This window comes from Lacerta agilis, chromosome 14 (assembly GCF_009819535.1).
Source record: "Lacerta agilis isolate rLacAgi1 chromosome 14, rLacAgi1.pri, whole genome shotgun sequence".
Lineage (NCBI taxonomy): Eukaryota > Metazoa > Chordata > Lepidosauria > Squamata > Lacertidae > Lacerta > Lacerta agilis.
Genome location: NC_046325.1, coordinates 8,292,445 through 8,435,586, shown reverse-complemented (window position 1 = coordinate 8,435,586; position 143,142 = coordinate 8,292,445). Strand labels below are relative to the sequence as shown.

Sequence of the window (143,142 nt, the reverse complement as noted above, 5' to 3'; positions counted from 1 at the left end):
CTGGGCAGTTTTTGTCAAAGCAGGAAACACTGTGGGGATGACGGTGGCAGCAGGAAGGTAACCTTTGGAAAGGGGACTAAACTGGTTGTGACACCAAGTAAGTTTTAGTCTTTAATTCATTTCATTTTGTGACTGTGAGCGATCGGGATCCCCTTCCCTAACCAAAGACAACCAATTAAACTTGGACTGATATACAATGCAGGGCTAGTCCATAGAGCAGTTTCCTCCAAACTTGATCTCTGAAGGCACTTTGGACTATAAGTCCCATCAACCTCAGCCAGCACAGCCAATCATCAGGGATGATGGGAGTCGTAGTCTACTATCATCTGGGAGACACCAGGTACCCCATGATCGCTGCCCTATATTATTCCTTAGCACCTTCTCCTCTTAAGTCTCCCTGGGTCACTTTTTGTCAAGGCAGGAAACACTGTGGCTATATCAGTGGGTCCTGGAAACTAGCTTTCGGAAGTGGAACCCGACTGGTGGTGACACCAAGTAAGTTCCAGCTCTTAATCCCTTTTGTTTCGGATGGATGGCGATTGGGAATACTGTTCCCCGCACAAATGCCACGTGCAAAACCTTGATTTATACAATCGTATGCAAGTTGAACTCAGAAATGCAGCGTCAATCCCTAGAGCAGCAGTCTCTTAACCATGTGTCCTCCAGGTGTCGTTGGACTACAACTCCCATCAGACCCAGACACCATGTCTAAGGGTCAAGGGTGATGGGAGTTGTAGTCCAACATCATCTGCAGAGCCACAGGTCTCCCCACCCCTTGTTCTAGAGGTTTTTGAGTGACATTGAATCACTGTGGCAATTCAATGCGAACAAGGTGATCTTTGGTAAAGGGACTGTCCTGAAAGTGAATCCCAGTAAGTAGGCATGGTTCATATTATTTGTTCATGATATCAAATCCAGAGTGTGGTGTTGGTGATGGCGAGAGTTACTAACTGTTAAGGGCAACAAAGACTACTGGGGAAAGGGAAGCCTTTTTTGCCTAATGCCCTCTCATGCAATTTAAAAAAATGCTAGACTTTATTGATACTAACCTTGACCATGAGAATGTAAGAATTGTTTTATTGCAGGGTAGGAAAGCTGTGACCCTGCAGATGTTGCTGGGCTGCAGCTCCTACCCTCCCTGACCATGCAACACCCCAAACAGTGTTGATCCATAGATCCATAGGTTTCCTAACCTTGTGCCCTTGCGCCAGGTGTTGTTGGACTACAGCTCCCATGAGACCTAGCCGCCATGCCCAAGGGTCAAGGATGATGGGAGTTGTAGTCCAACACCATCTGGAAAGACATATGCTCCCTGTCCCTCTTCTAGAGGTTTTTGAGAGACTTTGAATCACTGTGGGAATACAGTGGAGACAAGGTGATCTTTGGCAAAGGGACTAAGCTGAAGGTGAATCCCAGTAAGTATCATGTTGTTGTTTAGTTGTTTAGTCGTGTCCGACTCTTCATGACCCCATGGACCAGAGCACGCCAGGCACTCCTGTCTTCCGCTGCCTCCCGCAGTTTGGTCAAACTCATGTTAGTGGCTTAGAAAACACTGTCCAACCATCTCGTCCTCTGTCGTCCCCTTCTTCTTGTGCCCTCCATCTTTCCCAACATCAGGGTCTTTTCTAGGGAGTCTTCTCTTCTCATGAGGTGGCCAAAGTATTGGAGCCTCAGCTTCAGGATCTGTCCTTCCAGTGAGCACTCAGGCCTGGTTTCCTTAAGAATGGATAGGTTTGATCTCTTGCAGTCCATGGGACTCTCAAGAGTCTCCTCCAGCACCATAATTCAAAAGCATCAATTATTCAGCGATCAGCCTTTTTTTATGGTCCAGCTCTCTCTTCCATTAATAATAATAATAATAATAATAATAATAATAATAATAATAATTTATTTATACCCCGCTCATCTGGCTGGGTCTCCCCGGCCACTCTGGGCGGCTTCCAACAAATATCAAAATACAAAACAAAGTCACAGATTAAAAACTTCCCTAAACAGGGCTGCCTTCAGGTATTTTCTAAATGACAGGTAGTTGTTTATCTCTCTGAACCCTGATGGGAGGGCGTTCCACAGGGCGGGCACCACTACCGAGAAGGCCCTCTGCCTGGTTCCCGGTAGCTTTGCTTCTCACAGTGAGGGAACCGCCAGAAGGCCCTCAGTGCTGGATCTCAGTGTCCGGGCTGAACGGTGGGGGTGGAGACGCTCCTTCAAGTATACAGGACCGAGGCCTTTGAAATTACTGTATGTTAGGGAAACTAGCCTTTGAAATTACTGTATGTTGCCAGGTTGCCAGATCATGAGACCAACCAGAATAGGCTCCAGGGATCCATCCGAAGTTCTTCTACTGCACATCTATACTGCCCCTTTTGGGGGGGCTTACATCTGTCCTTCCAGTGAGCACTCAGGGCTGATTTCGTTCAGAATGAATAGGTTTGATGTTCTTGCATAGTTCATTTTATTTGTGGATGATTCCGTGTGTCGAACATGTGTGACTATGATTTAAGTGTATCTGCAGATGAGCCAGTGATCCCCATGTTGTTGTTTTAGCAACAAATCTTGTTGAGGAAAGGGAATCCTCTTCAGCCTAACACACTATTGGGTCATCTTGAATATGCTGGTATTTATTGACACTTACCCTGGCCATGAGAATGTCAGAATTGTTTTATTGCAAGGGTGAGGAGCCTGTGTCCCTCCAGAGATTGCTGGACTTCAGCTCCCATCCTCTCTGACCATTGGTCGTGCTGCCTGAGGCTTATGGATGTTGGAATCCAACCACATTGGGGGGGGGGGGTGTCACAGAACTTAATTTTAATCAAGAGGGGTTAATTCCCAAGGCAAAGCGAATAGAAGAAGAATAAATCTCATATAGAGGAATTCCACCATTCCATTCTTGAAAGGAAGCAGGGAAAGCTGTCTCCCTAGAACTCAGACTTGGAGTTCAACTGCATAGGATCAGAGGAAGATTTAGAGGAGCACAACCAGTTGGGTCACACTGGGCACTGCAGGGGATGCCACAACTATTATTTAGAATGGAGTGCAAGAGTCAGGGGGCACCAAATTTTAGTATCACACAGGGTGCCACTGAAATTTGAGATCCCAAGGTCCGCCACAGATAGGGTAGTATCTAACAACCAGAGAGCATTGCAAGTCCATCCCTACACCAGTGATGGAGAACCTGTGACTCCCCCCATATGTTGTTGGGCTCCAACTCCCCTTAGCCCCAATCAAACATAGTCAGTGGCAAGGGTTCATGGTTGTAGTCAGGCAATATCTGCAGGACACCAGATACCCTTCTTGTCCTAGACTGTGTACTCGCTCTGTGTACTCCTACTGCCTGGGTAATTTTTGTCAAGAGAGGAAACACTGTGGGTCTTCTAGTAGTAACTGGAAAATAACCTTTGGAAGTGGGACAAGACTGGTTGTGACACCAAGTAAGTTTCCATGTTGTATTCCTTCCATTTTGCATGTGTAATGGACCAGATTACCTCCATCCTTCCCCAAACAAAGGCAGTCCCCCAAACCTAGTCTTCAGGTTGAGTTTAGGGGGGCAACCAGGAACACAGTGCTAGTCCCTAGAGCAGCTCCCTCCAACCTTGAGCTCCCCAGGTGCTTATCACTACAACTCCCATGAGCCTCAGCCAACCCAGTTGTAGTCCCAGTATAATTTGGAAGACATCAGCTGCCTCATATTGCCTGCCCTATAATATCTATTAGCACGTTCAACTCTTAACTTTGTGTGTTTCTTGTGACTGAGCCATATTCGTCAAGGGAGGGAACACTCTGGGTGCTTAGTGGGTCCTTCAAAGTAATCTTTGGATGTGGGACTAGACTGGTGGTGACACCAAGTTAGTTCTTAATCTCTTAAATTCTGGGTGTATGGCAGTTTGTGTTACACCTCTTCATCCAAGTGTAGCACCAAAACCTAGTCTTACATTGCCATAAATAGGTTGAGATTAGGGGGGAGACCAGAAATGCTGTGTTGGTTCACACAGCAGCTATGCCTAACTAACCTTGTGTGCTCCAGGGGTTCCTGGACTACAACTCCCATTAGCCCCAGTCACCATGTCCCATGGTCATGGGTGATGGGAGCTGTAGTCCAACACCATCTGGAAAGACACATCAAAATAAAAAATAAAAAATTCCTTCCAGTAGCACCTTAGAGACCAACTAAGTTTGTTCTTGGTATGAGCTTTCGTGTGCATGCACACTTCTTCTTGTATCTGAAGAGGTGTGCATGCACACGAAAGCTCATACCAAGAACAAACTTAGTTGGTCTCTAAGGTGCTACTGGAAGGAATTTTTTTATTTTTTATTTTGTTTTGACTATGGCAGACCAACACGGCTATCTACCTGTAACTGGAAAGACACATGTTCCCTGTCCCACTTCTAGAGGTTTTTGTGACACTTTGAATCACTGTGGGCATGTAGCTGGAAATAAGGTGATATTTGGAAAAGGAACTATCCTGAAAGTGAATCCCAGTAAGTATCAAGGCTCATTTAATTTGTGCTTGATGTGTGTGAATGTGTGTGACCAACAGTCACCATGTGTGACCAACCATGAAAATGCAAGAATTGTTTTATTTGGCTCTGGAACAGAATCACATAGCATGGGTATCTGACAATCAGAAAATGTTGTAAGTCCATCCCTATACCAGAAATGGGGAATTTGTGGCTCTTCAAATGATGTTGGATTCCAACTCACATCAGCCCCTATCAGCATGGCTAATGGCCAGGAGTGATGAAGGTTGCTGTCCAGCAATGTCTAGAAGACAGCAGGTTCTCTTCCCAGTCCTATGCTACCCTTTCTCATATCCAGCTCTTTGCTCTGTGTGCTCTTTGTGCATGGGCATTTTTTGTCAAGGCAGGAAACACTGTGGGTCTTCTGCTGGTTATGGAAAAGTAACCTTTGGAAGTGGAACAAGACTGGTTGTAACACCAAGTAAGTTTCAAGCCTTAATTCCTTCCATGTGCAACAGATCAGAATACCTTCCCCCTTCTCCAAACAAATGCAACCTCCAAAACTTGGTCCGGGGTGAGGGGAGCGACCAGGAAACACAATATTAGTTTGTGCAGCATCTTTATCAAACCTTGCATCCTCCAATTTCTTTGGACCATGACTCCCATCCACATCATCCAGCAGCTGATGATCAAGGATGATAGAAGATGTGGTCCAATCTAGGAGACACCACATTCACCATCCCTGCCCTATACTATCCCTGAGCAGATTCAACTCTGTACACTCCTTGTATCTGGGCAGTTTTTATCAAGACAGGAAGCACTGTGTGTCTACTACTGGTAACTGGAAAGTAATCTTTGGCAGTGGGACTAGGCTAATTGTGACACCAGGTAAATTTGAACCCTTATTTATTTTAATTTTGTGAGCGTGACAAATCAGAATACTCCCTTCTTCCTCATCCAAATGCAACCCTCTAAATTTGAAATTGGGTTACCCAGTGCTATTTTTCTAGAAAAAGAGGTGCTGGAACTCACCATGAACACCTCCCTCATTCTCTTAGAATGGCAATGGTGCCCACTTTTGGCTAGTTCCAGCTGGGGAAAAAGCCCTGGTCAAGTTGAGCTTCACAGAGCAATCAAGAAGGCAGTCTTTAGCAGTTTCTCTAACCTTTTTTTGCCCTTCAGGGGATTTTGTAGTCTAACAGCTCAACCCAGCATGGCCAATGGTCAGGGATGGGAGTTGCATCTGAAAGCATTGTGAATTCCCTCAAACCATTAACATACCATTGGAGTCCCATGCCGGACTCTCTTGCCTTCGAAACATACATATATTTACAAAGTTCCAGCACCACAGATAATGTAGGTATTGGCAACCAGCCAGCATTTAAGCAACCAATCTGTTGCCTACATCTAGCCAACATTTTCCCTCAGGATGTTGCAGGACTCCAAGTAGCCAATGTAGACACTGACTCCCATCAGCACCAGCCAGCTGACTATGTTATTTAGGTTGAGGTGGGGAAGCTGCTAATCTTGCAGGACTTTGATTCCTATCACCCTGACCATTGGACGCGCAGGCTGAAGCAGGTGGGAGTTGGGAATCCAACACCATTTGGAGGGGTGTGGGTTTTTCACCCCTGCTCAGACCTTGAGAGAGTTGTGCTTTGCTCAGTGGTGGACTTTGGGGTCTCAAATTTCTCTGCTTTGCCTCAAATTGGTTGGTGTAAGTATGACTAAAAGTCCATTCAATTAAACCTTTGACTTGTAGCTGCTGGGATGGACAAGGTAGGATAGATTATTCTAAGTAAGCCTTACCTATCTCTTACATTCTGTCCTCCCCCTCCCCATTTTTTTTTACTACCCCAGTGGATTTAATACACAATCCTAACTCCATTTACTTAGGGGTAAGCTATTTTTACACACACACACACACACACACACACACACACACTGCTCTGCTGCACCATAATGCATGTCAAAGAACTCTCATACAGCCACCATTTTGTAGAGATGTGTCTCACAATGCTGAAAATGTTGGTTGGAAAAAGATATTTGGAAGTGGGACCAAGCTTGTGGTGATTCCTGGTGAGTCGACATTGCTGTTTGCAGTGGCATTTAAAGAAACTGGATTTGTGCGTTTTTATGGGATTCTTTCTCATGATTTGTTCCGTATTGAGATTTTCTGATTATTTATACCAATACGGACAATGTTTATCTACTCTGTTTATCTTTGTGGGATAATTCTTGATTCTTTATGCAACCTAATTGAAAACATTCTTTCTTTTTCTTAAAAAAAAAACAACCTGTTTTGAAGTCACATTTAATTTCAATTTATGATTATGCTATCCAATGGTAGAGTAGACCCACTGAAATAAATGGATTTACTCTGTGGCTAAGTTATTACACTGTATGTTTGTATTTACCACTTTATTAGGTGCTTTGCCCTCCAGATATTCCTGAACTGCTGCTCCCATAACACCCAGCAAGCATGGCTAATGGCCGGGGATGATGGGAGTTGTAGTTTAGCAGCAGCTGGAGGGACAAAGGTTCCTCACCCCAGCCCACAGGACAAAGAGTTTAGCCGCTATTTTGTAAAGGTGCATCTCACAGTGCTTACAACTTTTAGTGTGGTTGGGAAACCCACATTTGGAAGTGGGACCAGACTAGTAGTACTCCCTGGTAAGCAGAGACTTTTTACATTTTCTCATGTCAATTTTCTCATAGTAATCATGGTACACCATTATTTACCCCAGTGGATGTGTTATTTGCCTCAACAGCATGACATAGTCCAATCTACCCATTGGATGGAGGCATCTAATATCCATGAGTGATGAGCCAATGTCAACCATACTTGGCTATCACAGCTATGGACTTGTGTATCGTAACTACATTGATTTCAGTGGGTCTACTCTGAGTATGACCCAAAGTTTGTATGACCTATCTTCCAAATAGATATCCGAGTGCCTTGAAAAGGTAAAGCCAATGGGCAATTGGCTGTATATTTGTTGTTATATCTCTGGTGCAAAGGACCAGGATAATGCCTGGGGCCCATAAGAAGGCCGCCATTTTGTAAAGGTACATACCACAGTGCTAACATTGCTGGTGGATTTGGTGAACTTGCATTTGGAAGTGGGACCAAACTAGTAATACTCCCTGGTAAGATGACACTTCTTCTTTTTCACATATTGCCATGTTTAAGGTATTCATGGTAGACCATTATCTGCCTTGGTATGTTGCTTCCATATATTGCATGATACTGTCATGAGCATTCTTTACAAACTGGATGGAAGCATCTACTATCAGTGATATTCAAAGTTAGTCATACTTAGAACACACCACCGGAAATCAATGGACTTTTGTAATTGAAGTGCATCGATTTCAATGAGTCTGAGTATTGTTCAGTTGACTATCACCCAATGTAAATTGCCATTAACTTCCAGAGAAGGTATACAACTTCCTTAAAAGAAACAACACCTTTGAGATAAAAATAAGTGGACTTTGGGATGGATAATCGACAGTATATTTGTCTGTTACATCATATCTATGACTGCTAGGTGCCAGTTCTGTGTCTGGGGGATTGTTATTTTAAAATAGTCACCTACTGAGGGGAGGCTGAGAGGAGATATGATAGCCATCTTCAAATATCTGAAGGGCTTCAAATATCTGAAGAGATATGATAGCCATCTTTAAATATCTGAAGGGCTGTCACAGAGAGGATGGAGAAAGCTTGTTTTCTCCTGCTCTGGAAGATAGGACTTGTACAATGGTTTCAAGTTGCAGGAAAGGAGATTCCTACTAGACAGACAGAATAACTTTCTGACAGTAAGAGCTGTTTGACAGTAGAACAGCCTCTCACAGGAGGTTGTGGACTCTCCATCCTTGGAATGTTCATCTGTCATGGATGCTTTTTGAAGCTCAGTGGTAAATCTTTCCTTCTGAAACATGACTAGATATTCACAACCACCACCGTGTAGCACCAACAGAGCAGGCGACATGATGCCTTCAAGTCTTACAAGTCCACCATTTTGTAGAGGTAAATAGTGGATGGGGAAAATTCATATTTGGCAGTAGGACCACGCTTGCAATTTTTCCTGGTAAGCTGGCATTTCTTGCCACTGTTTAAGAACACTTGACTGTAATGTAAAAAAAACCTATATATATATATTCCTTAACACAGTTGGGCAGAAAACTGGATTTTCTGATCACACTGTGTCCTAAGTGGATCTTCATTTTTTTTATCCTTGAGGGATCGAAAGTGAAACCTGGGTTTTTGTTATACATGAAGTCACTGTGTATATGGAGGAGCTGGCACCAAATTATTATTTGGAGCGGGGACCAAACTGATTGTTAAACCAAGTAAGTCAAATACAGGAAACATTCTAGTTGGCAGGTGAGCCATTTTGGCCCAAATCTTGGAAATGCATTATATACATATTAATGACCACTTACCATAACAGTATGGATTTTCATTAGCCTGTATTGACCTTTCGTTCTCCAGGGGAAAATGTGCCCAGCATAATATTTTAAGTTTGTGGCAATAATTTTTTCCACATATGTGGATTTGATAGCTTAGCATATGTACAAGTGTGACATGCACCCACAAAAAGTAAAAGCTGTGTACTTATACCTGAATGGTGGTATACAATATTTTTCTTAATATGGAGGTTTCCACTATGTAGCAAAAAATGGAAATGATCTCATATGAAAACAATCTCAAATGACCTAATCAATCTAGATAATGGACTAACTGCAACTCCCATCATTCCTCACCATTGGCCATACTAGCTAGGGTTGATGGGACATGGAATCCAGCATCTGGAGGATCACATATTCCTTATCCCTGACCTAGATTCCTTAGGTCATTTGAGATCTACTTCATATGTGCCATTTTATGCTACATGGGGACAACTGCTGTTAACTCTCTAGGCTGCCTTAGGTGGAAGTTTGGATCTGCCCCATATCTAGAATATGGGCATAATGTTCCTGACCTAACTTGTAAAAATATAGACTACACAGATTGCTGCTGCGAACATGCAGGCTACAATGTATGTAAATTTTGCAGAAGACAAATTTAGCAGGTAGCACTACCTGTTCCAACATTGTGTAAAGGCGTGTCGCATAGTGTTAACAGTGGTGGATTGAATAAACCCATATTTGGAAGTGGGACAAAACTTGTAATTCTGCCTAGTAAGTGAACTTCTTTATATATTTTTCCTTCTTATAATAATTTATAAGAATAATAATTTATTATTTATACCCCACCCATCTGGCTGGGGTTCCCCAGCCACTCTGAATATTAAATATTAAAATATATTAAAATGCAATAATATATTAAACATTAAAAGCTTCCCTAAACAGGGCTGCCTTAAGATGTCTTCTAAAAGTCTGGTAGTTGTTTTTCTCTTTGACATCTGGTGGGAGGGCATTCCACAGGGTGGGTTCCACTACCAAAAAAGCCCTCTGCTTGGTTCCCTGTAACTTGGCTTCTCGTAGTGAGGGAACCACCAGAAGACTCTTGGCACTGGACTTCAGTGTTCGGGCAGAACGATGGGGGTGGAGATGCTCCTTCAGGTATACTGGACCGAGGCCGTTTAGGGCTTTAAAGGTCAGCACCAACACTTTGAATTGTGCTTGGAAACGTACTGGGAGCCAATGTAGGTCTTTCAAGACCAGTGTTATGTGGTCTCGGCAGCCGCTCCCAGTCACCAGTCTAGCTGCCGCATTCTGGATTATTTGTAGTTTCCGGGTCACCTTCAAAGGTAGCCTCACATAGAGCGCATTTCAGTAATCCAACTAGAGCATGCACCACTCTGGTGAGACAGTCTGCGGGCAGGTAGGGTCTCAGTCTGCGTACCAGATGGAGCTGATAAACAGCTGTCCTGGACACAGAATTAACCTGCGCCTCCATGGACAGCTGTGAGTCCAAAATGACTCCCAGGCTGCGCCCCTGGTCCTTCAGGGGCACAGTTACCCCATTCAGGACCAGAGAGTCCTCCACCCCTGCCCGCCTCCTGTCCCCCAAAAACAGTACTTCTGTCTTGTCAGGATTCAACCTCAATCTGTTAGCCGCCATCCACCCTCCAACCGCCTTCTTCATGTTTTTAAGCAATATTGATGTGACAGATGAGGGGTTCCCAAGCTTGAGTCTCCAGCCATTTCTGGACTACAACTCCCACCATCCCTGTCCACTGGTCCTGCTAGCTAGGGATGATGTGAGTTGTAGTCCAAAAACAGAAGGCACCCCAAGTTTGGAAACTCTGTGATTGATTGATTGATTGATTGATTGATCGATCGATCAGTCAATTAATAGAATTGAGAGGAGCACAAAAGTTACCTTTTAGAGAGCTACCTTTTGTCTTGATTCATAACACAGTCAACTGGGACTTTCTATTTTCAAGTTATGGTTACATTAATTTCCAGAGGACTCTGTTCTTGTAGGCTGTGAGATTTCTATGCATTATTATAGGTTCAGGGATGAAGAACTTGTGGCCCTCTACTTCTATTCTGAGGAGGACAATACTATTTAGTCTAAAGATGGCAAGGTTGGAAGTCTGGATTCAACCCTCATACATTTCAGTTGTAAAGCAAACAAGTTTGTTTTCTTTTTCTTTTATAGCAATGGTCTGTTGTGTTTCTTTCTAAAACAAGTCTACATTTTCATATTTCCCTCCATGCAAGAATAACCAAATGGGCAACTTGATTGATACATGTCAAGTCTCACACAGCCACCATTTTGTAGAGACGTGTCTTACAGTGTTGGCAGTGTTGGTTGGTCTCAAATATTTGGAAGTGGGACCAAACTTGTTGTTATACCGGGTAAGTTAGCATTTCTGACTATACTGGCATTATGGGAAACTTATGGGTGTTCATTTTATGTACTTTTGTGGGGAATTTCTTGATTTGTTCTATAAAGCTCAGTCCTCTTTTTAGGGAGCCAGTACAGTATTTAATGGGAGTGTAACCTGGCTAGATATAACCTCTCTGAGTCTAATAAGGAGCGGATAGCACAATGTCTTTCTTCTTACTTGTACTTGACCACTGTTGGGAGTAAGAATGCTAGCAGACCATTGCTGCCATATAAGATTGCAATGCTTTATGCTCCTGTGTTCTTTACCACAACTACCATAATCAACAACACTCAGTTCTCACATTAGGAAGCTATTCAAATGGTGGTCACAGACAGTAGAAATCCACGTCTCCCCCCCCCCCAAAAAAAAATTATTGATTTTTTAGCATAACACAAACAAAACACTACAAAAAACTACATACAATGAAAAACAATACAACCAAATACAAAACAGAAACACTTATTTAAACCTATCTATCCTTCTTTATCACATTGTGAGTTGCCTTCCTCGCATCCTCTCCGTCTGCTTTCCTTGTAAATCATCTCTAGTAATTTCCTTACCATTATCTATTCTCATGTTTATACTCTAATCGTCTTATCTTATTTAATAATCTTAACATTGCTTCATCTATTCTACATCTTATCTAACTTCTATATCTGTAGCCTAACTGTTTCTTCCTGCTTGTTTTAAATACTAATTTTTGCATACTTCTTCAAGTATACTTTGAATTTAGTCCAATCTTTCTCCACCATGTCGTTCCTCTGGTCTCGAAGTTTCCCGGTCAGTTCAGCAAGCTCCATATAGTCCATCATTTTCATTTGCCACCCTTCAATCGTTGGTAAATCCTCTGTCTTCCAGTTTTTAGCTAGTAAAATTCTTGCTGCTGTTGTGGCATACATAAAGACTGTTCTGTCCTCTCTTGGGATTTCATGATTTAAAATACCCAGTAGAAAGGCTTCTGGTTTTTTACTAAATGCAATTTTCAACATCTTTTTCAACTCATTATATACCATCTCCCAGAAGCCTTCTACTTTCGGGCACGTACGTCTTTGCATTTATTTAAAGACATGTATTTATAAGAAGACCAGTGACCTATGCAGGTAATACAATTATATTTGGGAGGGAGACAAGGTTTTCAGTGGGACATGGTGAGCAAATAACAATATTTACTTATTTTGGCCAAGATCCTACTTTATGCATTCCCAAAGGCTTTGGGTTCACCCTTTTGGATTTCCGTTTTCTTTTATTCACCTTAGAACAGTAGGCCCTGTCGCAAAGAAGTTGTGAAACTGTTCTGAAAAGTAGTTTTTGTTGGGTGGGAAGTAAGGAGTGTGGATGAAAACAAGCAAAACAAAAACAAAACAAAAACCCATATCCAAACCACTCATTGGTCTGTTCTTTGGATCTCAGACTATTGATCCTTTCTTAGTCTGCTTAGAGCATCAGGTATTATAAAATTAAACCAGGTTAGTCTGATGCAAGGAGACATGTATTGATCCATCCCACCATGTATTCTGTAGATCTGTTGATTTTTACCTTGCCTCAAACCTCTTGTAGATCAGAATATTTACAAGAGACTCAAAAGTGGACTTTTCATTCGGAAATATTACTTTTTTTTATTGGGAAAAGTCCCCACATGGTTTCTAATAGCATGCCATCCAAGAGGCTGAACCATGGCACACGTCAGCTTCCACAGAACCACCATTTTGTACAGGCGTGTCTCACAGTGATAACACTGCTGGGTTTAAATTCACATTGGGAGGTGGGACCAGACTTGTAGTTACCCCTGGTAAGTTGACACGTCTGTTTGTGCTGGTTTTGAGGGAACGTGGAGAATGGTGTAAAAATGTCTGTTATTTCCCCCCACCCCCATGCACACAATTTTAATGCCTTCTACAGTTCTGCCATCTCTTGGGTGGGAAGTTGTAATGTCGTTTTCTGATCACACAGGCTCCAAAATATTTTCTAAGTATTGGTCAGGTCTATCCATTCTCGTCCAGTCCACTATGTATTTATTAGAATTTTCAGCTACCCCAAAGCTCTGATTGGCTTGCAGCGAGTAAACTCTAATGCCCCCTTACTACTGGATTTGGTACCTCTTAGTTCCTTTGAACACTGAGTATAGTTCCTGTAGCACTGTTTGGGTTTTGTCTACCTCCTCGACACACACTCATGCAGAAGAAGGCTCTTGATGGCTACTAGCCACGATGGCTATATTCTGCCTCCACAACTGGAAAATACCATTTTCTGGAAACCACAGGAGTAGAGAGTGCTCTTGAGCTTGGGCCCTCCTGCTTGTGGGTTTCCCACAGGTATCTAATTGGCTACTTTCGAAAGAGGAAGCTGGACTAGATGGGTCACTGAACTGATCCAACGGGCTCTTCTTCTGTTTTTAGACACTCTGGAAATGCTTCAAACATTCAGAGATGCCCACCAAAATCCATAGGCAGCTCAAAGATAAGCAAACGGGATTAATTTAAAACACTGCATATGTATATATTTATTTATGGAGCATCGGCAGTAGATTACGATTACTGTGTTAATAATTTGTTGTTGTTCAGTCATTCAGTCATGTCCGACTCTTCGTGACCCCATGGACCAGAGCACGCCAGGCACGCCTATCCTTCACTGCCTCCCTCAGTTTGGCCAAACTCATGTTAGTAGCTTCGAGAACACTGTCCAACCATCTCATCCTCTGTCGTCCCCTTCTCCTTGTGCCCTCCATCTTTCCCAACATCAGGGTCTTTTCCAGGGAGTCTTCTCTTCTCATGAGGTGGCCAAAGTACTGGAGCCTCAACTTCAGGATCTGTCCTTCTAGTGAGCACTCAGGGCTGATTTCTTTAAGAATGGATAGGTTTGATCTTTTTGCAGTCCATGGGACTCTCAAGAGTCTCCTCCAGCACCATAATTCAAAAGCATCAATTCTTCGGCGATCAGCCTTCTTAATGGTGATAATAGATGGTGATGAATGACAACAGCAACATTGATGGTGATTATACTGATGGTGTCGGCTGAGATTCAAAGAGCTAATGTAGGCACCCCAAGCCATTGTAAGCAGGACTTCTGTACCTTGCCCACCCGCCCTATTGATCCATAGAGAGATTGGGTGCACATGCAGCCCAACAGAGTTTCACCCAACACAGCTCAGCCAACTCATATGTGGACTGTTCCAGCCACCCATTGAGCCAAACCCTGGGGGGCAGGACAGGGAGAGAATAGCATGGGTTATTTACAGTGCTATCAGAGTACACACATTGAAATGAATGGGCATGACTAACTTAGATCCATTAATTTCAAAAAAAAAAAAAAAATCCTTCCAGTAGCACCTTAGGGACCAACTAAGTTTGTTCTTGGTATGAGCTTTCGTGTGCATGCACACTTCTTCTTGGTATCTGAAGAAGTGTGCATGCACACGAAAGCTCATACCAAGAACAAACTTAGTTGGTTTCTAAGGAGCTACTGGAAGGAATTTTTTTGTTTGTTTGTTTTGACTATGGCAGACCAACATGGCTACCTGCCTGTAACCATTAATTTCAGTGTACCTACTTTGACAAGAACTTAGTTGGATACATCCTTATGCTCTTATGACTTCACCCCTAAACATAAAGGTGGGAAGGGTTGGAGGTCCGTGTTACAGCATCTGCCTTGCATGCAAAATGCCCCCTGTTCAATTCCAGTCGTGTCTTTAAGTAAGGCTGTCCTGCCTGAAATCCCGGAGAGGCGTAGCAAGTTAGCATCAGCCATACTGAGCTGGCTGGGCCATTGGCCCACCTTGGTTTGAGGTAGCTTCCTGTGCTCCCATGACGCTCCCTATTATGTCAAGATGTGTTTTTGTTGTGCCCTAACCCACTGGGTGACTTATGGAGGAACTGCTAACAGATTGTTGTTTGGAGGTGGGACTCAACTGAGTGTTAAACCAAGTAAGTCAAATATTGGAAACATTCAAATGGGGATGGAGCCGTGGCTCAGTGGTAGAGCATCTGCTTTGCATGCAGAACGTCCCTGGTTCAATCCCCTTCATCTCCAGGTAGGGCCGGGAGAGACTCTGGCCTGGAATTCTGGATAACCTGCTGCCAGTCAGTGCAGACAGTACTGAACTTGATGGACCAAAGGTCTGACTCAGATAAGGAATGTTTCTGTTAGTGTGTCAAGGTGTGTGTGTGTGTGTGTGTGTGTGTGAGAGAGAGAGAGAGAGAGAGAGAGAGAGAGAGAGAGAGAGAGAGAGAGAAATAATAATATGCTCTGGAATATGTTTGGATCCAGTTATTCTTCACGGTGCAAGAGGTGTATGCAGAATTAAGTATATTTGAATGAGAAGGCGGAATCATAGAGTTGGAAGGGACTAAAATGGTCATCAAGACCAACCTCCTGAAATGCAGGAATCACAGTGATGGGATGTCTGGGTATAGGGCGGTTTTGTTGTTCAGTCGTTCAGTCGTGTCCAACTCTTCGTGACCCCATGGACCAGAGCACGCCAGGCATGCCCATCCTTCACTGCCTCTCGCAGTTTGGTCAGACTCATGCTAGTCGCTTCCAGAACACTGTCCAACCATCTCATCCTCTGTCGTCCCCTTCTCCTTGTGCCCTCCATCTTTCCCAACATCAGGGTCTTTTCTAGGGAGTCTTCTCTTCTCATGAGGTGGCCAAAGTGCTGGAGCCTCAACTTCAGGATCTGTCCTTCTAGTGAGCACTCAGGGCTGATTTCTTTAAGGATGGATAGGTTTGATCTTCTTCCAGTCCATGGGACTCTCAAGAGTCTCCTCCAGCACCATAATTCAAAAGCATCAATTCTTCGGTGATCAGCCTTCTTTATGGTCTCACGTCTGTACATTACTACTGGGAAAACCATAGCTTTAACTATACGGACCTTTGTCGGCAAGGTGATGTCTTTGCATATATATATATATATATATATATATATATATATATATATACTCAAATATTCAAAAAAATAAAATTGCTTATGCAAAAATTCCAACCATGCCCCAGTGTCCACATGGAATTCTGGACCATGCCTGTGCAGTACCATCCAATTCACCATTACGCATATTTTAAGCTTTATTTTAATTATCGGTGGGATTAGTCGTTGCTCGTTTGCTGCTGACCCTGGAGTTGTTCTGTAGCAGGGTTGGGGGACCTGTGGATATGCCTTCATCTACACACTGAACTGTAGAGAAGAGCTGTGGGTTGCTTCTCAGGTTGTGCCGTCGTCCTCATAGCGAAACAACAGCCCACAGAGGCCCACAGTGAGGTGTGAACCTTGTGGGCGCTTCTGGGAAATGGTTTCTGAGAGCTGGAGGAGTGTGCTCTCGGTTGGACCGAGCGAGAGCTCAATGGAGCAGACGGGTGCAAACTTTTTGCCAGTTGCTCACTGCAGAAGAATGCAAAACAAGCATCTGCTCACTTGGGGTTGCAGCTAATGGTAATTCTACTCAGAGCAAGCTGTTGCAACATACATTCCAATGGCATCCCGTTGAGAAGAATGGCTAACACAGAAGCATTAATTTCTCTGTTTACTCTGGGCTGCATCCATTCCATACATTTATAGTGCTATGATACCATTATTCCTGCATTGCGAGGTTGGTGGACTAGTTGGTCTTTGGGGGTTCCTTCCAACTCTATGATTCATCTTAAACAATCTTGGCTTCGCCCCAAAGGATTCTGGGAGCTGTAGTTTGTTGAAGGTGCTGAGAGGTCTTAGCAGACCCCCTATTCCCCTCACAGAGCTACAGTGAGTTGTTTAACCATCAGTCCCTTTTTACAGGGAACGCTGGGTATTGTAGCTCTGCGAGGTGATCCGGGGATTCCTAGCAACTCTCTGCACCTTTACCAAACTACAGCTCCCAGAATCCTTTGGGGGAAGCTATGACGGTTTAAAGTGGCATCTCTATAAATGCATGGTGTGAACGTGGCCTAAGACTTGGTTAGATACAAACTTTTCTTCGGTTCATTTATTCCAGGGATAAATGGAATCTCTCCAGAATCTCCAGCTCCCATAAGCCCACAACCGGCATGGTCAATGGTCAGGGAAGATGGGAGTTGGAGTCTGGCAATATCTGGAGGGGCAGAGATTCTCTGATACTGATTTATTCTGATATTTTCTTTGAAGGTGATTGCTAAGTGGTGCATTTTTATATTCTTTTCCATGAGTTTTCATTCTGAGATGCCTCGAATGCCTTTTTCTTGAAGGATGGGTGAAAGAGAGAGGGGAAAATATTTTTAAAATGATGTATAGGTGGTACATAACTCCGGTTAAATTGGCAAAAATGCATAAAGGTGATAATAAGTGTTGGAAGTGCAAGGGAAATGTTGAATCTTTCTGTCATATGTGGTGGGAGTGTAAAAAGGTGAAAAATTATTGGAATGAAATATATAATGAATTGAAGAAAATACTAGGATACAGTTTTGTTAAAAAAAAACCGGAAGCTTTATTATTAGGCATTACATGTACAGAAATTAAAAAAGATGATGCAAAACTTTTCCAATATATGGTAACAGCAGCCAGAATTCTAATGGCACAAAAATGCAAACAAGATATATTGCCGACGAAAGAGGAGTGGATTATGAAAATATTGCAGTATGCGGAGTTAGATAAAATGACAGGGAGAGTTAGAGAACAGCGAGATCAGAAATTTATTGAGGATTGGAGCAAATTTGTAAACATTTGAAGGAAAATACACAACTAAATACGTTAGTAGGATTGCAGGAGGCTTTGCAGTAAAGAATAAATATTGTTGTATGATGAAATAAGCAATGATTATGTTAGTTATGAATATCAAAGCAATAACATATGGAATAAATATAAAAACAAAGAGGGAAAAACTTTGGAAACCATAAGGAAGGCTTGAGGGAAGTCCTGGCCTAAGGAGGCCAAAATATAAAATATTCAGCATGTAATAAATTGTAAATATATTGTATGTCTGTAAAACTGAATAAAAAGGATTATGAAAAGAAGGAAAGAGAGAGGGGAGATCATATGTAATCGGAGCCAGATTTTTGTGGAATGGGTGGATAATTTAATCCTGCCTCTCACCCACTCCTTTGCCCATTATTAGTATGGCATTGACTTTCACGGCGTATGTCAATTTCAGCTGCAGTTGCTAACTTCTGGTTATCTTTTGCTTCCCCCCCCCCATCCAGATCTTAAGGATTCTGAGCCTTCCGTCTACAAACTACAGCCAGCCAAGGAAGGAGACAGAAACATTTCTGCCTGCCTCATCACCGACTATTCTCCCGCACTCATCACAGTGGGGGCAGATGGAATTGTTCCAAAAGAGGTCAATGGCTCAGTCGTCGTAGTGAAAGAAAGTGGCAAGGAAACACCCAGCTATGGCACAGTGGTCTGGGGCACAGCCAAAGAGGCTGATGGTTGCTATGCCAAGCAAAAGGAAGAGATATTTAAATCGGAGTCAGCAGGTAAAAAAGCAGACTGTGTAAATGTTTGCAAGCCCAATTGGACGATGAGCTGAAAATCTATATATTCTCTGCCTGGTCTTCAAAAAGTCTCAAGGCAGCTTACCATCCAAAACGCTAAAAAGCAATGGGGAGACGACGGTGCCCACTGAAGCCACAGCTGTTGGCGTCCGTGCTGAGCCCCCATAACCACAGCCCAAAATAGCCATCAAAACAAAGGTCACATAAAGAAACATTCTTTAAAGCACCAGAATTTCAACCCAGAATAATTCTGCAGTTTCTCAAGCGCGCTAGTGGACACTGTAGCTCTGTGAGGGGTGATCTGCAGTGTCCCAGGATTATTGGGGGGGGGGAGAATTGATTGATTATTTGTGCTTTAACTGTCCGCAAAGGCAAACTGGCCAAAGCAGAACAGTGGTGTGAAAGAATTTTTAGAAACAGTAGTTTTCTTCTTACCAACCACCTAAAAACAATTCTGTGAGGAGACACCACACCTGGCAAGTTGCGGTGTACAGGGTGGAAGCTGCAATAGCTTCGTCACCAGCCTTGCTTCCTGAGGTCAAGGGATCAGGAAATTCAATCCCATACTTTTACCTCATATTTTGCTATATGCACGTTTCTGTTTCATGCCTGCATTGATGCGGCACGATGCTTTTCTTGCAACTTCTTTCTCTCCTTTCTTTCTCCATTTCCCCCACCCCCTTCCTTGTAATTTTAAAGCTTCACTAAAAATTATATGGGGAAAAAAGAATAAAGGAAAGAGAATCAATGAAAACTGAAAATGTAATAATCCTTGGTCATCATCATTAATTATCATTCCCATCATTGTTACAGAGGCTGCAACCACCTGCTCAGAAAAGACAACAGGCAGTTTTGAGACAGGTATGTGCAAAAAGCGATGTGCAACTTGACTGGGAACCGAATGAAAATCAAATCATAATCTTGCCTTAGAAATCACCCCCGTGAGCAAGTAGGGTTGACAACCAGCCATTCTGGCGTGGCTGTTTGTTTTTAATTCTGCAGATTAGCTGCCAGAATTTGACTAAAGCAGACCCAGTGAGAATATTCTGCAACATGCCATTGGCGTAATAATAGTGCACTCTGGCCTACATAGAAAAATAGGTTTGTTGCATAAGAACATAATAAGAGTTTGCTGGATCGGGCCAGTGGCCCATCTAGTCCAGTATCCTATTTGCCCAGTGACTGAACAGTTGCCAATGGGAAGTCAGCAAACAGGATTTGAGCACAGGGGCCCTCTCCCCTCCCGTGGTTTCCAGCAAGTGTTACTCGGAAGCATTTCTGCCTCCAACTGTGGCAACAGGGTGTAGCCATCGTGGCTAGGAAAGCCAGTGTGGTGTAGTGGTAGACTCGTAATCTGGGGAACCGGGTTCGCATCTCCACTCCTCCACATGCAGCTGCTTGGTAACCTTGGGCTAGTCACACTTCTTTGAAGTCTCTCAGCCCCACTCACCACACAGAGTGTTTGTTGTGGGGGAGGAAGGGAAAGGAGAATGTGAGCCGCTTTGAGATTCCTTCGGGTAGTGAAAAAGCAGGATATCAAATCCAAACTCCTCCTCCTCTTCTTCTCTCCTTCATGCATCTGAGCATGATAATTCACTTTAATTGGGCCAACCTAAATATGCCAGTTTGTGATTGAATCCCTCCTACAAAAATGGCGAGACTCCAGAAGAGACCTTGTTGCTTTTAAAAACAACAACACTCATCGTCCAAAGAAGGCAGTAGCTTGCAAACGGACATCTGTTCTTTTGTGACATTTTCTCTCTCTTTCTCTCTTCCCCCATCCTTTGTTTTGATCAGACGAGAGGTTGAATCTCCTCTCCCTCACCGTGCTAGGACTGAGAGTCATTTTCCTCAAGTGTGTTGCCTTCAACCTGCTGTTCACCTTCCACGCTTGGTCTAGCTGAGGTAAGCAAGGAACAGACTCACTTAAGAGTCCTGGCTGGGGCTGGTGGGAGCTGTGTTCCAAAACATATCTGGTCAGTGAAGGTTGTCTTTGGAGCTCCGGCTTTCCTCCCTAATATGATCTCCGTATCTCATGGTGATTCACAGTTCACCATCAATTGGGCTGCTGCTCCATCATCGCTCCTTATCCTTGTGGTCTGGTACAGGAGTGAGGAACCTTTTTGGCCTGGAAGGTGGTGGCCGTTCTTAATCTCCCCACCCTTCCCAGAAGGCCCCCCACCACCACCTGACATCATGATGATGTCAGCACCATGCCAGAGTTGACCTGCTGGAGGGGAGTGGTCAACAAGGAACATGCAGGATTGAACTTTCCATTCACCAGCTGGTGAGCAGGGGTGCCAATCCTGCTCTTTGCTGAGGTTTTGTTATGCCAGAGCATTCCCTACTGGGAACACACTGGGGAAGCTGCACAAGGCAGGACTGAGCCCCTCCCCCATCACCTAATGCTGATTGACAGATGGGCGTGGTTTGGGGAAAGTGGTGTCAGAGGGCAAAATGGCAGGTTGACCTGCAGACCGGAGGTCCTCTCCACCTCTGTTCTGATGAATGGGTACCAAGGTGCTAGCATCGAGGTACCTAGGGTTTGATTTTACATCCTCTTGGATTGAAGAACTGGATTGGTTATGGTTACAGGTGGGTAGCCGTGTTGGTCTGCCATAGTCAAAACAAAATCAAAAATTCTTTCCAGTAGCACCTTAGAGACCAACTGAGTTTGTTCTTGGTATGAGCTTTCGTGTGCATGCACACTTCTTCAGATACCCTTCTTCAGATACCCTTCTTCAGATACCCTTCAGATACACTTCTTCAGATACCCTTCTTCAGGTATCTGAAGAAGTGTGCATGCACACGAAAGCTCATACCAAGAACAAACTCAGTTGGTCTCTAAGGTGCTACTGGAAAGAATTTTTGATTTTGTTTTGGATTGGTTATGAAAGCTTATTTATAGAATTCACTGCCTGAGATGGGGAGGTAAACAAATCCACAGAGGCTAAGAATTATACTGAGGCTTTCAGTCCATGAAGGCCAAATGGGACCTTCAACCTGAGAGCAGTAGGCCCCTAGATACTGGATGGAGAGGGCTGATCTGTTCGTGGGCTTCACAAAGGCATTTGGCTGGGCATCCCAGGGGGAGGGATGCTGGATTAAACAGACCCTCTAGATGTGGGACTACAGCTTCCATCATCCCTGACCATTGCCCATGATGGCTGGGATTGGTGGGAGTTGGGTGAATGAGTTAAGGTGGGTGGCATTTCTGTGTGCTCTGGCACTCATCACAGTGTTCCATTGTGCCAGAAGAGGTCTAGTCATGCTGGCCACGTGATCCGGAAATCTGTCTGTGGACAAATGCTGGCTCCCTCGGCCTAAAAAACGAGATGCCCAATAGTCACTTTTGACTGGACTTAACCGCCCAGGGGTGCCTTTCCTTTTACCTTATCTATTTAGCAGGTGCAGGGAACCTGTGACCCTCCAGATGTTGCTGGACTACAACTCCTATCATCCTTGGCCACTGGGGATGCTACACAGGACTGATGGGAATTGTAGTCTCATCAGCATCCGAAGGACCACAGGTTATCCATCCTTGTCTACTTCTGCAGGGCTCTGTTATAATGCAATTGCAAAAGTATCTAGGGGACCAGATTGCCTCCCCCACTCCCTGTAACTAAAGCCACAAACCCTGTAGCTGAATGTTATGTTTTCCAGTCTTTGGTGCATGTATATTTCTGCAGCTGCCTATGCAATGGCTTCCTGTCTAGATAATAACCAGGATTTCTCAATCTCTTCTTGCAGTTCAGAAATGGCAGAAACATGGGGAACATATCTGGTATATTGTGGAGGAACCCCTCAAAACAGAGACATGTACAAAGTCATCTCCAGCGCAGAGCATACGCGAGGAACATCTGCAACTGCTTGGGAAGGACCACGGTCTTGCATTCCTTTCAGCTAGGGGTGCAGCCAGTTTTTATTCCGAAAGGGGGAAAGCTTCAACTTCTGGATTTCTGCTTTGTTGTACTTAATGCTTAATGCTTATGAGATCTGGGGGAGAGATAAAAGTCGACAAACCAACATCCTGCTTCATTGTATCACACTATCTTGTGAATATAATCTATGCAAAGCATCCTGTATTGTTACAGAATATTAAAAGTGTATATGTTTAAATCCTCTATGCATATTTTGTGCTTTGTGATTATGTGGTGGTTTTTCTCTGCTCCCCCTCCCCCCACTGATCCACAAAAATGAAATAGAATTGTAGAGTTAGGAGGGATCCCCAAGGGTCATCTAGTCCAACCCCCTGCGACGCAAGAATCTCAGCTGAAGCATCCATGACAGGTGGCCACCCAACCTCTGCTTTCAAACCTCGAATGAAGGAGAGCCCACCACCTTCTGAGGGAGTCTGTTCTACTGTCGAACAACTCTTGCTGTCAGAAAGTTCTTCCTGCTACACAACAGACAAATAAGAAATACAGAAATGACAGCAACATAGGCGTGAAATGCGTTGTTCTGAATTCTTATTCAGAAGTAGCTTCTAAGGAGAGTTCACATTTGTAGTCGAGAGGGAGAAATGAGAGAGACTGGAAGGGCCAGAAGTTAACACGCTGCTAAAATATATCATGCAATTCTCCCTCAACTCAGTCTGCAACAACCTGTTTGCCTTCCTCGGGAACTGGATCTCATATTTTGCTAGTTATTTCTTGATCCCCCTCCCCCAAGTTAGGAGTGCACCCTTATATAAATGTTGTAAGGACACAAAAGCTAAACATCCAAATTGCGTTTTCATCCCTTCGAGGCATAACGAGAAGGAGTGTGGGAACGCCAGGAAAGGGGGAGGAAAAAGTTATTCGCTTGTTACTTAATTACTGAAATGAGAGATGTGGAGGCCTCATGTGTCTGCAAGTCAAATCCTCTAATCTTGAAACCCATCTTCCAATAATAGGTAGGCAGGTGAGCAAAGTTGCTGTGAAGTTAGGGGAAGGCACTCTGCACATGCCCAGGGGTACTTTCTTTGGGTTTTTTTTTAAGTACTTTTAAACTTCCCCCCCAGTTCATTGTGGATAATTTCCCAATATTCTTTTACCCTTTTACAAGTCCACCACATGTGAAAGAATGTTCCCTCAGCCTCATTGCATGTCCTGCACTTATCTGATTCAGTCGTATGCACCTTAGCAAGCCTAAAGGTAAAGGTAAAGGGACCCCTGACCGTTAGGTCCAGTCGTGTCCGACTCTGGGGTTGCGACGCTCATCTCGATTTACTGGCCGAGGGAGCCGGCGTACAGCTTCTGGGTCATGTGGCCAGCATGAGTCGCTAAGTCGCTTCTAGCGAACCAGAGCAGTGCACGGAAACGCCATTTACCTACCCGCCAGAGCGGTACCTATTTATCTACTTGCACTTTGACGTCGCACTTTGACGTCCTTTCGAACTGCTAGGTTGGCAGGAGCAGGGACCGAGCAACAGGAGCTCACCCCGTTGCGGGGATTCGAACTGCTGACCCTTTGATTGGCAACCCCTAGGCTCTGTGGTTTAGACCACAGCGCCACCCGTGTCCCTCTTAGCAAGCCTACTCAGAGTTAAATACCATCTGTAAAACATTTTCAAAGAATAACATGCTGTAAACTTCAAATCATTTTTCCAAAGTTTTTCCCCAGAGGTTAAAATCGCCTACTCAGTCATTTATCTGCCTATAATGCAGTACATATTTTTCTTTAGTGAAAGTTATTGGAATTGAAGCCTGGCTGGGCATTAAGTCAGGTTTTCAGCCCTAACCCCACATCAAAATGACATGTGTACACTCTTTCACACAAATGCTTGCACATGCGTAGAGATAGCTTGTACCTGTGTATGTTCAGTGTAATGTGTGAAAGGACCTTGGATCTCATGCTCTGAAGGTTACTGGAGGGTGGATTTCAGTTGAACACTAGGAAACAATTAGAGGAGTTTGGAAATGAAACCGAGTTTTTTCAGGCTACGTTCCTTTGGAGGAAATCGCCCATGGGTCACGTGGCAGTGATTGGCAGGGCCAGAGACAAAAATGGGTGGAGCAATGGATACGAATTTCAGTCACCTTGAAGAAGAAGAGTTTGGATTTGATATCCCGCTTTATCACTACCTGAAGGAGTCTCAAAGCGGCTAACATTCTCCTTTCCCTTACTCCCCCACAACAAACACTCTGTGAGGTGAGTGGGGCTGAGAGACTTCAAAGAAGTGTGACTAGCCCAAGGTCACCCAGCAGCTGCATGTGGAGGAGCGGAGACGCGAACCCGATTCCCCAGATTACGAGTCTACCGCTCTTAACCACTACACCACACTGGCTCTTGCATTTAAAGCACATGCCCCACCCCAAAGAAATGTGGGAACTAAAATTTGTTGAATGGGATGGGAATTGTATATTTGCGTGGGGTACAGGATTCTTTGGGGGAACCAATGTGCTTTGTTTTCTATCCAGGAAGCAAGAAGCATTCTTGATGTTCAATCACACATTCCAGCCTCACAAGAGACATTCAAGGAAGGTTATGGAGCAGGGCTGGTGAAGGAGCCGAGGGCCAGGTAGACAGACCTGGAGGTCCACATTTGGCCTTTGGCCCTGAGCTGTTCCACCCTGGCCTGCAACTCTGTGATTCCATATCTGATTATGGTAGTTACGATCACAACTGCTCAATGCACATCGGCAGAGGAGTGAAAATCCAGGTGTCTGCTGGGTTCGGTATCTGCAAAAGACGTACAAATGTAAGAACCTGCTGAATCAGGCCAATGGCCCATCTAGTCCAGCATCCTGTTCTCACTGTGGCTTGTGGGAAAGTGGCAAGCTTGACCTGGGCAGGAGAGCCCTCTCCCTTCCTGTGATTTACAGCAACTGGTATTAAGAAGCATTTCTCTCTGTGTGGAGGCAGAGCAAAACCATCATGGCTGGTAGCCATGTAAGATCCCTATTTGTCTCAGATAATACTTTACTGATTTATTTTTTAAAAAATAGCACCACCATCCACCCCATCATCAAAGTGCTCTCTCCCTCATAGATGAATAATGATCAGATTCAGCAGGGGTCAGGGGTCCACACTCTTAGTGGAGGGGATTTTGGCCACAGCTGCTTGGCATGGCAACGTTGCAAGACCAAGAGAAGACGCCAAAACTCCCTCTTGCCCAACTGTTAAAAGGCAGGAGAACTATAATAATTATATTATTCGTGCCCCAGCCACTCTAGAATCTGTTCCACTGCTTACCTTAAAGTTGGCACTCCTATCCTAAGCCCCTTAGCTGGCAGTTAGCCTGTTGTGCAATGAATGGGACTTGGGTCACATCCACACCAAACATTTATCTGTCATTTATTACATTTATAATAATAATAATAATATTTATTATTTGTACCCCGCCCATCTGGCTGGATTTCCCCAGCCACTCTGGGCGGCTTCCATTTCTACATTTATATCTCCTCCTGAGAGCTCAAGGAGACCCACAGACTTCTCCTCCCCATTTTACTGTGACAACTCTGTGAGGAAGAAACAAAACAGAAAAATTCCTTCCAGTAGCACCTTAGAGACTTAGTTGGTCTCTAAGGTGCAACTGGAAGGATTTTTTAAAATTTTGTTTCGACTACGGCAGACCAACACGGCTATCTGCATATAACTAGATCTGTGAGGAAGATTAAGCTGAGAGAGTGTCTGCTTGGTCCAGTGGGCTTCACGACCGAGTGAGAATTTGAACCCGGGTCTCCCAGGTCCTACTCCAGCACTCTAAGCACCAGAGCACACTGGCTCTTTAATGCGCTATTATACCACTTTTAACGGCCATGGCTTCACTCAAGGCATCCTGGAAACTGTAGTTTGTTAGGGGGTCACGTAACGAGTCTCGGCACCCTTATTTCCCTCACAGAACTACAGTTCCCATTTCTCTGGGAAAGGGGATTGTTGAAGCACTTGGGGGATTTTAATTCTGTGAAGGGAACAGGGGTCTCCTAACAATTCTCAGCACCCCTAAGAAACTACACTTCCCGCGTTGCAGTGGGGGAAGCCAAGATTGATAAAGAAGTGTTTTAAATGTATGGTGCAGGTGTGGACTTATTGTGGGGGGCGACTGCAGTTAGCACTGGGGTGCAAGACCGAGAATAACTTGTGCACAGCCAATTGGAAGGGGGGGCAAGACTTTGATGTTCAGCCACCCTAGGTCTAAGACCCACTTTCTTTTAGAAACTTGACCTCGTGAGCTTATTTTTAGCCTCCGCCAAACAGGTGCCTTCAACCCCTAACCCAGTGACCCTATTTTAATTCTCAAAAATAACTTCTCTCCGCCACCCCCAAGCTAGGTACGGCAACAAGCGAGAAAGGCAGCAGGAAGTGGAAACTATGTCAACCCCCCCCTAAATGGGTCAAAGCCAACAAGCTCACTTCCATGACGTCAGAAGCGCGTGGGTTTTTTCTGGGTCAGCGTTTGAAGCTCACCCCACAGAAACCGCTTCCTCTCGAAAACAAGAGTTGTTTTCCAGAGAGGTGGGGAGCTTGAAAGAGAGACGGCACGTGGCAGGGCTCGAGCGGGCAGCCACGGAGGCGGAGAAAACGTTAGACCGCAAGCGCAAGGTGCAAGGTGCTGCGTGGAGTCAAGATGGAGGCTGCAGGTGCAAAGATGGCGGTGGGGGGGGGGGTGAGAAGCAGAGAATAGCTAAGTATATCACCACTCAAGGAGTCTGCAAGGTCTAAGAATAACATCGTGGCTGCCTTAGTTGTGGGCAGGTTGGAAATGAAATCTGGGGCAACTGAAGACCTCCAACACCCTCTCTGAATGGGATCGAGTCTGCCAGAGTCAAATCTGAATACTTTACTTTATTAAGACACTTATATATTACCTATTATGCCTCCAATTCAAGGCAACACACATTAACGCATGGGTAGGCAAACTAAGGCCTGGGGACCGGATCCGGCCCAATCGCCTTCTAAATCCGGCCCGCCGACGGTCCGGGAATCAGCGTGTTTTTGCATGAGTAGAATGTGTGCTTTTATTTTAAATGCATCTCTGGGTTATTTGTGGGGCACAGAAATTCGTTTTTTCTTTTCTTTTATCAGAATGTAGTCCAGCCCCCCAAAAGTTCTCAGGGACCAGCCCCCTGCTGAAAAAGTTTGCCGAGCCCTCCATTAACGTAATAGGCAACATGAAAAAATGAAATCACACCTAAACAGGCAGCTGGTAGGAATACTTTTTCCGTCGCTCCCAGATCTATCAACTTGGACAGCTTTAAGAGGACTGGACAGATATATGGAGAACCTATCAATGGCTACCAGTCACGATGGCTATATTCTGAGGGTCTGGCGCAGTATTGCTTCTGAATACCAGTTGCTGTAAAGAGCAGGAGAGTACGTTTTGTGCTCAGGTCCTGCTTGCTGGATTCCCACAAGCATCCAATTGGCCACTGAGAGAAGGGGATGCTAAACTAGATGGGACGTTGACCCGATCCAAGCTCTTCCTATGTTTATGTTCTTAAAACTTAAAATGCAACAGCAGCCAGCATCAAAAGCCAGCAAAGGACATGGTGTAGGGGATTATTTTTTTAAAAAAAGTATGCACTCAAATTATATCAGCTAGTGCATGCCAGACCGTGGGGTTTTAGGGAGGAGGGAGGGCCATTCCAGAGTGTGGGCATCAATAAAGAAGACACTCTTTGTGGTGGTTGCTAGATGGACACCTGCAGGCTGTGGCACAAGGATGGCCTCCGATCTCCATGACAATCTATGCTGCCTCCCAGGTAACCTAGGTCCAAGCAGCTCAGGTCCTTGAAACCTCAATCTAGCCCAGTATCAAACAAGTTATCAGTGCAGGTTCTTTAGTGATGTTGTTGAGTCACTCGGTTGCCTCTCTACCCATGTACCAAATATCCAGTTCTGTTGATGCAGTCACTAGAGCCCAAGTGAAATAGGTGCAGTTCCCAGCTACATATGGTGAGGAGTGTTATTTGGTAGACAGCGGAAAGATACGGAAGTGTTTATGAAACATGGGTTCTGATATTGGCTAAGGCACCAACTATTGGCAACAGCTGCGTTCATCAAGATCAGACTGAGGTTCTATCTGTCCCGAGATTCTCTTTCCCAAGTGGTCAGCCAATGATCCCCAGAAGCCCACTTCAGGGAAATGAAGCCAAAAGTGACCCCCTGCTATCTGCCCCCAGCTTTTAGAGTATTCAGAATTATGCTACATCTGTACAGAAGAGATTCCACCTCTGGTGAGGAGTGGATAATGAAAAGCTATTATCAGACCTATCTACCTACTAGTTCATTTAGATACTGTTGGGATACATCTACACCAGTAACCATTTATAGATAGGATATAAGAGTTTGTAACCTATTCTCACTTCTTCGGCATTTGTTTTGCATAGTATCTACTGGTCCTGGGACTGGTAAGGCACTATGTAGGCCCATCAAGCCATACTCACTAGTTACTAAGAATCCTATTGAATCCAACAGCTATTGAGATTTCAGTTGTAATTGCTTACACTGTTGAGTATGCTGAATTTATGTATCACTTCCCACAACAGCAAGTCCCAATTGCAGCTTTTGGGGACTTCCGGTCAAGATGGTGAAAAGCTGCAATTAAGATGGCTAGTCGCCTATCTTGAGCAACAGAGAGAGAATTGTTTATATTCCTCCACACACACTTACCAGAGAGGGAGAACCCACATCTAAACATCATTGGTTTCCTTTACAAGCATATATCACTGAGCACACAATTCCAAACTGTAAACTGGCCCAAACCAGTCAACTAAGCCAAGGGAGGAAGTCATATGACAACGTTGGAGTAAGGATGTTCCACCCTCAGGTATTCAAGCTGCAGAATCAATTGTCTGAGGGACTCTCAGTTGGTATTACTCCTGGTTGTAAAAACCTAGCATAAAAATGGGAAATAAGAGCCAAAATCTTGTGTCAATTTGGACGAGTGAATTCTAATATGCCACCCCCTGCATGCATATCGAAGGTGTCATGTTCCTATGAAGACTGTAGCATGTAGTCTGCTGGGTGTTTTTTGAATTCTGAATTACTGATCTCAATAGTTGTGCAAATGCCCAGTTACTCTAGTCTTGGAAGGTAGGTTTTTCAAGGTTGCTGGATCCAGATTTTAACAAACATGGGCAAGCGAAAAGCTATGGGCATTGGTGGAACTGTGCTGTTTTGAACTGTGGAAGATTTGTTTTGTTTCCTACAGATCTCAATATACTTTAAGGCAATGCTTTTTTCTTTAAAAAATGTTTAGGGGTACTCTCATTTTGACCATTTTATAGTTCAAATCAGGAACAATAAATACATTAAATGGACAAAAGGACAAAGATTCACAAAATGTTTAGGGGTATGCGTATCCCTGCATCCTCCCAGAAAAAAGCACTGCTTTAAGGACTTCTAAATCTACCCTCCCAGGTCTGAAGAGGCATTTCACAGAATCATACACTAGATGGCAGCAAAAGATAGTGAAAGAGAAAAATATTGCAAGAACTGTTGAGTAAGAAGTTCCTAATTATCTGGGCCCATGCTCTCTCTCTCTCCTGCCTCTCTCTCTCCTGCCAGACAAACCTTTCCATTCCAAGCATCCTAGTTTTAAGGAATCATTATCTTGTTACTTCAGTTTAGCAGAGTTCAGGTGATGCCCTGTACTCAACGAAGGTTCCTGGACTGCATCTTACTCACGGGCTTGTCATTTAGTCCACGGCCTGGAAGCAGCTGGTGTGGAGAAGCAGCACCTCAGGAACACGTTCGCACTAAATGATAGTTTGGTTTAAGCTATGGTTTAATGTGTCATGCGAACTATGCCACACACTGCCACGTGGGCTCAAATGACAGAAACAGAGTCCTGGATTAAGCTAATACTTAGCCTGCTAAGGTTAGGTAACACAGAAGTTTTAGGATAGGCTATTTATTTGTTATTCCCAGGACAGATCACAAGGAGTGATCTCCAAAAGAACAATACTTCAATATGCCCTTCATGGGTTTAAACACACAGGAGAAGGATCTCACCCCAAAGCTCATCAGGGCACGCCCCCTTCTCCACTTATCACCGAGAGTTAAGATACATGAAATGTAAGAAAAGAGGTTTATTGAAAATCATAGAAAGTGAAGGCAATGGCCATATGTTTTAGGGAACATTTTAAATTCCCATCCCTACTGCCACCAGGGAACCTATTCAGAGTCTGATGTGTGGTGTGATGCCTGTTCAGTGGAATGCTGGGTTTTCAGCAAACAAGACAAATCCAGGACCTACAAGAAGGAAAGAAAAAAGTGAAAAGTTTTCAATGTGGAGACGGCAAGAAATTGAGGGCTTATATTGTATACCAACACACCGTATTGCAAATGAAACACACATACAAGTCAAATACTATCAGTCTGAACGTCAAAATGGAATTTTTAATGATTGGTAGCCACTAAACTCAGCCACATGCTAATCTTCTCTTTAGTGAAAAGCCCACCCCATGCTCAGACCCATAATGACTTATCACCTTTTCAGTCAGTGCACAGGAATAGGGCTTTACAACCAAGAGTATAAAACTAAAGTTATGCCCGAAATCCACACTGCACACACAAGTATTTATTTATAGGTAACACAAATAGTGTGTGTGTACCTTCACAAATATGGACTTCTAACATTGGTTCAGTGTGAAAGGCTTTACTCTGAGAACACCAATCAAGCTGTGACTTCACTGACTCAAGACAAATTCAAGACAATATTCCAGGGGATTCTCTAAGATGCTGTTCACAAGCTGAAAAGACACAGGAGGAGAGGATTTCACCCCAAGCCCTCTTCTCCACCCATCGAGACACTCTGACCTTATTTGTATAATGAGGTTCAGCTGTAAGAAGTCATGATAGGAATGAAAACTATACCAAAATAGTAGAGAATACTCAGGACACTTCTAAGCATTTTTTCTAGCCTACACTAGTACACAATTTCTAAGTGATAAGTCTTGAATCTTACCTGGGAAATCTACCACCTAAATAAGAGATGAATGTAAGGATGGCATCAGCCAATATTTTGACTACCAAGTCTTCCCTTCTAAAATCATATACCCCGACCAGGTATACATACCTTCAAGTCTTCTGTATCAGCCCACAAAGTTGATGACTACAAGATGCAGGATAGTACTGGCAAAGAGAAAGTCAGCAAAGGCTCGCTCTGGTGAGATCCCCTGAAATTCTCCTTTGTTCTGTGGGTTGATCTGGATCCTCAAACAAACTTGAGAGGGAGAGAGAAGAAAAACCAAAATGTAATGGATTGCCAGAAGAAAATGCAGCACATCACACTAAACAGTGGAGCAAGTTTTAAAGGATGACCATAACCTCATACAGTACTCCAATTTAAGAACTACAGAGCGAGTCTGTGGATCCTTGCCATCAGTTATCTATTCTGGCAAGAACCTTTGCCCTTTTGATTTCAGAAAATAAATCTCCCATACCTGCTTTTATAGTATCACACATCACCCCCCTTCACCCTCTGGGCTCTGACATGTTTTCTTGGCAGGAAGGCAGGACCTGTACTTTGTAAAGCACAACAGTGCTCTGAGGTCCAGGTATTGCATTTTGGGATATCTAAGATGGCAGCTTCCTCCTGCACCATGCTGACGCTCCCATCACCAGTCAGAAATACATCCAAGGGAGGCAAGTGATGGGCAGCAGCATTCACACCAGGTGCCCAGCACCCACTCTGCAGCAAGGCCAGGTAGGTGCCTTGGTGGGCATGGGAATGAGCCCTTCTGGGCCCACTGGAAGGTGTGCTGACCCCCAACGCTAGTCCTGGGGCTGAGTCACAACCATGACCATGGGGAAAAGGTAAAGGTAAAGGGACCCCTGACCTTTAGGTTCAGTTGCGGACGACTCTGGGGTTGCGGCGCTCATCTCGCTCTATAGGCCGAGGGAGCCGGTGTTTGGCTGCAGACAGCTTCCGGGTCATGTGGCTAGCATGACAAAGCCGCTTTCTGGCGAACCAGAGCAGCGCACGGAAACGCCGTTTACCTTCCCGCCAGAGCGGTACCTATTTATCTACTTTCACTTTGACGTGCTTTTGAACTGCTAGGTTGGCAGGAGCAGCGACCGAGCAACGGGAGCTCACCCCGTCGCGGGATTCGAACCGCTGACCTGATCAACAAGCCCTAGGCTCAGTGGTTTAACCCATAGCGCCCCAAATAGGGAGGCTCACTGGTCTGGATGAGACGCTTAACAGGAGGGATGAGAACTCCTGCAGATGCTGTACATGTCCCTGAAGCAACTGCTTATACTGGCAGAGGTTGATGGGAGTTGTAGTCCAGCTTGAAGGAAGACCCAAAGGAGAGCATAGGTGGGAGCCACTAGCATGGCCCTCACTCCATTCCCACGTACACTCCGCAGTTGCCATGGCGATTGTCATAACCCCGCCCTGTTCCTTGTCTGCATTAGCTAAACAGCGGCGTCGCCACGACGACGCAGAACCTTCTCGCCCCTCTCCCACCATCCCGAGAAGTTGCTACGTCACCATATGGAACCCCCACGACGTTGCCATGTGAACACCCCCCCTCCCTCACGGAAAGACCGTTGGTAGGCTGACCCGGCGACCGTTGCACACGTCCCCCCCCCCGCCCCAACTTCAATTTAAAAAGCAACGGCTTCGCGTTCGAAGCTGCCGAATCAAGGAGCGCCCTCACCGCCCAGGATGAAGCTCCCCACGGCGGAGATGAACCCCGACAGGAAGGAGTTGAAAGGAAAGGTGCCGACGCCGAGGCAGTAGCCGAACTGCAGCGCTCCCGTGAGCATGACGTAGAGCAGGTAGGCGTCCAGCACTTTCAGGCGGCTCGGCGTTCCGCTGCTGTACTCCGCTAGGAAACGCCGCACTACCGAGCTCACCGAGCTCGCCCCGGCCCCGGACGAGCTTGAAGCTGCGCCTGACATAGCGACGGAGAGGGTATCACACAACTTGAATTAAAGGAAAAAAAATAAAAATGAGGTGGCCGGAAGCGGGTAAACGCTTCCCGTGTCAATATGGGGCAAGGCGCATGCGCAGAGACGGTCTAGCACCTACTACGCATGCGTGTTGCGCATTTCGGTTGCTGAAAGGGCAGTTATAGAATGGGCTGGTTCGTGCGCATGCGTGGTGCGTGAGCGGCTGTTAAGAGGGCAGCGCAGGCGCATAATCAGATTAGAGACCATCACGGACCTTTTCCTGGTATGGGCTGTCTCTTGCGCATGTGTAGTACACTCATCCTTACACAAGTTTTTGGTTCAAGGGAGAAGTTAAAAGAAAACAAGTCTTAATTTTTTTTTAAAATGAAAAGAGCTAAACTAGCTGCAGTAGTATGTTATTAAGGATCTATTTATTAATTTGCGCTGCAGGCATCCTGTTTCAGGAGAGAATTCAATGCGCATGCGTTTGTTCAACCAGCAGTTACGAGAGGGTGTCATATAGGTTACATGGCATGTCATTGCGCATGCGCTATCAGAACGCCCTGCTTCCAGCCTTACGGTAACGAAAGTAATCAGCCTTAGCTTTGCAAGTTGCAGCTTGAAAGGAAGGCGCTTTGCACACCATTATAGCTCCCCATTCCATAGCATGCCGCTTTCCACCCCTTAATTATACCCTCAAACGCCGCATGCTACTAACAGCATAGGCTACCTAATACAATTATAACTGCCCTATGCGGCCATTTCAATATTACAACCTTAGAATTCGTGGTGGATGGAAGTAGCAGCCCCTAACTGAAAAAGAGGCAATGCCCCTCTGCTTGTGTTCAGAAACTCTCCGGGCCAACAACCCTGAGAACCATTTTTTAATGATGAGCGGGGAAAGAATAGTAGACATATATAAATGCAGATTACAGTAACTTGCTAATGTCGCTCCATAAAGGATGAAAGAAAAGAAGTGGTTTTAATAAACGAATGCATGTTTTCGACACCGAAAACAACTCCGGGGGTGCAGGGTCGTAGACTGCTCTCCCTTTTCCTCCTAACGAACCCACACTACAAGTGCTTTCCCATCCCAACACTTGCAAGTTCTCCTTTCGCTATTGCACAGAAAAAAACTCCCATTATTTCCCCCTTTTTCTAATCCTGCCCCTCCTCCCTGCAGCCATCAATCACCCCCGCTAGACTCCTCCCCTCTTTATGATGCCTCCGCCCACATCAGAGGGGGAAAGAGCCCGCCCTCTTGTTCTCTCTTTCACTCCAATCTACCCGGGCAAGCGGAGGGAGTCCAGAGAGGGCTGTTGCGCTCTCTTTTGGAGAATCCCTCCCGCCCCCCCTTATATAACCCAGCAGGAAGGTTATACAACCGGCCTCACCCAGACCTCCCCGCCAACCCCAAGCCATTCATAAAATATGAACCACGCCCCCAAGTTCTAGTTCCACCCCTTCCTTACGCACGCCTTTCCTCACCAGCTGTTGTGATGTTTTCCTTCTCGGGAAGTAATGGAGGAAGACCTTGAGCAGTCGTGAGTTCACTGTGGGATATTTCCGGGTCGCGGAGCCACTCTCTCAGTCATAGATTAATTTATTTTTGCTGCTTTAATACAGATCCTGGTTCTGGAGGGAAGGGGAGAGGGGATTGAGGTTTGAAACGGGGTGGTTGTTATTGTAGGCCCTACAATGTACGGAGTTGTGCATGTCACTCGCTCCTACAGGTGGTTTCGGGTCCTATGTGCTTTGTTGTGTGGGTTGTTGGCTAAGCACTCTGTTGGCTAAGCACTTGGAAGGAGTTAAAAGAGACCTGCTGATGGAAGCGTTGCTCTGGATTCTGCTGAGGGGGAAGGTGTTATGATCTGTCACCAAGATACTGTCCTTAGAAAGGAATGAGGCAGGCTGGGTTTGCAAAGAAGCTGGCAGGGGAATAAAGAAGAAAAGGCAGACCAGAATCTGTATAAGGCTGAAGGCTAAAGCTGCCTTTCCTCCTAAGGCAAATGGGTGCTCAGGAGAAGCTAGGTGTGGTGGGCAGGCAAAAGACCCTTCCAGTAGCAAGGGAGGAAGAATTTAACAGGGGAAGATACTGAGGGAATGAGGCCTGTGAGATGGAATTATAGCCTGCAAGCCAAGGGGAAGTATGCGAAAAGAAGGAGGGGAATTAATTTCCCGGAGTTCATAAATTAACTTTCCCACCAAACCATAATGAAACTATGGAACTCACTTCCACAGGAGGCAGAGATGACCACCAACTTAAATGGCTTTTAAAGACCATTAGACAAATTCGTGCAGGACAGGGCTTTCAGAGGCTACTAACCATAATAGCTTTGCTCTGCTTCCACAGTTAGGAGGTAGAAATGCTTCTGAATGCCAGTTGCTGTAAAACAAAAGAGGAGAGAGTCCTCTTGTGCTTGGGGCCCTGCTTGTGGGTTTGCTACAGGCATCTGCTTGGCCAGTGTGAGAACAGGATGATGGATTAGATGGGGGCATTGACCTGATCTTACATTCATATGAATTGAAAGGCAGAATATAAATCTACCCCATGCCCCATGAACTGTTTTCTACACTAGAGTTTCTAGCTGGAATGTGTGAAGTCCAGGCTGCATGTGAGCATGAACACTCTTTGCTAGTTAAGCATAACATCCCTCCCTCCCACATGGAACTAAGCAACAAGGCTTGCAGCATTTTAGGCAGAGTTTCAAGGTCTTGGCAAGAGACTGACGGTTATTCATAATGCCACAGGCAGTGATGATTAAGTTCTAAATGAGAGGTGCTGGAATTCAAAGTTAGTATGAAAACAGATCTTTCTCTCTTCCAACCCTAGCTGGGTGGGGTGGGGCTATTCAGTGGTGAAGGGGGGGGGGGAAATCCTCTGCGTATGTTCAGAGCTTCTTGCATCTTAATGTGGCTTTACATAGTCTGGGGTGAGGCACTGGGTTCTTGAACTGATTTTGAAGGGGAGCAGTTGCCCAGGGAACAAGAGAGGCAAACACCTCTGAACTCCAGACACTGAAGAAATATCCTTTGTGCCCAGATACAATTATTAGCTGTGGTGCTATTGGAAGGAAGCAGACTTGCCTGGTGTCAGGGAAAGGCTTTGGAATGGCTACTGGTTTTACTTGGCCCTGCAATCAAACCTTTCCAGAGTGTCTCTCTCTGTGTAGGTCTGCACTGTCTCTAATTCAAGGTACCAGGTGGTTGTGAGTTGGAAGTGATTCAGCAGAAAAGGAGAGTGACCAGGCAATTTGTCTAGCTGTCCTTATCATTGCATCATAACAGTAGAGCCTTGTTCTCCCAAGCTTCCCCTCCACCCGGGACAAGGAAGGCAGCCAATGTCTTTTCAATGTAACCATTTTCCATTCCCACAAAGACTCTGCAGGGGGTGTGAGTGGTGCTGTTTGGCAACTGACCCAGTGCTTGCGATGACTCTAAATGTGCTGATGTGCGCTATACGTTAGTTACAGTGTTGTTATCAACTTCCTTGGCTGAAGTTTGGAAAGGGAGGACCCTTACCTCCCCACTGCTTCTTTGCAAACTGAGCTCCCATAACTAGAATTTTGATAGTGGGGCTTATGTGTAAATCCAGGGGGCAAGAGATGAAACAGCAAAAACTTAAATGCAAGTACAGTACAGTAGTTTAATCTCTCCCCACTCCTCCTTTGTCCACTGTAAACTGTTTAGAGAGGGAGGGAGGCAGGCACAGAAAAGTGCCTATCCGATCACATGACTCTGGCTATAGGGGATCATGTCACTCTCGGGATCATGGAATGGACTTTGATACCACAATAACGATAAAGTTCAGCGTTTATACAACATATTAGAAGTTTCATTGCATTTTGGAATAGAAGAAGCTGCCTCAGGCTGAGTCAGTCCATCTAGTGCGGTACAGTCGTACCTTGGAAGTCAAACGCCTTGCAAGTCTAATGTTTTGGCTCCCGAATGCCACAAACCCAGAAGTGAGTGTTCCGATTTGCGAACGTTCTTTGGAACCTGAATGTCCGACGCAGCTTCCGATTGGCTGCAGGAGCTACCTGCAGCCAAGCGGAAGCCATGCCTTGGTTTCCAAACGTTTTGGAAGTCGAACGGATTCCGTTCAACTCCCAAGGTATACCTATATTGTCTACACTGATTGGCAGCTACTTTCCAGGATTCCAGGCAAGGCCCTCTCCCTGGGACCTTCTGCATGCAAAGCAGGTGCTCTACCACTGAGTTAAAGACCTTCCCCAAAAATCTGATGATGGCGTACACATTATTCCTTACAACAGTCCCACAAGCTTGGTCGGTATTATCTAATTGTGTTTTTATTCTAGTGTCAGGCTAGGACCAGGGAGATCCAGGTTTAATCCACACTCTGCTGTGACCGTCATGGGCTGCCGTTCCCTAAATGAAACAAAAAGATGCAAGTGGCTAGTCTTCAGGCTGTGGTGAAAAGTCTGCATGGTTCAAAATTTAAAAGCACTGCTAGGGTATTGGCAGGTTTTCAGCGATTTCAAGGATAGGTGTGTCAGTATTCTGCAGAACCTGTATTATCACCCTTGCAGTGAGAAAGGGAGGCTAAGGGAGAAGGTATTGCCTTTGGGCCACTAAGTGAGTTCAGGGCTGATTGTACTCAGGGATTTCCTAGCCTATTATTAAGCGTATTTACTTAGGTATTACCGTTAACTTGCTTTGCCCTTAATGGGACCTAGGTTCATAATGTAGGATGGCAGCCCTGTGGAATCACAGAATTGTAGAGTTGGAAAGGTACCCCAAGGGGGTACAACCCCCTGCAATGCAGGAACCTCAACTAAAGCATCCAGGACAGGAGGCTATCTAAACTCTGCTTTGAAACTTCCACATGGCAGCCCTTTCTGTTCATGTTCAGTATTTATGTGTGGAGTTATTTGTATTGCATCAGCCCTCGCTTTCGGGAAGTGAAACTTTGCATTTTGCTGAGAAAAACAAGGTGGCCCATCAGGCAAGTTGCCTTCTATTAGACTGCAAAAGTTATGTGGAGTGACGCCTAGAAACATGGTAGCATTTCCTCTGGGTGCTTTTTGTGAAAATTTGAACATATGCCTTCTCTTTGTGCTATAGAGACCCTAGTTATTCAAGGGCTTTTTCCTGCTTTATCAAGTCACATTCTACTCCAGTTATCACAGAGTTGCAAAAGCTTGCTATGGGAAGCAGCTGTTTATCAATGACCCTCTTCGATGTCTTCCATTTCCTTTCTTCTCCCAACCCCTTTGCTCTCCCTTTCTGCCTGCCTCTGCCCGCCCATGTCTCAACAAAACTATATCCCTTCCACAGGACCCAAGGCTGGCTAGGGGGCTGGCTGCCTGCCTGGCGTCCCACCTCCATGTCCCACCTCAAGAACGTGGAAGCTCGGATCCTGCAGTGTAAGTAAAGGAGGGCTTGAGGACCGTCCTCTTTCTCCTTTGTCCAAAATAGAGATGCTAACTAATATCCTATAAGATCCGTCGAAAGACCCATCTAGTCCAGCATCCTGTTCTCACAGCAGCCAGCCAGAGTCCTATGGGAAGTCCCACAAGCAGAACCTGAGCACAACAGCACACTCCCCTATTGCAATTCCCAGCAACTCCCCTCTGACAGTGGAGGGAGAACAGAATCATTGGGGTTGGTAGCCATTGATAACTTTGCCCACTAGGAATTTTGTCTGATCCTCTTTTAAAGCTGTCCCAAGTTGGCAGCCGTCGCTATCTCTGGTTGGGAACGATTTCCATGGTTTAATGATGTGCTGTAAGAAGAAGTGCTTTCTTTTGTTTGTCCTGACTCCTCCAGCATTCAGCTTCATTGAATGGCCTCAAATTTAAGGCAAGACACACAGAGAGAAAAACTTTCCAGAGAAGTTGCCAGGGGGAAAAATGCCATGGCTCCATAATAATCTTAGTTGGCAAATACCAATTGGCGGGGGCAGTTTCTGTGGTTTAATTAAGATCCACCAAGAAGTGGTAGGGTTTTGTTTCTTACCATGAGCATCAGTTTTAGGGTGTCTACAACTGGCACCCCAAGGCTCACTGTGGTTGCCTGCCCAGGGCTTCCCTGGTATTTGTTTTCCCCTGGCTCAGCACTCTTGAGCAAAACCAGGTGGTTGGGCCTAAGGTGCCATTTTTATTTCCCACAATGCTCCTTGTGTACTTGTTTATGAGTTGTATTAGCCTTCCATGACATTAGAAGTGCAGTCACACAATAGAACAAACAAGTAAAACAATTTTGAGCCAATTTTAAAAGTGGGTAAAAAACACTTCCAAGCAAAACCAACTCAGTATAGATTTACCAGAGTAAAAGAGTTGGGTCTCATAACAATTGCCTAATTGTCAGGCTAAAGAGCATACATCGGAAGCTGTGTAATGAAGATCCTAGATGCACCTCTGTGGGTCAGGAGTTCCTCAGCTTACAGGTTACCACAGAGAGAGCCATTCCCCACACTTCTGAGTCACTTCTCTGTGTGATACCTGGTAGTATTGTGATCCTGAATATGAAGATTTCCCCCCCTAGATCTTATTGCTCGTAATTAGAGCCACCGACTGCTTAAAGAAATCTTGATTGCTTAATCAGGTGAGTTTTAATAATAGATCAATCAGTTTATACATGCATGCATTTGCACACCGACAAATGCTTTTTGGAGGAAGAAAAGCTTTCTTTTGTCTAAGCTTCTTGGGTAGAAGAAGCATTTAACGGAGTGGGGGTGAGAGACAGAGGAATGCCTCTTCTAAAACGGATCTCTGCTGTATAACTGTGATCTGATCTGGTATTTGAAAATTGCCATGGGCACCTTGCTAATTGGTCAGAAGGTTTTTGAAGTGATTAGCCTAACTGATGAGGTAGACCTTTTAGACAGACAAGATTTGTAGGGGGAGACCTGAAGACAACAGCCATCTTTCTGGACTATTGTTCATGCTGGGTGGGACTGGTGATAGTTGGAACCCACAGTTTCCCCTATATCCCGGGAACATCTTTCCGCCCATCAAATCCCTTTCTGCAGCCATTAGTGCTAGTGTGCCTTGTAACATCTGACAGAACCTGGGCCCCATGGTATGTATTGGGTTTTTGGGGGATCCTGGATAATAGATGCTCACCTTCCCCTTTCTCTCTCCCATCTTCAGGCCTCCAGAACCGATTTGTGGCCCGATACATCTCCCTCCCAAACCATGCCAAGATCTGGACCATATCACTGTCTCCGGAACGGGGCAAGGGACGCACCCCCCTGGTGATGGTGCATGGTTTTGGTGGGGGCATCGGACTCTGGATCCTCAACCTAGACTCGCTGAGCCAACGTCGCCCTCTCCACGCCTTTGACCTCCTGGGGTTCGGCCGCAGTTCCCGGCCCCCCTTTCCCCGGGATGCCCAGGGGGCCGAAGAGGAGTTTGTGAACTCCATTGAGGCCTGGCGTCGGGAGATGGGCATCCCCAGCATGATCCTGCTCGGCCATAGTCTTGGTGGCTTCCTGGCAGCCTCCTACAGCTTGCAGTATCCAGAGAGGTACGTTTTGTGGCTTTAGGCAGGGATGGTGGGAATTGTAGTTCAGCAACATCTGGTTCTCCATGCCTATAGTAACTGAAGCAGAGCTCTGAATTCTTGTGTTGCAGCCAGCCTTGTTATAAGCCAGGTGTAGCCAACTAAAAGTGGCCTGCGAAGGGTGGGTAGGTAGCTTCTTGTGCTCCCAGGCCTGGGATCCCCCTGTGTCCTCTGAAATATATCCTGCCTATCTCCCTCTCCCCACCTGCTTCATAGAATCATAGAATGGTAGATATGGAAAGGATCCCAAGGGTCATTGGCGGAGCTTCATTCTCCGGCACTGGGGGCGGGGAGCAGTCGGGGGCGGGGCTGGCACACGTCCTGGGGCCGTGGTGCGCCGCCCAAAGGGGCGGTGCATGTGTACTGGGGGCATGGTGTGCGTTCTGGGGCGTGATGCGCAGCCTGAGGGTGCGGGGTGCCCAGCACGGGTGGTGGTGGGGCAGCCGCAATGGAACCTTCTCAGGATCGCACCAATGGGGGCGGTGCGCTCCTATCGCCCCCACCTTCCTCTGCCCCTGCCAAGGGTCATCTAGTCTCAACTAAAGCATCCATGACAGGTGGCCATCCAATCTCTGCTTAAAAACCTCCAGTGAAGGAGAGTATCAACATAACCCTAAGTCAGAAAGGTCGGCCTGGAGTTCTTACAGAAGTTCCAGAAAGATCCTAAGGCTAGGACAGCAGAGAGTCTGTAGTATTGTCATAATTTCTAGTGGAATAGACCTGCCAGTAATGCCTGTCTTTCTGCCCTTCCCATCTAAGTCAAGCATATAGATGTTATTAAGAGGCTCTTAGGATAAATGTTGGATGGTATAGCCTTTGCTGGTTTGTACCACTTGAGAATTTAGGTGTGGGAAATCAGATTTAGTGACGCGGGTGGCGCTGTGGGTTAAACCACAGAGCCTAGGGCTTGCTGATCAGAAGGTCGGCGGTTCGAATCCCCGCGATGGGGTGAGCTCCCATTGCTTGGTCCCTGCTCCTGCCAACCTAGCAGTTTGAAAGCACATCAAAGTGCCAGTAGATAAATAGGTACCGCTCCGGCGGGAAGGTAAACGGCGTTTCCGTGTGCTGCTCTGGTTCATCAGAAGTAGCTTTGTCATGCTGGCCACATGACTCGGAAGCTGTACGCCGGCTTCCTCGGCCAGTAAAGCGAGATGAGCACCACAACCCCAGAGTCTTCCGTGACTGGACCTAATGGTCAGGGGTCCCTTTACCTTTACCTGTTTACCACTTGAGAATTTAGGTGTGGGAAATCAGATACTCAACTAAGTATCATAAATGAATGATCCTCACACATAGTAAGCTAGCATAACAGAGAGAAGATCTTCCTGGCATGCTAATTTTCCAACATGCCGAGTTTTTAGAGTGGGGAATTATTATTTTCTGAGATATGAAAACTAGGAGCTAAATGACACCTTAAACCTGGGTTATGGGCACAACAATGGAATGTCTAGGTGCTCTTTAAAATAAGAATACAAAGCTGAAAATGAATGAACCAGCTAAAATATTATGCTCATTTTTCATTTGCTCTACTCCTCTTGCCCACTCCTCTAATATTCTTAAGAGGGTCTTTTCTCTAATTAAGAATATTAGAGGAGTGGGCAAGAGAAGGAGTAGAGCAAATGAAAAAAATGGAAATGGGGAAGCAGAAAATGGTCCTCCTTTCATTTCACTCTGCAGCTTTAATCTGAAATCTTAGGCGCAGTACTGCACCCAGAGCCCAGAAACTGCTCGCGCTAATGAAATTCCCGGTTGCAAATGCGCCTAGAACAATGGAAATTTTGAACACTGTTTGTGACTGGCCTCTGTGCACATGTACCCTGAAGTAAATCCCACTGAGTTCAGTGGTGTAGGATTGTAGCCTTAGGGGGCTTTTCATGCTTCTCCTAACACAGGGTGAAACATCTGATCCTCGTGGACCCCTGGGGCTTCCCCATGCGTCCGTCCGACCCGGCTCAAATCCGTGCCCCTCCAACTTGGGTCAAGGCTGTGGCGACGGTGCTGGGGCGATCCAACCCTCTGGCTGTGCTTCGAGCTGCTGGGCCCTGGGGTGAGTGAAATTGGCAAGAAGATTAAATGGAGGGTGCCAGGAGAATAAGCAGTGGGATTTGCCAGAATTGTCACTTGTTCATAGTAGAAGTGGCCGAGCTTATTAACCCCGTTGTTGAAAGTTGCTGAGGCAAGTGGGACCTGCAACAAAAATGTTATAGGTGAAATGCTTCTGTCGAGGGTGACAGCCAGCCATACCCACTTTCATGGTACTCCATTGCATTCCGTTCCCCCTGGTTTTCTGGACCCCCCACCCCCCATTAGTTAGCATTCTGTTGCCACCGAACATTCTCAGTCCTCATTGGGCTATTTTACTCTGCCTTTGATTATTTCTATTTTTCCTTAAAACATTTTTGTACTTCTGTAAATCTCGGGGTTTCCCAAAGCCTGTTGATAGCATGCGTTTTGGCTACCCAAGGATCCATGCTCAAAGAATTTTGTTTTCTGGTATTTAAAAAAAAGTGAATTCCCTTCCTGGAATACTTCATGCATTTGATGAAGTGGGTTATCTATCACAAAAGCTTAAGTCATAGCACATTCATTTATCTTTAAGGTGCCACAAGACTCTCTTGTTCTGAGCTGTTTCCACCTCTCTTCCTGAATATTCCCAAATATCAAATAGTTAAACAAGTGGGAGAAAAGCTCCTCTCTCTTTCTTTTCACTTTCTCCATTCCTTTACTCATCTCTCCCCCCCCTTTCTTAAAAAGCAAACAATCCTAGAAGACCAGTCCCATAGATATTGGGGGGGGGGGAACGTAATCCCAAGTGCAAATGGGGCAGGATGAGATTGCATAGATGACGAAAACATTTGCCCTAGGACTTGAATCCAGGATACCTAGTCCCATATCTCACACACTTGCGGGACGACCTCAAATGAGGCATCACCCACCTCCCTTAGCACTTCCATCTGTAAAATGGCAGAGCTGTGTTTGGGAGATAACATGGAGAGGAAGCGGTTTCTCATAGGAAGTCACTTGGGATGGCAGCTATTTGGAGATGTAAACAATGACGTTTTGAGATCTGCAGTCCTGCTCATGGACCCTTGGCAAAGAGGGAGGCTGCTATAATCAACTTGAAAAGAGAAATTCCTTCATGCTATGATTTTATTTTTATTGGAAGCTCAAGGAAAAGTTTGATGAGAACCTACTGACTGCATCCACCCTTTCCTCCAGGGCCTGGGTTAGTGCAGCGCTTCCGTCCAGACTTCAAGCAGAAGTTTGCCGATTTCTTTGACGACGATACCATCTCGGAGTACATCTACCACTGCAATGCCCAGACACCCAGGTGAGGACCTCCATTGTTTCACAATCCGCTCTCAGAGGCAGAATGCCTTGGAATACCAGCTGCTGTGGGGAATGTGCTGCGGTCCATGTTCCTGTATCCATTAACTCACTGCATTTCCACCCATGCGCTCCCTCATTGCAGTGGCGAGGCCGGGTTCAAGGCCATGTCGGAGGCGTTTGGTTGGGCCCGGCGCCCCATGTTGGAACGCATCCACCTGGTTCGTCGCGACTTGCCGATCACTCTCATCTACGGTGCCAATTCCTGGATTGATACCAGCACCGGGGAGAAGGTCAAGAGCCTGCGGCCGGGGAGCTACGTCTGCGACATGGTAGGAACTTTGGCACGTAGAGAGAGATGGGAGCAGAGCATGATTGTAGTTGTCATTGCATTGGATGTTCCCAGTGGGAACGGGGGCCTAAGTGGAGAATCCTCTAGCCTAAAATCCTCAGCATTTTTGCAATTCAGATTTCCCCATCCCTATGACTTAGGGCGGAAACGTGGCCAAATACTGGTGACAGTCAGGAGCTAAAGAGCATACAGGGTAGGAGAGTTAGAATTCCAGTTTTCAACATACGTGCATAGGAGAATGAATTAGTGGTACCTGGGTTCTGGGCCTCCCTCCCACCCATAATCAGGCACTGGAATCCCTCTACATAGTGATTTCTCCCCATTCAATGACATTTGATGTTTTAACTTCTTCAGATGACCTGAAGACCTTGTGGTCAAAAAGCCAGCTAGAAGCACTTCTGATGTGTAACTCCAAAATGGTTTTGCTCAAGGCGTCTCAGTAGAGCACTTTGGTGTGTCAGGGTTGGTTGTGGGGTGCGGGGAAGCTGTCCTGTTTCATACCATTCAGGTGTCTGGTTAATCTAAGATCAACTCATGCGCAGTGAGGCAGTCCATAAGTGGACCAATAGCAGCATCGTAAGGGAAGACCAACGTCACACAGCAGAGCAGGCCAAAGGCAGTCAGGATTCAAAATTGCAGAGGTATTCACAGGGGTCAGTAGCACAAGGGTAGGAATCAGGAACAGGAAGCCAGCTGCACACAGCTAAGGAGCTGTGGTGTTAAGCAATAAACCCTCTGGGTCTGAGTGCTCATGTAGCCTGAAGGCTCTGACCCGGAACAATGGTTAGCCCAGACATCAAGCTTTATTGCTCTCAAGGAGACACCTTGTTCTTGAAGGCCCCTTATTCATGGGGAAGTTGGCTATTCTGGACCTTTTAAAAAATTATATTCTTTATTGAAAATAAGAAGTACATACAGTCGTACCTTAGTTCTCGAACGCTTTGGTACTTGTAGTTTTGGCTCCCGAACGCCCAAAACCTGGAATGAAGTGTTATGGTTTTCGAACGTTTTTCAGAAGCCGAATGTCCGATGCAGCTTCCGTTTGCGTGCAGGAAGCTCCTGAAGCCAATCGCAAGCCGCATCTTGGTTTTCGAATGTTTCAGAAGTTGAACGGGCTACGTTCGAGAACCAAGTTACGACTGTAATTACAAGTGCACAGAGTAAGATGTTATGCGAAAAAGAAACAGCACCCACGTAGAAAACGAAAAACAGAACCAAAAATAAAAATAAGAAGATTATTGTTGTAGTAACCACACCTTAACCTAAGACAGTATTTATAAAAATGAATTCCAAATATTGTTAAATTTGTCCATGACGAGTCTGCGTTTGTACGCAACTTGGTCCTCTGGACTTTGAGGGTCACGCTTTGTTGATGGGTGGCTGCCTGAGGCTGGGGAGTATTTCCGTCTCCCCTTCTGATTTTCCCCCTTGCCCTCAGGCTATTCCGGGTGCCTCCCACCACGTTATGCCGACCAACCCCATGCCTTCAACGCTGCTGTGGCAGAGATCTGCGACTCTGTTGACTGACCGCCTGTGACCCAGAAGAGCTGGTGCGACGCACACAAGACACACAACGCACACGCAAGACATCGCTCGTGCGCCCCGAGAAGCGGGGACGCCAGCTCCTCAAGATGGCCGCAAGCTGGTCTTGGAGGAAACCTGCCCCCTTCCCCCCCTTCCCAGATTTGTCCCTGAATCTTCATTCTAACTTAAAGGTTGCAGGCCGCCTGCTTTGGGTTAATCGAAGCTCCAATCATTTTATTTTCCCCTAATTTCATGTTCCTCCTGGTGTGCTTTATCCTGCCTCCCTCCTCCAAGACATTCCTCTTTCTGTGCTGCAGCAGGACTGTCCTCCTCTGCTACCTCACCCACCTTTCCGACCCCCTTGGCTGTTGGTTCTTCCAATGTTTTTGCAACACCATCCACAATATTTGCATGTTGGAAAGCTATTTTTTTAAAAAATATTATCTGTTGCAACCACTGATGTCACACTGGGGTAACATTTGCTTACACCCGCACTTCAATCAGGCCGGTGGTTAAATGTGGAGACTGTTTTTCTCCCTGCCAGAGATGCTGTTGCTGATGCGGTCAGTCAAGGCTACTTGGTTTATGAAGCTGGAGGGAATGTGATTATATTTCCCTTTGGCAGGTGCCACTTTTAACCTCACCTAAATCAAGGAGACAGCCAGGATTGGAGGGGAATTGAGATATGTGTTCCCATTGCCCCTTTCTCCTTAAGGGGGCGCTGTTCTGTACCAATACCCGCTTGAATGGTCATTGGCTGTGGGAGAGGGCTGTGGCCATGTCTGCTCACCAATAGGAGAGCACGATCAGGGTGTGCACATCAGGGGAGTCTGGGCCCTTCGTGGGCTTCCATGCGATGCTCCAGGCACGATGCAAAGACAGCTACTCTGGAGGCAGTCCCAAACTGAGTTTGGGAAGCGGGGATGGGGGTAAGACCTCCCCACATCAGCTGGGATCAGAAAGCAGGGGGGGGGGGCAGTTGTGGCTTGAGCATGATCTGCCGGCCCCACTACATCCTCCCTGATGCTAGGGGAGACTCAGATCACTAGAACAAGGAAATGATAGGTTGTCCTTCTAAAGGAAGACCCTTTTAGCACTTTTGTGGCAGGGAGGGGAGGCTGAAAACAGTCCAGCATCCTCCATCAAAACAGAGCTGGCCAGTATTTGGAGCTGTTTGTATGCCTTGGCCACAACTGTTTCTGCAATCTTATGATATTCACAAACTCTGTTTTTGCCGTTTGTGAATTGGCCTCTTTTCTTTTCCAGGGGCGGAGGAATTCCATATTTTAAGAAAGCTTGGGAATCCTGACATAACCTCAGAACTGTTTGGTTTATCTACCGTTGTCCAACTCTGGACGGCAGCAGCAGTCAAAAATTGCCTTGAGAGGGAGAGAGAGAGCAAGCAGTTGGCTTTCGCAGCACAAGAGTTTGGGATCACTCCTGCTCTGCTCTCTCACTTGCCCCACTAGTGGTGCAAAACAGACAACGGAGGCACCTAGTGGCGCAGGTTGTGTGACCATTTACCCCATGCATGGGTTCCTGCCTGCAAAAGATGCTCCTTTCTCTCAGACACTTGCATGTCCACCATCCCCACTAACTGCCATCTTGGTGGGAGGGCAGGAAAGAACCCCATGTTGCCTACTTTCCCCTTCCTTTTCTCTTTTTGCTGAGATGTTAGCTGTCTCGAACTCGCCCCCGCTCCCCTGCTGCATGAGGCAATGGCTGAGGTGGGGGAAGATGCACTTACTGAAAGGGCAACAAAAAAATCTATCCTGTCTTCTTAGGACCATTGGGAGCTGCGGCCTTCTAGTAGCGCATGCGTGTGTAACCTACTCGGTGGTGCCATGTTAACGTTATCTGTGGCAGGTTGTTCCTAATCGCCTGCCGGTGCTTTGTATAGAATTCACCTCGGTTTGTACTAAATTTTGTATGTTTAGTAAAGTTAAAGGAACGTGTTGTTTTGAAAGAGGCCGTGTCATTTCTCTGTGTTTAGCGTTTCCTCGCGCCCCTTTTCTCTGCCGTTCCTTCATGCTCCATGTTTTCCCCTGAGACATGAGCCATTTCCCTCATGGACCGCATGCCCGTGGTGGGCGGGGCTTTAGGCAAAAGTGGGAGGGGCAAAGGATGCGGCACTTAGGGTTGTGGAGCAGGCTTGCATCCCAGCCTTGCAAAATTCAGGGGTTTATAAAAGCGCATCCTGAAATGACCACTCAGTCAGTAGAGCATGAGATTCTTAATCTCAGAGTTGTGGGTTCGAGCCCCATATTGGATGGAAGATTCCTGTATTGTAGGGGTTGGACTAGCATCAGGGGTCCAACTTCTAAGAGACTGCGATCTACTCACATAGTTTAAAAACTGGCAGTGATCTACCCCCTTTTGGGGCGTTCAGGTCGAAGTTGTTGAGCTTTTTTTTAGGAAAGCCCTGTTTTGGGGGGTTCACGTAAAAGTTGTTGAGCTTTAGGGAGGAGGAAAGCAACACTGAGCTTTTTAAAGGAAGGACAGCCCTGTTTTTGGTGGTTAAGGTCATTTTAGGGGTGCAGGGCAAAGATGTTGAGCTTTTTTTTAAGGGAACCAAAGTTTTTTAGCTTCTTTGGGGGGAGCCACTGATCTACCGGTGATCTACCACAGACGTCCAGTGATCTACCTGTTGGACATGCCTGGACTAGATGATCCTCGTGGTCCCTTCCAGTTCTATGATTGTATGATCCAGACACATTTCTCCACGCAGGCAGGCCAGAGGCATTATTTCAGTCAAGAACACACTTCAGCCAGAAAGAAGCATTTGAAGCTGAAGAGCAGGGGTGGTGAGGGGCGGGGGTGTCCTGGGCACAGAGTCCTGAGAGTTTGATAGAAGGAGCAGGTTCATAGCTTGGGGGTACTCCTGGATCCTTTGCTGTGGCTCGAGGCTCTGGTGGCCCAAAGTGCCTTCCATCAGCTTCAGCTGGTGGCTCAGCTATGCCCCTATCTGGACAGGAATGCCTAAGTACTGTTGTCTATGCTCTGGTAACCTCAAGGTTAGATTACTGCAATGCATTATATGTAGGGCTGCCTCTGAAGAAACTCAGCTGTGCAGAATTCAGCAGCCAGGTTGCTCACCAGAGCAGGTTACACCGATCCTGGTCCAACTGCACGCTACCAGTTAGTTTCGGGACCCAATTCAAAGTGCTGGTTTTGACCTTGAATGGCTCAGGACCACAATACCTCAAGGACCTCCTCTTCCCTTATCAACCCCCTGACACCTCCTTCGAGAGGTCCAGAAGGTGGCAACATGAGAACAGGGCCTTCTCTGCAGTGGCTCCTGTCTGTGGAATGCTCTCCCCAGGGAAGTTCACCTGGTGCCTTTTTTATACAGCTTTAGGTGCCATGCCAAAACATTCCTTTCTAACCAGGCCTTTGGTTGATCTTGACATCCAACACCCTTTTCGAATGTGGCTTTTGGGGGGGCAGTTATTGGGTTATTGCTTTTGGTTTGATTTTATATGTTGTGGTCTTGTTGTGAACCGCCCTGAGAACTGGGTATAGGGCAGTGTATAAGTTGAATTATTAATAATAATAATGAGGCCTAGAGTTTGAACCTCCCCGTGCATAGGCACCATTAAGTCGCTGCATCACATTGGAAGAGACTCACACGGGTTCAGGTAAGAAACATTGAATGCTTGACAATGGGCGGGGTGGTCAGTTGCAGATCAACTTGGGCACTGCTCAGTGAACAGGGAGAGGAAGGGTTGTGCAGTCGAAAAACACAGGGAAATCAGCATTCAATCAATGCACATTTGAATTTAAAATGTGAACCTAGCCTGAGAAACTTTAAGCACCACCTGAAAGTATGGAGAAGTAAAGCTGAACCAGAGCACTCTGCTGCCATCTGGTGGACTTCAGTAAGCAACATCAGAGACCACTTATTCCTGTTAAATGTGGGTTTGTTTGTTTGTTTGTTTGTTGCGGGATGTGGAATACTTACGACTTCTCAACACATGAGAATGTACACCTCATATTTCGAGCCACTGGGGTTTGAAACTTCAGGAAACTAGCTTTCAAAATGTCCAGTTATCCTCAAGAAGAAGAAAAAGTTGCTAACTCTGGTTTTGTCGTGACTTAAAATGCCAGAAATGAAGGAGGCCAAGGCCTGTGGCATGGAGGTACATGTTGCAACCCATTTGCTGAAGCTAAGCAGGTCTGGGCCTGGTCAGTGGTTGGATGGGTGTTGGAAAGCACTTCAAAGTGCAAGTAGATAAATAGGTACCGCTCCAGCGGGAAGGTAAAAACGGCATTTCCGTGCGCTGCTCTGGTTTCGCCAGAAGCGGCTTAGTCATGCTGGCCACATGACCCGGAAGCTGTACGCCGGCTCCCTCGGCCAGTGAAGCGAGATGAGCGCCACAACCCCAGAGTCGGACACGACTGGACCTAACGGTCAGGGGTCCCTTTAAACAGGTTTAGGCTTGGTCAGTGTTTGGATGGGAGACCTCCTGCCCCCATGCACATCACTTAAGAGTTGCATGATGAAGGAAAAATGAGGTGTGAATGAAAAATAAGTAAAAAAATAAACAAGTCTCTGTGCACTGTTACCCTAATGTAGTAGATTCACTCTTTCACTGCCAGCCCCTTCCAGCTCCTCTCGTTGCATAATCCCTGGCCATTGGCCATGCTAACTGGTGATGATGGGAGTTGCAGTCCAACTATATCTAGAGGAGCTTACGTTGGTCTGGAGGGATGGAAGAATAGAGAGCACAGGCGAAACTACGCCACAGTCTTATGGTGAGGATAGAATGTGGGTGGCGAAGGGGGTAATGTGCAGAGCAGCATGGAGGAAGGACTGTATAAATACAATAAATTTAAAAAGGAGGAATCTTCCCTATTCGGTCTGCCATTCTGCCTTGGAAGAGGAAGTCTCATTTGAAGGTACAAATTGGGATCCCAAAGCCCAGGTTGCATCTAGTGGGAGAAGTAAATTTGGGCATTGATCACACATGCAGCATATTTCAGGGATGCTATTCCTAGTGGTGTCTAATACTCCCTCCTTGTCATTCAATTCTGTGCAGTCTTCCTGGGAGGGTTGCTTGGGTAGGGACCAGGGCTTCAGGACTCCTGCTCTAGAGGCGGCATCCTCCTCCCTCTTCAGGCAGGTGACAAAATTACCATCCAGGTTGCTGCTGCTGCTTTCACCTTTTATTCTTCCCATTCTCGATCCTCTGCTGCCACCCAGCGGCCATCTTGTGGACACACAGCTTTCGTTCCTTCTGCGTTTCCTCTGGGGTGACAACAATAACATTCAGCCTTGTTTGGTTGTGCATTTATATTCCTCCACAGACTTCAAGGGGGTGTACCTGGTTCTCCCCTCATTTTGTCATCACAATAACCCTTTAGGTTAGGCAGAGAGACAGTGACTGGCCCAAGGTGAGCTTCATGGCTGAGTGAGGATTTGAACTCAGAACTCCAACACTCTTAGCCACTAAAGTAGCCACCACAGCCATTTCTTTGTGCCCTTTTAGGTTCAAGGACAAAATGGCAAAACATTTAAGTTTACTTTCCTGCAACAATTATGACCTTGATGCTTAAAGGACCGAAAGCAAGAAAAGGAACTTGAAAATGACCTAAAAATCATTCAAAGCCCTACCTCAAAATTAACTTAATTCGTATTCCTTTCACCCAGCCATTATGGTCACTATTGTCTGGCATAGCTTGGAGATTTTTGAGGTGATGTATTTAAATTTGTTCAACCGAACCAGTTCATTCCAACCACTAGATCTATCAGTCATTGGCTGAAGAGCAAACGATCAGTTCTGTTGCAGATCCTCCCCCCATGTTCTTTTCGAAATCCTCGGTTTTGGGGTAAGGGATAAATATTAGGGCTGTGCATCAATTTCACTGAATCCTAACCCCTGATCAGAATCAAGCAGATCCATAGGGATCTGCACTTCAGCTGAGTTGGGTACAGATAAAAAAATGTAAAGGAAAAGGACCCCTGGACGGTTAAGTCCAGTCAAAGGCGACTATGGGGTTGTGGCGCTCATCTTGCTTTCAGGCTGAGGGAGTTGGCATTTTTCCACAGTCAGCTTTCTGGATCATGTAGCCAGCATGACTAAACCGCTTCTGGTGCAACAGAACACCGTGACGGAAACCAGAGCGCACGGAAATGCCGTTTACCTTCCTGCCGCAGCGGTACCTATTTATCTACTTGCACTGGCATGCTTTTGAACTGCTAGCCAGTGTGGTGTAGTGGTTAAGAGCGGTAGACTCGTAATCTGGTGAACCAGGTTCGCGTCTCCGCTCCTCCACATGCAGCTGCTGGGTGACCTTGGGCTAGACACACTTCTTTGAAGTCTCTCAGCCCCGCTCACCTCACAGAGTGTTTGTTGTGGGGGAGGAAGGGAAAGGAGAATGTTAGCCGCTTTGAGACTCCTGCGGGTAGTGATAAAGTGTGATATTAAATCCAAACTCCTCCTCCTCCTCCTCCTCCTCCTCCTCTTCTTCTTCTTCTTCTTCTTCTTCTTCGGCAGGAGCTGGAACAGAGCAACAGGAGCTCACCCCATCACAGGGATTTGAACCACCGACATTCTGATCAGCAAGCCCAAGAGGCTCAGTGGTTTAAACGACAGCGCCACCCGTGTCCCACTTGGGTGGAGATAGTCCCAGACTGCCCTAGGTTGGGTCGAGTCACTTGGAGCAATCTGGGCCCTGTCACAAGTTGAGGCAGCAGTCAGGAAGGAGAGGCAGGCTGCCCCAGCAGGATTAAACCCTCCTGCTCACAGTGTGGTTGGGAGGGAGGGAACAGAACTCAGTGTCTCCTTGCTTCCCCTCCCAAATGTATCTTTAATTCAAAGCCCCAATTAAACATGACCCCCATCCTTGAATTGATATGGGGGCAGATCCAGATCAGGCATGATTTTCCTTGGGTTGTGGCCCTGTTCACAACCCTTATAGATATTGCAGAGATAGTGTGCATGGTTCCTCTGTGATTTCACCCTTTGCATTGTGAGGTCAGGCGGGGCCTTGAACCACCAGAGCTGCATGGGAAGGGCTCCTTTCATTCCACATAACAAAAGCCACGGCAGAGCCTCCGTCCCAAACAGCACCCTGGGGGCTGATGGGGAGTGTTCCTTCCCAAGTTGGGCTCAGCCAGGCAACACCCAGCAGCCCAAGAAAACCGGAGAAACAGCTGGACCTGTTTGACTGCTGTTGGCCAAGGATTTGTTGTGCTGTGAGTATGGGGGAAGTGAAGGAGGAAGACAGGGAAGGCAACGTGAGATTTGATGTTTCAACTAATGTGCCATTGGAGGGACACAGGTGGCGCTGTGGTCTAAAGCACTGAGCCTCTAGGGCTTGCTGATCAGAAGGTTGGCAGTTCGAATCCCCGAATCCCGTTGCTCTGTCCCAGCTCCTGCCAACCTAGCAGTTCGAAAGCATAAATAGGTACCACTGTGACAGGAAGGTAGACGACGTTTCCATGCGCTCTGGTTTCCGTCACGGTGTTCCGTTGCACCAGAAGCGGTTTAGTCATGCTGGCCACTGGACCCAGAAAGCTGTCTGTGGATAAATGCTGGCTCCTTGGCCTGAAAGTGAGATGAGCGCCACAACTCCATGGTCGCCTTTGACTGGATTCAACCATCCAGGGGTCCTTTACCTTTTTACCTTTACCATTGGATGAATATCTTCGGAAGATTCACTGCCACAAGCCACAGGGCAAGGGTGGTTTTTCTCATAGGAACCCAAGAAGCTGCCTTATGCTGAACACTGCTCTATCTAGCTCATTGTTCTTCAACCTTGAGCCCCCAGATATTGCTGGACTGCAACTCTGATCCCCAGAAAGCTTAGCCAACAGTCGGGGATGATAGGAGTTGTAGTCCAACATCATATGGAGATCCAAGATTGAAGATGGCTGATCTAGAACACTTCTGGCCATGTTGACTGGCAGGGTCTCTTCTGAGTTTCGGACAAAGGTCTCTCCCAGCCCTGCTTGGAGATGTTGGGGATTGAACCTGGGACCACTGACATGCAAGGAAGATGCTCTACCACTGAGCTACGGCCCCAACCGTAGATTTCTACATGGATATTATTATGCTCATTCAATGTAAGATTAAAGTTTGCTTGTTGGGGCAGCTAATATCATTCATGCATTATTTCTACTCCCCAGCCAATATCGATTCAGAGTTAATGCCTGTCATGGCGCCATCAAGCAAGGGATGCCCAGAGTCAGGAATTACCGGATTTTTCCATGTATAAGACGATGCTTTTTGCTTAAAAAAAATTAGACAAAAATTGAGTGTCATCTTATACACGGATAGTGAATGCAGAGGAAGGACGTGTGATTAATGGTAGCAGCAAGCAGGAGATTGGCAGCAGTGGTTGGGCAGGTGATTGGCAGCAGTGGCAAGGCAGGCAGACGATTGGCAGCTGCGGCAAGTGGGCCGTTGGGTTGTTGGTGGCAGCGAGCGGGCAGACAGTTGGCAGCTGCAGCGAGGTGTGCGATCGGCAGTGGCTGTGGCAAGGGGTCAGCAGTGGCGGGCAGGTGGGTGAGCGATTGGCGGAAATAACCCCTCCCCTACTCCCCCCAAAAGCTAAACAACTTAATTTCTTTCTTTTTAAAATAATTTTTATTAAGCAAATTTAAACAAAACATATTTTCAATCAGTCTAACCAATTACATTATTCCCCCTTTCCCCCCTCCCCGCCCCCCTTAACAACTTAATTTCGGGTTAAAAAATAGAGCTCATCTTATACATGGGGGCGTCTTATACACAGGGAAATACGGTAACTCTTTATTATCAAAAGTACAATTACTTTTGGGGCCACGCTGGTGGCGCTGTGGGTTAAACCACAGAGCCTAAGGCTTGCCGATCAGAAGGTTGGCGGTTCGAATCCCCATGATGGTGTGAGCTCCCGTTGCTCGGTCCCTGCTCCTGCCCACCTAGCAGTTCGAAAGCATGTCAAAGTGCATGTAGATAAATAGGTATCGCTAAACGGCGTTTCCGTGCGCTGCTCTGGTTCGCCATAAGCGGCTTAGTCATGCTGGCCACATGACCCAGAAGCTGTACCCTGGCTCCCTCAGCCAATAAAGCGAGATGAGCGCCGCAACCCCAGAGTCGTCCGCAACTGGACCTAATGGTCAGGGGACCCTTTACCTTCACCTTTTACACTTACTTTTGATAGGGCTGCTAACTCTAAAAATTCTGTGGGTGCCCGCCCCCCGGCCTCTTGCCACCAACACCCCGCTGCATGCTGGCCATCACCGGATTGGATTAACCGTTAAGCAACATATGCACATGCTTAGGGCTTCAAGGGAAGAGGCGCACCACAGAAATTTCCCATTGCTGGATTTTTAACACCAGTAGTCACAAATTGCTCAGTGGATCTGGGCAACTGCATTGCAGAGGGTTAGACGAGATAACCCTGGGGGGAACCTCCCAGTGCTGTTCTGTGATTATTCTGTGCTGCCCCCTGCTGGTGGAAGGGCACCTTTGCTTCTGCCGCTGAAGATCTTCTGGATTATATTGGATTGTCCCATTTCTGAGGACTGGGAAGGAGACAGATTTCTCATGCCCCCCCCTTTCACACTGCGCAGCTGCCACATCCAAGGGAGGAGTTAGAGGACTCCACCCCAGCCTGTCTTGCCATTTCAGGCCAAAGGACCCCGTTCCATTGCAGTTTGTTTGTTTGTTTGTTTTGTTGTTGTTGTTTGTTGTTGGTTGCTATTTGCCTCCGAAGCAGCTCCAACCCCTTGTTGTGTGCTGTGCTGGCTGGAGGGGGCGGGGTGGAACAAATTGCCCAGTGGAACTATTCGTTTTCTCATTTGAAATACACAGTGGAACCTCGGTTTACGATCGTTTCAGAAGTCGAACGTTTCGGCTTTCAGACGCTGAAAACCTGGAAGCAACTGCTTCGGTTTTTGAACGTTTCGGAAGTCCAACGGTTTTCCGGAATGGATTACATTTGAAAACCAAGCTTCCACTGCATTAAAACAGAAGAACTATGCAACGAGGCAATCTGAATTCTTTATCTTTACTAAGTATAGAAGCAGATGTGTTGTGTAAGGTTCGTTTTGAAGATCTGATCAAATACTTTGCAGTTAGAAAACGTAGGGTGGGAAACTAAAATATAATAAAGTGGAAGTATACAAAAAAGTAAGCATTATTTTCCATCCTATCGTAGTTTTTCTTTCATTTCGAAAAATAAAATGTTGTTTTACGGTTTATTGTTGTTCATGTTTTGAATCAGATATATAAGGGGGCACCAAAATCCTTCAAGAGCTTAAGGCCTCTAAAGGTCTTAATCTGCCCCTGGTAGTGCTGACACAGAAGGTAAGAAATGAAAGTTTAACCCTGTTGCGTAACCAACTCTGTGTTACAGGGGCAAGTCAGAGGCTGGAAGGAGAATTTCCGCTATCGGAACCTGCGACTTTCCAGTGCCACGCTCCGTAGGCTGGAGACGGCTCTCTTGGAGCTGACGTCTCAGGATTTCAAGAATTCCTACGAATGGGAGAAGTTCCAGCTCTGGCTCCAGGAGGTCATGTACGCAGAATGGTGGTTGGATCAAGCAGCCCGTGAGATCAAGCGCCGATGGAAAAACCTGACAGTGTTCTGAGGGGAAGTTAGGGGGGGAAGTTTGAAGGGGTAAATTGTGCGTTTTGCTGGACAATAAAGATCTGAGAGCTAAGCCTTGGTTCCAGGCCATTTTGATTTGGAAGAAGGGAGGTCCCCCAACCATACATTTTGTGGTGAGGTGTCTTCAAATCAAAGGGGGGGGGGAATCAAGGGCTGCAAACTTTTCAAGGGGCCGCACGCCAGTAGGAACAAAATGGGGGCAAACTTTGCACAGTAGACTAGTTTCTACACATGCCTTGCCCTCCCTATGCTCCTTCCAGACAAGCAAGAGCTATTTTCGGAGTTCAAGAACACATTCCAGCCAGGCCAAAAACACTCAAGGATAGTGAGGGGTTTGAGTCCTGAGGGCCAACGGTCTAGTTTTCTCTTGTACAGGCTCTGGTAAACTCTAGGTTAGATTGTGGAAATGTGTTATACGTGGGGCTGCCTTTGAAGACAGTTTGGAAATGTCCCCTCAGACTTCCATGACATAGGTCATCCCCTAAAAGCAGGGATAGGGAATGTCTATCCCTGCTGAACTCTCTGTTTGGTCCTTAGAGCTCTCCCAAGAATGCAAATCTCACTGCCCCCAAGTGGGTTTCCCCTGGCTGGATTGTGTCCTTGAACTTCGCTTGCCTGGATGAATCTCCAGTTGAGATTCCTGCATTGCAGGGAGTTGGGCTAGGTGACTTTCAGGGTCCCTTCCAACTCTATGGTTCTATGAGGACAAAAAGAGATGCATTGAAACCAGCCGCCTAAACCAGAGTAACATTTGCATAATCACCCGCCCACTTTTGCCTCTGGCCCTGCCTGCCATTGGCATGTGGCCCTTGGAAGGTCTCTCAGAAGAGAAGGCTGTCCTCGGGCAGTAAAAAGTTCCCCACTCCTGCTTTTCAGACAAAATAAAATGAAAATAAGGATTGTGTAGGTCCGACAAGGGATGGATGGATTCTTCTTCATGAAGACAGCCCGAATTGCACAGCTCCTGAAGTGGTTGGAGTCAAGGCCATAGGTCTCAATGTCTCCTTGGCAGCGACCAGCTGAGGTCACAATAGCTCCATCCCCACCACAGCCCTCAGCCCCAGTGGTGGTAGCCACACGGGGAAATCTGGAGAAAGGGGAGAAGGGCATCTCCCAGAAAGAGGGGGTGAGCCCCCTGGAATGGGGAACTGGGCCTCCGGAAGGAAGCTGCAGGCAACAGGCGATGAAGAACCTAAGTCGGAGAAACCAGACAGGGGAAGTCAGGGGTTGATGAAGTTCTTTCGGAGAGGCCAATGGGCAGTGAGTATTGGGGTATGGAAGTGGCATTGCAGGGCCGTTGGGTCTCAAGGGCCTTCTTTGTGTGCCTCCTCCTTGAGAGGTCTGGAGGGTGGAAACACAAGAACGGGGCCTTCTCTGCAGTGGCTCCCTGTGTGTGGGATTCTTTCCTCAGAGAAGTTTGCCTTCTTTATACACCTGTAGGCACCCGGCAAAAACGTTCCTTTTTAACCAGGCCTTTGTTTGATCTCATTGACATCGTATGCCCTTTTCAAATGTGGTGGGGTTTTCTTTTGCGGGGGGAGCATGTTATTGAGTTGTTGTTTTTCTTTTGATTATATTTTTGTGGTTTTATATTTTGATTTTGTTCTGTGAACCGCCCTGAGACCTCAAGGTATAGGGTGGTATATAAATTCAATAACAATAACAATAAATAGCTTCTTAGGCCACATTCTCACCCTAGATCAGGCATGCCCAAAGTCTGTTTCAGGGGCCCGTCGGTTGGTTTAATCCGGCGCCTTTAGCAGTTTATTTCCTGTGGTAAAATCCTAAAAAAAACCTCAACAACTCAACCCTAAAAAAAGGTCAACAACTTTGTTTGGCCCTCTGGTTGGCCCTCACAGCCCTTCCCTTCATCAAATCTGGCCCTCTTTGAAAAAGTTTGGACACCACTGCCCTAGATTAACATGCCCTCCAACATTCCTCAGATGAAAACATTTCTCACTGCCCCATAACTGGCACAGGGGCACCATCTAAAGGGGAACCAGGGGTCTGAGGGCCCCTGAAAATTCCAAAGGAGGGGGTCGGCCCCTCTCAAAATTAACCCAGGGGCCGTGTCTGTGTGCCATGTGGTGTGCTTGCATCACACATACAAGCTGCGGGGCAAGTGCAACACATCAGCATGTTGCGGGGTCTGCACACATAGGACATGCTTGCATCATGCAGCCCCGCTCCCTCAATCATGGGGGCAAGGGGGCATGCTTGACTGATGCGCCTCCACCGTCCTGAGGAATACCCCTTAATTCTGATTTCATTTATTCTTTGCTAGATTTACAAAAAAGGAAAAGCACACACACACACACACACACACCAATAAATTAATTTTAGAAAGGGGCAAGAAATTTGTGATTGCGGAGATGCACAATTGAACACTGGTCTTCTTCATAGGAAGTATGAAGCAACAATACTAATGGTGAATTTAGTATTTTGCATTAAATCGGGTCCTCCCTCAAAAGGGCATGTATTGTGGTGAGACCTGGAAACCGACACCCTGGGTTGTGGGTGGGTCCGATTGGATAGCCACAACACCCATTGGATGTCCCTCATGCTGGGTTCAATCGGACCAATGGGGCGCAGTCTAAACGGATCGTGGGACCTATTTATACCCATGCATGTGACCCTGAGCTTCCTCTTTCAGCGCATGCATTAGGAACACCCCCCACCTCTCCCTATATTTAGGGCTTGCGGTTGACCTTGCTATGCCGTCGTGTGTTGCCTGCTTTGGGGCAGGGGCACGGCAGGAATTTCCCCACTTGGCTGATTGGCTGTTGCCATTTGGGTTTCGCCTGCCGCGTAGCAAATCGTCACAACTTGTAAGGTTGCGGATAGGCTCTGGTTCGGGTGATAGGGATGGGAGAACGCTCTCGCCATCCCTATGTGAAGGGTATTCCATTAAAGGAACCCAGGGACTCGATGGTTTGGTCAACCCCTGAGAGGGGGTTGTGCCCGTGCCTGAGTCCAGGGGGACATTTGGGTGGCAGAGATAGCCTGCTCCCGGCTTTCCGCTTACCCAGGTGTTCACCCTTGGCTGACCTATGCTGGAACCCTGGGTTAGCGCTACCTGCATGGCAGGGAGCTAGTCGAACCACAGCCTATGCAACCACTCACTTTCTGTAATCAGTAAAGTTGTGGCCTAAATTCTGCCAAAAACCAAACCAAATATTTTAGTCATGTGTGAATTCTTTAGGGGGGGAGGTTTCTGGGTCTGAACACACACACACACACACACACACCTTTAAATGAAGATCTTTAACAGAAAATGCATAAACATTAGAAGCATGAGAACATATCATTTAATTTTTGAAGCACATTTGTCAGGAGGACCCAAGTCAATATTTTTCTTTTTCTTTTCTCTTGCTGCAATTTGTCTGCTTTGAGTTAAACTGAATTTCACTAGAGGCTGCAATTTGTTGTTAAAGAGAAGGTCAAAATGCATTTATTGGGCTATGCTATGCACACATTTACATGAAGGTGACTCCCATTCATATTATTTCGAGTTAAAAACACCACTTCCTTAACACCCATTGCTCACCTCAAGGCTTGAGAAGTGTATTGTGTGTAAAATGAAGTGGAATGGTTTCGTTTTCAAATTAGGCCACACTCAATCGTATGTAGTTCATTCACCTTCTTATAACAGCACAGTGATTTTGTAAAAACTGAAATGATTGCTTCATACTCTGACAATTACATACACTTTTCAATCATACCATGAAAAAGAGAGAAGCCACTAGAACAGCATACCTGAAGGAGTGTCTCCCCCCCATGATTCAGCCTGAACACAGAGGTCCTCCTCCGAGGGTATTCTGCCGTTCCCTCACTGTGAGAAGTGAGTTACAGGGAACCATGCAGATGGCCTTCTCGGTAGTAGCACCCAACCTGTGGAACACCCTCCCTTCAGATGTCAAGGAGATAAAGAACTACAGTGGTGCCCCGCTAGACGAAAATAATTCGTTCTACGAGTGTCTTCGTAGAGCGAATTTTTCGTCTAGCGAAGCGGCAATGCAGCGCGGAGGTTTTCGCGCCGAAATTTTTTTTCCGTCTTGCGAGGCAGCCCCATTGACTTTTTCATCTTGCGGGGCAGCCTTCCGCTAGCGAATGCCGTTCGTCTAGCGAGTTTTTGGTCTAGCAAGGCATTCGTCTAGCGGGCACCACTGTACACAACTTTTAGAATACACCTGTATTTTAGAATACTTCCTGTATCGGGAAGTTTTTAACATTTGACATTTTATTATTTTATATATTTTGCTGGAAGCTGCCCAGAGTGGCTGGTGAAACCAAGATGGTTGGGGTATTATTATTATTTATTATTATTATTATTATTGACAGAGTCAAACCCATCCATGAATGTGGCCTAGCATTAGGCATCTCATACTTTCAAAACCTTTCTTGATATGACCATTATGGACGCATGGATAGTGTCATTATACAGTTTAGCCACTGGATGGCGCTGAACATGCCCCCCCCCCATTTGTCTATTTCCATTTAGCCACCAGGATTTCAGCTCTGAATGGAAACAAGGATGTCAAATACCTTGCAATTTGCTAATGTTCTTGATTGCCTCTCTCCACTCCACCTAAAAAAGGGAGGCATTTCACCTCGAGCTTTTTGTTCCAGCCCAAAGAAATATCGCTTGCCCCTAGCGAGATACTACCAAGACCTGGACCCCATTCGAAAGGAGATGCTGTCTTCCTGGGGACGTAGAGGTGCCCGTCTCCGCCGGCGGCTCAGAGATCTTGTCCTCCACTGTCCTCTTTAACTCTGTGGGTGGCCGGAGATGGGGGCGAACGCGAAGAAACTACAGGTATCACCGCCTGATGGGGAACCTCGTCTCTTCCATGGTGGCAGAAGAAGACCTGCCTCCCCCCACGTGGTATGAGGTCCCAAGAGACGACGCTGTGGGTCCACCTCCCCCTCCTCCCCTCCGATACCTGGCTAACGGCATGATCATGGCAGAAGGGCATCCCTTGGCCCACCTCAACCTTGACCATGGCACCCAGAGGGGAGAATAAAATGAAACACCTGGTAGAAGCATCTCATGGCGTGCCTTTATGTCTCCTTATTCCAGCCATGACTATGTCAGTTGTGAAAAACAGAAACGCATATTGTTAAAGGTTTGGAGGATCAGTCTAGATGATAACCATGGGTCCCTTCTAGCCTTTGATCCTCTTCCCAGAGAGGTTCAAAATAGGATGCTGAACTGATCTCCAGCCCCATTGCTCAGCCTGAGACCCAGTTCCGAGGGCCTTCTGGCGATTCCCTATTGAGAGGTTACCGGGAGCCAGGCAGAGGGCCTTCTTGGTAGTGGCACCAGCCCCATGGAACATCCTCCCATCAGATGTCAAACAGATTAACAACTGGCTTTTAGAAGACATTTGAATGCAGCCCTGCACAGGGAAGTTGTTAATTTACTGGAAGTTGCCTAGAGTGGCTTGGACAAACCAGTCAGATGTGTGGCATCATCATATAGATATTTTTGTTGTTGTTCAGTCGTTCAGTGTGTCGACTCTTCGTGACCCCATGGACCAGAGCACGCCAGGCACCCCTATCCTCCACTACCTCCCGCAGTTTGGCCAAACTCATGCCAGTAACTTCAAGAACACTGTCCAACCATCTCATCCTCTGTCGTCCCCTTCTCCTTATATAGATATGGGAAGACTTATTTGTTAGCTAATGGCCCGAGCTGCTCAGCTAAGTATCCATCATCAGCATCTTAAAAATGAGCCCCTTTTCCACCTCACCTGGTGATACGCCACTCATACTAGGATGGAGGAAAGTACGCCAAGCGTTAGAGTTGACCTTCATTCGAAGGACACTCAACCCTGGGTAAACGCAGTGGGGTGCACAAAAATATATGCAATTGAATATATTTTGAATATATATTTTAATGAAAGTCGGGGCCAAAGTGTTTGGAAGCAATACATGCCTAACTGCTGTGCACCACGGACAAGTCTACAAGCCCTCACCATATTAGGGGTGGCTTAGGACAGTGGATGCTTATTCTACTAGCAGTTTGTTGGCAGTTATAGAAAGAAACATAAAAGAAATAGGATTATTTCATCAGTAGACGGTGGTGGGTGGAGCAGGACCCTGCTGAGGTGGGACTTTTATAATCTGTGAAACTCTTCTTTTTTCCTAAAATAAACTAAGGGGGACTTGGGAAAACAAAACAAAACTCCTTTCTTAATTAAGCAGAGGATCACCTGTCCAGGGATATTCTTTGACCCAGGAGATCGCTTGCTCTTAATTAGGTCTATGAGCTACTAGCTCCCAGTCCTGTTTTTTTTTTTTTTTAAAGAAGTTCACCACAAAGTTTAATTGGGCAATTTCTTAAGGGAATGAGGATCTTAGACCAAAGTTTTGTAGCTCATTACTAATTATATTCTCAAGGTGCAACATCCAGCATAGTTCAATGGAAGTTACTACTCCAGTGATTCCAGAAAGGTGGACATTTCAACCGTAGATCATGGGGTCAAGCAGAGATTCTGAGCTGAATCTGAGCACCTTTGATTTCCTGAACTGGAGTCGAACACCATTTACACACCATTTACAGCCTCGGTCCAGTATACCAGAAGGAGCGTCTCCACCCCCATCGTTCAACCTGGACACTGAGGTCCAGCTCTGAGGGCCTTCTGGCGGTTCCCTCCCTGCGAGAAGCGAGGTTACAGGGAACCAGGCAGGGCCTTCTCGGTAGTGGCGCCCGCCCTGTGAAATGCCCTCCCATCAGATGTGAAGGAAATAAACAACTATCTGACTTTTAGAAGACATCTGAAGGCAGCCCTGTTTAGGGAAGTTTTTAATGTTTGCTTTTTATCATATTATTATTATTATTATTATTATTATTATTATTATTATTCTGTTGGGAGCCGCCCAGAGTGGCTGAGGAAACCCAGCCAGATGGGTGGGGTATAAATAATAAAATATTATTATAAATTATTATACCCCAATGGATACATCAATGCAAGGTGTAAAAGTATTGAATGTTGAAGACGATGGACCATAAGGCCATATTGCTGATGTAACACAAAGGACTGTTGTGTGTGGAACCAGTGGCACCAGTATGGCACAAGGGCATCCCAAAATAACTTCATCCCATTAGTGGCAGTCAACCACAATGTCTTTCCTCTTTTTTTTTAAACCAGTGGTGCATTGCAGAGCAAAGCGCTAGATGGTTCATCATGGATATCAATGACTATGTACCACAATGACTATGTTCTCCCTCTACTGTTCTAGGCCTTATGCCTCTGAAAATACCACATCCTTTGCTCACATTCTGCTTTCAGGCTTCTGGTTTGCCACTGTGAAGAACAGGGTTCTGGACTAAATTGGCCTTTGGCTTGATCTAGCAGGGCTTTTCTTAGTTTCTTGCGTCGTTCTGGCCACCATCTTTATTTCCCAGAGTGCTTTGCCTCTGGGACCGCATGGAATTCTGTGAAACTATGATGGAGGACACAGCTCTCTGGAGCTTGGCACTGCAGCCTTCTCAGCTCTGTCACAGAGTTAAAACTCCAGTTCTCGAGCATCTTCAAGCCTACACAATAAACTGTGCGGCCCGCCATGAATATTTCTCCTGGTTTCATACCCTATGGGGCAGTGTATTTACCATGCCGTAAGCTGGGCAAAGTACTCATGAAATGCTGGATTCCTAGCCAAACCAAATGCCAATCTGATCTTAAAACACATTATCTCTCAATCCAATCTACCTCACAGGGGTGTTATGAATACATAATGCAGAGGGGGAGAAAAGAAGCATGCATCCTTGAAGGAAGGGATAGCTATATACAGGTGAAACTCAACAAATTAGAATATTGGAAAAGTCCATTTATGTAAGCAATTGTTTTCATTAGCTACTGGAGTATAATATATGAGATAGACCATGACATGCAAAGCGAGATATGTCAAGCCTTTGCTTGTTATAATTGTGATGATTATGGCATACAGCTAATGAAAACCCCAAAGCTGAGATTGTTAATTTGGGGTTCTCATCAGCTGTACGCCATAATCATCGCAATTACAGTATAACAAATCAAGGTTTGACATATCTCGCTTTGCATGTCACGAGTCTATCTCATATATTAGTTTACTTTTTAAGTTGAATTACTGAAAGAATGAACCTTTCCACGATATTCTAATTTTTCGAGTTTCACCTGTATGTAATATTTAATATTTTCATGGAACTGTAGCTAAAGGGCTCTGATCGCTTGGATGTAGGGAGCAATAAGTTTATCATGTCAACATCTCAGGCCAATGAATCCTAGATTAGCTTTACGTACTTCATCTTTTTTCCACAGCCACTTTTCTATTGGGATTTCTGCCCCTGGAGAATTGCTTCCTTTAAACACTTCTGAAATCAGGGAAACGATCCACACCGAAGCATTAAGAAGCTGGTGCTGAGCCCCATCCCAATCCCTCTGTCTGTGTCTCTCGCATGCACACAGTTCATCATCATCTTCTCTTTTGTCAAGACGTCACCTTGCCTCCCATCCTGCTCACCCAGCCTCTGTGATGGAAGAGAATACAGCTTCTGAGGGGTGATTTCGGCTTTGAGCACTTGGGTAGGTATGTGGAAATGCTACGGTTCCCTCTAGTGTGACCCACCCTGGCTGGCGATCAACCCTGGAGTTTATGGGGAATCTTGAAATGACCCACTCCCACTCAATCCTTTCTTTACAACACGGTAAGAAAACTCTTACCATGTCGATGGATTGGTAGAACAATATTGTGACCTTGGTTCCGTGAGGCAGAATTGTTATTTTGCCTTTACTCAGAAAGAGATATACAGTTTACTAAGATGACTAAAAAAACAATCCATTAAAAATATATAGCAATAAAAGCAGACTTGTAGAACGATAGACATAACAAAATGATCAAAATAGCTAAAACCAACATTTTTTAAGTGTAAATGTACATAAAATCAGGTTTGGCTTGCACAAATCCAAAGGTTCTTAGCAAGCGTTGAAACAGTGCGATGAAAGTACCTGCCTAATATCAATAGGAAGCCTCACAAATATGGAATGAACATTATGCAACATTTGTCAAGTGCCTGTTCCACAAAGGTTTTTAAGGAGTACAAACTAGCACATAACTATTCCATCGTCTCTTTCTGCTCTGATCTTTCTGTGTGAAAGGAGAGAATGAGAGGAGGGAGGAGAATGACATACAGATTTATTTGCGGTTCTCAAGCAGAGGACACAATATGCATATAATGCATACCTGAAGGAGCGTCTCCACTCCCATCTTTCAGCCCGGACACTGAGATCCAGCGCCGAGGGCCTTCTGGCGGTTCCCTCACTGCGAGAAGCAAAGTTACAGGGAACCAGGCAGAGGGCCTTCTCGGTAGTGGCGCCCGCCCTGTGGAACGCCCTCCCATCAGAGGTCAAGGAGATAAACAACTACCTTATATTCAGAAGACATCGGAAGGGCAGCCGTGTTCAGGGAAGTTTTTAATCTGTGACATTTTAATGTATCCTAATATCTGTTGGAAGCCACCCAGAGTGGGTGGGAAAACCCAGCCAGATGGGCGGGGTACAAATAAATTATTATTATTATTATTATTATTATTATTATTATTATTATTATTTATTATTATTATTATTATTATTATTATTAACATTTAATTCATAAAACAATGCAATCCCAGATCACCTGTAGCTTTCTCTCTTAGGAGCATAGGGATCTCTCTTATACTCAGTCGGGCTATTGGTCATTTAAACTCAGTATTGGCTACACGAAGGAAGAAGCTCTCTATCTCAAGATACTGGGGATTGAACTTGAGACATTCTGCACGTAAGGCAGATGGTTATATCGCTGAGTGTGGCCCTTCCCTTAAATGTACATAACAGAATTGCATGTATCTTTGTTTCTCATCCCAAACACGCACAGGTAAAATGCAGGTCTGCCTGCTTACCCTGGGCTCTATTCACACAGCGCACTGAGTTGCATAAGTGCAGATATAGAAAGCACATCTGAATAAACAAAAACGAAAGAAATAATACCATTCCAATATGCATAGAAATATTATGCATCTGCTAACACATTTACTGGCACACTGACAAAAAAGAGCCACATTTACTTGATCAAAGAGCTTTCCAGGGGCAGTACAAATAAAATAGTAGATTAAACACAGCAAAAAACTATATATATATATATATATATATATATATATATATATATATATATATATATATATGCACCATGCTATAGCATACAGCCCCCCCCCCTGTTTGAGGTAAGGGATTATAATGGGCAATATGATATATATTTCATTGGAGTGTAGTAATGACATGCCCTGCCCTGCTAGAAGCTCCTCACACCATCATTTAAGGGTAATGGCATGATTTCTCCTTTTTTTGAAATCATTTTTATTTGGTTTTACAAATGCAAAGTTATCCAAATATATATCCATAAGCAGAGATTCCTCTGAATCTCAGGAATTCCCCCCCATCCCCTCCATGGGGTCCAATTTTAAAAATTTAATACTGCATATTCTTTGATACTCCAACTTTTATATCAATCCATAATTATCCATGTTAATTGTCACACAACTGAAATCTAAATTCCGCTAATGTTTCCATCTGCTTACAGTGGTCTCCTATATAGCTTATAATTCCCCCCCATTCTTTTATAAAGTTTTTTATCCTTTTGGCTGAGGTAATGCTATTGATTTCAATGGGATGAACATCTGCAGAGGTGTACTTAGAGTCAGAGTGTAAAATATGAGAGCCAGTGTGGTGTAGTGGTTAAGAGCGGTAGTCTCGTAATCTGGGGAACCGGGTTCGTGTCTCCGCTCCTCCACATGCAGCTGCTGGGTGACCTTGGGCTAGTCACACTTCTTTGAAGTCTCTCAGCCCCACTCACCTCACAAAGTGTTTTCTGTGGGGGAGGAAGGGAAAGGAGAATGTTAGCCACTTTGAGACTCCTTCAGGTAGTGAAAAGCGGGATATCAAATCCAAACTCTTCTTCTTCTTCTACAGTTTTGATTCTGCTCCCTCCAAATGATCAGGCTCACAAAACTAAGCAGAGCACCCTAAGCCTCTTGAAGGTAGGACAGATCTTAGTTAGAGAGCTGGGGCTCAGCAAGGGATGGGGCAGAAACCCATTCAACTCACATTTAAAGGTAAATCTGTCCAATGTCCACTTTCTAGAATGAAATGTGATTCGAAGCACAGCCATACTTCAAATTCCACACTTTCCCAAAATTTGCAATGCAATTCTTCAGCCCAGTAATGTGTACCAAAATGCATATATATACGAGGGCAAAGTTTCAGGAAACGCAAATTCAATAATTCCTCCTTTAAATGTGAACGCAATCTGATTTCTTCCCCCACCTGGAGTTGAATGTCATTTGCAAATTTTGTTTTGCCCCTGCAGAAAAGAGCAGAGCCCACCGTCCATCCATGCCTTATGCCAATTCTTCAGCCGTGCAGGAGTTCTACCTGGTGGGCTTCCCCACGGAACCTTCCACCCAGTTGCTTCTCTTCTTCCTGGTGTTGACCAACTACCTCATCACACTCTCAGGGAACGGGGTCATCATCTGCATCACCCTGTCCGACCATCGCCTGCAGAGCCCCATGTACTTCTTCCTCCGCAATTTTTCCTTTGCAGAAATTTGGTTCACGACGGTGACGGTGCCCAAGCTTTTGGCCGGGTTCCTCTGGGGAAGCCACACCATCTCCTTTGCTGGCTGCATGGCTCAATGTTACTTCTACTTTCTCCTCGGGGCTACTGAGTTCTTGCTTTTAGGAGTCATGTCCTTTGACCGCTATCAAGCCGTGTGCAACCCCTTGCGCTACCCAGCACTGATGACCAGGAAGTTCTGCCTTAAGCTGGTCTGTGGGACATGGGTAGCAGCCTTCTTCAACATCCTTGGCCCACTCATCATAGTCACTGGACTACCCTACTGTGACTCCAACGTCATCAACCATTTCTTCTGCGACCGTACGCCCTTGGTGAACCTGGCTTGCACCGATACCGAATGGGTGGAGACCATCAACTTGGTTCTGGCTGGGGTGCTCATCCTTGGATCCTTGGTTCTGACTGTCATCTCCTATTGTTTGATCACTCTGGCTGTTCTGAGGATCCCCTCCGTGCAAGGTCGAAGCAAGGCCTTCTCCACTTGCGCCTCCCACATGGTTGTGGTCACCATCGTATACGGCAGCCACATCTTCATGCATGTCCGCACCACACACACCTATACTGAGAGGGTGGACAAAGTGGTGGCTCTTTTGACTAGTGTGGTGGCCCCATCACTCAACCCCTTCATCTACACCCTGCGGAATGAGAAGGTCAAGGAAGCCCTTCGAGATGCTGCAAGGAAGAGAGGACTGTTCCTCAAGGAAGAAGTAAAGGAAAAGACTGGGAAGAACTTTCACAAGATTGTGGTGGGTGAGATGTGAAGCTGCTTGTGGGACCGGATGTAGGTCTTGGGGGTCCTGCTACATTTCCACAGGGAAGGATGGGAGCTCCTTCACTGAGTACCTTCAAGGCAATGTTGGACTAATTTCTATTTATGAAACAAGAATATTCGTCTTTCAGAGGACATCTGAAGGCAGCCCTGTTTAGGGAAGCTTTTAATGTGTGATATTATATATATATATATATATATATATATATATATATATATATATATATATATATATATATATATATTTTGTTGGAAGCTGCCCAGAGTGGCTGGGGAAATCCAGCCAGATGGGTGGGGTATTAACAACAACAACAACAACAACAACAACAACAACAACAACAATTATTATTATTATTATTCCCCAGAGCAAGATGATTTACTCGATGTAACCCAAGAATCACTTTCAATTCCATTTATTTACTTCTACTTCTAGGTTAATTTTACATCTCACATGTTTTAAACTCCATTCAACATTCATATGGTTTCCAGGAGGTCTCCCATCCAGGCACTACCAGACCTGGACTTGCTTAGCTTCAACAAGGTTGTGGCCCTGTGTGCTGTCAGACCCTAGCCCCAGACCATGATTCACACATTTTGAATGGTCCGGATGAGTAGCTGAAAGTTTGAATTGAGTACATTGAGAAGGACTGTCCTCTTGTGGTCAATGCACAAAATGAGTGATTTTTGTGTGTGTGTGCCTGGCACAGTTGCTGATGTGCAAGAAATGTTGGCCTGGAATTGCAGGTAGCGGGGGAGAGAAAGGAGAAGAATCTCTCAAAGGAAGAACTTGAGGTGGAAGTCTGTCATAATATTTATGCTAACTTTCACAAAATGACATTTATGTTGATTTGAATGGATTTAAAGTTCACATGCCCAAATCTTGCATGGTACAAGTGTTTGTATTCTTTGTGGGGTAGTGGTGGTATTTTATATCCTGATCTGCACACATGTGGATACACTTTATTGGTATTCAAAACAGACATTGAGAATCAGAGCTTTTCTTCTATAAAGACAAAACAAAATGGTGCTGGTACTCAGTATGAAGTTGTTGAAATAAGTGAAAAGGTAAAGGACCCCCGGGTGGTTAAGTCCAGTCAAACTTAATTATGGGGTGCCGCACTCATCTCACTTTCAGGCTGAGGGAGCTGGCCTTTGTCCACAGACAGCTTTCCATGTGGCCATCATGACTAAACCGCTTCTGGCACAACAGGACACCGTGACAAGAGCCAGAGCTCATGGAAACGCCATTTACCTTCCCACTGCAGCAGTACCTATTTATCTACATGCAATGGTGTGCTTTTGAACTGCTAGGTTAGCAGAAGATGGGACAGAGCAATGGGAGCTCACCCCATCATGCGGATTTGAACTGCCGATTGGCAAGCCCAAGAGACTCAGTGGTTAAGACTACAGTACCACCGGCGTCCACTCCCCCCGTAAGTTCCACACTTTTAAACAGTGCTTTTTATAGAAAGAAGACATGCTGGTACTGCATACCTTTGAGTACCTCCATAAAAAAACAATTCATAGAATCTTTTAAACAACTTGTAGTACACAGCTGCCCCTCTGCTGTAAATATTTCCCATTTCTCATCAGTAAATGAGAGTGATTTGTGCTCATGAAGAAAGATAACCCTTTCTCCCAGGTCCAGTTCCTCCAATAATCAAATGCTTGGGCATTTATTTTACCTAATTGAGTGGTATACTTTTCAATGATTCACAGCACTGAATTCACGTCACATCTCATTCTATTTATCTGGCAAAATATTAGAGACATGATGTGTATATTCCTTCACTTGGCTTATGAATCTCAGCAACTCATAAAACTCATCCCGAATGTAAAGTGGAACACTGCAACCCCCTGAGTTCTTCTCTGGCTTGGATCTTGATTTGAGCCAGAGAAGAACTCAACTTCTCTCTGACTGACACTGCTGCAAGGCTTTGATCCCCTGCTCCCAGTTTTCCATTTTAAGGGATTTGCTCCCAGAAGCACAAACATCATGCCTGAGCAAATGGATAGCTTTAAAAGAGGATTAGACAAACCTATGAAGGCTATCAAGGGCTATTCACTATTCACCGTGTCTATGTTCTTCCTCCACCATCAGAGGCAGTATGCATCTGAATACCAGTCACTGGGAATGACAACTTCTGTTGTGTTCACATTCTGTTGTGCAGTTATTCCTATGGGTATCTGGCTGGCCACAGTGAGAACACAATTCTTGACTAGATGGGCCTTTGACTTGATGCAACAGGGCTGTTTTCTATTCCAATGCTTTTTTCCACTCAGGATCCTTGTGATCAAACTTTGGCTGAGATACACAGAGTGATTATCCTAAGGCCACCAAGTGAATTTCATAGAAGAAGACCATTTTTTTGAGTCCAGAACTCTCCATCTGAAATTGGACACTCATTCCAATACAGTACATTTGTAAAAGGAAAATAGGTTGTTGTTGTTGTTGTTGTTATTTTTTAGAAAGGAACTAGATCAAAAGAACTAGATGAAATTCCTGTTTCATCGACTACCACATCAACTTTTGTATTAGAGAATTATTCTAACAATATCCCTGGAGTCTGTCTCTCTGGAGCCCCACTAATGACTCTCAATGCATTACTAAATGGGATTCCTCAAATCTGTCCTCTCTCATATGCACACATTGGGAACAACTCAGTTCTAAGACGAAAGCTCATACCAAGAACAAACTTAGTTGGTCTCTAAGACGCTACTGGAATGATTTTTTTATTTTTTATTTTGTTTTGACTATGGCAGACCAACACTACCAGTAACTATAAATGGGTGGGTTACTTGCTAGAGAGAATGGAGGGAGGGTGATTTTTCAGTAGAATTCTTCTTCTTTTAAGAAAAAAATGGACAGTTGGGATCAAAGAGGGTTGAAGAATGGAGTATTTTTACAAATCCAATTTGATAGACAAGCAGGTCTATTGACAGACCACAAAATAACTTTGAGTATCTAGAAGCGTCTTCTTTGCAATCATGCCTACAAATCCAATATTGGACATGACTGGATTTTTGCTTACTACAGTAAGTAAATGTTAATGTTTGTCATAATTGTGTATTTCATTAAAGTCATTTAGTAAATTTATATTCCATCTCAAATAAATGACTATTAGGTGTGGTGGGAAAGATGAATGAGGATTGTAAAGCACCGCCTGTGTTTTGGGTTCAAAGTTCTGACTCTCCCAATTCTACTGTTCCTTCAAGAGAATGTGCTGAGAGTGACAAGGGGAAAGTCTGATGGAGAACCAGAGCATGTCTGAATTCATCCTGCTGGGCTTCTCCATTGACCGTCAAGAAGAAATCCTTCTCGCCATCATCTTTTTGGTCCTGTATGTTGTGACCGTGCTGGGCAACATGGTCATCCTCTTTGTGGTGTTGGTGGACAACCGGCTCCACACCCCAATGTACTTCTTTCTTGGCAACTTTGCTGCCCTAGATATCTTCTTCACCTCGGCCATCAGCCCACAGCTGCTGTGGAACCTCTTTTCCAATGACAAGTCCATCTCTTTTGCTGGCTGCATGACCCAATCCTATTTCTACTTCTTTCTGGGCACAGTGGAGTTCATCTTCTTGACTTCCATGTCCTATGACCGATATGCTGCCATCTGCAAACCCTGCAGTATCATGCCATTATGAATAGCCAGGTGTGCATTCAAATGCTGGTGGGTTCCTGGCTGGGTGGATTCCTCTCGGTCCTCTTTCCCACTATCCTGATCACCAGATTGTCATTCTGTAGGTCCAACGTCATCAATCATTTCTTTTGTGACAGCGGCCCACTGCTGGAACTGTCGTGCAGCGATACCAGTTTCATTGAGCTGATGGACTTTTTCCTGTCTGCTGTTGTCATCATATGCTCATTGACTGTGACCCTACTTTCCTACATGTTCATCATCTCAGCAATATTGCGCATCTCCTCCACCACTGGCCGGGCCAAGGCTTTCAACACCTGCGCTACACACCTGACCATAATCTCCATCTCCTGCAGCATCAGCATCTTCATCTATGTCACACCTTCCCAGAAAGAGACATTAGAAGTTCACAAAGTGCCCGCTGTTCTCACCACCATCGTCTGCCCCTTTCTGAACCCATTTATCTTCACATTGAAAAATGACACTGTGAAGCAGGCGCTGAAGGATGTATTGAGACAGGGCAAGGTGTTGATCACTCAGAAAGCTTGGGGCTCCTTGCAAAAGAAAAGACACTTTAAGTAAGTTTGGAGGTGACTCATAGGGGCAAGGGGAAAATGGAAGAAGCTAAAACAACATCCAATTGTTTTGTTTGGGAGTAACTGTATAGTCACTGTGGTTAAAGGGAGGAAAGGCAATGGCAGATGTAGATATATTTGTGTAATATATTTTTTATGCTTTATTGAAACTTTTCAGTGAGAAAATTAAGCGAATGAATAGAAAAGAAAAACGACAAAAAGAAAAAGAAGAAAACTTGAAATCATGATAGGATACAAAATATATGCATATAAGTAATACTGTATATATACCATTTTTTTGGGGGGGATTTAAAATTCTCAAATTTATTATTTTAAATCATACACCGATTATATGAAGTTTGACAGCGTATAATTGTAGATGGACTCTCCATGCCCTAACTTCTGCAAAGACTGATATTGATCATTGCAGGGGTTTGGACTAGATGAGCTTTGGGCCCCTTTTAACTTTTCAAGTCTATGATTGGAAAGATAATACCGTGGACCCCTTTGAACAACAGACCAAAGATATGACAACTCTTGCAACGTATGAATGGATTGCTTTTAGACGCAGATGGTATATGGACAAATACAATGGTATTTGGAATGCATTTATTAAAAATATATAATGTCCTTCATATTGGTTGGAAATCTCTTATTTTCTTTTTAAAATACCCCCCCCCCCCTTTAAACATGGTGCCTCTGGGCGAAATGCAGTACGTAACTCGAGGAAGGTGAAATTGTGGACTAGCTGACATTGCCTGGCACAAATTCTCATCAGTGATGGTCAATAAAGCCCCAGTGGTCAGTGATTGTGGGAGCAACATTTAGAGGGTCACATGTTCCCTGTCACTGATATGAATAAACTAACTACAATCAGGCTTCTTCTGGGTCGGGGTGCTTAGGAAACATTGAAAAATGACAGGGTGAAGCAGGAACTGAAAGATGTGTTGAGACAATACAAGGTGTTGATTACTCAAAAAAATTGAGATCCCTGGAGGAAAATAAATAAGTTTGGAGGTGAATCAGAGGAGCAAGGAGAGAATGAAATGAAACGAAACAACATCCAATTGTTTTGCTTGGGAGTAACTGTGTAATCACTGTGATTAAAGGGAGAAAAGGCAATAGCAGATGAAGTTAAATTCTCTATTTTTTTATTTAAAAAACCAAAAACAAAACACTTTGAACATGATGCATGTGTGAAATGAGGTATATAAATTAGAGAAGCTGAACTTGTGGACCTGCTTACATTGCTGGACATGAGCTCTCATCAGTACCAGTCTGTTTGACCCAGTGGTCAGGGATTGTGGGAGCAACATTTAGGGGGCCACCAGTTCTCTATCCCTTATATAAATGAACTGACCATGACTAGACTTCTCCTGGGTAAGGACACTGCTATAACAACCTAGGCCACCCTGATATTGACTGGTAGCAGATTTAGAACATACCAAATAAAATACTTTTTCACAGAACACTAAACTTCTGGAACTCACTGGTGTGGCAAGTGGTTTTTAGATTGCTTCAAAAGGATATGGGGGGGGGGAAATCACAGAACAACAAAAGAGTATTGTTGCTGAGGCAGAGTCCAGGGATGGTGAACCTCAGGCCCAATGACTGACAGCAGCTCTTCATGTCCCTTTCTGGCCCTTAGGACTATTTTCAGGCCGCCACCCCTAACCAATCCTGCTTCACAACCTCCTTGAGTGTTTTTGCCCGGCTACAATGTAGCTCTGAACTCTGATAAAGTCTCTTGCTAAACTGAATCATAGAATCATAGAGTTGGAAGAGACCACAAGGGCCATCCAGTCCAACCCCCTGCCAAGCAGGAAAGACCATCAAAGCATTCCTGACAGATGGCTGTCAAGCCTCTGCTTAAAGACCTCCAAAGAAGGAGACTCCACCACACTCCTTGGCAGCAAGGCATCCTCCTTGGATGGAGAATGGAGGTGTCTGTGTGTACAGTGGTAAAATTAACATTCATTGCTCCATCCACTTAACACTTCTAGCTGACAGATCATTTGTATGTGGCCCTGAGAGGGTTGCCCAGAATTGAATGTGACATTTGGGCTGAAAAAGGTCTCCCATCCCTGGACTACTCAGTGTAGGCCACAAGATTATGGGCTACACAGTAAGCTGTCTTATTCTGAGACAGGTCATTGGTCCATCTAGTTCAGTATTGTCTTCACTCATTGGAGACAACACTTGATGGATCAATGTTCTAACAGGAACTTTGGTCTGATGCAGTTGCATATAACCTTGTAGTTTTTGTGTTTTTGAATCAAGGTCAATACCATCCGAAGGCACATGATGCCACCACTGAAACTAAGTAGGTCTGTGTCTGGTCAGTGTTTAGATGGATTACCACTTGAGAACCATATGCACATGCCACTTTGGATTCCATGATGGAAGCAAGGCAGAATATAAGCGTAAGAAAGGAAAGAATAAAATCCAGAATTTTAGTTATATAGACACAGTGTGGGAACCATGTAGAGGCAAGCCTTGGCATGATGACTGTAAAATATACAGATTTGCTAAAAAGCAAACAAATGCAGGAAGCTGCCTTTCACCAAGTCAGATCATTGGTCCATCTAGCTCAGTATTGTCCACAGTGATTGGCAAAAGATTCCCAAAGCTTTAGAAAGAGGTTTTCCCCTTGCTCCAATGCAACCATAACTATAACTCTAACGCCAGCCGTATCAGGAGATCCCAAGGGGCAAAACCTGGGACTTCAGCATGCACTGTATGTGCCCTACAACTGAACTTCTGCCCTGAAGTCTCATTAAATTCAGTGGTAGATGTGCTTCACCTTGTAGGATGTCAAATAATGGAGTCCCTTGGCTTCCTGTTAACAAGTAAGCCTTGCCTTGGAATGTTCTTCTGATTTGCATCCCCAGAGAAGATGAATAGAATCATCTTAGGAAAGTGAACACACTACAGATTGAGAAAGTAAGCTGCAGAAGGGGAGGGGCAATGAAATTTTAGGTGAGAAGCTTCAGATTTTTCTGTAGTAGGTACAAATTGAACATTTACTTCTTGTTTAACTTATGGACTCACCTCACTTCCCATTTTTCCTTTAAATACTTTTGGAATAATGTTTCTCCTGTCAGTAAGTGGACCTTTTTCTGTGTCATTCCCTTTCCTTCCATTCCATTCTGCCTATACATTTTCTATCAGTCAACTCCACAGAAACAGCATTTGTATAAAATTATTTTAGGAGGAAAACACCCCCAAATGTTGTGATTTCTTATTGAAGAGGATGTTCATTTAAGCTCCTAAAAATTCATGCTTAAAACACTGGTAAGCAGGGAGAGTGGGGAATGATGTTCCATGCTGTCTCAGTTGTTTCCCTGGAACAACAATTTTGCCATTTCTATATGCTCCCAAACCGGATATTAAGCTAATGGTAGGACGCGGGTGGTGCTGTGGTCTAAACCACAGAGCCTCTTGGCTTGCCGATCAGAAGGTTGGCGATTTGAATCCCCGCGACGGGGCGGAGCTCCCTGTTGTCCTTTCTCAGCTCCTGACAACCTAGCAGTTCGAAAGCACGTCAAAGTGCAAGTAGATAAATAGGTACTGCTCTGGCGGGGAGGTAAATGCCATTTCCGTGCACTGCTCTGGTTTTGGTGTTCCGTTGCACCACAAGCAGCTTAGTCATGCTGGTCACATGACACAGAAAAACTGCCTGCGGACAAACGCCGGCTCCCTCGGCCTGTAAAGTGAGATGAGTGCCGCAACTCCAGAGTCGTCTGTGACTGGATTTAACTGTCAGGGGTCCTTTACCTTTACCTTTAGATTAAGCTAATATTACATGAAGTGGTTTGTGGGAAGTGGGAAGGGCTGAAGACCAAATGACCTTTGAGGTTCCTTCCTTTCAATGCAGTGATTCAGCAAAGTCATTTTGAAATCAGGGAGACTGGCTTCTGAGTCTTACGAATGTGCTGTTGAACAATTAAAAACAGGATGGATGGTCATTCATCACTAGATGCCTACAGCAAAGAAGAAGAGCACCTAGGGTCTCTCATTAAATGAAATGTAACTAAATGAACATCAGACTGGATCTTGTTCATAAGCTAAAGTGAGTATTTTTACATGGCTGTTTTTCACTGTTTCTGACAAGTTGCCTTCCATTTATATTGTAGCATGAGGCTAGTCTTTCTTCTGTGAATAACCTGGTTCTACTAAACCACTTATTGAATCATAGAGGTATTCCTCCTTATCTGCTGAGTGTTTCGTATGCAGTGAAATCTGTAGAAAATGTTTCCGTTCACGGGTTGCTAATATACAGTTTGGGTGGAACCTCCCTTGCCACAGATCTGAATGAGAGTTCAATATGAATATCTGAAAACACATTGAGAGATTCATATGTGAGTGGCTGAGGCAACCCAGTCAGATGGGCGGAATAATAATAATAATAATAATAATAATAATAATGTACTCTATTTCAGATTGTGGTGGGGAGAGTGTAATGTTGGTGCATATCTGAATGCAAATGAATACAATTCATAATACCCAAACACTACACAGATATGAAGCTATATTCAAAATTCTCATTTTCTGAATTTTGCAACAATGCAACACCCCCCCCCCAATGTGTAAAAAATTGATATTGGATGAAAATGTGCACAAAAAGGGTATTACTTTGTTTTCAGGACAAAAAACATTATTATTTAAGAGAATTTGCAAAAGCAAACAAAAAAACACAATTCAACAACTTTGGCCAAGAAAAGCTCAACAACTTTTCTGTCCGGATTTTCAGTATGAAATATGGCAACCCTAGGATAGGGTAGATCAGGAACTACTGATAGATGTCTAGCTGATTTGCAGTAGACCAGGAAGGGTTTCAAACTCCCAATCTTTGCTGATCGCTAGCAACCAAATGACTTCTTCTGAATTGGACTGCGGAAATGAGAAAGCTAACCAAGAGAGTACTACTCAGTTTTGCTAAGTTTTGCTCAGAGGCACCATGGTGTCTCATTCTATTTGAAAGTATTTTGCACCTGGTTCTGCCTGTTAGATCTTAGGATTATAGTGAATCATCATAATCCAAAATAGGTCTGACAAGTCAGAAGTCTGCACACCCCTGCTGTAGATCATACATAGTTTGTGGGTGGGGAATGAGGAGGGAGAAATAAGTGCAATTTTCAATGCTAAAATATAATCCTTAAAACTGTCTTTGAAATTTAGGCAGCCAAATCCGTATATGATTCCATGGGCTCCCAGATTTCATTAGAATTTTTTAGGCAGATGCTGGATGGCAGCCTTTCATGGATGGTGTAGCAACACATAGCCTACATCAGCATGGAGTTGGTCTACATGATTTCTGAGGTCCCTTCCAACTCTTTGAAACGCAAACCTGCACTTGAAATTAATTCTATTGCTGTTGCATGCCAATTTATGGAGGCAAATTCTCTTTGTGTTTGTTTATTTGTTTGTTTATGTGTTGTGTTGTGTTTTGTAAGATTAGAGATGGGAAACCACACTGGATATGAAGACTTCATCCTGATGGGTTTTCTGATGCAACGTGAAGCAGAGATTCTGTTGGCAACAGTTCTCATAGCTGTGTACATCTTGACGCTGTTGGGTAACATGGTTGTTCTGTTCATTACCTCCACCAACAGCAGCCTCCATACACCCATGTACTTCTTCCTTGGCAACCTCTCCATCCTGGACCTTGCTTTTTCGACCGTGACTGTTCCGAGCTTGCTCAGGGGCCTTCTTTCTGGAGCCAAGACCATTTCTTTTGCTAGCTGCATGGCCCAATCCTACTTCTACTTCTTTTTGGCCACAGTGGAGTACTTCCTGTTGACGTCCATGTCCTATGACCGTTATGTGGCCATATGCAACCCATTACGTTACCCCATCATTATGAATGGCCAGGTTTGTGTCCAATTGGTATTGGTCTGCTGGCTGGGTGGGTTCATCTCTGTCCTCTATCCAACCATCATGATCACGAAGTTCTCCTATTGCAAGTCCCATGTCATTGACCACTTCTTCTGTGACAGTGAGCCTCTACTGAAACTATCCTGCACCGATACAGGCTTGATACAGATAATCACTTTTTCTGCTGTCAACAATGGTCATCCTGTGCTCCTTGGTTCTAACACTCATCTCCTATGCATACATTGTCTCCACCATTTTGGCCATACCCACTGACACTGGGAGGAAGAAGGCCTTCAACACATGTGCCTCTCATCTCACCTTGTTCCTAATGGCCGTAAGCATCTCCATCTTACTGTACGTGATCCCATCTAAGAAATCTGCTTTGGGGGCTCGCAAGATTCCAGCGTTACTGAGTAGTATAGTCAACCCGTTCCTGAGTCCTTTTGTGTATACACTGAGAAATGATTTGGTCAAGGGCATCTTGCAAGGGATTTTTGGTCAGGGCAAAGCTACAGAGACTCAGAAGCTGTGGAAGCTGCTCATGAATCATGCTTAATTTTGTGGGCAAAGCATTGACTTCAGTATGTAGCTGGAACTTGCCAGTGACCCTCATGTTCAATTCCTCAATAATTTGTCTTCAGCTACACTTTTTCAATGTAAGCTCTTATTCGCTCATGAGAAGATCACCAGAAACTTCGTATGATAGAAAGAATTGTGGTGATTTTACCTGCATTTATACCTTATAGTTGAACAAAATGTACTGTGGTGGACCATAACTTCATTCCCTGAGATGAAGAGGGAACTAAGACAGGTGCATTTTGTTTATCAGGGGTGACCTACATCAGGCTTGGGAGACAAATGTGGTTCTCCTGGCTGCTCTCTTTGATTTTCAGGACTTTCCCCAAACCACACACCATCTATGAGTGGAACATATCATTGAACTATGATCATGCCTTTTCAGCAGCCAGATTTAGAAGGTGGAGGAGATTTTTAACTGCTGCTATTTTCAGACAGTCGAGAGTCAGAAACTTTGCCTGATCTACTACAAATCAACCAGAGATTTAACAGTAGCTATTCTAATATACCTTCTGCCCATCCCTGGAATTTAATACTATTTATTGATCTATATACGGTAATGAATCAACATTAGAATGCACACACAGAGGTGACTAAATGTACAAGGTAATGGAATGTATTTCATAGACCTTGCAGCTAAGTGCTGCCCTCCTATTTTGTACAGTAGCGTGTGCACGCGCACGCGCGCGCGCGCGCGCACACACACACACACACATGATTTCAGGCTTAAATATAGCCTGGTTGAAGGATAATGAATATTGGCATGTAGTTTAAAGTGGAATTGTGTGTTGAAGGAGTCCAGCTAAGCATGGGGAGACTTGAGATCATATCCCTACTCAGCCATAAGCTAATGAAGTGATTTGTGAATTTCTGCTTGACTCCTTGGAGTAAAAGGAGAATAAAGTAAATTAATAAAATGAAATGCAAAACCGAATACATCTGAAATACATTTTTGTTCAAGTGCTCGGAGTATATTGTGAATTGCACCCGGAAAACTGGTTTTTCCAGCAGTTTGTTAAAACTACTTATTTGATTGGTAGTACAAACTATTTATTTGGTTGGTAGTACTCAAACCAATGGCTTCAAGTTACAAGAAAGGAGATTCTAAATAAACATCAGGAAGAACTTTCTGAGGGTAAGAGCTTTTCTACAGTGAAATGGACTTCCTTGGAAGGTTGTGCACTCTCCTTCATTGAAGGTTCTATCAAGAACTGTACTCACAGGAAAGCATGGTTGCTGACACAGCCATTGAGGGCATCCAGATTCTGCCTATCTTGGAAGATTTAGATGTCCTTCCTTCTCCTGATGAGCTGAAAAGCACCATCAACTCCCAGGCATGTGGCAATATCCCAGGATCAGACCAACATAAGTGTTGAAGGCCTGCCTCAACTCTTCCCTCAAGGTGCACACCTTTTCTTGCAATGTTGGGAAACAGGATCCATGCCACAAGACATGCATGACCCCATGTCAGGGGCTGGACTGAGGTGGAATGGTGGGGGCCGCCCCCTCCTTCTCCTGAACCTTCCCAAGAACAGGAGGGCAGTATAGATTTAGAACAGTGTTTTGTAAAACACTGCAGAGGGCAGAAGCTGGGAAATATTGGAAGAGGAACAGCAGGAAGAAGAAGCACCAGGAGAGAGACAGCTGACAGACTCAGTGTCCTTGGAAAGCATACCTAAACCCCCTCCCAGAACCAGGTGTGCACTGAGGGTAGTAGAACAGAGAGCTCAGAGATAGAAAGCTCAGATTAGTAGATTCAGGGGTGATGTAGAATAGGGAAGATGCAGGGGGGTGGGACTTGGAGCAACACGATTATTAGGGAAGGCTGCATTCCTTCATCGCTCTCTGTGAATTATTGAACAAATTGCTTGGTAAGAACTTTTATCATTTCTCTGACTTTTGGCTGACACCGCAGCCTGACACCATAGCATGATCAGTCATGATTAAAAACATAGTTTTTTTTAAAGTGCCCCATTCTTTAACTTGGTAATTTTAGAACAATTGGAAAGAGAAGTGATCCCGTAAGATTCAAGGAAAGAACTCACTATGAGTTAATTGTTTTTTGTTGATTTTTTAAAAATCAACCTCCCTGCAGCTTTATTTGTTTTTACCAAATTTATTAATCAGCAAAGGCAAAAGTGATAACTAGATTGAGATCTCCAAATAAATACAAAATAGCAGGGGATCCAATACAAACAAAAGACAAAATAAGGTTTTCATGGGCATCACTTAGGGCATTCTGTAACCCACAGAGGTATGAGGGATGTGAGCTTGGCCTGAGTTGTCAACAAGCAATGATTTCTACCAGCTTCTGCAATGGAAATGCACTTGTACAACAGGACTTCTGGTTTCTTGTCTCAGTCCCCTAACCTTTACATGCTCCCCAAATCTTCGGATTTGGATGCCTGTTTGCAGAGGCAGATTTAGGGGAGCACAACCAGTTGGGGGGTCCCACGTGGGCACCGCAACTATGATGTACAATGGAAGGTGAGAGGTGCCAAATTTTGGCATTGCATAGGGCGTCAGTGAAATTTCAGATCTAAAGGTTCACCACGACCATTTGAGCTATGATCTTGCCTAATCTTGCTGTTGCTGCTACTGACACTAAATTTACGACTCACATTTTACATATATGTCTCTTGGCAATATAACATAGGACTGTGAAATTTTGAAACCAATGCTTGGTAGAAGCAAATCTGTCAGTTTCTGTTTCTCATTTTTCCAATCTTACATTCACTTCTCCACATCAGTCCCCCCCCCCCCCCGGAAAAAGTCCTCATGACAATTTTATTGCATTTCCCCCCTAAGATATACATATACATTATTTTGAATGCATTTTGCCTAATATGAATTTCTTCAAATACAATGCTTTTTTTGGCGATTACTTTCACTACTGTATGTATTTATGTGCATACTTTACTCCATTCTTGTGCATTTTATTTTTTTTACTGGAGAACTGCATTGCACAATTCAAAGAGGTGCAAATTTCAAAGAATGGCCACATTTAGGTTCTCACATTATTTCAGAAAGTGTGAATTAGGTTGGTTCATCTTGAAATGTGAACTGAAAAACCACCGCTGGCAAGGCTCAGTATTTTTTTTAAATATTTTTTTATTGCATAGTTTTGATTTACATGAAAAAAAGATAAATCAAGTTGACAAATAACAAGTGAATACCAAATAAAGATAAATATCTTATCCGGCCATTTACCCAAACCTATTCAAACCAATACAGAAATTTAATAAAATTTCATACAATACTAATTGGTTGTTTGTGTCTTACTTTCACCCTTCTGGACCGATTACATTTTACACAATCCTTTTTAGATAGAAAAGAAAAGAAAAGAAAAAGAAAAAAGAAATATATTGTGTACATATATTGTGTACATATATGCATATATATAAATATTTCATTTTATCTTATTGTGTGTGTGTGTGTGTGTGTGTGTGTGTGTGTGTATTTTCCTTCAGTATTATAGGGGATTTACTCCCAGTTTGGAATGCATAGGTTTCCCATTTCCCATTTTCTCAGTTGACTATGCCTTTCTGAATATTCTTTGCTTCCTTGTTTCATATTATAGCAAGCTTATTAGCATGGCTTTATGAATTTCTACATCTCTTTGCATCAGGACTGAACATGGAATCAGCCTCTCAGACATAGTGGTGCATGCTGACATCCCTAAGCACAAAGCACAAGAGATATTGGGTCTTTACCAGATAGGCTACACAAGAGACATTTGCTCAGATTCTCTGAGGAGCAGGAAACCTACTGTACATCTGATGAAAGAAGCTAATTTTGTAGCATATTAGTTTGTAAGGGTCATAGGTTGTAGATGTGCATTCCATGTGCATTGGCAAGTTCCTTTTAGGTATTTCATAGTTTTATTTTTGTAGATGCAAACCAATGTACAATATAATGCTCAACCTTTACTTTGTTGTTGTTCAGTCGTTCAGTCGTGTCCGAGTCTTCGTGACCCCATGGACCAGAGCACGCCAGGCACGCCTATCCTTCACTGCCTCTCGCAGTTTGGCCAAACACATGTTAGTAGCTTTGAGAACACTGTCCAACCATCTCATCCTCTGTCGTCCCCTTCTCCTTTTGCCCTCCATCTTTCCCAACATCAGGGTCTTTTCTAGGGAGTCTTCTCTTCTCATGAGGTGGCCAAAGTACTGGAGCCTCAACTTCAGGATCTGTCCTTCTAGTGAGCACTCGGGGCTGATTTCTTTGAGAATGGATAGGTTTGATCTTCTTGCAGTCCATGGGACTCTCAAGAGTCTCCTCCAGCACCATAATTCAAAAGCATCAATTCTTCGGCGATCAGACTTCTTTATGGTCCAGCTCTCACTTCCGTACATTACTACTGGGAAAACCATAGCTTTAACTATACGGACCTTTGTCGGCAAGGTGATGTCTTTGCTTTTTAACCTTTACTTACCCCCTTGATAGTTTATGATCTGTTCCTTTTAGGAGTCTTTTGGTGTGTGCTTTTTGTTGTTTTTTATTTTGTAGTTTTAATCTTTGTATCAGCTTGCTGGAAAACAATGTTTATGAAAATTACACATATATTGGCAGTAACTAACAAAAGAAAACCAATTTCTCCCAAAACTTTGCTTTCTTCCTTCTTTTACCCTCCTTATTATTTTATTATCTCAACAATTTTCAATTTTTTTTGCCAGCCATTCACACTGAATACCTTTGTGTATTTTGCCAGAATATCAGTTGAACTGAATGCTGTTGGGAAACAATGAGAATTCATTTTGCTGGTAACAAGTTCAAACCTGGGACTGGATGTTCTTTACCTAAATTGTTTTAGTCACTGATACCAGTGACCCCCCCCCCTTAAAAAATGTTCAAGGGGTACTCTCATTTTCCTAGTCATATTGAAATACTGCCCCTCAATGTGGCCAAACTTAGATTCACAAAATGTTTAGGAGTGTGTGTACCCCTGCATACCCCCAGAAGATAAACCACTGACTGATACTAGTATGTAAGGAACATTGTTGCTGTTTGATTCATAGGGGGGTGAATAGGAGGAGCAGAAAGAGGAAAAGGAAGGATCACTATTAACAAACAACAACAACAACAACAACAACAACAACAGTATCTGAAGAAGTGTGCATGCACACGAAAGCTCATACCAGGAACAAACTCAGTTGGTCTGTAAGGTGCTACTAGAAAGAATTTTCGATTTTGTTTTGACTATGGCAGACCAACACGGCTACCCACCTGTAGCAACAACAACAGTGTTAGTCTGGGCAGAACATCCACCTTTTGGCATGTATTCGATTAAGCATTTTAATAGGGAACAATGAGGCAAAATTGAGAGAAGGGTTGTAGCTCAGTCAGGGCTGTCTTAAGCATATGTGGTGCCGGGGTGCAAAGATCCACCTGGCACCCACCCCTGGTTGCCCAGTCCCAAGTGCTCAGGAGGGTGGAACCAGTCAGCTGCCTCAGCGTCTCACTGGCTCAGTCACCCCCGAACTCGGGGCATAGAGCCACCCGCAACAGAAGAGCCTGCCACGGCACTCCAAGCAATGGGCAGGCTCTTCCCTGGACTGAACTCTCGGGCCCCGAACTCTCGACCTGGCTCTCCTGAGAGCCTGCCGCCCAGGTGCCCTGCACCCCTAGCACCGATGGGTAAGACGGCCCTGAGCAAAGTGGTAGAGCATCTGTTATGCACACAAAAGGTCATTGGTTCATTCCCTTGCATCTCCAGATAGGATTAGGAATGTCCTCTGTCTGAACCCCTGGTAAGCCTCTACCTATCAGTATAGAAAATACTGGGCCAGATGCACCAAAGGTCTCTCTCAGTACAAGACACCTCCCCATGTTTCAGAAAAACCTTTCTACAATCCCATTTCAAATCATCAGAGCTTGAAAGTCCCAGAAAACTTAATTCTCTGACCAATGACATCTTTCAGGGCCTCCTTGACCTGTTTGTTCCTCAAGCTGTAGATGAACGGGTTGAGTAGCGGAGACACCACATTGTTCAGAACACCCACCGTCCTACTGGGGTCCAGTCCCCCATTCTGCCTTGGTTTGACATACATAAAAATGCAGCTTCCATAGGTGATGAAGACAACCAGAAGGTGGGAGGCACAAGTGGAGAAGGCTTTCTGCCGCCCTGACGTTGAAGGGATGTGCATGATGGTAGAAATAATCTTAATATAGGAAACTATGGTCACAGTTAAAGTTCCCAGGACACTAAAAGTGGCAAGGAGAAAATCAAGCAATTCTAGGGGCTGAGTATCAGTGCAAGCTAGCTTTACCAATGGCAGATTATCACAGAAGAAGTGATTGATGACATTTGGGCCACAGAAGGGTAAACGGAACAAGAAAATAAGAGGAACGATAAGGTATAGGAAACTGAATATCCAAGAACCCAACACTAACTGGGTACAGAGACGACTGTTCATGATGGTTGTATAGCGAAGTGGATTACAGATGGCCACGTATCTGTCAAAGGACATAGTAGCCAAGAGGAAGAATTCAGTAGTCCCCAGTATGAAATAGAAAAAGGTCTGAGTGAAACAGCCTGCAACAGAAATGGTTTTGTCATCAGAGGCCAGGTTGAGCAAAACCTTGGGGATGGAGGAAGAAGTGAAACCAATTTCCAAGAGAGAGAAATTCCTGAGGAAGAAATACATGGGGGTCTGGAGACGATGGTCAACGAAGGTGATGGAGATGATGAGGACATTCCCTCCGATGGTCAAGAGGTAGGTGATGAGGAGAAGCATGAACAGGAGAAGTTGCAGCCACCGGACACTGGTGAAGCCCACAAGGATGAATTCAGCAACTATGGTAGACTTGTTTTCCATTGTAGGCATTCATTTGTAGGGAAGGTTTTCTAGAAAAGAAGTCCAATTAGTAATGGAAAACTCAAGATGTCTCCAGTCATTGTTATAATGTCTAAAGGCAGCATTGACCGCAATCTGTAGGAAATGCTGAAATATGAGCAACCAAGAGCAAAGCAATTTGGAAAATGGAAAATGAAACAATGGGAGGAATTAATCTGTGTATGTTAAGTTAAACATTTATATCTTTCTCAAATAGTGCAACACATTGACCTTCAATCTTTACAGATCCAGGATCTAATTGTAAAGCAAATAAACATTTCTGGACCTATTTCTTAACATTTGCCATATATTTTCCCTTGTTGCAATCTATCTTGGAACAGGTCATGATCTATTAGTGTGTACTGACCCACTAGCTGAAGATTGGTTGATTATTTAATTTATTTTCCGCTTAATACAGTGAGGGGGGGGGAAGTATTTGATCCCCTGCTAAATTTGCCCATTTGCCCTCTGACAAAGAAATGACCAGTCCATAATTTTAATGGTAGATTTATTGTAGCTATGAGAGACAGAATAACAACAGAAAAAACCCCAGAAACCCAGAAGACAGAGGTCAGAGATTGATGTCCATTATAATGAGTGAAATAAGTATTTGATCCCCTATCAACCAGCCAGATGTCAGGCTACCTGGTATCTTCACTATATGTAATGAGCTGAGATTAGAAGCACCTGCTGTAAGGGAGAAGTTTTACCTGTAATCCCAGCTCGTTACAGTACCTGTACAAAAGACACCTGTTGACAGAAGCAATCAGTCCAGCAGATTCCAAAGTAGCCACCATGACCAAGACCAAAGAGCTGTCCAAGGATGTCAGGGACAAGACTGTAGACCTGCACAAGGCTGGACTGGGCTACAAGACTAATGCCAAGCAGCTTGGTGAGAAGGTGACAACAGTTGGTGCAATAATTCGCAAATGGAAGAAACACAAAATAACTGTCAACCTCCCTTGGTCTGGGGCTCCATGCAAGATCTCACTTTGTGGAGTTGCAATGATCAGGAGAAAGGTGATGAAGCAGCCCAGAACTAAATGAGGGGAACTTGTCAATGATCTCATGGCAGCTGGGACCATAGTCACCATGAAAACAGTTGGTAACACACTACAGCATGAATGACTGAGATCTTGCAGAGCCTGCAAGGTCCCCTTGCTCAAGACAGCACATGTACAGGCCCGTCTGCAGTTTGCCAGTGCACATCTGAATGACCCAGAGGAGAACTGGGTGAAAGTGTTGTGGTCATATGAGATCAAAATTGAGCTCTTTGGCATCAACTCAACTTGCCGTGTTTGGAGGAGGAGGAATGCTGCCTATGACCCCAAGAATACCATCCCCACCGTCAAACATGGAGGGGGACATATTATGCTTTGGGGGTGTTTTTCTGCTAAGGAGACAGGACACCTTCACCACATCAAAGGGACGATGGACGGGAACATGTATCAGCAAATTTTGGGTAAGCACCTCCTTCCCTCAGCCAGGGCATTGAAAATGGGTCGAGGATGGGTATTCCAGCATGCCAATGACCCAAAACACATGGCCAAGGCAACAAAGGAGTGGCTCAAGAAGAAGCAGATGAAGGTCCTGGAGTGGCCTAGCCAGTCTCCAGACCTTAATCCCATCGAAAATCTGTGGAGGGAACTGAAGGTTCGAGTAGCTACACATCAGCTTTGAAATCTTACGGACTTGGAGAGGCTCTGCAAAAAGGAGTGGGATAAAATACCTCTTGAGGTATGACAAAATACCTGGTGGCCACCTACCAGAAATGTCTGACCTCTGTAATTGCCAACAAGGGTTTTGCTACCAAGTACTAAGTCATCTTTTGAAAAGGGATTAGATACTTATTTCACTCATTATTATGCACATCAATCTCTGACTTTTTTCTTCTGTGTTTCTGGGGATTTTCCTGTTGTTATTTTGTCTCTCACAGCTACAACAAACCTACCATTAAAATTATAGACTGCTCATTTCTTCATCAGAGGGCAAATGGGCAAATTTAGCAGGGGATCAAATACTTCCCCCCACCTCACTGTGTATATACGGTGTGTGTGTGTGTGTGTGTGTGTGTGTGTGTCTATATATATATATATATATATATATATATATATATATATATATATATATATATATATATATATATATATCTATCTAAGCAGTGTACAAAAATCTCAAGCAACTGCAGACAACTTAAACAAAATATTACAAAAATACAGCGACATATAAAAATGTTACATTAATACAATTCTCAGCCCCAGGTTCTCACCCAGGGTTGAAACAAAATGTCAGCTCACCCACAAAAGTTCCACAATGATATGAGTTCCAGGAAACAGCGGACATCACCCTGGTCTCTCACTCTAGACTTGCTTTTTATGCATGCACACGAAAGCTCATACCAATAACAAACTTAGTTGTTCTCTAAGGTGCTACTAGAAGGAATTTTTTTATTTTATTTTGTTTTGACTATGGCAGACCAACACGGCTACCTACCTGTTGCTTTTTATAGGCAGGCCCAAGGTGGATGGTTCTTCATTCAGACCAGTGGAACACACAGGAAGAAGGAAAGAGCAATGAGAGGAAAATTTGTGGGGACTGGAGTGGGAAAGAAAAGGAGAGATAAATCTCCTTTCAAGCCGCTTCTCGTGACTGTTTAAATATTTATCATCTTTCTTGGTTCAATAAGAATGACATTATCATGTTTGCCAAAGTTTTTCCTCCTTTGCTATTCCCACTGAGGTTAATTGGTAGATGAACACCATAACTAAATTCACTAGAGAATTCACTTTGTGTATGGGGATGTGGGACGAAGGGACTGTTTTACTTTCAAAGCTGGGATTCATTTTATTTATTTATTTATTTATTTATTTATTTATTTAATTCATGAATCACTTCCTATAAAATATCTAGAATATATTTTATAATAAAAGCACTGATGATAAAACAATTAGAACAGTTTTGTATAAAAACATTTTTTTTAAATGCCATATATAGAGACAATTTAAAATTCAATGTAGATACAGTCAGGGATGATAAAACATCTCCACTTAAATGCCTTGAATAAGAAGGTCATCAGTTGGTGCTTTGAAGACAACAAAGGTGGTCCCTAAATGGGAGATAGTACCAAAGGGTTGGTGTCATCACACTAAAGACCTAATTTCTACATCACATGGAACTGACATCCTGTTGGGGTGGTATCAGTTGGCTATCTAAGGAATGCAAATTTTTTGTTGGGATGCTTTGTTAATTTTGTTTGGTTTGGCCAATGGGCCAATGGACAGTGCTGGCCCTACCATTAGCTGGAATGAGAGGGCCACTTCATGCAAGGATGGTGAGCAGCAGGGAACAATGATATCAGAGACTAGGCTGAGGAGTACTGCTCCGATGAGGAATGATGGAAGCTTCCCCTTCCCCCTCTTCCTGCTCCTGACCAGGATCCTGAAGCTGCTCAGGAGCAATTGTCACGGCAACCTTGCCTTTGGTGTTGCGGTGAGATAACAGCCGGCTCGTTTCTCGCTTTTGAAAGCATTTTATTGTCCTTACTAATTACAGAGCTATAATTCACGTCTGCACTCCATTAAAACAAACATCCTAACTGCTATCTTCCGTTACGCGCCTTTTCCAGCACAATAACCCCTTGGTGCTCCGGAAGTGACGCGTGAATCTCTTCTTCCCGCCTTTGCTCCCCTCCCCCTGTTTATTACTGACATCAGCACTCCCCCTTTCTTCTGGCGATACCTCTAAGAGATTGCTGTCATCATCGTCGGACGTATCTGTTGAGATTAATGGGCCCGGTTCTCGATACCTCGCCCCCTCCCCCTGCCTGTCTGTTTTGCTGCTTTCCCTCACTGATCCTCCTCCCACGCTCCTCTCCCGATCCAGGCTTGTCTCCGTGACATCCACTCCCTCCTCCAAGCCCCCTTCCTCCCCGGAGTCGCTGGACTCAAGCGGATGGTGTATGATCGTGCTAACATTCTCCACTTCCCCGTTCCCATGCTGCCACTGTTCCGTGCGCGGTGGAGTGACAAACCCCAGGAAGTCTGTGTCCTCATTTTCATCCGACTCAAACACCGTCTTCCACTGTTCCGGCGTAAAGGGTGCGAATGACACTACCTCGTCCACCTCCTCCTCTGACCAGTCTGGATGGGGTTCCTCTGCCTCCTCCCCTCCTCTGGACCCTTGGTCCCCCATGCCCTCCTCCTGATGTCCCTGCCAACATTCATACCCTGGTGGGGCTGGCTTTTGTGGGTATAACGCATGGAATTCGGCCTTGAGGTATTCCTCCTGAATATTATCATGGCGCATCCATGTGTTGTTCTCGGGGTCCTCCCCTTCCCAGGCTACCAAGTATTCCACCTGCCCCTCCCTCCACCGGGAATCGAGGATCTCAGTGGCCTCATTGCCTGCCCCCACTTCCTCCACTGAAGGCCCTGTTGTCACCCCCCCCTTCCCCTTGATAAGGGTGCCCTTCCCTGTATGGTGTTAACAGCGCTCTGTGAAACACGGGGTGAATTCTCATGTCCTCAGGCAACCTCAGCTTGAAGGCTACGGGATTGACCTGGCCCACTACCTCGAAGGGTCCCAAACGTCTGTGCTCTAACTTCCTGCACCTGCTTCTGGTGGGCAGCCCCCTGGAGGACAACCACACCCTGTCCCCCACCCTGATGGCCTCCCCCTCCCTCCGATGCTGATCCGAAGCCCTCTTATAGGCTTCTTTGGCCCTGTCCAGCGTGCTCTTGAGTTGCTCGTGCAGTTGGAGCATCTCCTCCGCAAAATTTTCTGCCGCTGGCACACTCGGGCCCCGGTCGTCTCCCCTCGGGAACGACTTCGGATGTCCTCCATAGTTCGCAAGAAAGGGTGTCATCCCTGTGGAAACATTAACTGAGTTATTGTAGGCAAATTCCGCTAAAGCTAGGAACTTTGGCCAGTCCGTCTGTCGTCGGCTAACGTAGCAACGTAGGTACTGCTGCAGTATAGCATTGGCCCTCTCTGCCTGTCCATTCGTTTGTGGGTGCCTGGCCGTCGACAAGTTGAGTTCCACACCCAAGAGCTCCATGAGCTTGCGCCAGAACCGCGACGTAAATTGGCGGCCTCTGTCGCTCACGACCCTCGATGGTACTCCATGCAGCTTGAAAACGTTGTCTACAAACAACCTGGCTGTCTCCTCTGCCGACACTGCCCTGGGACAAGCCACAAAATGGCACATCTTGGTGAGCATGTCCACTACGATTAGCACTGCCGTCTTGCCCTTCGACGCCGGCAGATCTGTCAGGAAGTCAATGGACACCATCTCCCATGGCCTCCCCGGGGTGGGCATGGGCTGCAACAGTCCGGCAGGGGGTCTATTGTCACTTTTGACCCGTTGACACAAATCACAAGCTTGCACATAGCCTTTGACGTCCTCCTGCACCCCTGGCCACCAGAAATCCCTGGTGACCAACTGCAAAGTCTTTTGCTGTCCCGGGTGCCCTGCCGAAGGGCTATCGTGCAGTTGCTTGAGAACCTTAGCCCTCAAGTGATCCCCCGGAACATATAATGCTCCCTTGTAGAACAACAGTTCATCCTTGGCTACGAAGCCGTCTTCCACCCCTGTACCTTGTTGCAGGTCTTTGAATTTCTGCTGCGCAAACGCATCTTCCCTAGTTAGACGTCGTATGAGAGACTCTTGATCCCTGGCTCCAGCGCACTGCCATCGGCTGGGTGGCATCACATGTCTCTCCTCCGGCACTCCCTCGTCCTCTAGGTACTGCGGCTTGCGAGACAAGGCGTCCGCCCTCGCATTCTTGTCCCCAGGGACATAATGGATCCTGAAATCAAAGTCGGCAAAAAATTCCGCCCATCTGAGCTGTCTCTGGTTGAGCACTCTGGCTGTTCTCCAGTACTCCAGATTCTTATGATCCGTGTAGATCTGGATCTGATGGCGGGCTCCGATAAGGAAATGCCTCCATTTTTTGAGCGCCGCTACAATGGCCAACAGCTCCTTATCCCAGATGGTGTAGTTGCGTTCCGATTTACTGAGTTTTCTTGAGAAAAACGCACAAGGTCTCCAGTCGCCTGCTGCATCCTGTTGCAGCAGTACCGCTCCTACCGCCCTGTCCGACGCATCAGTTTCCATGCGTATGGGCCTCTCCGCGTCGAGGTGCAGCAGCTGTTCCTCTGAGGCGAATACCTTGCGTAACTGCTCAAACGCCTCCTGCGCCTCTGGAGTCCACTGAAACTTCTTCTTAGTACTCAACGTGTCGGTTATTGGGCTAGTGAGCTGCGCAAAATTCCTGATGAACTTGCGGTAGAAATTGCTGAACCCAATGAAGCGTTGTACATCTTTTCTGGTCTTGGGTGTTTTCCAATCCAACACTGCCTTTACCTTCTCCCCGTCCATTGCCAGACCTTTGTCCGACTCGCTTCTGCGAACAATTACGGGCTAGGTGTCCCGTCCTGTCACACACAAAGCATTTGCGCGTCTCCTTCTCCCCCTTGCTTAGCAGCTCCCTGCGAGGTTTCTCTTTGAGGCTTTCTCTTAGTTCCTGCCGAACCCCCACTTGCAGAGCCAGTTTGATATAAGCATCCGTATCCTTGGGTTTCGGTCCCCTGCTTATTTCATCCAAAATTTCCGGGTTCAGCCCCTGCTGAAAGAGCGCTTCAGTTTGTGGGGCTAAAATCTCCCATCCCAGTTTATGGCAGAGAAGGGTAAATTTAGCCACATAATCTCTCACTGTCCCTTTCCCTTGTCTGAGACTCATGAGTTCCTGCTTTGTTATCTCTTGATCAATGTCACTTGTGTAATGAGCCGCCATGGCATCCAAGAAATCCTGGAGATTCCCAAGCGCTGGGTTGTTACTTGCCAAAAGTGGGCGTACCCATTCTCTCGCTGACCCCGTCATGTGTGAAATAATAAAGGCTACCTTCTCAGCATCAGTCTCAAAGTCTCTCCCTCTCACCCTCAGGGCATAATCAACCTCAGTCCTGAACCCCAAATATCCCCTGGGGTCCCCATCAAACTTACTCACTGATGCCAGCTGTTGCCTCTGAGTCACCACTGCTGTGGCTCCTCCTCCACCGGTCTTGCGAGCCTCATCAAGACTAATTTGAAGATCTCGTAAATCTTCCTCCAGTTTGGCAACTCGAAGCTCAGAACGCTTATTTATCTCTTCCAAATCATCAGCTCTGGCTTCTCCTTCCTGCCGAACTTTCAAAATTGCTTCCTTGGCTTGAATCTCCCAGCTGGCCCTCGCAGCTTTCAGCTTCTCTTCGACCCCTTCCATGTCTCCTTTCCAACAGTCCCACAGCAACGCAGTGGAGTTAGGATGTGTTGTCACGGCAACCTTGCCTTTGGTGTTGCGGTGAGATAACAGCCGGCTCGTTTCTCGCTTTTGAAAGCATTTTATTGTCCTTACTAATTACAGAGCTATAATTCACGTCTGCACTCCATTAAAACAAACATCCTAACTGCTATCTTCCGTTACGCGCCTTTTCCAGCACAATAACCCCTTGGTGCTCCGGAAGTGACGCGTGAATCTCTTCTTCCCGCTTTTGCTCCCCTCCCCCTGTTTATTACTGACATCAGCACTCCCCCTTTCTTCTGGCGATACCTCTAAGAGATTGCTGTCATCATCGTCGGACGTATCTGTTGAGATTAATGGGCCCGGTTCTCGATACCTCGCCCCCTCCCCCTGCCTGTCTGTTTTGCTGCTTTCCCTCACTGATCCTCCTCCCTCGCTCCTCTCCCGATCCAGGCTTGTCTCCGTGACAGCAATGGAGCAGTATAGATTTGAAGCAGTGGCTTGCAGAGGGGCATAGTTCTGAATAAAAAAGTTGGGACGAACTGGGGGGTGAACAGGTAGGAGAAGAACTGGGGGAGAGAGAGTTAACCAGATTGAAAGCCTACATCCACCCAGCCCAACGTCACAGCGAGCAGATAAGGTGGCAGCCCAGAAAGCAAAGTGGTTGCAAGATCAGGTTGCAAGGTGCGGAAGTGCCTAGGGGGAAAGTGGGTGGAAACCTTAATTGGGAGCACCTTCATTCTGAGAATAGCTGCTTTGTTCTTTTGCTGTGATCATTGAAGACTCTTTATATGGTAAGCAACTCTTTTCGCTTTGTCAAGCTTATCTATGGCCAAAGGGGGGGGGGAGGAAGCTGAGTCCCTGAAGCCTGACAAGTACCCTCTTTCTCTTCTAGCTTCCCACATCACGTCCCATGCTGTCCCACAGGGTCCCCCAACCTTCTAGAGCAGATTTGATGGGAAGTGTGGGGCATTGTAGTGAGAAGAAAGAACGAGCAGTAATTACCTTTGAAGGAAGATTCCTCAAAATCAATAAGAGAGAGACATCAGTCTGTTTGTGGAACTCAAGTGACCATTCAAGTATCACTTTCCCCACATAGCATCAACCCCCCCCAAAAGTGTCCACTGTCTCAGGCCTATGAATTATGTATGCATATATGTATCTATGTATGTACGCATTTCCCGCCTTTCTTCAAGGAGCTCAAGGTGATATATGTTGATTCTCCTCCACACTTTATCCTCGCAAGAAGTCTGTGAAGTAGGTAACGCTAAGAAAGCTTGACTGGCCTAAGGGTCACACAGGGATCCTACGAGTTGAGTGCAGATTTAAGCCTGAGTTATCCAGTCCCAGTCCAATACTCTAACTGCTAAACCACACTCCCTACAAACTTCATGCCACAACTTCCTGAATTCCTGTTTTGGAATATAGGCTAGTGGGGAGGTCTGTGTCCAGATTATCTGTATTTGCTCTTTTCTTGAAAATGTCTCACATTTCCTGAATACGCTGTTGGTGAATCAGTGTCCCCCCCCCTCTCTCTCACACACATTTTCCACATGCATGTTGGTGGCAAGTAAAAGCTATTGTTTTAAAAGGAGAATTCCCTCGATGCCAATATCCAGATTTGGGGCATGTACTTTTGGTGAGAGAACTGCAGCAGAGATTTAAAATCACAAACCGTGCAGCAAAGTAAAGAGTAGAAATATAGGCCATTAGACCTTTTAAATATGCCCTTGAGAGTTCCTTCCAAAATTTCCCTCTTCCCTTATGATAGAAAAAGACCATGTGTCTGGTAAGTTAAAGAAATGGTTTACTTACAAACTTTCCAAAGATCATATTCATGTGCTTTTCCATACAGCATTCAAAAAAATGTAGCACAGGCAGTAAAACTTGGCTAGTTACAGTGGCGAAGTTTCTTAAATAATTGGTATAGGAACACAAGAATATCCTGTAAGAGCCACACAATCTGAACTTGGCTCTGACCTCTTTCCCCACTGAACTTCTCTGGTTGACTGAAGTACAACAATAGGCCTGATTACCTTCCTCCTGAGGTGAGGTGGAGGGAACTAAGACTGGCAGGACAACTTACACCATGGCATTAACTCCTTCATGCATTAATAAAATTTAAGCATGTTGGTTATATGAAGCTGGTTATCCCAAAATACATTACCAGAATATAAATGACATTGAGTTCCTAAAGGTAAAGGTAAAGGGACCCCTGACCGTTAGGTCAAGTCACACATGACTCTGGGGTTCCGGCACTCATCTCTCTTTACTGGCTGAGGGAGCCAGCGTACAGCTACCAGATCATGTGGCCAGCATGACTAAGCCGCTTCTGGTGAACCAGAGCAGCGCACAGAAACACCATTTAGCTTCCCACCGGAGCGGTATCTACTTGCCCTTTGATGTGCTTTCAAACTGCTAGGTTGCCAGGAGCAGGGACTGAACAACAGGAGCTCACCCCGTTGCGGGGATTCGAACCTCAACCATATGTATCAATATGTACTGTTTAGTATTATTTTTTATGCTCTGATATACCTGAATTACCCTTCAGAAATGAAACAAGCTGTCTAATTGTTACTCTCAAAGCATCTTGAACCTGTTTATTCCTCAGGCAGTATATGACTGGGATCAGAAGAGGAGAGACAACAGTGTTTAGAACAGCCACCCTTTTCCTGAAGCCTAACTCGCTGGTCCCTCTTGGTTTTATGTACATGACAATGCAACTGCCATAAGTGATGGAGACCACAGTAAAGTGAGAAGCACAAGTGGAGAAAGCCTTTTGCCTCCCTGTGGTTGACGGGATGCGCATGATGGTGCAGATAATATTGACGTAGGACACAATGTTTATGGCTAAGGTCCCAAGGAGAGAAAGGACAGCACTGAGGAAACTGAGGAGCTCCAGCAGACTGGTGTCTGCACATGCAAGTTTCATCAGTGGTCCATTGTCACAGAAAAAATGGTTGATGGTGTTTGGGCCGCAAAAGGGCATCCGGAATAATACAACTGCAGGAACGATGATCAGCAACAATGCCCCAGCCCAAGACCAGAGCACCAGCAAGGAGCAGATCCGATTGTTCATGATGGTTGAGTAGCGAAGAGGGTTGCAGATGGCAACGTACCTGTCAATGGACATTGCTGCCAGCAGAAGGAACTCTGTGGTTCCCAGGACAAAGTACAGAAAAGTCTGTGTGAAGCAACCAGCTAGAGAGATAGTCTTCTGGCCTGTGGCTATGTTGGCCAAAGCTTTAGGAACAATGGCACTGGTGTATCCAATCTCCACAAATGCAACATGTCGTAGGAAGAAATACATTGGGGTGTAGAGCTGTTGATTCACCAGTGTTATTAGAATAATCAGTATGTTTCCCATTATTGTCAAAAGGTATATCCCCATTAGCAGTAGGAAAAGGATGATTTCAAGTTCATGGTTGCATGTCAAGCCCAAGAGTATCAATTCTCTTACCATGGTGTTGTTCCTCATTTTCGGCACTTCTCTGTAAGTAAAGGGACATCAATCATTTCAATACCGACCATTTAAAACAAGCACAAGCTGTTCAGCTTTGATTCTTGCATTCCCACTAATATCATGAAGGATCGGAGCATCTCAGGGGTTGCAGCAGTGGACTTTGGGCTTTCAAATTTCAGCAGCGTCCTGTGTGATGCCAAAATTTGGCACCCCACCACCTCTCACCTTTATTATAAGCTACTGCTGTGGTGCCCTCTGTGGCATCCTCTCAGCTCAGCATTCAATGCGGATGAACTGGCTGTGCTCCCCAGAATCCACCTCTGTTGGTTGCCAGCAACAGGCAAGCTGATGGCTGTTCTCTGTTGGGTCTCTCCCTCCACCCACCTCATATCTGGTAGTCAATGATCTGCTGTCTCTGTCCAAAAGGACTCATACCAACCATGTAAACCAGTCTTCACCGATGTGGTGTTCTCCAGATTTTTTGGACTCCAACTCCCATTATATCAGGAAAACACATAAATGTACCATAGAGCCTTAATCAGTTTCTGTTCTCATTTATTCTTCCAGTTAAAGATGCAGGTTGTTTGTTTTGTTTTGTATCATGCCATTCAGCATTTATTTATAAAATATATATTTTAGAACAGACTCTCTCATATAGAATGTGACAGTGCTTCAGATACTTTGCTATCAGGCTATTTAGAAAGGTATGGATTTGGAATGGGGAACCTGTGACTTTCTAGATAATGTTAAGACTCCCGCTCCAATCTTCCATGACCATTGGCCATACTGGGTGAGGCTGATGGCCGCTGGAGTGCAGCAACAATCGGAGAAAAACAGGTTTCCCTTACCTGGAATCCAAAACAGCAAATTTTCATTGCATGGGGGGGGGGATCCTGGAAATGTTAAAAGTTGATGTTCCATCCCCAGCAGACTAATGAATTAGTGCAGGCCCCTCTCAGTCACCATCCAAATGCTCATCAAAATCAATTCCATACAGGATCTAATCTAAATGATTTTGTAAATATGCATGCATGTACAATCAGTTCCCTTTTTAATTATTATTATTATTATTGCAATACTTTGCAACAACTCTTGCACTGCCAAAACATGAGGTTGTAGTGAAATACTCACCAATTAAAATCAAATTAGAGAGCAGAGACTATGCTTTTACTTTCACAAACGCAAACCCAGTTGTTGGAACCTGCAGGTTGTGATGGTGAAGAGTAAACCATCAGTTGTGACGGTGGCAATGTTCTCCTGCTAACTTAAGTAAATGGAGCTTAGGCTCCACTCCCTGTTTTCACAACCCATGAACATGCCACACCCTTAATGCTTTGTGGAGGAATCATTGCTTTCTCTCTGCACAAACTAGTTACCTTAGTTATATCTTGCTGCAGGGGTGGAGACTGAAGCAACCTCTAGGTGCTGGTTCACGTTCCTAAACACATGATGCAAGAGGTATTCACTCTTTGCTTGTTAGGATACACAAGGGACATGCATATTGCTTCTCTAAAGAGCACCAGACTTATTGTATATTGTATGAAATTTGCTCAGGCAGGCTTCGCATAGGCACCTGGTTAGACTAGATGGGACTTTGGCCGAATCCATCACATGCTCTTCTGTCCTTCAAACGACATGTAGGTTGCCTATCGTAGCTTCACTTACCTATACTGAGCTTGTACAATATGATGTGATTCCATGAATACTGTAATAACCAGGCCTTCTATGGCCCATTGCATTCAGTTTTATAATCCCCCTCCAGCCCAGAAGTGAAATAGACATTAAAACACACAAAAAGAAAAGAAATAAAAATAAGATGAATCTACCCCACACAATATGACACAGAGGGACAAATTTGGTGGTGGTGGTGGTGATGGATGCGAATGTCACGAGTGGGTGTGAATGTCATGAGGAGAAGGGCTTATGCTTCTGGGTACTCTGAAATGGATTGGCTGAACCTGGATGTTCATAAAATGAGGGTGGGGGTGGGGAAGCTGGTTATCCATAGGCAGGAAAGGACTGAATGGGCAATGGATGGAGAAGGAGAAACACAAGGGAATGTTTAGTGACTGAAGAGAAGGCTGGATTGGGAAGAGGGAGGGAACTAATGGAGCAAGGGACCAAGGAGAGAGGGCAATCTGAGGGAAACTCACAGTGCTTAATGTCTGTAGGCATTGTATGCTAAGGTACAGTGGTACCTTGGGTTACAGATGCTTCAGGTTACAGACGCTTCAGGTTACAGACTCCGCTAACCCAGAAATAGTACCTCGGGTTAAGAACTTTGCTTCAGGATGGGAACAGAAATCATGCGGTGGTGGCAGTGGGAGGCCCCATTAGCTAAAGTGGTACCTCAGGTTAAGAACAGTTTCAGATTAAGAACGGACCTCCAGAACGAATTAAGTTCTTAATCTGAGGTACCACTGCATTTAGTTGGGAGAGGCAAGCGTATCAGAGCTACCTAAAGCCACTCAAAATGAGTGAGGTTAACTGGGACACAATGCATTGTGCATAAAAAGCAAGGAATCCCACAAATTTACACATTTTCCTGTCTGAGAAATAGAGAAGATGGGCCAACCAGATTCCACACACACACAACCTGATCAGATCTATTTCAACATTATATATGGGACAGCACCCTCCACTGTGTCCAAGTGCAGCCATCTAGGTTAGGAGGTGAAGAGCAGGCTAACTTCTGGGACCCTGGGGGAATGATGGATGGATGAGTATTTCATTACATAAGCACCCAACATCTGGTACCTGAGGCAGATTCCTCACACAGTCTAGTAGTAGGGCCAGCTCTGAATGCTTTGAAATATCTTGCTAGTTCTTTATCTGCAAACTTTGGTTTAATAGATTTTGCTGGCTTTTGACATCATGCCTCAATGCTTCTCCTTTGGAGTCTAATTCTGATAAACTTCTGATTATTTTTCATGACTACATGGCTCACTTTTCCAGTTGACATTGCTGGAGTAAGATTTCAAAATCAGTTCTGTACCTGTGGGAAATTATTTATTTGTCTTTAATATACAAAATCAAAACATGTAGTTACATAACACCATAATAATATAATTTGTTACATATAATCAAAAGACAGAAAAAGAATTATAATTTATTATTTACTTATTATTTGCTATTTACAACCTTATCCTGATTCTGACTGCATAAAGTTACTTACAAAATATACAGGTCAATGTTATCTTGCTGTTTGTTCCACCCATAATTAACAAAAAGTGTTCAGTTTTTCAATAAGTTGATTACTATGTTGTCTTCTTCCTCACATGTTAACCAGATCTGTCAATTTAACCATATGAACATCCTCTCATATCAACATTAATCTGTCATCCCAGGGTTGAAACAAAATGTCAGCTCACCCACAAAAGTTCCACAATGATATGAGTTCCAGGAAACAGCGGACATCACCCTGGTCTCTCACTCTAGACTTGCTTTTTATGCATGCACACGAAAGCTCATACCAATAACAAACTTAGTTGTTCTCTAAGGTGCTACTAGAAGGAATTTTTTAATTTTATTTTGTTTTGACTATGGCAGACCAACACGGCTACCTACCTGTTGCTTTTTATAGGCAGGCCCAAGGTGGATGGTTCTTCATTCAGACCAGTGGAACACACAGGAAGAAGGAAAGAGCAATGAGAGGAAAATTTGTGGGGACTGGAGTGGGAAAGAAAAGGAGAGATAAATCTCCTTTCAAGCTGCTTCTCGTGACTGTTTAAATATTTATCATCTTTCTTGGTTCAATAAGAATGACATTATCATGCTTGCCAAAGTTTTTCCTCCTTTGCTATTCCCACTGTGGTTAATTGGTAGATGAACACCATAACTAAATTCACTAGAGAATTCACTTTGTGTATGGGGATGTGGGACGAAGGGACTGTTTTACTTTCAAAGCTGGGATTCATTTTATTTATTTATTTATTTATTTATTTATTTATTTATTTAATTCATGAATCACTTCCTATAAAATATCTAGAATATATTTTATAATAAAAGCACTGATGATAAAACAATTAGAACAGTTTTGTATAAAAACATTTTTTTAAAATGCCATATATAGAGACAATTTAAAATTCAATGTAGATACAGTCAGGGATGATAAAACATCTCCACTTAAATGCCTTGAATAAGAAGGTCATCAGTTGGTGCTTTGAAGACAACAAAGGTGGTCCCTAAATGGGAGATAGTACCAAAGGGTTGGTGTCATCACACTAAAGACCTAATTTCTACATCACATGGAACTGACATCCTGTTGGGGTGGTATCAGTTGGCTATCTAAGGAATGCAAATTTTTTGTTGGGATGCTTTGTTAATTTTGTTTGGTTTGGCCAATGGGCCAATGGACAGTGCTGGCCCTACCATTAGCTGGAATGAGAGGGCCACTTCATGCAAGGATGGTGAGCAGCAGGGAACAATGATATCAGAGACTAGGCTGAGGAGTACTGCTCCGATGAGGAATGATGGAAGCTTCCCCTTCCCCCTCTTCCTGCTCCTGACCAGGATCCTGAAGCTGCTCAGGAGCAATGGAGCAGTATAGATTTGAAGCAGTGGCTTGCAGAGGGGCATAGTTCTGAATAAAAAAGTTGGGACGAACTGGGGGGTGAACAGGTAGGAGAAGAACTGGGGGAGAGAGAGTTAACCGGATTGAAAGCCTACATCCACCCAGCCCAACGTCACAGCGAGCAGATAAGGTGGCAGCCCAGAAAGCAAAGTGGTTGCAAGATCAGGTTGCAAGGTGCGGAAGTGCCTAGGGGGAAAGTGGGTGGAAACCTTAATTGGGAGCACCTTCATTCTGATAATAGCTGCTTTGTTCTTTTGCTGTGATCATTGAAGACTCTTTATATGGTAAGCAACTCTTTTCGCTTTGTCAAGCTTATCTATGGCCAAAGGGGGGGGGGAGGAAGCTGAGTCCCTGAAGCCTGACAAGTACCCTCTTTCTCTTCTAGCTTCCCACATCACGTCCCATGCTGTCCCACAGGGTCCCCCAACCTTCTAGAGCAGATTTGATGGGAAGTGTGGGGCATTGTAGTGAGAAGAAGGAACGAGCAGTTTTTTTATTTTGAACCTTTGAAGGAAGATTCCTCAAAATCAATAAGAGAGAGACATCAGTCTGTTTGTGGAACTCAAGTGACCATTCAAGTATCACTTTCCCCACATAGCATCAACCCCCCCAAAAGTGTCCACTGTCTCAGGCCTATGAATTATGTATGCATATATGTATCTATGTATGTACGCATTTCCCGCCTTTCTTCAAGGAGCTCAAGGTGATATATGTTGATTCTCCTCCACACTTTATCCTCGCAAGAAGTCTGTGAAGTAGGTAACGCTAAGAAAGCTTGACTGGCCTAAGGGTCACACAGGGATCCTACGAGTTGAGTGCAGATTTAAGCCTGAGTTATCCAGTCCCAGTCCAATACTCTAACTGCTAAACCACACTCCCTACAAACTTCATGCCACAACTTCCTGAATTCCTGTTTTGGAATATAGGCTAGTGGGGAGCTCTGTGTCCAGATTATCTGTATTTGCTCTTTTCTTGAAAATTTCTCACATTTCCTGAATACACTGTTGGTGAATCAGTGCCCCCCCCTCTCACACACACATTTTCCACATGCGTGTTGGTGGCAAGTAAAAACTATTGTTTTAAAAGGAGAATTACCTCGATGCCAATATCCAGATTTGGGGCATGTACTTTTGGTGAGAGAACTGCAGCAGAGATTTAAAATCACAAACCGTGCAACAAAGTAAAGAGTAGAAATATAGGCTGTTAGACCTTTAAAATATGCCCTTGAGAGTTCCTTCCAAAATTTCCCTCTTCCCTTATGATAGAAAAAGACCATGTGTCTGGTAAGTTAAAGAAATGGTTTACTTACAAACCTTCCAAAGATCATATTCATGTGCTTTTCCATACAGCATTCAAAAAAAATGTAGCACAGGCAGTAAAACTTGGCTAGTTACAGTGGCGAAGTTTCTTAAATAATTGGTATAGGAACACAAGAATATCCTGTAAGAGCCACACAATCTGAACTTGGCTCTGACCTCTTTCCCCACTGAACTTCTCTGGTTGACTGAAGTACAACAATAGTCCTGATTACCTTCCTCCTCAGGTGAGGTGGAAGGAACTAAGACTGGCAGGACAGCTTACACCATGGCATTAACCCCTTCATGCATTAATTAAATTTTAGCATGTTGGTTATATGAAGCTGGTTATCCCAAAATACATTACCAGAATATAAATGACTTTGAGTTCCAAAAGGTAAAGGTAAAGGGACCCCTGACCTTTAGGTCCAGTCACGGATGACTCTGGAGTTCTGGCGCTCATCTCTCTTTACTGGCTGAGGGAGCCAGCGTACAGCTAACAGATCATGTGGCCAGCATGACTAAGCTGCTTCTGGCGAACCAGAGCAGCGCATGGAAACGCCGTTTACCTTCCCGCCGGAGCGGTACCTATTTATCTACTTGCACTTTGACGTGCTTTCAAACTGCTAGGTGGGCAGGAGCAGGGGCTGAGCAATGGGAGCTCACCCTGTCACGGGGATTCAAACCTCAACCATATGTATCAATACTTACTGTTTAGTATTATTTTTTATGCTCTGATAAACCTGAATTACCCTTCAGAAATGAAGCAAGCTGTCTAATTGTTACTCTCAAAGCATCTTGAACCTGTTTATTCCTCAGGCAGTATATGACTGGGATCAGAAGAGGAGAGACAACAGTGTTTAGAACAGCCACCCCTTTCCTGAAGCCTAACTCGCTGGTCCCTCTTGGTTTTATGTATATGAAAATGCAGCTGCCATAAGTGATGGAGACCACAGTGAAGTGAGAAGCACAAGTGGAGAAAGCCTTTTGCCTCCCTGTGGTTGACGGGATGCGCATGATGGTGCAGATAATATTGATGTAGGACACAATGTTTATGGCTAAAGTCCCAAGGAGAGAAAGGACAGCACTGAGGAAACTGAGGAGCTCCAGCAGACTGGTGTCTGCACATGCAAGTTTCATCAGTGGTCCATTGTCACAGAAAAAATGGTTGATGGTGTTTGGGCCGCAAAAGGGCATCCGGAATAATACAGCTGCAGGAACGATGATCAGCAACAATGCCCCAGCCCAAGACCAGAGCACCAGCAAGGAGCAGATCCGATTGTTCATGATGGTTGAGTAGCGAAGAGGGTTGCAGATGGCAACGTACCTGTCAATGGACATTGCTGCCAGCAGAAGGAACTCTGTGGTTCCCAGGACAAAGTACAGAAAAGTCTGTGTGAAGCAACCAGCTAGAGAGATAGTCTTCTGGCCAGTAACCATGTTGGCCAAAGCTTTAGGAACAATGGCACTGGTGTATCCAATCTCCACAAATGCAACATGTCGTAGGAAGAAATACATTGGGCTGTAGAGCTGTTGATTCACCAGTGTTATTAGAATAATCAGTATGTTTCCCATTATTGTCAAAAGGTATATCCCCATTAGCAGTAGGAAAAGGATGATTTCAAGTTCATGGTTGCATGTCAAGCCCAAGAGTATCAATTCTCTTACCATGGTGTTGTTCCTCATTTTCGGCACTTCTCTGTAAGTAAAGGGACATCAATCATTTCATTACTGAGCATTTAAAACAAGCACAAGCTGTTCAGCTTTGATTCTTGCATTCCCACTAATATCATGAAGGATCGGAGCATCTCAGGGGTTGCAGCAGTGGACTTTGGGCTTTCAAATTTCAGCAGCGTCCTGTGTGATGCCAAAATTTGGCACCCCACCACCTCTCACCTTTATTATAAGCTACTGCTGTGGTGCCCTCTGTGGCATCCTCTCAGCTCAGCATTCAATGCGGATGAACTGGCTGTGCTCCCCAGAATCCACCTCTGTTGGTTGCCAGCCACAGGCAAGCTGATGGCTGTTCTCTGTTGGGTCTCTCCCTCCACCCACCTCATATCTGGTAGTCAATGATCTGCTGCCTCTGTCCAAAAGGACTCATAACTACCATGTAAACCAGTCTTCACCGATGTGGTGTTCTCCAGATTTTTTGGACTCCAACTCCCATTATATCAGGAAAACACATAAATGTACCATAGAGCCTTAATCAGTTTCTGTTCTCATTTATTCTTCCAGCTAAAGATGCAGGTTGTTTGTTTTGTTTTGTATCATGCCATTCAGCATTTATTTATAAAATATATATTTTAGAACAGACTCTCTCATATAGAATGTGACAGTGCTTCAGATACTTTGCTATCAGGCTATTTAGAAAGGTATGGATTTGGAATGGGGAACCTGTGACTTTCTAGATAATGTTAAGACTCCCGCTCCAATCTTCCATGACCATTGGCCATACTGGGTGAGGCTGATGGCCGCTGGAGTGCAGCAACAATCGGAGAAAAACAGGTTTCCCTTACCTGGAATCCAAAACAGCAAATTTTCATTGCATGGGGGGGGGGGATCCTGGAAATGTTAAAAGTTGATGTTCCATCCCCAGCAGACTAATGAATTAGTGCAGGCCCCTCTCAGTCACCATCCAAATGCTCATCAAAATCAATTCCATACAGGATCTAATCTAAATGATTTTGTAAATATGCATGCATGTACAATCAGTTCCCTTTTTAATTATTATTATTTTTGCAGTACTTTGCAACAACTCATACACTGCCAAAACATGAGGTTGTAGTGAAATACTCACCAATTAAAATCAAATTAGAGAGCAGAGACTATGCTTTTACTTTCACAAACGCAAACCCAGTTATTGGAACCTGCAGGTTGTGATGGTGAAGAGTAAACCATCAGTTGTGACGGTGGCAATGTTCTCCTGCTAACTTAAGTAAATGGAGCTTAGGCTCCACTCCCTGTTTTCACAACCCATGAACATGCCACACCCTTAATGCTTTGTGGAGGAATCATTGCTTTCTCTCTGCACAAACTAGTTACCTTAGTTATATCTTGCTGCAGGGGTGGAGACTGAAGCAACCTCTAGGTGCTGGTTCATGTTCCTAAACACATGATGCAAGAGGTAATTCACTCTTTGCTTGTTAGGATACACAAGGGACATGCATATTGCTTCTCTAAAGAGCACCAGACTTATTGTACATTGTATGAAATTTGCTCAGGCAGGCTTCGCATAGGAACCTGGTTGGACTAGATGGGACTTTGGTCGAATCCACCACATGCTCTTATGTTCTGCAAATGACATGTAGGTTGCCTATCTAAGCTTCACTTATAGTGAGCTTGTACAATATGATGTGATTCCATGAATATTGTAATAACCAGGCCTTCTATGGCCCATTGCGTTCAGTTTTATAATCTCCCTCCAGCCCAAAAGTGAAATAGACATTAACACACACAAAAAGAAAATAAATAAAAATGAGATGAATCTACCCCACACAATATGACACAGAGGGACAAATTTGGCGGTGGTGGTGGTGATGGATGCGAATGTCACGAGTGGGTGTGAATGTCATGAGGAGAAGGGCTTATGCTTCTGGGTACTCTGAAATGGATTGGCTGAACCTGGATGTTCATAAAATGAGGGTGGGGGTGGGGAAGCTGGTTATCCATAGGCAGGAAAGGACTGAATGGGCAATGGATGGAGAAGGAGAAACACAAGGGAATGTTTAGTGACTGAAGAGAAGGCTGGATTGGGAAGAGGGAGGGAACTAATGGAGCAAGGGACCAAGGAGAGAGGGCAATCTGAGGGAAACTCACAGTGCTTAATGTCTGTAGGCATTGTATGCTAAGGTACAGTGGTACCTTGGGTTACAGATGCTTCAGGTTACAGACGCTTCAGGTTACAGACTCCGCTAACCCAAAAATAGTACCTCGGGTTAAGAACTTTGCTTCAGGATGGGAACAGAAATCATGCGGTGGTGGCAGTGGGAGGCCCCATTAGCTAAAGTGGTACCTCAGGTTAAGAACAGTTTCAGATTAAGAACGGACCTCCAGAACGAATTAAGTTCTTAATCTGAGGTACCACTGCATTTAGTTGGGAGAGGCAAGCGTATCAGAGCTACCTAAAGCCACTCAAAATGAGTGAGGTTAACTGGGACACAATGCATTGTGCATAAAAAGCAAGGAATCCCACAAATTTACACATTTTCCTGTCTGAGAAATAGAGAAGATGGGCCAACCAGATTCCACACACACACAACCTGATCAGATCTATTTCAACATTATATATGGGACAGCACCCTCCACTGTGTCCAAGTGCAGCCATCTAGGTTAGGAGGTGAAGAGCAGGCTAACTTCTGGGACCCTGGGGGAATGATGGATGGATGAGTATTTCATTACATAAGCACCCAACATCTGGTACCTGAGGCAGATTCCTCACACAGTCTAGTAGTAGGGCCAGCTCTGAATGCTTTGAAATATCTTGCTAGTTCTTTATCTGCAAACTTTGGTTTAATAGATTTTGCTGGCTTTTGACATCATGCCTCAATGCTTCTCCTTTGGAGTCTAATTCTGATAAACTTCTGATTATTTTTCATGACTACATGGCTCACTTTTCCAGTTGACATTGCTGGAGTAAGATTTCAAAATCAGTTCTGTACCTGTGGGAAATTATTTATTTGTCTTTAATATACAAAATCAAAACATGTAGTTACATAACACCATAATAATATAATTTGTTACATATAATCAAAAGACAGAAAAAGAATTATAATTTATTATTTACTTATTATTTGCTATTTACAACCTTATCCTGATTCTGACTGCATAAAGTTACTTACAAAATATACAGGTCAATGTTATCTTGCTGTTTGTTCCACCCATAATTAACAAAAAGTGTTCAGTTTTTCAATAAGTTGATTACTATGTTGTCTTCTTCCTCACATGTTAACCAGATCTGTCAATTTAACCATATGAACATCCTCTCATATCAACATTAATCTGTCATCCAGTGTCAGAAAACAAAGATTATTCTGACTGCAGCTGATTATCGTACAGGCAGCTTCTTGTAAATGAATGGCCATCTCTCAATGCAGTAAAATAAAATAAAATAAAAATTTCCTTCCAGTAGCACCTTAGAGACCAACTAAGTTTGTTATTGGTATGAACTTTCGTGTGCATGCAGACTTCTTCAGATGCAGTAAAATAAGCCAATGATAAACATGACCAAAAAGGATAAGCAGGGGATTAGTTGGCAAAACATAGTCTCTCATTTCCTTTATTACATGAATTATCAACTTCCAAAAAGAATGTATGTTTTGCATTTGCAAGAAAATAATAATTGAATTTCATCTGATTTTTCTTATTTGATTTTTCTAAACAAAGTTTTATATTTTGCTCACGAATGCTACTAGAATATAATTGGCATTCAGATATTGAAAGAAATCTAGTATTCCCAGGAAGCAGCAGAAGACAGTTTATAAGTAGCACTTCAGCAATTGGATGGATGTCTCCACAGTCAATGCTTAACATTAATGTTTGTTCTGATGTCAATTGAGCCCCAAATCATCTTGAGTCCTTCCAAATGGCAACAAGCTGTCTACATGATCCCCTCAAGGCACTTTGGACTTGTGTGTTCCTAAGGCAGTATATGAATGGAACAAGAAGAGGAGCCAGCACAGTGTTCAGAAGAGCCACCCCTTTGCTGTAGTCCAATTCACTATCATGGTTGGGTTTTATGTACATGAAAATGCAGCTGCTGTAAGTGATGGAGACCACCGTGATGTGAGACGCGCAAGTGGAGAAAGCCTTCTGCCTCCCTGAAGTGGATGGGATGCGCATGATGGTGGAGATAATGTGGACATAAGACACAGTATTTACAGACAGGGTCCCAAGGAGGGAGAGGGTAGCAGTGATGAAATTGAGGAGATTCAGCAGACTGGTGTCCGTGCATGCAAGTTTGACCAATGGCCCATTGTCACAGAAAAAATGGTTGATGGTGTTTGGGCCGCAAAAGGGCATCCGGAATAATACAACTGCAGGCGCAATGATCAGCATCAATGCCCCAGCCCAACACCAGAGCACCAGCAATGAGCAGATCCGATTGTTCATGATGGTTGAGTAGCGAAGAGGGTTGCAGATGGCAACGTACCTGTCAATGGACATTGCCGCCAGCAGTAGGAACTCTGTGGTTCCCAGGACAAAGTGCACAAAGGACTGTGTGAAGCAACCAGCTAGAGAGATAGTCTTCTGGCCAGTAACCATGTTGTCCAGTGTTTTAGGAACAATGGCACTGGTATACCCAATCTCCACAAATGCAACATGTCGTAGGAAGAAATACATTGGAGTGTGCAGCTGTTGATTCACCAGTGTTATTACAATAATCAGTATGTTCCCCATGATCGTCAAAAGGTATACCCCAATCAGCAGGACGAAAAGTATAATTTTAAGTTGACGGTTGTCCGTCAAACCCAACAGTATAAACTCTCTCACCATGGTGTTGTTCATCGTTGTTGGCACTTCCCTAAAAGTAATGGGAAATCAAACCTTAGAGCTGAGTTAGCCTTTAAAAAATAAGCACATGATATTCAATTTTAACTCTCTGCAGTTTCCTGAATGTGATTGTTACTGATATCATGAAGGATTGGATCAGACCAGTAGATCTGTTTCAGTCCTTTAGAGACCCTGCTCCCAGACTATTTAGATCAGAGATGGCCTTCCAAATATTATTCGACATAAACCCCCATCAACCCTGAGTTGGAGTCCAGTGACATGTGAATAATTACAAGTCTACCATCCCTGGAACAGATCCAAAGCAAAATATTTTCATTGAACTTGGGTGGGACATGGGAATAGTCCGCACTGATATTTGCACCACAGCAGGCCCTTGTCAGTTCCCGTCCAAATGTTCATCAAAGACATCTCCATATATGATGCATCACAATAACCACAGCTAAATCTACCATATCTTCCGGCGTATAAGACGACTGGGCGTATAAGACGACCCCCAACTTTTCCAGTTAAAATATAGAGTTTGAGGTATACTCAACTGCAGATTCTCCACCCGGCATATAAGACGACCCACGACTTTTGAGAAGATTTTCCTGGATTAAAAAGTAGTCTTATACACCAGAATATACGGTAAATGATTCTGTGAATAAGCATCTCATATGCACAATCTTTTTCTTTCACAAAAGCAAATACTTTGCATCACCTCATTTCATCACCAAAGGCTGTGGCAAAATACTCACCTCTTAACAACAACTTAGAAAAGGGGATGATGTTATCATTTGTATAGATGCAAAGTTGGTTGCTAGAACTTTCAGGCCATGGTGATGACGCTGACATTCTTCCACTAACCGGGGAGACTGAGCAGTTGTAAAGGTTTCACTCCTTAAGCCTATTTTTTTGTGTGGCCTCTTAACACGCCACATCCTTAACGCTTTGCCAAAGAGTCTTTGCTGTCTTGGCTCACAGACTAGTGACCTCGGCGATATTTTGCTACACAGGTTTCTCCCTCTCTTTGCCCCAGGAGTGAACACTGAAGCAACCTGGCTCATGTCCTTAAGTGCTGGTTTGTGTCCCTAAGCACATCTCACAAGAGATATTCAATCTTTGCTTGCTAACAATACACAATAGACATGAATGTTGCTTCTCTAAGGTGCAGGAAACTTATTGTGCATCGTATTAAACAGGCTCAGGCTGAAACCAATTTTGTGTGTGGGTTTCACATGGGAACCTGGTTGGCCGATGTGGGAACAAGATACTGGGCCAGAGGGTACTTCGGCCTAATCCAGCATTGTTCATCATAGAACTATCATATTTTGGAAAGCCAGATACAGGGCATGACCCTATATCCAGATAATCCTACCCCCCACCCCTGGTTTACCCATTGGAATATGTTCAGAGCTAGAAGACTCTGGTGGTGGTGTATTAAGTTCACAATAGACAATGTGTTGTATCTGACTATTGGAATAATTTGGAATTGGAATTGGAATAATTTTATTGGCCAAGTGCCAACATGCTTGGAATTTTGCTTCGGCTACATTGCAATATAAACGTACCTCAAACAACACTATTCCACACACAATACAATAACACAGCAAAGAAACCCCACCCATAACTGGCCTCCCCTTCCACTACATAACTTCGAATTTAACAATTTAATAGCGCAAGGGAAGAAACTGTTCCTTTGCCTAGCTGTCTTTGTATATAAAGCCCTGTAGCGACGTCCAGATGGAAGTAAATCAAACAGATGATGACCGGGATGCAAAAGATCTGCGACAATTCCCCTCCAGCGCTGTACGGATGGTGCCGGGATCCTCTGCTCGCGGCTGCAGCCGTGAACGGAGGATCCTCTGTTCGTGGCTGTAGTGGTGATGGAGGGATCCTGGCACCGTCCATATGGCGCTGGTGGCAAACCACTATACAGCGCATGTGCAGTGTTGCTACGTATGGTGCATGCGTGCAACGCTGCACATGCACTGTAATTAGTGGTTTGCCGCCGGCATCGGGATCCTCTGCTCGCAGCTGCAGCCATGTACAGAGGAACCTCCACATGCAGCTGCGGCAGTGCGATGACTGCTTGCGCCGCCGCGAGCCGCCGCGGGGTGACTTCTTGTCACCCCCGCAGACATGGAACCCAGGGCACACTGCCTCCCGCCCCCGTTGCAATGCCACTGGGGGTAGGAACCACACAGCATGACTCCATATATCCAAATTGGTAATGTATTTATGGTATACCTGCACCAGCAGACATAGATTACACAATACCCTAAAACAAACAAAAATAAATATAAAATTTATTTATGAGAAATTGATATCAAGTGTTATAAAATCTATATCAAAACGTGAGATTTTGAGGAAAAGAGGTGGGGCTTCTGCTACTTTAAGTCTGATGACTAGTAATCGCTTTATTTTGCTTCCTATCCCTGCTGTAGATTAGATAAAAAAAAGATCAAATGTTAAGGGCTTTTCTGCTCTTTCAGGGACCAAAGCGAAGGTCCCTAGTGCATCACGATGAACTAAGAGCTAATATCTGTTGCGCTAAATGCTTGCTTAGGGACATGAAGCTGCACCATTGCCTATAAGATGTTGCGACTGAGAAGTAAAGACTGAATATCCTTTGCACTATCTGTACCATGGAGATAGCCAGGCAATAACATTGCAGAGATTGCTGGAATGCAGACTGCTGAGGATATAGTCATGGTCCTTTGGTTTTGCTTAGACAGAAAGAGAAGGTCTCTCCTTCACTGGACCTGAGAGGTCATAGCTCCATGGCAGAGTACCTATTGCATGCAGAAGGTCCCAGGTAGGCATAGATGGGCCTTTTTTCATTTCATGTTGAATTTGTACGTATCGCCCTGATCCAGCAGGCTATTTTTACATTGTTATGGTTTTATGTTCCTATGTTCTTAAGACTTTGCTTTTATTCTGCAGAGAGAAGAATGTGGATGAGAAGCTTTTGGAAAACAGGAAAAAGTGGAGGTGAACATTTCAGTTAGGTCAGTTGGTTAGAAGGTAAAAGGTACTGTAAAGGACCTCTGGACGGTTAAGTCCAATCAAAGGCGACTATGGGGTTGCGGTGCTCATCTCGCTTTCAGGCCGAGGGAGTTGGTGTTTGTCCACAGACAACTTTCTGGGTCATGTGGGCAGCATGACTAAGCCGCTTCTGGCACAACGGAACACCTTGATGGAAACCATAGCCCCCAGAAATGCCGTGGACCTTCCCGCTGCAGCGGTGCCTATTTATCAACTTGCACTGGCATGCTTTCGAACCGCTAGGTTGGCAGGAGCTGCGACAGAGCAACAGGGGCTCACTCCATTGCAGGGAACGTGGTCATGGGTTCAATGTCCATATGGGCCTCCTGTATTGCAGAGGATTGGACAAGATGACCCTCAGGGTCAATTCCAACTCTACAATTCTATGATCTTCCCATTAATGTGAAGTGCAAGAGGTGTTCAGTTTACTCTGGTTTCTCTTCAGATTGTATAAATCTTTGGCCTTTGCTGACAATTTACTATTGAGTGTCAACGGAGATGACTTTAAACTTGTATTTAAATATTGTGCTCCAAAATCAGTTACTGCATAGAAAATAGGACATTCTTGTTTTCTTTCTTGGTAACCAATTGTGAAGCGTATGGTTATTTAAAGCACTGTTTAAAAGTGGCGTTTTTGTGTCTGCACTGTGTCTTTTGCTATCAGATTGCATGCGATGAGCCAGAGTATGGCCAAACTAGATGACATGAGAGAGATGTGAGGAAAGCATTCTGATTCTGACTTAACTGACAAGCAGGTTGAGATGTTGTGGTCAGGGGGAGAACAGTAGTGTAGACTGAGGCATCACAACTCTGGTTACAAAGTTCTAGGGGCTAACTAAGAATGGACATGGCTTAGCATCCAAACTAAAGACGGATCTGAGTCTGTTCCAGCAAATCACCTATTGAATCTCCTAGCAACTGTACAGCAGATACCTGATGGCAAAACAAACAAACAAACAAACTGCTACTTGACTTTAAAATGACTTAAAGACGTTGAATCCAGACTCTTCATTTCACTTCTAGGAATGTGCCAACAATGAAGAACAACACCATGGTGAGAGAATTCACACTTTTGGGATTTACAGACAGCCGACGAGTTGAAATTTCCCTTTTTACCCTCCTGCTTGGCACGTATCTTTTGACAATAATGTGGAACACTGTGATTATCGCAATCACACTTGTGAATCAACAGCTCAAAATCCCAATGTACTTCTTCCTCAGACACTTTGCAGTCTTGGAGATTGCATTTACCAGCACTGTCCTCCCCAAAGCATTGGGCAATATGGCCAATGGCCAACAGGCTATCTCTCTACCTGGTTGTTTCCTACAGGTGTATCTATACCTGAGTGTGGGAGTCACAGACCTCCTCATGCTGACAGTCATGTCCATTGACAGATATGTGGCTATCTGCAACCCTCTTCACTACTCAACCATAATGAATGGTCGAACTTGCTCATTGCTGGTGCTCTTCTCTTGGGCTGGAGGATTTTTGCTCATGATGGCTCCTGCAATTACATTATTTCAATTGTCCTTTTGTGGCCCACATGCTATAGATCATTTTTTCTGTGACATTGGACCACTGATTAAACTTGCATGCATGGACACAAGTCTCCTGGAACTCATGTTTCTCTTCATTGCTACACTCTGTGTCCTTGGCACCTTGGCCATAAATATTGTCTCATATATCAATATTATTTTCACCATTTTGTGCATCCCATCAACCACAAGGAGGCAGAAGGCCTTTTCCACTTGTGCTTCTCACATCATAGTGATCTCAATCACTTACAGCAGCTGCATTGTCATGTACATTAAACCCAGAGGCACAGGTGAATTAGCATTTACTAAAGGGGTGGCTCTTCTTAACACTGTTGTGTCTCCTCTTCTGAATCCATTTGTTTACTGCCTGAGGAACAAACAGTTCCAGGATGCCCTGAAGGCTGGATTTAAGGCGCTTGTTGGATGTTCTAGGACAAGGGAATAGAACCAACATCAAATCACACATGAAAATCAGAGATCAACTTTGGAGCAAATTGAAAATGCTTGCATTCCCTGAATTTCTTTCAGGAGTGAGTATCAATTGGAGGTTGATGTCGTGTGTCAGAGAATGTCTAATATGGTCCATGTAGAGGTGGATTTAGGGGAGCACAACTTGTTCGGTCACACTGGGTGCAGAGCCTCGGGGGCTCCATAGTGGGACATGGCAACTATGATGTAGAATGGAATCATGTGAGAGATGGGGGAGCACCGAATTTTGGCATCACACTGGGTGCTACTGAAATTTGAGAGCCTAGGGTCCACCAACGGTCCATGTCAGCTGTTGCCATTTACACTGGTGTTTGAGAGGATCCTATTTATCTGCAAAGGGACGCAGGTGGCGCTGTGGGTTATACCACAGAGCCTAGGGCTTGCCGATCAGAAGGTCAGCAGTTCGAATCCCCGTGACGGGGTGAGCTCCTGCCAACCTAGCAGTTCAAAAGCGCGTCAAAGTGCAAGTAGATAAATAGGTACCACTCCAGCGGGAAGGTAAATGGCGTTTCCGTGTGCTGCTTTGGTTCGCCAGAAGCGGCTAAGTCATGCTGGCCACATGACCCGGAAGCTGTACGCCGGCTCCCTTGGCCAATAAAGCGAGAAGAGCGCCGCAACCCCAGAGTTGTCTGTGACTAGACCTAATGGTCAGGGGTCCTTTACCTTTATCTATCTGCCGTCTGAGAAGCTTTAAAAAATATGGAATTATGGTAATGTTTCTTTGCATTTTCGTAACATTTTTTGAAAGTAAATCACATAGAACATTGCATTTTCGTAACATTTTTTGAAAGTAAATCACATAGAACAGATTTTTTTTGAAGTATGAGAAATGCAAAATAAATAAAATAAACAAAACTATGTAGCCTGACTGTATTGTATTTATTACAGAAGGACCCTAACTCAGGCGTGGAGCACCTGCTCTGTATGAAGAAGGTCCGAAGTTCAACCTCAGAATCTCTTTCTGACATTTTTTAATGGATTTCCGCCCAAATTTACAAATTTACTTAAATTTCAATATATGTTTATCTTTAGATTTTGACTTCCCACCCTTACCTCCATGGTGTTTTTATTCCTTCCTACCTCATACCTAATTCTTTATATAACATACTTTTATCTAATACAATTATTCTTTACTTCACTTGTTTTTTTCATTCCACTGCTCATAATTCATTCATATATATATATATATAGAACATTCGTTTAAACAACCTTAAAATATCCATGACTTCCCTTCTTCTCGTTCCATGATTTATTTTGCATATCATAAATCCCTGCATGTTTTACATAAACTAAACCATTCAGTATTCCATTATTACATCCACCCATCAAAACTTATTTACAGTGTTGAATTTAACTTAATGCTGCCAACGTTTTCAAGTGCACACAATCTCCCCCCCCCCATATACTCAATAAACATTTCACAATCTTCTTTGAACAAATGTTCTTCTTGTCCTCTCATTCTATATGTTAGGTCCGCAAGCTGCATTTGTTCTATCAGTTTAAGTTGCCATTCTTCTTTAGTTGGGACTTCGCTCGTTTTCCATTTTTGGGCTAACAAAACACGGCCTGCCGTAATGGCATACATAAATAACCTTTTTTTTGACACCTGGGAATTTCTGCCTGAATTATCCCCAGCAAAAAGGACTGGTTTTTTGGGGGGAGGTTGGGGGAAGTACTTCTAAATATATATTTTTTTCCCAATTCGTTATGGATTATTTCCCAACCCTCTTTTACCCGCTCCTCATAATTCAAACCCTGCCTTCATTTTAATTTGACTATAACAGTTCTTCGAGTAGTCTCAAAAGGGTCTCCACCCTTCCACGAACAGTTCAACTCTTTTATCTCTTATTTTTGCTGTCAGTCTTGCCATTTCTACATAGTCCATTAACTTTTGAAATCATTCCCCCTTGGTTGGTTCTTCTCCTTTCCATTTCGCTGTGTTCAGGATTCTGCCTGCTGTTGTTTCATACATAAATACAACCTCGGGTATCTGCAGTTTGGGGTGAGAGAGAGATGCCTGCCTGAAATCCCAGAGGGTCATTGCTACTCAGTATAGAATACTGAGCTGGATAGACCAATCTTACCAGATTGGTAAACTGGTACCTTCTGTATCCAGAACAGATGCTCTGCTAGTGAAAAGTTGCTTGAGAACTGCCACAATTTTACAAAGGGGTTTGGGGCATCAAATGCTTACATATTCCTCAAAGTGTGGTTGCAGTTTGCCTACTCTGAATGTGATGGTGGAGGTAAACAGCTACAGACAGATTCAGGTCTACCTGACTGTATAGCATTTTGAACCTTTAACAATCAGATAAAGATTCAGCACAAGTTGGAACAATTCATATTGAGCCTTTTTGATATTCAGACGAATATTCAGCATCAAATGGCAGCAGACTAATTCATTGGCTAAAAAGCACGCTTATGGTCTGGTGTGGTGGCTAGAATATTTAGACTGTTGGACTAGGACCTGAAAGTTCAGGGTTCAAATCCCACTTAGAGATGAAACTACCTGGGTTCCTTGGTACAGGAAAATTAACCTCAACCTGCTCCAACCCACATTGTCATTGTGAAGACAATTTGGGAAAGTTAGAACCATGTGCACCATCTTGAGCTCCTTGAAAGAAAGCTGAGACAGAAAGGCAAGACATATAAAAATAAATGCTCAGTGAATCATCCGGCAAAATATTCATGGGATACCCCAGCCAATATCCAAGATCAAAACACAGAGAAGAGAGGCAGTGAGAAGGAGCAAAGTGATTTCAAATCTGGATCACATAGCCACATAGAAGCTACATAGGCATATCATGTCCCTTATGGTCTAGTTTGTGTTGGTGTGATGTGAGCTTCTTGCATCAGATTTCCCCCCCCCCCTGCTCTTCTGGGAAGCAAAGCTAAAATCCTCCTTGGTGTATTCTGACAAAATTAGAGCTAATATATCTTGTGGTGAATGCTGGCTTGGGGGACAAAAAAAAATTCCCCATTGCCTAGAAGAGACCACCCTCAATCATCAAATCTGCACTATCTGCTTAAAGAACAGAATGGGTACCATTGCATATAATAAGTTTCTTCATTGTAGTGAAGGTGGAGTAATGCATGACATAAAATTTGCAGGGCTTGTTTTGTGAGGTAAGGAAGGGGGGATTTTCTTGAAAACATGGAGGATATAGGCACCACTCACTGGAAAAAAATTGTATTCTGTATTGTAATGTATTTTGTACTGTGATTTAACTTTATTTGAATGTTTCATTTATAGTTGCTAACCTCCATGGGCTCATGAGAGAGGAAGGGGAGAGAATAAGAATTCTTAGTTAAGAGCTGGGTCCAAAAAGTTATACTCCTAGGACGAGTACTTCTGCTTGTGCACAAAGGCACCTTTCCTCTCCCTATGCATCCACGTGTCTCCCCAAATCTATTTTGTGGATTCCTCCAACCACCTGGATCCAATTTGGGTAGATGTGGAGAGAGGAAGTTGTGATGCTGAGGCAGAAGTACTTCCACTAATGGGATAAATTCACTGGATGCGATGTTACAATAGAAATTATGCATATTTCCTTGCAAAATATTCATATTGTGCAAGCATAGGCAAACTCGGCCCTCCAGCTGTTTTGGGACTACAATTCCCATCACCCCTGACCACTGGTCCTGTTAGCTAGGGATGGTGGGAGTTGCAGTCCAAAAACAGCTGGAGTGCCGAGTTCATAGCTGTCCACTTTTCCCTTTTTTTAAGGGAAATTCCCTTATTCCCAATAGGATTCCTTGGAAGAAAAGGGAAAAGTTGACAGCTATGGCTGAGTTTGCCTATGTCTTTGAACTTTGTGCTTTGAACTGAAAATGTATTGCAAAATTCAGAGAAGTGTGCCCTTTGATCAACAACTGTGCTCCGATCCATGTATAACTCCACATGAATTAGATTGCAGAATCTCCCTTCTCCCACAGCCCCAGATCCAATAGTCAGCACTTCCTATTAAAAGGACCAGGAAGCAGATGATATTAAAGACCCCCAGCTAAGAGCTTTGAGGGCCATTGCCCTTTGACTTGCAAAGCACTGGGCTAAATGAAGAAAAAGTCTGACCTCGTATAGGGCAGCTCCCTGATCTGCTTCTGTAAACTTAAAACACTTTACTGGAATAGATGTACATGGTTGGAGGCAGTAATATTTTTTGCCAGTTGCTGGGATCCACAGGAAAGGGAGAGTGCTCTTGTGCCTTGATCCAGCTTGCAGGTTTCCCAGAGGCACCTGGGTTGCCACTGTGAGAACAGGATGCTAGACTAGATGGGCCATTGGCCTGATTCACCAGGGCTCTTGTTATGTAGTTAAGACCTTGTTTTTATTCCGCAGAAAGAATAAAGTACAGTGGTGCCCCGGGTTACATACGCGATCCGTTCCAGTTCGTGGTATGTAACGCGGGTGTGCATATCACGAACGCACAAAAAAACCCAGAAGAAGCGCTCTTTGAGCTCTTCTGCGCATCCGGGGGTCGTGCGCAGGTCGTGCGCGCTCCGGAAACACTTCCGGGTTGCGGGCGTTTGCAACTTGAACATCCGCAACATGGGGGGGTGAGTAACCCAGGGTACCACTGTACCCCGGAAACTGGGGGTGGGAAGAAAATAATGTGAACATCCTCTGGTTAATGTGAAATGCAAGAGGGGTGTGTTTAGCTGAGAATTGACTTTTGAGTGTGAATGTAGATGGCTTGAAACCTGTATTCCATATCTTTGCTCCTAATATTTTTATTGTTTTCTCTCTTTTTTTGCATATGTGCCTATAAGCTCAACCGCCTTTGATCCCCACTTTGCCCTCAGCTCACCTGTGGCTCCTATAAGGGAAATGGATTCTACTGGCTGGTTAAACAAGTGAGGGAAGCCAATGGGCTTCAAACCTCAAGGTTGGATCAAGGAGTTAGGAATTTCCCCTTCATGTGAAGACAGGTTCTGGCAGATTGAGCAGATAAGACCAACAGTGGATCCAAAAGTCAGGAAGGTGGTGACTGCATGTGTTGTAGAGGGAAATGAGCAGCAGATGGGGCTCTTCCACCTGGGAAGGTAGCCCAGCTAAAAGAAGGAAAACTCTGGTCCTAAACCTCCGCAGTCTTGTGGCATCTGAAGAAGTGTGCATGCACACGAAAGCGCATACCAAGAACAAACTTAGTTGGTCTCTAAGGTGCAACTGGAAGGAATTTTTTATTTTATTTTGTTGTGGCTACATACTCATTCATGAGGAAGGCTTTGGGAATAAAACCAGAGGAAATATTCATACCTGCTGCTTTGGTGGACATCACTGGGCAATCCAAAGGTACATTTTTCATTCTTTATGCTTTTGATGTTTTGAATATTATTAGCAACTCAGTCTGCCTTACTATTTCCACCTTATGATCACAGCCAGCATCTCTTATCTCACAAGAAATCATTTCCCATTGTTGGAGTAATGGTTGGTTTACTTTCAGTTCTTTCGTCTCTTTAGTGGCAAGCAACAGGAAAATAAATGGTTAAAGATTTTTCACGTAGAGGATTCCCTCATCTGTTTATAATTTTTATTTTCAACCAGAAATCGGGCATTTTGCTCTACCTTAGACACTTCAATGTCCACTTTTCCATTCTGTTCTTCTTAATGACAGAATGTGGTACATACAAATTTTCAGACTGTAAATTTTCACCAGCAGATAGAGGAGTCTCTCCAAGTTATACTTTTCCTTGTCCCAGAAGTGTTTAAAGAAGGGAGGGTGTGGGTCTTTCTACAGAGGGAAGGTGCTTACATGATTCCTCAGCTTGCCAGCTCATTCTAACTTCTGTCCGAGCCACCAGGCACATACAGCATAAAAAGCCTCAATCCAAGCATTTGAGGTTGCTCACAAATCCCCCTTCCCTTCCCGAGTGATTAAAGGCCAGCTCATCAGTCTGACTATTATCAATCACCACAAAATTATCTTCTGTCAGTGGCGAGCTAACGGAGAGACAGCCGAACCGCAATTCTTCTCCCTTGAAGTTGCCACCTGGAGCTGATTTTATGTGAGGCATATGATTATTCACAACAGTTTTGACCTGGGTTTTTTTTTGGGGGGGGGGGTCAAAATGGAGAAGCAAAATATATTTAAAGTGGATTTGAAAATTTTGTTCCTAATGGTTGATTTCTATTCACTTTAGTTGTAGGAATGTGCCCAAAATGTGGAACCACAGCATGGTGAGAGAATTCGTACTTTCGGGCTTTACAGACAACCGAAGAGTTGAAATCTTGCTTTTTACCTTCATATTTAGCGCATACCTTTTGACAATAATGGGGAACGCTGTGATTGTTATAATCACTTGGGTGAATCGCCAGCTCAACACCCCAATGTATTTCTTCCTCCGACACTTTGCCTTCATGGAAATTGGATTCACCACCTCTATCATTCCTAAAACATTGGCCAGCATGGCCACTGGCCAGAAAACCATCACTCTACCTGGTTGCTTCACACAGACCTTTTTGTACTTTGCGTTTGGAGCCACAGAGTTCCTTCTTTTGGCGGTCATGTCCATTGACAGGTACGTGGCCATATGCAAACCCCTTCACTATTCCACCATGATGAATGCTCGGGTCTGCAAACTGCTGATGCTCTGCTCTTGGGTTGGAGGGTTGCTGTTTACTATGGTCCCAACAGCTGTGCTGTTTCAGATGCCCTATTGTGGCCCAAACACCATCAACCATTTTTTCTGTGACAGTGGACCACTGATGAAGCTTGCATGTGCAAACACAAGCCTCCTGGAAATCAGATTTCTCCTCATCGCCGCACTCTGTCTCCTTGGGACCTTGACCATAAACATTGTTTCCTACGTCAATATTGTCCTCACGGTCCTGCGCATCCCCTCGACCACTGGGCGGCAGAAAGCTTTCTCTACCTGTGCTTCTCACATCACCGTGGTCTCCATCACTTATGGTAGTTGCATTTTCATTTACATAAAACCCAAAGGTGTTGGTACTTTGGACTTCAGCAAAGGGGTGGCTGTTCTTAACACAATCGTGTCCCCTCTTCTGAATCCATTCATTTACTGCCTGAGAAATAGACAGGTCCAGGATGTGCTGAGAGCTGGATTTAGACAGTGTGTTGGGTTTCATCAGAAGCCAAGATGATTGCCATCAGCTGAAACCTTAAAATCAGATATTAACCATGCCTATTGGTAACGCTGTGTATTCTGACAAATACAGTGGTACCTCAGGTTACATACGCTTCAGGTTACATACTCCACTAACCCAGAAATAACGCTTCAGGTTAAGAACTTTGCTTCAGGAGAAGAACAGAAACTGTGCTCTGGTGGTACAGCGGCAGCGGGAGGCCCCATTAGCTAAAGCGGTGCTTCAGGTTAAGAACAGTTTCAGGTTAAGAACGGACCTCTGGAACGAATTAAGTACTTAACCAGATGGGAAACATCAAACGTCAAACAAATTCAGATCATTTTGGTGTCAAAGAGTATAGAATGTTCACATCAAAGAATATAGAATGTTCACATCACAGAGTAGTTTCAGCTATACATAAACAGGATACCAAGTGTTAAATGTCAGATGCTATTCAGTAACCTAGACCAAGGTTGGGAGATTCGTTTAAGCATGGAGTCCACATTACATTCTGGGTACTTTACCAGTGGTTGGTGGGGCCAATTGGTTGGTGGGTGGAGCAATTAATGAAAATATTAGCTTTGTGCAGGAAACTAGTTTCTACACTTACTCCCACATCTAAACACCTTTAAACATCCATATCCAGGCAAGCAAGAGGCATTATCAGAGTTCAGGTATACCTCCCAGGTAGGCAGATACACTCATGAAAGGTGTGGAGCAGTGCCAGTGAAGGATGTGGCCCAAGGAAAAGATCTGTGACTGGGGAGAGCCCTGGGGACCAGCTAGAGAGGCATGCAGGGTTGCATTTGACCCTCAAATCTGAGCGCCCCCAACTTGCACGATTCCAGCCCTTAGCAAAGGCTAATCAGCAGGATGATCAGAGCTGAGAAATAAACTTTCCCTTTAGTGGCAAACACCTTAGAGATCATAGAATTGTAGAGCTGCAAGGGGCCATGAGGGTCATCAACACCCTGCAATGCAGGAATCTTTTGATGAATGAAGCCACAACTCTGAGTTTAAGTGTCTTATGCTCTACTGACGATAAGATGTACTTAGATCTGAGATTCTAATGGTTGGGTTTAATTAAGTAATTAATTAATCATTGTATATTTACATCTCGCTTTTCCTCCAAGGAGCCCAAGGTGGCACACATGGTTTCCCCCTTTCCCATTTTGCCATCACAACGACCCTGTGAGGTAGGGTTAGGCTGAGAGCCAATGACTGGCTCAATATCACACATGGGTTTCATGGTTGAGTGGACATTTGAACCCTCATCTTCCAGGATCAAGTGAAACCATTTCAGTACGAACCCATGGCCGTCCTCCCAAAATATGAGTGTTCATGAACCATTGATCAAAATGAGAACCTACAAATCAAATAGTGGGCTGGATATTTCAAAGCAGTGATTGACATAGTTCCATAGACTACAGACAACCTTGGCTCAAAGTATATAACTCTGATCCCTAACCACAATTACATTTCACTCATTTCCATTCTAACTGAGCAGGACAGGGGCATTTGGGAGACATTAGCAGGGAACTCTAGGGTTGGGATATCTGTTATTTTGCCCATCTTTCAAATGTATGGAAGTATATTTGGTGGGTGAAGGTGATTTTCTATGTTGTGTTTCTGAATAAGAGAATACCTGGTTTACCATTAGTATGTGTGAAAAGGATCTAAGGATCTTAGTAGACCACAAGTTTAACATGAGTCAACAATGTGATGCAGCAGCAAAAAAAGGTAATGCTATCCTAGGCTACAGTAACAGAAGTGTAGTGTCCTTATCAAGGGAACTAATAGTAACACTCTATTCTGCCTTGATCAGACCATGCCTGGAGTCCTGTGTTCAGTTCTGGGTGCCACAATTTAAGAAGGATATTGACAAGCTGGAACATGTGCACAAGCTGGAACATGTGCAAGCTGGAACACGTGCATAAGATGATTCAGGGTCTGGAAACAAAACCTTATGAGGAACAGTTGAAGGAGCTGGGTATATTTAGCCTAGAAAAGAGGAGAGTGAGAGGAGATATGATAGCCATCTTGCAATATCTTAAGGGCTGTCACGTGGAAGATGGAGCAATATTGCCCCCACTCCCCAGCTCCGGAGGCTAGGACTCAAGCCATTGGCTTCAAGTTACAAGAAAGGAGATTCCGACTAAACAGCAGGAGGAACTTTCTGCCAGTGAGAGCTGTTTGATAGCGGACTGGACTCCCTTGGAAGGTGGTGGACTCTCCTTCATTGGAGGTTTCTAAGCAGAGGCTGAATGACATTCCTGCATTCCAAGGGGTTGGGCTAGATGCACCTTGGGGTCCTTCCAATTGTACATATTTTATGATTCTGTGAAATTATAGACAAGTATCTTCAAGATTGTTGCTGTTCTAAACACACACACACACACAATGCCTGCCCTTGTAATGTCACACTGCATTTGTAGTGTTTGTACACTGAGCATATAATATACTAGACTGTGTACACTGCTCTTTGGACAGTGTTCTCAAAGCGACTGGCATGAGTTTGGCCAAACTGCGGGAGGCAGTGGAGGATAGGGGTGCCTGGCGTGCTCTGGTCCATGGGGTCACGAAGAGTCGGACACGACTGAACAACAACAACAACAAAGTGTACACTGCATTCACACAGACCCACAAACCCACAGCCACATATGGAAGTACTAATGACAATAGAAAAGAACAAAACTGGAAATAAAATGCAAAGCTACTGTCAAAATGTGGTGGAAAGGGGATTAGGAAAATGCCACTATCTGACAGGAGCGTGCCAGCAGTAAATCACACTGAGCAAGTTGGTGTTAACTCTTTATAAGTAAAAACAGGATCTGCACAGGCCTACTGAGCACAGCAACTCATCTTTGGCATGTCTTACCCCATGAGCCATTGCTGAGACTGAAGGTTCTCATCTCCCCACCTAAGTCTCCTATTCTCCACGATTTTACCCAAGCAATCTTAGACTACGCTGGCATGAAGCTGACTTCAACTCTGCCTCTCCTGGATCTGTGAGACCAGTGGGGGGGGGAGCTTGTTGCAGCAGAATGGGGAGACACCTGTGCCTCTTCACCAGCCCGACAAATCTCTGCCTCTTGGCTTCCCTCTTCTCTTGTTTCTGCTTCTGACACAGACTCCCCACATAGACCACAGAGGTAGGAATCCTTGCCTGTCCTTAATGTTCTTCTGTGGCAATCGAGTTCATGTCTAGCTTCTGACACTTCCTCCCAGTCTGCTGCCCCTTCTCCCTCTGACTACTCATCATCGTCCCACCACCAATCCCCTGGCTCAGAGCCTTCTTCCCTGTGTCCAACCAGTCCGTGACACTATCTAAGACACAAACAACAAATTTTTGTTTGTTTATTTATTCAATGTATGGATGGGGGTGGCAGGGCTGCTGAGAGAGGGTTTGTGGCCTTGTCGTGGAGGTGAGGAATGGGATGGGGGCAGCAGGAGCAGATCAGCCAAAGACCTTTCCACAGGAGTTGTATTGATGTGCGAGAAACAAAAACACAAAAACAAACATGCACCATAAATATGGTGTCCTACATTATCATTATTTCCACTATCATACACATCAACCACAAGGAGGCAGAAGACTTTTTCCACATGTGCTTCTCACATAGTAGTGATCTCAGTCACTCACGGCAGTTGCATTTCCATTTATATAAAACCCCAAGGCATAGGTGAATTAGCATTTACCAAGGGAGTGTCTCTTCCTGACATGGTTTTGCCTCCCCTTCTGAACCCATTTGAATAGACAGTGTTCCTTGTAATCTGGCTTTGGACAGAATGTTGGGTTTTGTAGAAACTCAAGGTGATTGGAGTAGGACTGACGTCAGCTCAAACATCAAAAACATATGTAAACCTTGCAGCCGATTGGATAAACCTTGCCTTTCAGTAACACAGGATTTCCTTCAAAGGAAATCCTTCAAAAACTCTGAGACCAGAGGGACGACGCGGTGGAGAAAGATTGGAATAAATTTAAAGTATATTTAAAGATGTATGCTAAAATTAGTATTTAAAACAAGCAGGGAGAAACAGATAGGCAGCAGAGATAGAAGTTAGATAAGTGATAATTATAGATGAAGTAATGTTAAGGTTATTAAAGAAGAGAAGTTGATTTGGGTATTAATATGAGAACAGAAAAAGGTGAAGAAATTACTAAAGATGATTTACAAGGGAAGCAGACCGAGAGGGCGTGAGGAAGTCAACTTACAATGTTTTAAAAGAGGGTTAGATAGATTTAAATAAGTGTTTTTATAAATCTTATTTGTTTTGTATTTTGTTGTAATGTTTTTTTTTGTTGTTGTTGTATGTGTAGTTTGTTTGTGTTTTGTTAAAAATCAATAAATTTTTGAAAAACAACAACAACAAAGGAAATCCTTCAAGTTAATGATGTCAAGTACTGAATATTTTGTGTTGATTGTCAAAAGCTATTCAATGGCAGAAATCAGGGTTGAGGGACCATGAAACTTATCAGGTGCTCATGGACCAGTCACTGCTTTTCATCCTACCTCACCTGACAGGCTTCTTGTGTGAAAACTGAGGAAGACAAAACCATATACAGCACACCACCTTAGTTCCTTGGAAGAAAGGTGGGGTAGATATATAATGGGGGGGGGGAGCACAATAGTTTCAACTCATAACCCCAGGATAGTAACTAGCCATGTAGAAGCCCTATGGACCATGACTCTTCCATCAAAGCTTGCAGTAGTATGACAGTAGCCTCTTACATCAAATGTTCAGCAGGTTTTTTTCCTGCTCCTCTGGGAAGCAAAGCTCATGTCCCTGTTGTGGGAAAACAAACTAATGTCTCTTATGCTAAATGCTGCCTCAGGAAAAAGAAGATGTGTTATTGCCTAGGAGATGTTGCAACCAAGAAGCAAATAGTTCATGTTCCGTCTCCATTAAAAAACAGAGCGGTTACCATTGCCTCTCATAGGGTGTTTCCATTTTGCAAAGAAATCCATCTCCTAAATTGCAGGGTTTTGTGTGATAAAGAAGAAGAAAAAACTTTCTAGAGACCACTGAGGCTACAGACATCACTGTCTGGGATATTGTATGTTTCATTTTAATTTATTCCATTATTTTAACTGTGATTTAAAATTGCATTCCAAATGATGTACTATAAAATTACATCCTGTGTCAAAAATGGGAGAATTATATTAAAAAAATTGTTGCCTTATTTTCGTAACAAATACCTTTGTGTTCCTGTTTATGGAATATTAAATAAAATTGCTTTTTAATATATCATTTTCTCATTGGGACCTGATTATTTACAGCATTGTTGACTTGATTGCCAGGAAAGGAAAAGCAACGCTTGCTTAGTATAGTTTATAAAACATTGATACTAATGAATGATTTCTATTCACTTTAGTTGTAGGAAAGTCCCCAAAATGAGGAACAGCACCATGGTGAGAGAATTCATACTTTGGGGCTTTACGGACAACCGGCAAGTTGAAATCTTGCTTTTCAACCTTCTGTTTCCCATGTATCTTTTGACAATAACGGGGAACGCTGTGATTGTTATAATCACTCTGGTGAATCCCCAGCTCAACACCCCAATGTATTTCTTCCTTCGGCACTTTGCAGTCCTGGAGATTGGGTTCACCAGCTCTGTCATTCCTAAAACATTGATCAACATGGCCATTGGACAGAAGACCATCTCTTTGCCTGCTTGCTTCACACAATCCTTTCTGTATTTTGTCCTGGGTACCACAGAGTTCCTTCTGCTGGCAGTTATGTCCATTGACAGGTATGTGGCTATCTGCAACCCTCTACACTACCCAACCATCATGAATGATCACTTGTGCTCACTGTTGGTACTCTGCTCTTGGCTAGGGGGATTGTCACTCATCATGGTCCCAATAGTTGTCCTTTTTCAGATGCCCTTTTGTGGTCCAAACACAATCAACCATTTTTTCTGTGATAGTGGACCACTGATGAAACTTGCATGTGCAAACACAGCTCTATTTGAACTCCTCAGTTTCCTCATCGCTTTGCTCTCTCTCCTTGGGACCTTGGCCATAACAATTGTGTCCTATATACGCATTGTCTCAACCATCATGCTCATCCCTTCGACCACAGGGAGACAGAAGGCATTCTCTACTTGTCCTTCTCACATCATAGTGATCTCCTTCACTTACGGCAGCTGCATTTTCATGTACATAAAACCAAAAGGCACTGGTACATTAGACTTCAGCAAAGGGGTGGCTCTCCTGAACACTGTTGTGTCTCCTCTCCTGAATCCATTCATTTACTGCCTGAGGAACAGGCAGGTCCAGGATGCCTTGAGAGCTGGATTTAGACCTTGTGTTGGACTTCGGAAGTCCCCAAGGTGATTTTTTTTCTAGGACTGACATCAGCTTGAACATGAATATCAGACCTTTAGTTTGCTTCCCAGTAACACTGCAAGGATGGAATACCATCTATGGGTGAATACAGTGTGTGAAAAATGTCAAACTCCAAATCAGTTCTGGCATCAGAGAGCATAAAGTTCTGAAATCATCAGACAACCAGTTGTACATTCATTGGTGATCACTCGTAGCTGAGTAAGAGTGTCTTCCATGAAGATGGACTCCTCCCCACATTTAAATGCTTTATTGTTCATTTTCCATATATATATACAACACGTATTCATCTTCATTTCCGTCAATTCATTAAAAGTATCAATGATCACAAAAGATACATGCAATTTCAACTATGTGTTTTCTACACCAACCTATGACTTCCTGTCCTCTCCATATTTTCCTTTATAATATGCCTCTTATCATTATTGTTTCATAAAAAATCTTTTTTTTCTATTTCGATATCATTTTCCTTCGTATGTATTATTTACAGAAATCATTCAAAGGCTACTATCATTTTTTAATTACAGCTACTTTTCAAATATTTCTTAAAATTATCCCATTCTAGAGTGAACTCCTGTCTGCGTTTGTCCCTAATTCTTTCCAAAAGAGAGGCTAATTCCGTATATTATGTCAATTTCAGCAACCATTCAGCTCTGGTAGGGAGTTTGTCATTTTTCCACTATGGTCTTAACGGTGTGTCCATAAGTGACTGCGGAGGCCAATTCTGGTTGTAGGATATCAAGTATTAAATAGTCCATGTAGAATGTAACGAACTATTCAATTATGTAGATCAGAGAAGAATTGCCCTTTGAAGCACAGGGTCCCCATTAAATTTTTGCAAACTTTCTGGTATCCACATTCCAATAGTTAGTTAGCCCCCCCCCCACCAAAGATGGTGGAGCGATTAATGCAAATTAAATCAAAGATAAGGAATCAAATTTCCCTGTGTTGAAAAAACACATTGGAGATGGATAGGCATAGCTAGAATTGAGATTATGAAGACTGAAACCACGGGGCAAAATGTTTAATTACTGAGGATCGGCAGGATGGACTGCAGGAAGATTTCTTAGTTTGGGGGGAGGATTGAGAGGAGATATGGATTTTGCTGAGATTACATCAGCCTACTCCCCTTGAAGCTTGAAGTTGGAAATAAGAACAGTGAAAGGGATAGGATGGGCCACAGTGTATTCCATCTTGACGGCTTCTGAGACTTTCAGGCAGAGAAGAAGAGATATGGATTATGTTTATTTATTAATGTTTTATTATTGCACTGATTGTATGTAAAATTGAGGATTAAATTTGGTGAAATGTGAGTAGTGGGTACCCCGGGAGATTGGCAGTGAGAGAGGGGATATTATATATATATATATATATATATATATATATATATATATATATATATATATATATATATATATATATATATATATATATATATATATATATATATATTCTAGGGGTTTCATTTTCACCCTCTGCAGGCAGCACCAGTGAGGCTGAGTTGTTTATTACTGGGGCCAGATATCAGACAGCAATGTTCAAGGCCCTGTTAGGGAGGAATGTGTGTATGTCAAGCATAGGCAAACTCAGCCCTCCAGATGTTTTGGGACTACAACTCCCACCCATCCCTAGTGACTCTTCTGCAAAATATACATAGAATATCCCAGCCAATATTCAACATCAAAATTCAAAGAAGATAGAAGGCAGGGAGGAGCAAAGTGATTACAACTCTTGATCCCAGAATAGTAACCAGCCACTTAGAAGCCACACATACAAACTGTGCACCAGATTTTTCTTTCTTTCTGCTCTTCTGGGAAGCAAAGCTAAGGTTCTTGGTGTGTCATGAATAACTTGGCTTGGGGACAAGAAACTGCAGCGGCTCAGTAGCTGAGCAGCCCCATACACAAATATTCTTCCAGATTAGTTTGTTGTAGTGGGAATCAAAGCTCGTGTCTCTGGTGTATCCTAATAAAGTGAGAGCTAATATCTCTCAGGCTAAATGCTGGCTTAGGAACAATAAGCTGCACCATTGCCTATGAGTGGTTGCCTCTTTAAGCTTCAAAGAGTGAATAGCTCTCGCGCAAGCTGCACAAGGACCTGAATGGGTAACATTGCATGCCACAGGATTCTCCATGATAGCAATGAGATGGATAAATACGTGGCATAAAATTTGCAGAGGTTGTTGGTTAGTGATGTAAGGAAGTGGGTGGAAAAAATCTTTTAGAAAGAATGGAGGGTATAGAAATCGCTGGCGGGGAAATTGTATGCTACATTGTATTTTCCTTTGTATGGTGGTTTTAATTTTGCTGGACTGGTGCATTTTTAGTTGTTAGCCTCCACAAGAGAGGAAAGGGAGGAGATAACAATATCACAGTTTGGAGTTGGATCCAGTACTGTAAAGCCATCCCATTAGCCTAAGCATTTCTGCCTCTGCACCAGGGTTTGTCTACTTTCTCCGTGCACCCTCATGCTTTCCTAGATCTGTTCTGTGGGCTCCCCAAACCTTCTGGATCACCCTTTGGACAGGTGCAGAGAGAGGAAGTCCCTGTTGTGCAGGAAGAAATACTTCCACCATTGGGACAACTTGATTGGATACAATGTAGTGACAATGAAACACTATGCATACAAAATAGACATCTTGCTGTGTTTGGTGTGGTGAATTTTTTTTTTTTTTTGCAAATATATTTTTTATTTTCAAATAATAGACAAAACTTAACACACATTTGTCAGTTATAATTTTTACAATGATGTTTAAACTCCGCTGAGTTTTCTGACTTCCTTCCTTCTCTACTTTAGTTTTCTTAAGTTCCATCATTCATCCGCTTTCCCTTAAAATCCCATATTCTATTTACCACATCACAATACCATCATCTTTAATCATTCTTTCTACAAGGTTGCAAGTATTTCATTACAACTGTTAGTGATTTACAAAATTACAGACTTCTAAATATTTCAATAATTTACTCCAGTCAGCTTGAAACTGTTGGTCTCTCTGGTTTCTTATCCTCACAGTCAATCTCGCTAGTTCTGAATACTCCAGTAATTTCATTCTCCAATGGTGAAAATATATTGTGAAACTGTGTGTCCTCTAATCCACCACTGTGCTCAGATTCATATATACTTTTCTTCAGTGTCCAAATGGAGAAGTCTGACCTTCTTTATGTTTCTTTAAACTCAAGATACTTTCTCAGTCCTGGCTTAAAGGTACATGGCTGGAGGCAGTAAGGCTTCTGAATGCCAGTGGCTGAGAACCACACGAGGGGGAGAACACTCTTGTGCTTGGATCCAGCTTGTGGGTTTTCCAGAGGTATCCGAGTGGTCACTGTGAGAACAGGATGCTGGACCAGAGGAGCCATCAGCCATGTTTAAGTATGAGGGCCACAATACATTTTGGGCAACTTTCCGAGGTCACATACCGAGGTCTGGTGAGACCAGACACAAAAGTTGGTAGAACAATTAAAATAATGTATACCTTTGCATAGTAGGCTAGTCTACACACACACACACACACACACACTTCTGTCCATCTTCCATCCTGGCAAGGAAGATGCATTTTCAGTGCTCAAACTTGCATCCCAGGCTGACAAAGTTTCTCATGAGTGATTGGGAAGCAGGGGCAGTGAGGGATGTGGCCAAGGGAATGGATGTGAGGATGGTGAAAGTGTTGAGGACTTGATAGAGGGGCCTAGAGTTCTGCATTTGCCCCTTAAAACTGAGGTTCCCAACCCTTGGCTTAGACCAATTTCTGCCCTTAGCAAAGGCAGCTCAATCAGGAAGTTGAAAGCTGAGGCATCAACTTGCCCTTTGGTGGGAAATCCATTTGCAATGATTATACATGGCTTCGTCTGGGATTACCAAGGCTGAAAACATGAGGCAAAATGTTTAATTAATTAAGTAATCATTGTAATTATAGCCCATTTCTCCTGCAAGTAGCTCAAGATGACAGACATGGTGCTCCTCTCTCATTTTATCCTCACAAGAACCCAATGAGTAGGGCTTTTTTCCAGACTGAACTCACAGGAACTCGGTTCCAGCACCTCTCAGGTGGGCGCCATTGCCAGTCTAAGAGGACAAGGGAGGCATTCATGGTGAGTTCCAGCACCTCTTTTTCTAGCAAAATAGCACTGCCTGTGAGGTAGGTTAGGTTGAGAGTCAGTGATTGGCCTAAGGCCACCCAATGGGCTTCAAGGCTGAGTAGAAATTTGAAGCCTCCCATCCTAAGTATTAATCTGCCTCTTTAAACATGAAATCATGCTGGTTCACTCAAAATCTGAAGGTTCACGAGCCATCTATTAAAATGGAAACCCTCAGGTAAAAATAATAATGAAATAGGCTAGATGTTTTGAAACAATTATTGTCCAACTCCCCTCAGTTATACCTGGCATGATTCAGCATATCTGGACCTAATCCCTATTACATTTATTTGCGGTCAAACCCAAATTGTTTCCTGATCTTTTCCCCAACCTACCTAGCCCAGGCATTTCATTATCCCTTCAGTGTGGTGAGAGCCAGTGTGGTGTAGTGGTTAAGAGCGGTAGACTCGTTATCTGGGGAACCGGGTTCGCTTCCCCGCTCCTCCACATGCAGCTGCTGGGTGACCTTGGGCTAGTCACACTTCTCTGAAGTCTCTCAGCCCCACTCACCTCACAGAGCGTTTGTTGTGGGGGAGGAAGGGAAAGGAGAATGTTAGCCACTTTGAGACTCCTTTGGGTAGTGATAAAGCGGGATATCAAATCCAAACTCTTCTTCTTCTTCCTTCCACCTGCCCATCAGAGTTCCTTTAAGCCCACTCCCCAAATCTCTCCCTCTACCTCCCAACCCACCTCACAGGGCTGAGCAAGACCCTTGCCTTGAAAGACCCTGACTGAAACACCTTTTGCGTTTGTTCACATCAGTGCATGACATCTTGAGACATGATGGTCCCTGGAGAGGGGGTTAACCCAGCAGAATTTCAGGTAGGTTGTTAGCCACTTAAACCATTTGTCCTCCAGGTTGTTGATCTTTTAAAGTCTGTACTACACTGATGTTTTTAATATTGCATTGTGTGCATGCTGATTGTGCACTGACTGTGTACAATGTACTGGATGGTGCTCATTGTGTCCACAAGACCTAGTGACACACATATGGGAGTACTAATAAAGACAGGATCAGAGAACAGAACACAGCTATGAAAAAAATTGCAGTCCTAACCTAACAAAAAAAATAATGGCTGAAAATACTTTTTATTGAATTTCCCACAAAGTCCCATTTTATATTTGGAAATATATAAAGCGCATGGTACATATGATCACGAAGGGCATGGTGCATAAAAAATATTTGCAGCACTGTTTAAAAGTAGCATTACTGCGCCTACACAATGTGTCTGTTGCTACCAAAATACACAAGACAGGGCAGATCATGGGCAACCTTGATAACATCAGAGAAATGTAAGGATTTGGAATTTCTGGACAAAGAACATGAGAAGCTGAGGTCAGAAGAGAGAGAGAGAGAGAGAGAGAGAGAGAGAACAATTGTGGTTACAAGGTTTTAGAGGTTAAGCAAGGATGGGCATGAGTTGGCATCTGGTCCAGAGATGGTCCTGGGTCAGTTCCAGCAAATCACCTATCACATCTCCTAGCAATGGTACTGCTGAAACTTGATGGCAAAAGGCAAAACAAATAAAAGAATAAAGTTGAATAGAAACCCATATTTATAGCGGTTTATAAACACTGAATATTGACTCTAGATACCTCTTCTGTTTACTTCTAGGATCATGTTAACAATGAGGAACAGCACCATGGTCAGTGGATTCATACTTTGGGGGTTAACAGATAACCGACAAGTTGAAATATTGCTTTTTAGCCTCCTGCTAGGCACATATCTTTTGCAATAATATGGAACCTAATGATAATTACAGTCACACTCATGAATCACAGTCTCAACACCCCAATGTACTTCTTTCTGCGACACTTTGCAGTCTTGGAGATTGGGCTCACCAGCACCATCCTCCCCAAAGCTTTGGCCAACATGGCCAATGGCCAACAGACCATCTCTCTACCTGGTTGTTTCATGCAGGTGTATCTATACCTGGTTGTGGGAACCACAGAGTTTGCTCTGCTGGCAGTCATGTCCATTGACAGATATGTGGCTATCTGCAACCCTCTTCACTACTCAACCATAATGAATGGCCGAACCTCTTGCATCAGAATGAGATTCCCCAGCCAGACTCCCCATTTGCAACTCACCCCAGGGAAACAAGGTAGCAGCTATGTTTTAAAAAAGAGAGAGTCAAACACACACACACACACAGGCACAAGAAGCTTAGAACTTTATTTAAATGCCTTGCGGGATGGAAAGGGAAACCCATGCAAAATGTCAGCACTGCAGTACAGCTAAAATTGATTATGTCAAACCTGTCAGAAGATCACCTAATGTCTCCCAGTTTAAGGATCCCAGAATATATGTTGAATCTTATCGGCAGGCTGGGTTGTGTTAAGTCGACAGGAGGCCAGTGCCAGATTTACGTAGAAACTAAACAAGCTATAGCTTAGGGCCCCACTCTCTTTGGACCCGCCAAAAACAAAACAAAACACTATTAATATACTTCTTAATTGTATTTCAGTTCAGCAATTACTTTGATAAAATACATATTTTGTTATGTGCAAATGGCTTTAGATACATATTAGGTCCATAAATTACCATATACTATTCAACAACAACAAAAACAGTGACAATTTGTTGTTGGCACAGGACAGCTGGACATATAAAGGGCCCCATTACCTTCAATAGCTTAGGGCCTCATCAAACCTAAAACCAGCCCTACAGGAGGCTGAATCAATCAGCTAGGAAATCGAAATGCTCCTCTCAGATCCCTTTGGTAATTAATCCACAGCTGTCAACTTTTCCCTTTTCTTGCGAGGAATCCTATTCAGAATAAGGGAATTTCCCTTTAAAAGGGGAAAAGTTGACAGCTATGAATTAATCCTACAAATGTTCCTAGATGTGTTTCTTTGTAAAGTAGTGGGAGTTGATTGTTTTAGATATTAATATGTAAATAAAGCCAGGGAACTTCCCTGGCAGCAGAAAACACACATATATAAAACCTGTATGTTTGTACCATGAATCTACCTTTCCTTCCTGTAAGAATGGTCCTGCAGCAGTGGTATTAAAGATGCTCTAATCTTACAGGCTTTTTCCTTTGAAATTGTGTATGTCTTTTTATTGTTGGTAAATTCCACACCTGGAAAACGGACCTTCGGAAGTGATCCCAGCCCCCATGAAACTTCTCAACTATGATTTTATTCCATCCCACTCCCTCATCCTGCAATCTTCAATATAGGCAACAGAATAACACATAAATATTTTAGAATGGTGGTGTTTTTGTTTTTTTTTTAGCATGCAACATTAATGAAATTAGCCAATAATAGAAATGACTTGCCCTCTTCGGCTACTAAATGATTTCTAAATGCAATGTAATATATTTATTGTTTATGTCTTTGAAAAATTTAAACCCACGATTCGGCCAAATAAGAAAGTCATTGCCCTCAGACTCACAATCTAAAAGTTACAACACACGCACACACATTGAGAGGGAGGATGGGGAAAGGACAATCAGCCACTAGTTCTTAGATACAAAGTCTCCTTATAACAATCAGCTGGAATGGAAATAGTTGGAAAAGAGGAGGGCCCAAAAGTTGCATGTCTCTTGGCTGAGTCAATGGAGTGGCCCTACCCCTGCCCTATCCATCTGTTGTAGCCTTATGGAATGGCTACTGCCAAGGGATAGTTGAGGGAGATGGAGAGCATTTCTCTGGAAAGCTGATGAAGTGGCCCTTCCTTCTATTACACACTGACTTATTATGCAGTAGGCTTCAAAAAACCAAAACTACCATTTGTAAGTTGAATGTTTGGAATAGAATTCTAAAAACATCTGGGAATGTTTTAAAATTTCCTATGCTTCCTGGATGTAAGGAAAGTTTCGATATGTTTTTCAAACTCAGGAATGTAACGGAAAAAGAAGGAAGGAAGGAAGGAAGGATACATGGGTTCTAGTAGGCTGTAGGGCAGAAGGAGGGTGCCGTCTCCAATGTCTGACTGTTGTCTCATCCTCCACTGAATGGCGATGATTATCAGGGGCAGATTCAGGTTTGATGAGGCCCCAAGCTACTGAAGGTAATGGGGCCCTTTATATGTCCAGCTGTCCTTTGTCAACAACAAATTGTTGCCTTTTTTGTATTGAATACAGTGGTACCTCTGGTTATGTACTTAATTCGTTCCGGAGGTCCGTTCTTAACCTGAAACTGTTCTTAACCTGAAGCACCACTTTAGCTAATGGGGCCTCCTGCTGCCGCTGTGCCGCCAGAGCACAATTTCTGTTCTTATCCTGAAGCAAAGTTCTTAACCTGAAGCATTATTTCTGGGTTAGTGGCGTATGTAACCTGAAGCATATGTAACACGAGGTACCACTGTATATGCTATGCAGGTATGGTAATTTATGGACCCAATAGGTGCCTAATGCCATTTGCACATAACAAAACATGTATTTTATCAAAGTAATTGTTGAGCTGAAATCCAATTAAGAAGAAGTATATTAATAGTGATTTTTTTTTTTGGCGGGCCCCAAGAGAGTGGGACCCTAAGTTGTATCTGGCACTGATGGTTACCCTTCCTTCCTTGGAAAGCTTGTCTTCAGCTTCTTTGTGGTGCATGAGAGCCTCGACACTGTGTCTTTCAGCACCTCCTTGACCTGCTGATTCCTCAGTGTATAGATGAATGGATTGAACAAGTGGGTGACAATACAGGTCTGGAGGGTCACAGCTTTCTTGAGGCCAAAGGAAAAGCCTTTGTTGGGCACAATGTACATAAAGATAGCACTTCCATAGAAGACAGAGGCCACCGTGATATGGGAAGCACAAGTGGAGAAGGCCTTTTTCCTACCTGTCGTGGATGGGATGCGGAGGATGGTGGTGATGATATACAGGTAGGATACCACTGTCAGCATCAGAGAACTCAAGAGCACAATGGTGGAAAGGGAGAACTCAATCATCTCCAGGAGGGCAGTGTCAGCACAGGAAAGTCTTATCAATGGCTCAATGTCACAGAAGAAGTGGTCAATTATGTTAGGACCACAGAAAGGTAGCTTAGAGATAATGATGATTGGAGAAAGGACTGAAAAGAAGCCCCCAAACCAGGAGAGAAGCATTAGCTGGATTGTCAAGCGTATATTCATTATGGTGGAATATCGGAGTGGGTTGCAGATAGCAACATACCTGTCCAAGGACATGACAGCCAAGAGGATGAATTCAGTGGTGCCAAGAAAGAAGTAGAAATAACACTGAGAGATACAGCCAGATACGGATATGGCCTTCTTCTTTGATAAAAAGTCCTTCAACATCTTGGGAGCAATGGCTGTGGCCACCATGGCATCCAGGAAGGACAGGTTACAGAGAAAGAAATACATGGGGCTGTGGAGTCGGCGGTCAACCCATGTTGCAGTAATGATGACCACGTTGCCAGTGATGGTCAAAATGTAGACCAAAAGGAGCACCACAAAGAAAACGATTTCCACCTGCCAGATTACCAAGAAGCCCAACAAGATGAATTCATTGACTTTGTTTGTGGTTTGGTTGCTGTTGTGCATTTGGGAGGTACCTAAAAAACATAAACTGATTTCAATGAGTACTCGTTAACTCAATGTACTCAGGAGATAAATATCTCAAGCACAGATGATACTTTGATACAGAAGTAGAGAGAAAAGGGGGGGGTGAACAAGGACTTCATTTTGCCTTCTCTATTAGATGTCCCCAAGTTCTACTTTTATGAGAGAGGGATAAAAACGTATCTAGGGTTCATTTTTTTAAAAAGGATTTTGAGTTTCCAGCTTTGGTAATTTAAAGACTAGATTGTGTTTAATTTTACTGATTAAATTTTGCTGTGCTTTATTATCTATGGACTGATCGACCTACATACTTTATTTTTTATGTACACGGCCCAGATAACCTTAGTTGTGGGGTGGCATAGAAATGCCATGGATGATAAATACATAAGTAGTTCTGTATTAGTCTGCAGTATGACAGTTCGGAGGCTGCAGTGGGGAAACATTAAGCTGTAGCCTAACAAATTTTACTCATAGTAGACCTGCTGAAATTAAAGGATCTTGCTTAGTCGTGCACATTAATCTCAATGAGGCACGTCTGAGTATATTTAATAATCATAGAATCATAGAGTTGGAAGAGACCCCAAGGGCCATCCAGTCCAACCCCCCTGCCAAGCAGGAAACACCATCAAAGCATTCCTGACAGATGGCTGTCAAGCCTCCGCTTAAAGACCTCCAAAGAAGGAGACTCCACCACACTCCTTGGCAGCAAATTCCACTGCCGAACAGCTCTTACTGTCAGGAAGTTCTTCCTAACGTTTAGGTGGAATCTTCTTTCTTGTAGTTTGAATACATTGCTCCGTGTCCACTTCGCTGGAGCAGCAGAAAACAACCTTTCTCCCTCCTCAATATGATATCCTTTGATATATTTGAACATGGCTATCATATCACCCCTTAACCTTCTCTTCTCCAGGCTAAACATACCCAGCTCTCTAAGCCATTCCTCATAAGGCATCGTTGCCAGGCCTTTGACCATTTTGGTTGCCCTCCTCTGGACACGTTCCAGCTTGTCAGTAGCCTTGAACTGTGGTGCCCAGAACTGGACACAGTATTCCAGGTGAGGTCTGACCGGAGCGGAATACAGTGGTATTATTACTTCCCTTGATCTAGATGCTATACTCCTATTGATGCAGCCCAGAATTGCATTGGCTTTTTTAGCTGCTGCATCACACTGTTGACTCATGTCAAGTTTGTGGTCTACCAAGACTCCTAGATCCTTTTCACATGTACTGCTCTCAAGCCAGGTGTCACCCATCCTGTATTTGTGTCTTTCATTTTTTTTTTGCCCAAGTGTAATACTTTACATTTCTCCCTGTTAAAATTCATCTTGTTTGCTTTGGCCCAGTTCTCTAATCTGTTAAGGTCATTTTGAAGTGTGATCCTGTCCTCTGGGAGCCACCCCTCCCCATTTGGTGTCATCTGCAAACTTGATCAGGATGCCCTCAAGCCCATCATCCAAGTCATTGATAAAGATGTTGAATAAGACTGGGCCCAAGACAGAACCCTGTGGCACCCCACTAGTCACTTCTCTCCAGGATGAAGAGAAGCCATTGATGAGCACCCTTTGGGTTCGGTCAGTCAGCCAGTTACAAATCCATTGAATGGCAGCATTGTCTAGCCCGCATTTTACCAGCTTCTTTACAAGAATATCATGGGTATAGTCCACCAAGTACTGAACTTACCAGTTGTGTTTCCTCTCTTCTGCCTGTAAAGATATGAAGAAAAAGCCATTTTAAAATGCGTTAAATAAAAAAGTAGAGTGCATAAGTCTCATCCCATCACATTGTAAGCTCCTGGCGATTGTATTTTAAAAAGCAAAACAAAAAATCTAATAACAGAAATCAAAACAAATGCCAAAATAGAAAAGCTGTGTTCTTTGATGAAGCAACCATGCAGATTTCACAGCACGTCTATGAGAGTTTTGATGATGTTTGTGTGCTGATTTTCGTAAAAGTAAAAAGTGGGAGGCGGGGGGCACTGAATAATAGCAAGAGAAGGCATTCATTCTCACCGTTCTTTGTCCCTGGTATCTATAGGGTATCTATGTGATGAGATGCCTTCTTTGGTGGTTTCAAACTCAAATTCCCATAAGTCTTCATTTTCTCTATTTCATGGAGAGCTTCCCAAAGGAATAATGGTTGCAAACAATTAAGAGTTGGTAGGCAAAATGTTAGACACTTTAGACCAGGGTGGTTAATTTGTCACCATCTAGATGCTGAAGAACTCCCAAATCTTGCCGGCCCATCAGCATAATCAACGTCAAAGGATATTGGGAGTTGAAGATTCACATGTGGTTTACAACCTCTATTTTCAATACTATTGTATTTTCTATTCTATTCTATTTTCAGTACTAACAGTGCATGTCTACTCAGAGGAAACTCCCACTGAATTCAATAGGAATTTCCCCCAGGTAAACATGTACAGGGCTGCAGAGCAAGTCCCATTGAACTTAATGTAGCTTTCTTCTGAGGAGATATGCATAAAATTTCACCAATGAGGATTCAAGATGGTTCGAGCACAGTTCAGAATTGTTTTTCTTGGTTTTTCTTTTCCTGCAGTAGCGAAAGTTTGTACTACTGCTACTAGATGACCTTTGAGGTCCCTTCCAGCTCTCTGATACTAGGTAGGAGACAGTGTGTCTCAGTGGTCACTCAAGATTTGTGTGTGCAGGGGGCGCAGAGGCATTAACTTTGACCCATTTGTGGCACTCTGCTAGTCAGGACCACTGGCAGAGGAAGGGGGTACGGTATGGGCGGGCCACCCCGGGTGTCACCACTGAGGGGGTGACAAAATGCTGGGTGGCACACACTGCAGGGCCTGCAGAACACCCGAGCCACACGTGTCTCCTGGGTAAAGTTGTTCCATTTTCATTTCCTTGGCTGAGAATCAAGGAAAGTTCTGTTCCACTGCATTTACAGACCCCAGCAGGAAACAATACAGAGCATGCTTCATTTTTGTGAACAGAGAAATTGAGGGGGAACCATTTCACCAAAATTTATCCAGGAAGGGGATCTTGAATAGTTCATTGAGGCTGGGCTCACGATTACCACAGCTTCTTCTCTCTCCACCCACAACCACCACCAAGCTTGCAACTGGTGGTGCTGGGGGGGGGGGCAGCAGCAAGTGTGTTGGGAGCCTGGCCATTATTTTTCTCTCCTCACAGTAAAAGGTAAAAGTAAAAGGACCCCTGACCATTAGGTCCAGTCGTGAACGACTCTGGGGTTGCGGCGCTCATCTTGCTTTACTGGCTGAGGGAGTCGGCATACAGCTTCTGGGTCATGTGGCCAGCATGACTAAGCCGCTTCTGGTGAACCAGAGCAGAACACGGAAATGCCATTTACCATCCTGCCGGAGCGATGCCGGTACCTATTTATCTACTTGCACTTTGATGTGCTTTCGAACTGCTAGGTTGGCAGCAGCTGGGACCGAGCAACGGGAGCTCACCCCATCATGGGGATTCAAACTGCTGACCTTCTGATCAGCAAGCCCTAGCCTCTGTGGTTTAGACCACAGTGCCACCCGTGTCCCGACAGTAAAACTTAAAGGTAAAGGGACCCCTGACCATTAGGTCCAGCCGTGGACGACTCTGGGGTTGCTATTGCTATTGTAGGTCATTTTGGTGGTGATGATGAGGGAAAATTTACTACCCTCCACTCAAAATGATAGTAAATATTTTGGGGGAAGTCTGCTTTCTTTATTGGGTATGTGTGGATGACATGATTTGTCGTCCCCCCCCCACCACCTTTAAGTCACCTGACCCAATTTTATACTTCTGTTACTTTAACCTACTTTAGAGGTAACTGATTTTATGAAATCGCTTGTTTACACTTACCAGAGGATCAAAGTCAGGATGAGGCACTTTTGGAACAAAACTAGAATTTTATTTACATAATCTCGATGAGAGTTAGAGCTTAATGGGTTCCTCTAATAAGGCACAACTCATTGTTTCACTCACTCTTTACAGAACTTTATTAAAATTTTCACTTTCAACCTCTCTCTGAATACAACAGTGCCTTCTATAGTGGCTAGTGGTCTGAAAACAACTACCAGATTTTCAGAAGACATCTGAAGGCAGCCCAGTTTAGGGAGGCTTTTAATGTTTAATAGATTATTGCATTTTAATGTTCTGTTGGAAGCCACCCAGAGTGGCTGGGGAAACCCAGCCAGATGGGCGGGGTATAAATAAATTATTATTATTATTATTATTATTATTATTATTATTATTATTACACTGCATTGTTGCTTGAGACAGATGGGTGCCAACATCAACCAGTAAAACACTCACAGTCCCTTCTAAGATATTTATGTTCCCCTCATGAAAATTATCTGGCTTGCCCTACCTAGGTAACTTCTAATTCAACCCTAAGCAGGCTCCAAACTGCACCCTTAGAGAGCACTCTAAGCCCTAACAAACATTCACTGTCAGAAAACCCTATCTGGTATTTACACTGTTGTGTTCTAACTCACTCCTCTCTCCACATTTGACTATACTACAAACAGTCCTGATTGGTTTCAGGGTCAATAGGAGGCTAACCCGGAGTCCGTCATACCCAGTTGCCCAGTTTTCTATTTATAATCATTTTACACGTGGTAATACCTTGCATTTTCAATGTTCATGTAGTCATTTGCTGGTGATATAGTAGTTGAAAGACAGGACTTGCACCCACCCCCAAAATAGACCTTCAGCCCAGAAGAAACACCACAACCAGCAGCCCATCACATACTTGCTCACATACTAATCAGCCTGTACAAACTGAATCATGATGGTTCAATGAAGAAAGGAAAGGATACATCAAAGAGCTTTCCTCCTCTTCAGACAGTCATTGAAGGCCTCCTTGACCTTCTCATTCCTTAGACTATAAATAAAAGGGTTAAGCAACGGGGTAACCATTCCAGTAAGGACAGCAACTGCTTTCTGGACATCCCGAGAGCGTCCCTGGCTGGGTAAAGAGTACATAAAAATTGAACTGCCATAAAAAATGGAGGCAACAGTGATGTGAGATGCACAGGTGGAAAATGTCTTTTGTCGACCTTTGGTGGAATGCATGCGCAAGATGGTCACGATGATGTAGACATAAGAGAGAAGA

At 44.3% G+C, this 143,142-nt stretch overlaps 14 protein-coding genes and 1 long non-coding RNA gene across 15 annotated transcripts in view; 8 read left to right on the top strand and 7 right to left on the bottom strand.

Annotated features, from left to right (window-relative positions):
- Positions 1-30,733: 30,733 nt before the first annotated feature.
- On the bottom strand, positions 30,734-33,612 carry DAD1 (defender against cell death 1). The gene is made up of 3 exons (XM_033169213.1): positions 33,326-33,612; positions 31,738-31,884; positions 30,734-30,911 (listed from the first exon to the last, which is right to left on the bottom strand). Exons 1-2 carry the CDS (start codon positions 33,567-33,569, stop codon positions 31,754-31,756), a joined length of 375 nt encoding a protein of 124 aa, XP_033025104.1. The 5' UTR covers positions 33,570-33,612; the 3' UTR covers positions 30,734-30,911; positions 31,738-31,753.
- Positions 33,613-34,819: 1,207 nt separating this feature from the next.
- ABHD4 (abhydrolase domain containing 4, N-acyl phospholipase B) lies at positions 34,820-46,952 on the top strand. The gene is given in 8 exon segments (XM_033169212.1): positions 34,820-35,104; positions 38,859-38,947; positions 40,676-41,051; positions 42,980-43,134; positions 44,307-44,418; positions 44,560-44,746; positions 46,205-46,226; positions 46,229-46,952. Coding segments are annotated over 8 exon segments (1,029 nt in total). The 5' UTR covers positions 34,820-35,081; the 3' UTR covers positions 46,294-46,952.
- Positions 46,953-57,949: 10,997 nt separating this feature from the next.
- On the top strand, positions 57,950-61,939 carry LOC117058790. Its single transcript, XR_004427880.1, has 2 exons — positions 57,950-58,148; positions 61,518-61,939. It is a non-coding gene; the product is annotated as an uncharacterized LOC117058790 (long non-coding RNA).
- A 6,356-nt stretch (positions 61,940-68,295) lies between these two features.
- LOC117058616 (olfactory receptor 6M1-like) lies at positions 68,296-69,426 on the top strand. Its single transcript, XM_033169898.1, has one exon. The coding sequence runs from the start codon at positions 68,297-68,299 to the stop codon at positions 69,293-69,295; it is 999 nt and encodes a 332-aa protein (XP_033025789.1). The 5' UTR covers position 68,296; the 3' UTR covers positions 69,296-69,426.
- Positions 69,427-72,552: 3,126 nt separating this feature from the next.
- LOC117057312 (olfactory receptor 6J1-like) lies at positions 72,553-73,526 on the top strand. Its single transcript, XM_033168153.1, is given in 2 exon segments — positions 72,553-72,928; positions 72,931-73,526. Coding segments are annotated over 2 exon segments (972 nt in total).
- Positions 73,527-78,982: 5,456 nt separating this feature from the next.
- Positions 78,983-79,952, top strand: LOC117057311 (olfactory receptor 6J1-like). The gene is given in 2 exon segments (XM_033168152.1): positions 78,983-79,573; positions 79,575-79,952. Coding segments are annotated over 2 exon segments (969 nt in total).
- A 5,887-nt stretch (positions 79,953-85,839) lies between these two features.
- On the bottom strand, positions 85,840-86,799 carry LOC117057310 (olfactory receptor 49-like). Its single transcript, XM_033168151.1, has one exon. It carries the CDS (start codon positions 86,797-86,799, stop codon positions 85,840-85,842), a length of 960 nt encoding a protein of 319 aa, XP_033024042.1.
- Positions 86,800-96,600: 9,801 nt separating this feature from the next.
- On the bottom strand, positions 96,601-97,566 carry LOC117057309 (olfactory receptor 49-like). The gene has a single exon (XM_033168150.1). It carries the CDS (start codon positions 97,564-97,566, stop codon positions 96,601-96,603), a length of 966 nt encoding a protein of 321 aa, XP_033024041.1.
- A 6,573-nt stretch (positions 97,567-104,139) lies between these two features.
- Positions 104,140-105,105, bottom strand: LOC117057308 (olfactory receptor 49-like). The gene has a single exon (XM_033168148.1). It carries the CDS (start codon positions 105,103-105,105, stop codon positions 104,140-104,142), a length of 966 nt encoding a protein of 321 aa, XP_033024039.1.
- A 3,879-nt stretch (positions 105,106-108,984) lies between these two features.
- Positions 108,985-109,926, bottom strand: LOC117057307 (olfactory receptor 49-like). The gene has a single exon (XM_033168147.1). The coding sequence runs from the start codon at positions 109,924-109,926 to the stop codon at positions 108,985-108,987; it is 942 nt and encodes a 313-aa protein (XP_033024038.1).
- A 4,069-nt stretch (positions 109,927-113,995) lies between these two features.
- LOC117057306 (olfactory receptor 6C74-like) lies at positions 113,996-114,940 on the top strand. The gene has a single exon (XM_033168146.1). It carries the CDS (start codon positions 113,996-113,998, stop codon positions 114,938-114,940), a length of 945 nt encoding a protein of 314 aa, XP_033024037.1.
- A 6,204-nt stretch (positions 114,941-121,144) lies between these two features.
- Positions 121,145-122,089, top strand: LOC117057304 (olfactory receptor 6C74-like). Its single transcript, XM_033168145.1, has one exon. The coding sequence runs from the start codon at positions 121,145-121,147 to the stop codon at positions 122,087-122,089; it is 945 nt and encodes a 314-aa protein (XP_033024036.1).
- Positions 122,090-127,467: 5,378 nt separating this feature from the next.
- Positions 127,468-128,412, top strand: LOC117057303 (olfactory receptor 49-like). The gene has a single exon (XM_033168144.1). It carries the CDS (start codon positions 127,468-127,470, stop codon positions 128,410-128,412), a length of 945 nt encoding a protein of 314 aa, XP_033024035.1.
- An 8,647-nt stretch (positions 128,413-137,059) lies between these two features.
- On the bottom strand, positions 137,060-138,040 carry LOC117057302 (olfactory receptor 6M1-like). The gene has a single exon (XM_033168143.1). It carries the CDS (start codon positions 138,038-138,040, stop codon positions 137,060-137,062), a length of 981 nt encoding a protein of 326 aa, XP_033024034.1.
- A 4,807-nt stretch (positions 138,041-142,847) lies between these two features.
- Positions 142,848-143,142, bottom strand: part of LOC117057301 (olfactory receptor 6M1-like) — a 945-nt gene continuing 650 nt past the window's right edge. The window contains exon 1 of the mRNA XM_033168142.1: positions 142,848-143,142. This exon is cut by the window's right edge and continues 650 nt beyond it. Coding sequence (XP_033024033.1) covers positions 142,848-143,142 — 295 coding nt within the window.

Bases quoted from the DNA above. Each gene is read 5' to 3' on its own strand.
- DAD1 (XM_033169213.1), bottom strand. From the start codon at position 33,569: ATGTCAGGCGCAGCTTCAAGCTCGTCCGGGGCCGGGGCGAGCTCGGTG. The intron at 31,885-33,325 runs GTGAGGGCGCTC...CTCCCTCTCAAG, and splicing joins GGGGAGCTTCATCCTGGGCG to TTTGTTTGAGGATCCAGATC.
- LOC117058616 (XM_033169898.1), top strand. From the start codon at position 68,297: ATGCCTTATGCCAATTCTTCAGCCGTGCAGGAGTTCTACCTGGTGGGC.
- LOC117057310 (XM_033168151.1), bottom strand. From the start codon at position 86,799: ATGCCTACAATGGAAAACAAGTCTACCATAGTTGCTGAATTCATCCTT.
- LOC117057309 (XM_033168150.1), bottom strand. From the start codon at position 97,566: ATGAGGAACAACACCATGGTAAGAGAATTGATACTCTTGGGCTTGACA.
- LOC117057308 (XM_033168148.1), bottom strand. From the start codon at position 105,105: ATGAGGAACAACACCATGGTAAGAGAATTGATACTCTTGGGCTTGACA.
- LOC117057307 (XM_033168147.1), bottom strand. From the start codon at position 109,926: ATGAACAACACCATGGTGAGAGAGTTTATACTGTTGGGTTTGACGGAC.
- LOC117057306 (XM_033168146.1), top strand. From the start codon at position 113,996: ATGAAGAACAACACCATGGTGAGAGAATTCACACTTTTGGGATTTACA.
- LOC117057304 (XM_033168145.1), top strand. From the start codon at position 121,145: ATGTGGAACCACAGCATGGTGAGAGAATTCGTACTTTCGGGCTTTACA.
- LOC117057303 (XM_033168144.1), top strand. From the start codon at position 127,468: ATGAGGAACAGCACCATGGTGAGAGAATTCATACTTTGGGGCTTTACG.
- LOC117057302 (XM_033168143.1), bottom strand. From the start codon at position 138,040: ATGCACAACAGCAACCAAACCACAAACAAAGTCAATGAATTCATCTTG.